Source organism: Pezoporus flaviventris, unplaced genomic scaffold (assembly GCF_033815535.1).
Source record: "Pezoporus flaviventris isolate CSIRO_AGI_PZ_B2104156 unplaced genomic scaffold, CSIRO_AGI_Pfla_v1 ptg000001l, whole genome shotgun sequence".
NCBI lineage: Eukaryota > Metazoa > Chordata > Aves > Psittaciformes > Psittacidae > Pezoporus > Pezoporus flaviventris.
In genome coordinates, this window is record NW_026892549.1 from 30,524,611 (window position 1) to 30,656,155 (window position 131,545).

Sequence of the window (131,545 nt, forward strand, 5' to 3'; positions counted from 1 at the left end):
ATCTATTCTGATAGTTGTGTCATACCAGTGAAGATCACCATTATATCACAACCAAGCCCCTTCTGTATACATAGTGGTATCTGTTTACTGTACATAAGCATTACACAACAGAGCAAGTGTTTTTACAAAGCAAAAGTCACTCTGCTTAGTGCTTGAAACCAGGATAGGACCAAGTATGACGTCCAACAGTGAAGGTGTTTAAGTTCCAGCACTGAACTTTATATCCCACTTTCTGTAAAATGAAAATCTGTGTTTGTGTTTGGCAGTCTGACTCAAGATCTTGTTTCTGAAATCACAGACTTTAATGGAAACATAAAGTTGATACACAAAACAACATCTGAAAACAGCTAAAATGGATTGTAAATGACAGGAGCAAGCTTTGGTAGAACTGGATTATTTAGAATAACCGTCACAATGCTAACAACTGGTCACTCAGGATTAACATCCCAACATTTGTAGCAAACAGTTACCTTTAACAGTATTAGATTACAAATAAAGACAAAAGTAGAGCTGACCATTTACTCTTCCATCTAGAACATGACTCACAGTCTGATAATCCTCCCAAATACTGTCAGTGTTGTAAGCACAACATTTTTATACTTCACCTTAATAAATTCTGATGACATTTTCCTTGTATAGTTAAATTAACTGTAGATTTTTACACCAATTTTGCTGTGCAAGTGTTGCTCACTCATGACTTTCAAGGTTATAGGCTTACTTGAAGTTATGTCATGGCAGTGTCCTGTGCATGGCAGTGTATCCAATTTGGAGCTGAGAAGAGAACTCCAATCCTCTGAACATGACTGCAAACAAAATCTGTTTACTTGAATTCAATCTAAAAGTCCTGTACAGACTATTTTGAACTCATAAGAGGAATTATGATTGTACAAGACTGTACATTTTAACATTAGTAAGATAAAGGTGACAGAAAGTAAATTGTCTCAGGTGAACACTCGATTGCCATCAGTCTATACAGCTTATCTTGTATCAAATTTATCTCCATTGTGCTAAAGGTAAGAGAAGTTAAGACTAATAAAACAAATTTTCATTAAGACAAAACATTTTACAAGACTTCAAATGTTGACTCTCAAGTCCGCTATTGAGTTACTTCATGTTTGCTTCCAAACCAAGAAAGAGGCTTTGTTACACTTCTCATTTGATAGCAAGCTTAGTAATTTGGGAACCTATTTCCCCCCTCCCTTCCATATATTGTTTGTGCTTCCTGCTTAGATCAAGTGGACATATGCTAACAGCCATTATAACAGTAGCAGTTCAAGTACATTTTCCCATCCAAGAAAGCTGTAACACAGGATGGTTAGTCTAAAAAACAGTGAGAATGAAGTGTGAAGCCATTTCCAGTAAGAAGTTGCCAAATGGAACCATTTGCAAAACGGCAATCTAGAAAGAAGTACTCGAACTACAACTCTTATCCGGCTTGATATGTTTTCTGAATGGGGAAATCACCAATTATAGTCTTCAGCATGAATAACGCACTTTAGAAACTACCAATAAAAGGTTTTGCCAATTTAAAAGTTGGTTGTTAATTGTACAAAGAACGAGCCAATGGACTTTCCATTCTTTGCATCTTTGTTCCCCTCAGGAGTCCATTACCTTTCACAAAGAAAATTTTAGCTATCAAACTTGTCCATAAATTTTGTCGCTGAGTGTGAAACCATCCAGTTAGCATATACACTATCATTTGCATATCTTGAAAACACAGAGTTAGTGCCATCGAATCTTGTGAGTGGAACGGGGCTCTCCTCAGGCCAGTTCGGGTATGACATGCCTAAAAATGAAAACAGATAATTTTTTCTGCACTGAAGAACCATAACTTCATGTGCAGACAGTAAGGCCCTTGGCAAAACTCCCTTCAGTATTTTAAGCCAGTCCACTGGATTTTGTCCCAAATCAATTCATATAAATGATGTTTCAAATTCCCTGAAGCACAAATTCAAATGTAAGCAAAAACCCTGAAAAAATAAAGTGCTTACTTGATAAAAAATTGTGTGCGTGCATGCACATATGCATAATGAAAAGCTAGTAATTTCTCTTCTGATAAGCCTCCAACTTTCCATTATTTTCTTTTTTAACAATCATGTAGCAATATACAGCTTTGCAAGAGGAAGTTCTTGCTGTACAGGAAGTGCTCCAAGAATTAATAAACGTATCTGGGACAGGATCCAAAGTCTATTCCAATGGCTGAGAGTATTTCATTTACTTATATGGGCACCTTTCCTTTGGCTTTAGTGAAGTTCTGGGGACACTCTCATCCCCTCACCAGGGATCCCCTGCTTAATTTTAGGAAATCCCAGTAGCACAGCCGAGTAAAGTTCAACAAAGTCCTGAGCACTCTTGTCTTGATTCAGCTTTTAAATCTGTATTTCAGGCATGTAACTACTTGCATTGAGTCCAGTAACTCATTCTCAGTTTAAGCACAAGTGATCACCAACATGGAAACAGAGTGCTTAGCACCATGTTGATCCAGCTGTACAAGCAGAGAACCACACCAGGGTCAAGATTTTCAAAAACAGGAATCTGATTTTGTTGTTTATTAAGCATTAAGCATTTGCCATCAACCTTGGTGGCAACTTTTCCTGTTACTGCATTCTTTTAACAATCTGGCCACTAAGTGCCCCAAAGTGAACATGAGTTCTTCACAAAGAGAACCTATTAAAGAAAATCAAAACTAAGGTATAGATCAAAAATAGACCCAAAGCCATGTATTAATGGCAACTTTAAAGCTAAAAGATCCAACTTTTCGAAAGTCATACTGCCTGAAGAATGAAAAAAAATATCTGTGATGTTAGTAAGTATCTAACATGTAGAGTATTTAATCAGGAGACAAAATGTAGGAGTTTTGGCAAGAACCATTTTTACTGTCCATCTCACCATCACAATATGAAAGCATATGTTCTTTTTAAAAACACTTGCTACATCATTCAATCAAGGTTTAGTACTGACATTTTCATAATAAATCAAAGGACGTGAAAACAGCTGAGTGTATTTTCAAAATGCCCATTGTTAATTCAATATTCAAAGGACTTTACATGTCAATTTAGTCTGTATATAATACTTATATACAGTATTTCTACTTTCTGTATATAATACTCTGGTTTCATTCTATGATACATTAAATAGACATTTCAGCTTATGGATCCAGAACACATTAACAGCAGCTGAAATTTAGAAATCCATCTTGATAAATGAAAAATGTTGCAGATGGGTCCTATAACTGAACTATGGCAAAGACCAGTGTTTAAAAAAAATCTATTGCTTAAATTAGACATGCAGAATCTAACATATTTCAAATGTTCCTAGCCTCCCCCAATAGAATAGTTGAATTAGATACTCATTAGCATTTTATATTTCCCCTGAGATTACGTCCCTGATCTTTTTTTCTTTTACTGTATGATATCTAGTCATTTTACTTATTTTCACATCCTTTTAAAAATGTTCATTTTAAACACAGCTGCAAAATGACTAAAGGATGATCCTGATGCAAACTTTGACATTTACCAAAATTAAAAACAAACAAAAGAACCCAAAAGAAGCTTCCAAGCAAATTTTGACTGGCTCCATTCAAACAAGAAACACTGTAATGGGGTTACAGAGTCTGAGAACAGTGCAGAAGAATTTTTTTTTTTGTGTTGCTAGAATCTAGTAAATGCATGTGAAATTCTACCATAGAGTTTGTTTTCAATCCATGTGGAAGGGAGGGTTCGAGGGAGGGGAGCATTATTACAGTCCACGAGAGGTGTCTCCTCTTCTGAGAGCCCATCATCATAAAGTAAGGAATCAGAAGGTGTGGAAGCTGCAAGATCTAAGTAGTCCTAAGAAGTGAACACAGAAAAAGCTGGGTTAACATATGTGGCTGTATTACTGGTTGGGTATAAACGCTATTATGCACATCTGGTGCCTTTAACACAAGTAAATACAGACCTGACTACATTTGTCTTTTGATAGTACCTCTGGCACCTGAATAGGATTTTTCCTTTCTGCAACCATAGCATCTTTGGAAGTATCTGATTTGCCAGAACACTAGACATGCTGGAGACATATTAATACTTCCCCCTTCCTTAAATCTGCACATCAGTAAAATAGGAAGTTAAAGTGCTGTGTTAACTGATTTGTTTGACCTTCAGTTTGTTATGCCTAATACATATGCGTGCCTGAAATATATAGATACATATGTGTGATTAAAGAAGGTACTCAGATCTTCTCATCATTTTTACAAAAGCTATTACACAATCGTGTATAAAATTAGCTGTGTAAATATTGCCAAATAAAACTTCTGATGCCGTTGTTCTAAAACTAAATATTTAGGTCAACCACATGAATTCGTAGGTTTTCATCAATGCTGCTGAATTGCTTTGATGCAAAAACCAAACGTGAAGCTTTTTTAACTCATTTAAAACACATTTTTTCCTTTAAAATGGCTTTCCCTTGGAAACTGACCAAAATAAAACTTTAAGAAGTTAAAGTTACCCAATTTTATAAATTGAAGTACCTTCAGGGTTTTTTATTCAGAAAGGCAAGAAGAATGACTAATTTTTCAAGCTCTATTTTGGATTGGCTTTAATTATGGTGAGAATTTCAGAAAACTTGCCAAGTCTGTCACTGGACATGCAGATCATTTGCATGCCAGTTCTCAGCCATTATAAGTTAGTGGTGCAAGTCGGCTAGACAGTACACAGCTTAGACCTTTCATTCTGCCATTTTTAATTCAGAACTCATTTTTACATTCACATCCTGAGCAAAAACGCTCCCATTTGTTTATTGGTCATTTTTGCACCCAATGTAAATGCCATCACATTTGCAAATCTGACATTTCCTGGGTTTCATTTGTAACTGCCCCCCTTCTCGTAACTACTAGATTAAAAAAAATACAAATGTGTTTATGTGCAAGTAGGTATGTATGTATTTCATAAATTTATGCAACTTGCACTTATTTTTAGACCTCAGTATCCATTCATTCAAAGATAGTCTATATAGGATTATAATAGTTTTAAAGTAACTCATATGGGTGGAATCATACAGCTTTTGTATTTCTGTTGCTATCATCATATAACTAAATCAAGCTCAAGGAAACACTGCATTCTTCTAGTTCTAGGCTTCCTACAGTTATTTAAGAGTGCTACAGCAATTAAGAATAACTCATCTGCATTTAGGGCTGAAGTTACTAAAGACACTATATAAAGTAGTACTGCTCTCAAAAAGCTGGATGCATTTGGAAGAAACTAGGTATGTGCTTCAAAGATTAATGAAATCACTCAGCTTTAAAAAATATAAATAAAATCATTATTTCTGTATATTCAAGCTCAGATGATCACAAAAGCTTTCAAAACCTCATGCCTTTCCACACTTACCCTACTCTTCACCATCATTTTCTCTAGTTCCTTGCTGATCTCAGCAAATGTTGGCCTTTTATCAGGTTCTTGCTTCCAACAGCGTAACATTAGGTTGTACCTGTGACCCGCCACAAAGTGAAAAGAAAAAACCAAACTGTTATTCTTAGAAGTGGGTCATGCTTCTGCTCAAATAATTTAGAGTACTGAACTGTGGTATGATGGCTATCCACAAGTACATCAATCTTTGTTGTGTCTTCTGTCAAACATTCCCTTGAATCAAAAACTGACATTCACAAGAATGGGCTTTTATTTTCATGAGTCCCTATCAGTTTAAATGATGATCCGCTTGGGCTGTCCTTGAAGGACTGCAGTCTTAGATTTCTTTCATTATTTTCACTTCCTCAAAGGACTACCTCATGTGTAGACAGTGTGTCAGATTCCTGATTGATTTCTTTTGCATGTGACTTTGAAGAAATTTGTATCTCATCACTGATGTGCATCCCTCAAACCTGAAAAATTCTGCTGTTATATCAGAAAGTAGAATTTTGTACTTAATCCATTTAAATTCTGGAAAGCTTCTGTAAACTTTTCTTCAAAGCAAAGACTAACCTAAGACTATTTTCACAAATTAACATTATTTTGATTACTGTTCTTATTGTTATTTTGATTATATTTATTCTTATTCTATCTTCAACTACCTTCTACAGCATACAGTGTGGAAACTGAAGGAAGCAGAATTAAAGTCTTGGAGTTGAGTGACTATCAGACAGACATTGGCCAAGATCTGGATGTGTAATTCTCCAACCTCTGCCATTCATATTACTTTGTCTAGCTCAAGCGTTTTCTGGACTAAGTGATCCAGTCACAGAATTGCTCTAATTGTGGAAACAGTTGGCTACAAGAGCTACAGCAAACTATTGGAAGGCACTTTTTGACCTTATCCATGATCTCTTTCTCACTTGACTGGGTAAATCAGAGAACACTAAGAAAAAATGGTCCTTAAAGTGGGCTCTCAAAGGATGTCAGAAAAAATTCTGAGTACAACAGGAAAAATCTCAACCAGTCAGAAAACCATGATGTGGCTTGAATAAAAAAAAACCACCTCAATCATGGTCAGCTTGCGTAACCTAATAATTATCAATAATGAAATATATCTTTGAGGAATGAAGTCTTATTCCCTGTTGAAATGAAATAAGCAAAAAAAAATTAAGTATTTGCTAGAGGATATTTGCCAGTGATACTTGTAAACTTCTACCCTGCTTAACTTCAGAAACCCTTAATGTTTTTTCTCTATATATAGTATTACAAAAAATAATTATATTATTTATACTGTATTATCTCAGCCCAGATATGGCCAAAGCATCTTTCATGTGGAAAGTCAGTCAAGAGATATCACAGTGGTTATAGCCTGGTAACTCTCTAAAAACAAAGTGACCGTGACCATATTTGCAGACTGAATATAGAACCATGTTTCATCTCCAGCAGCCATGGAGCAACCACAGAGAGAAGATATTTCATGTTGATCGTTTTAGTAAATCAGCCAAAAGAACTGTCTCCAAAAAGAAAAGAAATTGCCATGGGCTTATCAAATCACCAAAAATTTGTGTCTTTCAGGGTACAGATTTCTTAGTTAAGGTATCATTTCTCCTATGCAATGCCAGGACAACTAATAGACAAGGACTGTGGATGGAACAACTATTGCATTTGTAGAAAACCAGTGAAACATCTTGAATATTTCAGCTATCAGTGTTTTATGAAATTCTTCTGCTCCTCCTCCCTCAAAAGTTTTGAATATTCAAACTCTTTTAATTGTTTGGAAAGTGCATTATTCAATATCCTACAAATATTTTGAGTGTAGCTGTAAGCATTCTGTTGGCAGTTCTTTTCCTGCACTTTACTGTACACTGATTTTATTACATTCTTTTGAGGACTACACATTTTGATTATACCTCTGAGATATAAAGAATAACATTTATTTAAACTTTTTTTTTTACTGTATTTATTCAGGAGATGTTTATGAATCTAATCTGATCAAGAGCTACTTACATTTCTTCACTGCAGTTTTCTGGTCTCTCCATTCTGTAGCCTGTTTTTAGGAGGTTAAAGAGTCTTTCAGGAGCAATACCTGGGTAGGGATTGCCTCCCAGAGTTACAATCTCCCATAGCAGAACTCCAAATGACCATCTGAAAAAGAAGAAATGAGCTTTTATTTAGAGCGGTAGATTTCAAGAACTTAGTGTAGCTTTTGCCAACAAATTGGGTTTTGAGAACCCAACCAAATTCAAGGCACTGCTGAGCCAGGGGGGCTGTACAGATGCACACAGGGCCATCTTTGTTCCCAAATATTCATTAAAAAGGCTAGCAACCAAGACAGCAGAAATAAGGGATACCCCTCTTTTCTCCATTGACAAAAGCTAATTGTATCCTGGGAAGGCCCAGGCTGTTCTCTAGACAGCAGAAAAAGAAAGTCCCTCCCATGGCTGTCCAGTCCAAAGGCTGTTCCTCTTCCATACAGTGCTCCAGGAGGTGCCTCCCTTGACAGCGAAGGGAGTCTAACCTCCCTAATTGGCTCTTACAGTCCCACTAAGAAATAACAGTCTAAATTTACACAGGCTGGACCCATCAGTTACCAAGGAACCGGTCTGTTGTCTTGACTATGAGGTTGTGCTTCTTTATATGTTCATTTCAACCATAATCAGCACCTCTGATTTCAGCTGCTCTGTTAGGCCATTTCAATAGTTCAGGACTTAATTTTCTTCCCAGAGTTGATGAAGAACAGGAAATAATTTATTCTACAATTACCAAATGCTTAAAATATAGTTTAACATAGAGCAGAAGACACTGATTTCTGAAATGAACAGAAGAAATAAAGACTTGTTTTTAGCCTACATTATTGATGAGCTCAAACAAAATCCTACTCAATGGGTTAGAAATATTTAGATAGATTAAATTAGTCTGGTTTTGGAGGGCAGGCCAGGAGAAGAGATGCAAAAATATTTTTCTTTCTTTAGTAGAAGGCTTTTTTGAGACACAAGCTACAAATTACTCCAAATCTGCTCAACTGACAGGACTGCCAAAATTTGGATGTTCAAAATTAAAGAAACTAGATAGCACTGTTTCACTCAAACAGAATACACAATGGGATGTATCTGCAAGCAAAATTATATGCAGTTCATGACAAATTATATCTTTTGTGTTCTCATCATTGGGTAATTTCTGTGAAAACTCCACTTTTAAGAAGATTTTAGGAAGTGTTACACATCAACCAAACCAAACAGCAGTATGTAATTCCTTTGAAAATTCCATCTCAAAAAGTTAGCCACAAACCTCATCTCCCATCTGACTACATTCCACCTGTGCTTCTTGCATTTTAAAGAACAATGGTAACCCCAAAAGTACAGCAATAAAGCTTCCAAAATGGCCAGAGAAGGCAAAGTGAGTCTTACTCAGTCCGAAGTGGTATGCTGCCGGTTTTCTCCCTAATGCCATTCATTGAATTAATTTTTAATCACCCTGCACATTCTTGAAAGCTAATGAATATTTATAGCATTTTCATATACTTTATTAATATATCTTCTCATACCCTTTTGAAGCCAATTATGCTCTGCCGTCAGGTTATGATTCTGTCCATGATTAATTCAAACAAACTTTGTAACATGGCAGGTTTTATTTTTAAAATACTCCTGTTTAAGAGGAATTTTACGGAATATGGAAGGATGAATCAGATGAATAATTTCTTCATTAACGCTGTTTAGTGAAACAACATATTAGAATAGAATCCTGTAGAATGCTGCAATGCTTCCAAATCATTATACGAACTACGAACTATGATAGGAGGAATGGGAGATGAAAAACTCCCCATTGTGCTAGGTATTTTGCTGAATACAAATGTAATAAAAAAAAGTTAGGAAAGAAAAATATGTGAAAAGGAAGACAGTAGGCTAGCTTTCCACTGATGTCATCAACCTCTGAAGCACAAATGGGATTCTGTAAATGCTGGCAAGTGGTACTGCTATTAGGCACTGCTAACCACTAACTATATAGAAAGGCTTTAGAAGGAAGAGGCTGGAAAATGGAAACTGAGAGTATCAGAAAAAAAGACCATATTGGAATTGCTGTATATTTGCATATACAGTCTCCTAAAATATAACTGCAGGACTACAAAAAAGCAAAGCATATTCATAAAATAATATTTTCAGTGACTTAATTATCTAATATAACAATCAGTGCTGCAAAAAAAGTACTTATTTACCACTTTTCTGCTGTTCAAACGGCATTCATGAAACCTAGCGCTGCAGGGGATTTGCTTTGCAATTCTGTGTTTCAGTACTGTCCTGTAGAGACTTGGCTAAATTAGGAGCTTCTATATAACACTCTCAGATTACTTCATGCATAATAACATAAATAGTGAAGGTGAGCTCCTCACCAGTGAGTCAAAGGCACCATGTAAGTGTGGCAGATATTTAAACCTTTTATGCCGCTGTACTGAAGCAGACCTACAAAGCACAATGCAGTGCTCTGCTATGAAAACCTGATGCATCTCCAAGAAAGCTGGTAAATCAGCATGGCTTTACACAGAGATACTAATCCAGATCTGGACATCAGTAAAGCTACACAGCACCAGCATGCTGCCCAGGGCTTTGAGCTAGCTTTCTCAGTGCCAGATAGCTGGGCAATCTCTGCATGGTGTTGCATCACACATACAAGAGATGTGCTCTTGGGCCTAATAGCAGCTGATTAGGAAAGCAAATAAAGAGGAATGTATCGGATCCAGAAGATTAATCAACAATCAACGAAGAGGCAGTTACACAACAACACAATCTGTTCTGGCCCCAAATCACAGTGACCCGTTTGTTTTGCAGAAAATGAAGAAATGAAAAACATGCTAGAAAGTTTTTAAAGAATTATAATGATTCTCTGAGAAAAGTCATTGTAGAGAAGCAGGTGAGCACATGGATACCCTGAGGAGGATAAAAAGAGACCCAGAAAAACCTGTAAACAGACCTAAGTAAAAGTGACATTGTCCCAACAATTACCCCAGTCTTTTTTCTTTTCTTACTCCAAGTGAAACAAAATAAATTAAAAAGTTTTGAAATTAATTTTGTAGGGAATTTCCAAGGCAAGCAAAATATTCTATTGCACTAGAACTACTCCGACCTGCAGAGAGAAGTGTAAAAAAGTGAAGATAAATAAATTTAGAAGCACAAGCCAAAAGCTTCCTATTTGCACATATTGTTATTATCAAAGTGGTTTTTTTTCCCGAAAGTGAAATGTCATTGTGACTGGTATGTTTTGTTTACTTTGAATTTAATGAAAACCTTAATTTTATCATATCCTCTTTCAAAGAGAAACATGGAAGGTATCAAACTGCTACCCAAAACACTATCTAGCAGAAAATCAGGCATAAGTACTGTTCCTTTTGCAGTTTCCAAGAGGTTTTTCTCCTAAATAAATAATATTTTGTTTTAGTGTCTACCTGGTGATCAGTCACAAACATCATTCATCCCAGAGAGAAAGAAATGAAAGTATCTGATCCCAAGTTAAATGTATACATACACATCCTCTGCCTGGCCCCTTGCTTATCAGATGAGAAAACAGCTTAGCTGTGGTTGCTTTGCCACCTAATCATCCCAGGTGGAGATAGGAGCATATCTATCTTCAAGATCTCTGTTTTCCTAATCATGCAAATTAACTTGCATCTTGGCACTGGAACCAGACTATTCCTCTAAGGTCTGAGGTAGTTGTCATTAAAATTAACTGAAGTTCTGTCATTAAAATTAACTGAAGTTGTGTCATTGATTTCAACATAACTTAGGGAAGGCATTAAATTCTTCTTCCTTCTTTCCCCAACCCATTCCTCATCTGCCAGCAAGTGTTCTAGACAAGTAACGAACAGGAACTGGATGTTCAGGGATAACCATTATCTTTAGCAAAGAATAATAAAATGTGTCAATTCAAAGGCAACCATGTCACATGAACAAATCCAACCCTTGTACCTAAATTGTACCTGATTGTACCTAAATACCTCTGTTGAGTGCACCTAAATGCCTTTGATAATATTTTCTTCAGATTTTATTCAACATTACAATAATTTTGCATATCATTGCCAGCTAATGGTGCCATCCAGGCTGTGTTCTTCATGTCTCTTTGTAAGAGTAGCAGCTTTGGCTCCTATGTACCTTGTTGTGTTTCCTCCCTCATCTCCTTAAAACAAATACATAAAACATGAAGAACGCAAGAATTTACACTTACACATCACTTTGTGTTGTATAGATATGATCAAATAGGGACTCTATGGCCATCCATTTAACAGGTATCCGACCCTAGGAGGAAAAAAAAGCAACAATGCAATTACTTGTCAGAAAATTAAGTTTCCAAGTGGAAAACCAAGGTGTTTATCTTCAAAACTGTAACAGATACTCTGTACTCTAGTATTTTCCAATGGACTGAATGATTTGGCATTTCATAAAAAAAACAAACCAGTGAGAACAATTGCAAGGGTTTTTAAATTCACTCATTCATTTCATTCCATACACTTCAGTAATCTAATTATGTGCAATAAGGTGGTGTAGGTTTTTTCCAGGTAGTCACCAGTTTACATCAGATAAACTCAACTCTCCTCAACAAAGAGCTTCATCCAAACAGTTAAGTTCTCCAAACATGAATATCTGCTTCCCATTGCTCTTGGGAAACATGTAAGTGCAAAAATGATGGGGAATGATGATTAAAGAAAGAGATGATGCATAAATGGAAGCACCTATATGTTAAAATATCTTTGGTCCCAGAACTGTACCTGGATAGTCATATTTGGTTACTTGTTACTCGATAGAATCTACAAGTTGGTAGTTTCTGCTGGCAAAACTTCACTGATAAAATGTGAGAAATCTGCCCCACATATTAATGAAAATCTGGCTTTGCAAAATTTCCAAGATGTTTCATAACCTTTACAATATCACTAGGATTCATACAACTTACTTCTTCTCATGAAATTCATACATATATATATATATGCAACAACTGTTTCAAAAGGATTTGAGACTTATCATTTTTCCTTCCATGTTATTTTTTTCTTTTTCCTATTTCCCTATGCAAGCAGACAGATGCTTGTTAGGCTCTGAATGTCTACAGTGAAAAGTGTCTCAGAAGTAAAGAGAAAATACCCATTCAGTATGTTAACACCCTGCCAAATAAAATGAAACCGCCTTTATGTAATTCATCATTCTTAAAATACAGAGCAACTGGTATAGATCAATGTGAAGCATATACATCACAAGACAGCTAAATGAATGCAGCAAAGCCCTTTAACATATGATCATGTCTTCTAGAAGTGTTTTTTCCTTTCCAACTTACTTCGACTTATGAAACATTCACAAAAAACTGTCCTGAAAAAAACAGGGAAAGCTAAACTGAAAACTCACAGTATTTATGGAAATCTTTCCATAAGATTCTAACACTTTCACATACACACAAAAAAAATGGGTTGGCAATTCTTTCATACTAAGTCATAGAGGGACCTGAACCAACACTACTCATCTTAGGAAGAGTCAATAGAAAGCAGTGTCTGGCCTGGGTCTGATTTGTAAAAGTTCTGCTGATGTCAGTAACAGGTGAATACAAACAGGCAGAAAGCAGGATTTGGCTCACTGTATTTAAGAGTATTTTTTAAAAGAATAAATAAATGACAAGTCTTAACTTCGCAATCTCAAAGTTATTATGCTCAAGTGTTTCTTTTCATGGAGGTAGTAATGTGACTCAACTCATCCTTCCATCGTATTTACTTTGCATAGAGCTACAGATGAAATATTATCATACCCTGAATCCTGCTGTGAGCACTGAGCAGACAGAACTGTATCTAGGCACCTGACAATAATTTACTGTGGCAAGGAACGTGGAATTGCTTTAAATAATCTCCGGCAGGTATCATTAGCTCCTCATCTACCCCAACCTGTGATTTTGAACCATTTTGATTAAGATTCCGTATCTTTCGTACTTTTGGAAATATCTGTAGGAGGGGTTTGCTTCATGTCTTCTGCATAGATGTGGTAATTACTGAAATTAGGATTTTTATAGAAGTCGCATTTTTTTTATTTTCCAACTCCTTGGGAATTTTTTGTTTAGGTTTTTAATTATAAATAGGAAAAGAGAAAAATGGTGGTGGTTTTTGTTTGTATTTTCCAGCAGAGTGATGAGGAACTAGATAAACCTCATTTAAAATTGGGCTACCCGCTGCCTGTAAAAAGGTTAAGTTAAGAGCTCCTGCAATTCAAAAAGGTGTCATTCTTCTGTATTTATGTTAACCAAACATGCTATTTTTAATCATCCTGTGTGAACTCTCTAGTCTTAAGAAAAAGAAATAATTTATATTACAGCCTGTTTGGCACATTGCTTTTGAAAAAACCAACAGATTTCATCCTGCTCTTTACATAATTGTCTTGCAGCTCTTCACGGGATCACAGAACCACTGAGGTGTACAGGAACCTCAGAGCAGGGTCAGCCACACCACATTTCTTGACATTATTTCCACCAAGGTTTTGAGTATCTCCAGGCAGCCTGTACCAGTGTTCAATCACTGTTAGAGTAAAAATGTTTTCTTTTTCTTCCCTTTAAATGTAATTGCTCATATTTAAAATAGCTCCCATTGCCTTTTGTTCTGTCACTGGGCCACAATGAGAAGAGCCGGGCTTTGTTGGCTTTATTCCCTCTCATGAACAAGTTTCCCCTGAGCCCTCTTTTCTCCAGGCTAAATAAACACAGCTGTATCAGCTTCTCCTTGCATGTCAGATGCCCCAAGGCCTTAATCATCATAGTGACCCTTCTTTAACTTGTAATTTCTACATATTAGAAATGAATTGGTTTTGTTGAAAAGTCAACAAAAAGAGCTGGAGGAGGTAATGGTGACTTAAATGTAATACACCTTTTATATATATATATATATAAAACTGTCCCACTGACTAAGCTCATAATTTTGCTTCAACTTCATTTTAATTTTTTTAAAATAGAGCAATTATTCTAAATTAATAATAAATGGCTATTATTTTTTCCTTCTGTGGTCAAATCCTGCAGTATAAATTCATTCCCTTGGTTAGGTAATAATTCCCACTACTGTTTTTAATATGCACTGTACCTTGCTCCTCTTGACATATGAATCTTCTTCATACACATCACGGGAGAGGCCAAAATCAGAAATCTTCATTTTACGCCCTTCTGCCACCAATACATTCCTGGCTGCTAAATCACGATGGACGAGCTTTTGGAAGAAACCAACAAGAGTGTTTAGGCTTCTTGTGGAGGATCCAACTGCTGACATGTCTCTCTATCAAAAGGACAAACTCGGATCACAATTACACTGCCTTACCTTCATTTCTGCAAGGTACTGCATCCCTCGTGATATCTGCCATGCAAATGAGATCAGATCTCCCATTGTTAAGGCTCTCTCATCAGGGTTATCCAAGTAACTTGAATTTCTGTTGCCATCACTACCCACATAGCTTGGTCCTACTTTTCGACTTTCCCTGAGAAAACTGCGCAATGAGCCGTATTTAGCATATTCCACAATTAAATACAGTGGGCCTGAAATAAACAAACACACTGGTAAGTAAACAATTAACAGATAACCAAATTAACAAATAACCATTTTTTTCCCCCCTCCCCCAAAAAACCCTTTTCTAATCAACACATTGTCTTAACAGTCCAGACACCTCTGGCCTTTACGTAAAAGGCACAGAATCAACCACAGAATCATAGAATATTTTCAGCTTACATCCTCTAAGCAAAGTGAGTGAACCTCAGCCTAAATCAAAGCAGAATTCAGGCTCTTGCCTGTATTCCCTCATCTAGATAACTTGAGACCAAAGAAGAGACAACCCTCTTACAAATCACGTTTGTGAAACAGCCAAACTTAGAGAAACTTAAAAAATTATATTTCTGGAGTGTGTGCCACTGAGCTCACAAATCATCTGCTAATTCCAGTGTCGTATTTAAGGTGCCTTTTCAGACCACTTAGAAACATTCTGACATTTCAATCCATTAGTTTCTCCTCCCCATTACCCACATGAATAATACCCACTCATTGCTTTAATGCTACATACATTTGTCTGCCGCATCAAAACCCTCCCACCTCATACGCTAATGAATTAACTTGATATTTATTAAAAGCCTGTGACTCAGAAACAATTCACTTCCTTTGGGATGAAAAAATACATTGTACTGAAAAGGAAAAAAAGAAATCCTGCCCCACTGGTTCATTACCTTACTAAGACTCAGAGGTGACTCAGTTCTGAATTATATTCTCTATTCTCAACTGAAAGTGACACTTTCAAGAGAACTGGGGGGGCAAAGGTGGCAGGCCTTTGCCCAGGGTTGCAACATGCAGACTGTGATTTTAGGCTGCATAATTACAGATGCAAAAGGAAGAGGATGTTGCCATGCAACTTCATTTAAAATGAACACAAATTATTCATATCAGTTCCTACGCAGAACAATCAAAATTTGCTTCACTGGCAGTTTATAATACAAAAATCTGAAACTCCCCCCCCTTAAAACATACCTTTCAATGACTGTAGCTTTTAGCAACTATTTTACAAGAGGCAGACAACAATTTTGGGGCAGAGGAGGAAAACTGATCAATCTAACCATCCATTTATATTTTAACAAAAGGATCTGCAGATATCTTTTGTTTGTTTGACTGATTGTGGGGTTGTTTGTTTTTTTTTCCCAAAAGGAGATCTCACCCCCTGGATCAGGCATCAAAGCATTGGTTTAGTATGAATAACAACAACAATAATGAAAACTCAAACTTTAAATATTATCCACATTTAAAAACACTTAATGAGCATCAACATAATATGCAAATATACATTGGAAGAGAATCAGTAGTAGATTGGTTAAATTTAAATCAAAACATGTATTGAAGAAAAGCACAGGAAGAATGCTTACAGCGAATTAACATTTCCTCTTTCCTTCAAATATCACTTTTCTTATATATCCCTCATTTTTTCAGTGAGCAGCAAATTTAAAAGGTGCTCAGCAAATATAAGCAGTGGTCCAAACCCATCAATGAACTATTTCTTAATTCATCTTAATAAAGAGCTTCCAATATTTACCATCTTGACTGCAGGCTCCATACAGTTTGATGACATGAGGATGGTTCACCTGTTTCAAAAGGTTGAACTCTGAAAGCAGATCTCGCAGCTCACTCTGGGAAGCATTTTCTGCAGAAAGTGTCCAAACACAGCTGTGGTTAGGAAAGCATTACTCAAGAGTTTTCTATGTACCATCTGAAGTATGCGATTGACTGTTTATCCTGGAATAAGCAAGAGTCTGGAAAACTCTGTACTTCCCCACAGGAAAGAAATTTTCCCACCTCCACTGTCCTACAGTCATTCAGATCAGAACAAAGTCAATAGGACTGCTGCTGTTCTGGCTTGGAAACCTGCTCTAAGGATCGTTACTCTCTCCTGATACAAATGATGATAGAACCAGTAGGTCAGCCAAGAATCAACCAGAGCCTGTAATGTCTAGCAGATGCCAGGAAACTGTTACAGACCTTTTCTGGTGTTTTAAAGGAACTTTTTAGGGTGAATTAGTGCAGATGAAGCTTCACAAACATCTGAAACACAAGATTTTATGTTGACCAAACAAAAAAGACAAAAATACATTTTCTGACAATGTAAAAAATCCACTAATCTATTGGCTTACACTTGTAGCACACATCCAGATTTAGAGTCTAAAGCTAATGTACAGTTCAGATTGATTTTACTGGGAGACATGTAAGGAGGCTTCTCTGGTGTCAGTGGGAATCATGTGACAACATACTACCCCTATAGGGTTTCTTAGCCTTTCAAGCCTTATGTTTTTGCAGAATTCTTCTGACTTACAAGCTTCCTCTTAGAATGCACTGGGGCTTGAAGTAGATCCCTAGTTATAAAGACATCACAGGTCAGAAATAACCCTTTTTCTACCTTATCCTTAATCTCTCTGACACACAGAACATGCGGGACAGTTCCTAGAGTATTATTACTGGGCATCTGACAAATATGTGGTTACCTTTACTTAAGGCTACAAGCTCAGCTTCTGCTCTTTGGTACTGTATTGCACGTTTTTGCATAAAGGCTGTAACCACCAAAGGGTTTATTTACATATCTATTTAAAATATGTGTGCTAACAGTTTTCCCTGGTCATGGTATTTTTTTCTGTTCTACTGTATGTTTGTATCAGTGGTATATGTTTATATGTGTTATCTTGCAGTCTGAACCTCCACTCAGACTTCAGTCTTTCATCCCAGGGAGTGCAATATCAGATGCTCTCTCACTACTGATAAACACTACGGAAAAATATGTATTTATCTAAACCAAAAACGAACAACATCAACTCAATGCCTGTGAGAAAGTCCTATTTTTTGTTTGTCTGCTGGAAAAAGTAACTTCAGTAGTGCACAAATTGAGACAATTAGCTCTGAAGCCTTATGCCCCTTCTTTTTAAAAATTGTGAATCGTTGTCTATTGATGTATTATTTTTTGTTTTCCTCTTTAATTTTATTGTAATGAGGGCATTTGCATCATGCAGGAGACCAGATTTAATTCATATGAGAAAAGCAGCCATAATGGTCTGAAAAAAATATGCTTCTGTTCCTTCTCATCCGTTCATAGCTCCGAGACTATTTTGGTTCAGCTATTACTTACTGCTTTTTGTTCCCTCCCCAGTGCATAACACCAAGTTGACAATGTAGAGAGAGTTCTACCCTGGTCTGTTCTTAACCACAGATTGTGTCCATCTGCACAGCTCAGACAGGAGATACCCTTCATGCAATAAGCAAGAGGCTTTCTCCATTAACATGCTGGTATACATACCATTCCCTTTTAAAGATCGGTCAGCACGGAGTCCCTAATACTTGGACAAATGACCCCCTTTGCATCTCTTATAGGGAAAGAAGGGGTGATGTTGGCCCAATCCAAAGTAAATGTCCTTTATACTTCCTGACAGTATTATAAAGACCACGGTGGACTAATGCAGCGTTTCTCATACTTCAGTTGTCATGTGTTAACAGTGAAGTCAAACCAATAACAACAGATGAATATTTGCAGAATGACAAATGTTCTCTGCAGAGTTGGGAAATGGAATTTCAGATGACTATCTGCAATGTAATTTGCATTACAAAGGAATTCATTAGAACCTGAAGTATTACTGTAAATGTCAGATCAATTTATTAAAATAAGGTGCTTAAAATAAAGGATTACTCCTTCACATTATCAATTCTGTCAATTCTTTCCTTCATAATAGCTAAGGAAAACTGAATGTCTTGGAATTTTAACTCAGTCACATGTTGTTGGTAAAAATGTGCTAGAAAAACCAGTGACACTGAATGCACAAATATATATGAAATGAAATAATATGACTATTCTATTGATAATCGCTTACAGGTCGTTACTTGACTATCACAAGTAACAAGTTAGTTAGTCTTCTGAAAAACTTAGTTTCTAGACTTCCTCTATATGACCTATTCTCCGCTGATCATTCTGCAATGCAGACATGTGCTTAATGCATTTATTTATTTGGTAACGCAATGGGACATACCTCATCTTTGCTCTCAAGTAGCAACGGATGTAATTTTCTTAAGGTTTTTTTCCCTAGTTTCTTAATTGCATATAATACAAATGGAAATAAGTAGTATAACACTGTCTTATAATGACATGTTTTTACTTATAAGCAGCAGTGAATGTTTGAGCTCAAGGCTTCATGTTATCATCTTAACATTATCTAGGCATACTGTGTTTTCCTCAGCTTTAGAGTCTTAGGGAAAACTGAAGACACCAGGAGACAGCACTGGTCTATTCATGCCAGTTTGGCAGAGCTTCCAGTAATTAAAAAGCAAATCATAAAGTATAAAAGTAGATGGCATTCTCAAACTGAAAAGTAACTTAATAGGTCTGTTCTGTCTCTTGATGTGATTATAACATGATTTATTTTAAAAGCTCTGTCAAAGAAAACTGGGTAGAGAAAAAAAAAAAAAGACCAGCCAGGAAGCTGCAATATTTCCATCAATGCCAAACAAAATTAAATACACTTGCTATATTAAGACAGAGGCTCCCTGAACATCACAATTACTTGTGGAAATTACCTAGATCAATGTTGTGCTAGCTCTTACAGTCAGAAACCTGCCAGCATGTAACAGAATGCTGGAAGAAATACAGCCTGTGGTACTGGCTGGTTTTAGCTAACATTTTTACTTTAATGCTAGGCCATCTTAAAATCCATTCAAAGGTTACAACAAGAGGGTTTCAAATAATTTCAGACCCAGATGGAAATGTACCTTTTAACATTTTCACTGCTACAGTGGTATAGCCAGCTCTTCCCTTGAGTCGGAATGCTGTTGCCTTGACAACCTTTCCAAATTCTCCTTCTCCAAGAGTCTTGCCCAAAACTAGGTTCTTCCGAGGAAATTCCCATTTTGGATCTTCCTGCAGGAGAGAAAAGGAACCCTATAAGATGAAGCAAGAAAAGGAATGGCTAGCTACGCTCAAAGCATTTATGTTCAGTAGGAGACCATTCTTTAGGAATAAGTACACTTCAGTGAACAATGTTTGGCTGCTCTTTTTATCAGTCTCAGTGTATTCTGATAAAAGCTTCTGACACTCTAGGTATTTTACAAGAATTTTCCATTACCTTGAAAACCTCTCCTTCAAAACAGGCTGTACATGTAGTCTATGGATAATGGATTATATTTGCAGGTCTGGAAAATTGGGTACACGTGAAAAATGAAGTGATACAGTATAAATGCTTGCCTTCAGAGTAACTATATGACTTTGGACTTCACAGAGAAGTAAATCAGTTTTACTCACGGAATAAGGCTTCCCCTTAAGAATTCATCAGAGACAACAATCCTCTTCTTATGAAATTAGTGTTATTAAGCCTTACAGTTGCAAAATGATGAGAGATGTACAAACCAGACAAGCAATTAAAGCAAACTAAGCGAAAGGTCTGTGAAGACTTCACTATCAAAAATTCATATAGATTTGATGTTGCCACATGTCATATAAAGTGGCAGTATTTCTCTACCAGCTGGAAGGCATCCTGGGTAGTATATGATCTAACACAGAGGAAACTAGATTAAAGGTATGACAGTCTGAAGGGTAAAAAAACCTTCAAATGCGGGTAAAAATACCACTCCAACTGACACCTACAGTCTGTATATCAGAAACTGGGAACAGATCAAATGCATCTCAGCATGATTTTTAATTTTGTTGTAAACGTAGCCTTGTTGCAGTACTATGGCTTATCAAAGAGACTATGAAGCTGCTGATTATTAGTATTTAATTGGACAATGTTAAAGTAAAACCCAGCTAGTGTCAAATGCAGAGTTTCATTTAGAAAAAAAACACTGGTTCAAATCAGAGCTAAGATATACTATATATTAAAACATAAAAGTGTAAGAATATACTAGCCTTATAGAGTAAATTATATGGTTTATTCAGTTACTCATCAAGTATCTTCAGTTTTCTGCCTGTACACCTGATTCCCAATTTAGCTTTTTGAGTTGGGTATTTCTATGAATAGATTGCATTTCTGAAACTTTTTCTGCATGCATAAGCAGCATTCTTTAGGAACAAGACAAAAGAAACCATGCAAAATGACATCAGACTTACTGGTATTTTAAAGGTGTCTACAGACACCTGGTTCTCCATAGAATCTAAAGAAGGCCGGCGGACATTAGTAGAAGAATAACTGATGGGGTAGGACTGGGCAGGGCGCCGGAATGTCATTTCCGCAGAGGCAATAGGTGGCTTCGGAGAATTCTTGTGGTAACGATGGATGAAATAGGAAGAAAGCAGCACAGAGATGATGAAGGACAGCAGCACTGCTCCTGCTATCACAGTCTTGCACACATCATCACATAGTGGCTCTGTGGATCAAGAAGAGCTTCTCAGAACTTTTCTTGTCTCCTTCTTCCGATTAGGCAGTGCATATAATGCACGCAGGTGTGACAGAAACATAACTCAAAATCATTTAAAAACCTAGAAGAAAAACTTACCAATTCTTTTTATTATTATTATTTTTGACACCAGCAGGTGTTTGCCTGTCTGTGTAAATGTAAGGATAGCTAGCTTTATCCCATGTTCTGCATCTTCATAGATGTAGGCTACTTCTGCCACTCTTCATTAAGACCCAGCCTACTACATATTCATCTTCTAATACCACCTGAAGACCTATAACTGAATTTTGTTTGCTGACAACAGTTTATGTTAGGGTCATTCAACCCATCCAATAGTCTTCAAATATAATTTATTATGTCAATTATTAGCTATTACAGAATATTTCTTTTTAGGTTACAGAATGAGAGACTATTTCTACTTTGTATTAAACTAAGTAATTGCTTCTGAAAAACACTGCCTAATGCTGCAACTGCTTCTAAAGTAATAAGCATTTTTTTTCCTCACCATTTACTACTTCCCCTTTTACAGAAGCACTTTAGTGCCTTACTTTGGAAGCTAAGTTTCTTTATCTCTAAGGGTACCTGGACAGCATCCCTAGGAGGTCACTTCCCGAAGAAACTGAGAGATCCAGTCCTTTGCTAATCAGATAATCCTGACTTCAGATACACAATTAATTTAGCTACATCTGCAAGCTGTACCTCAGAAATAAGTGGAAATTAATGGAAAAAGCCCAATATCCCTCTAGAACAGGGAGCAAAACAATAGAGAAGAAAAAAGAAGAAAAAAATACAGCAATAAACTTTATTTTGTCTTACGCCTGTAGAAAATTTACTCAAAAAAGCAAATCAGGATATATTCTAAACAATTTGGTTTTAGAGATGCAAAATATTTTATGTTTATTAGTAATAAAAAAAACTAAAAAAAACCCCACCGTTTTTAAATCCTCATCAATCTGTTTCAAACAACTGCATAGAGTTTTTCTGTTTAAACAAAGGTCAATGAAAAAAGTAATCCACTCCTCCTCCTAACACAATGGGTGCTGGTTACCCCTGACATTTTGAAGTCGAGATTTTCAGAAATGATTAGGAAGCTAGAATTACTTGAAAGTAATTGAAGTCTTTATTCTAATTCTCCTAGCTGTCCTTGCAAATAGCAGGTGAGTCTCACTGAAATGCAAATGCTGCTGGAAATGAAAGGATGACTAACCTGTTTGTCATGTAGTAACAGCTAAAACAGAATCTTTAACCAAGGCTAGATATAACCCCCCCTTCAGGCTCCATAGTAGAAGTCAAGTTGCCAGTTCTTAAGTAATTTTATATTAGCAGTCTCTGACCAAAGACAATGCTTATTAACATGCCCACAAGTTTCAATCATTGGTAAATACAAACAGAGGAAAGATCAGTAGAGGAACAGCAAATAATGTTTAGACTTACCCTTGATATCATCTTTCTCACAGTAACAGTTCTGTCTTGGGAAGCAGTAACAAATGCCATGTCCTGACTTAATTCCAAGATTTCCAATGCCTTTCCCATGACCACCAATAATGTTTCCATCTAATCAAATACAGACACAACCTAAGATTCTGACATATAGTTAAAGGGGAAAAAAAAAAGTTTCCCATGGGTTTATCTTAGTATGCATTTGAAATTTGACAGGGCACAGCACGGTATATTGATAAAGATGGGGAATCCTAAGAATTAAGGGACAGTCTAAATTCTGAAATAAGGGGACCTTGGACTGCTTGAACATTAGCCCTGATTAGCAGCTATTGCCACTAGGGAAGACTCTGGATCAAAATTTATCTCTAATAAAAATATAACAGTTCTCTTTGCATTGCATAGTTGGGTTACTTGCCTAATTTCACGTGCCCCTTGAAACTTTATACAGAACCCCTGTACTTAATGACAAACATCTACCTCAAACAATCATCTCATGGCTGTCCTGACTCAGTTTCCTCATAAAACATTATTGTTCTGTATCAGTGAGGTATCTTACATTTTAAAATTCTCCCCAAAATACCTGCTCTAGTCTACTTATCTAGTTTGTCTCCGCCACTGCCTTTGGTATTTTTTTCACTCCTGAGATGATGTCCAGTGGTTTAGACCAGCAGTCTACAGACTTCAGTTCTGTTCCTGGTTCTGATGCCAATTTCCTCTTACCTTGGGAAAGTCAGCATACTGTTCTAGAAATCATTTGTTCCATTGTCAAACTGAGATAACAATACTTAATCACATCTGTAAAATGGGATGGGATAGTCTAGCAAAAGCATTACGAGTAAGTTCCAAGTGTAAGTGAGAAAAGATAGATCTTCCATTATCTGAAAAGGCATTGTTTAATTTTAAGGAAAAAGCGCAGAAACTTATGCAGAACTGCTCTTGATTTCAAGCAGGAGTTCTTTAAGCAAAATAATTGCAACTGTGTTTCCAATTAAATAACTTTTTTGTGCATTTATTGTAAAAATGACCATTAGTTGTGACACTTTTTATTTAGAAACTACCTTTAATCACAAATAGTATTTATAGACAGAAATCAATCAAGTTCTGCAAGTTTAGCTACCTTTTAGAAAAACTGGCTAAACTATAAAGGGATTCAAAAGATGAATGAGTTTTTTTCAATATAGTATTGGTTTCATTTTAACTCATTTTCCTCCATCACATCTAAGCCAATATTACAGTGAACGACTCTCTCTTTTACATTCCTTAGATGTGGAACATGAATTGGATAGTTTTTGGCAACATAAAGGCAAATATCCTTTTTTAGAAGGAGTGTAACGGGGGCTTGAGTTTTTAAGCAAAATAGATTTTGATCATCTTTCTAGAGAGGCCACACCTACCAAACTGTATGCAGCTCAGCTGGTTAACTCTGGAAGAGACTCTGCTGAGTCACTGCTCTGAGCTGACACTTGTTTGAGGAAGAGTCGGCATTCCCAAAAATTCTTGAATATCCCATCACCAGCTAACTTTCTCTATTGTGAAGAGCTGATGAAGTAAAACTTCCATTAGCCTCGGAAAAATATTACGTATTTATCTATATTTGCCTATGTTTGAGGGCCTGAGGAAGGGGAAGCAGGGGATGAGCAGGTCCTATCTAAACTGTTCTTGAGCAAAGTATTTAAAAACAAAGGGGTTTTACACAGCAAGGAAATGAGTGCATTGTCACTGCAGGTGTGTATCAGAAAAATGGAACTTCCTATATGCATTCCAGCGACCCAAAAATGTCATTTTCACCAATGCACTGCTGGTAAGGAAATCCCAAAATATTGCTTTGAATTGCGTGGCACTTCACATGCTCTTGTTGAAATCATCAGCTGTTTCCCTTGTCCTGTGGTAAGAAAGAGCTTTCCCTGCTTCAGGGTCATTTGGAAAAAGCTAAAATGTGGCTCTATCCTACATCACACAGACACTCAGAAATTCAGAAAGTTAAAAACATGGGTTGTTGGACAAAAGACAACATCTGACTACCACTGAAAACAAAGACCTACAAAGCAAGGTAGAAGCCTAGGCACTATGGGTCTTTTCCATTATCAGAAAGCCAAAGTTCAGAGTAACCTACAAAGACCAATCATTTATGAATGTGTAACCCGATTCACCCACTGCAACCAGCTCAGAAGCAGCCACTTACTACAAGAGAGTCTCTTGCTTAGAATGCAATTAGGTTGCCTCTATTTGATAGGCACAGTCACAGCACCAGTTGTTTCAGCTGAGTGCCCTTTTATATAATATTCATAGTGCTAGTGTGAGAAAGAACATTTGGGACTGCAGTACACAGCCATCATAATGACAGATGAATTACAAAAAAAAAAAAAGTATTTTAGCAACTGTCTGTGCTTAAAGAATATCCTTGATCTGAACGCATTTGGGGGTTTCTATTTATTTCTTGCCAATCCCAAAGAAATGTCCCCTGCCAGTAAAAACTGATATAATGGTACTCCTGTACCTCTAAGTTCCCAAAACACACTAATTTGTCTGTAAACACACTGCTTTTGGACACCATCCCAGGTTCTGAATTGCATTAGATCATGAATAATATTATCAAACTCAGGCATTAAAAAGGCATACATAACATCTTGAAAGTTTGTCTTAGTTGCCTGCTTCTATTATCTAATAAGACACTATTTCTTTCAGGCTTCTGTTGAGCAAAACATCTTATGTTGCATATGTTCCACATTGCATGGTTCAGCATTGCAGCCTCTGGCACAAATATTTCAACTTTTGGAATGATAACTGACTCTGGTAATTACCAATAATGAATTCTTTTCAGATGACTGGAGAAGTTACCTGCATTCACTTCAAGCATTTCTGCCACTCACAGGATTGTTTTTATGCACTCTAATAAAATAATTATCTTTGCAATAAGATATTTACAATACACAGTCTGATTCTTACATGTAAAAAATACAAAGATGCCTCTTTATTAATTCCTTTTCTAGAAGATCATAAGTCTTAGCCTGTAAGTAAATGCTAATTCCTCTAAGACTCAATTTTAAAATGTTAACTTGGAGTATATTATGTCAGAGACATAAGAATTATTCAAGAAACATCTATATATTTATTCCTGAATTAGATACCAATAGATAAAAAGATCTGCTTAAAAATTACAATCTCATGAAAGACTGAAATTGCTCAAGTGCCATACACTGTTTTTCTAACCTTTATATCTTCATAGTGATTTGCAACCTTGCAGGTATGAGCAGGTATATGAGTGGAATGTAGAAATACACGCTCAAGAAAAAAAGCAAACGCTTTTCAATTCTTCCTTCATAAATGCTGCTTATATGAATCTCTGCATGTATCTTCAAATAGATAAGGCACTGGATCATTTTGATGGTCACCTGTCAAATAAGGCCAGGTGCATGTCCCCAAATGATCCTCTGTAATCACATGTATTATAAATGGAAATTTTTTTCTTACTTACTTAAATAGCAGTTCAAAAGGCATGGTTTCTATCATATTGCGCTAAAGTTTGGAAATAGGGCATTTAACTTGCCTAACACCTCTACCTGTTTCAGCAAACACCTCCACTAAAAAACACTACCTGCAAATTAACAGGGGAGAGGAATGAGAAACACTGAGAAAACATTATTTTGCCATTACTGTCAGCCAACAGGTGCTGGCTGACTGGCTTAAAAAAGAACAAGATTAGTCACCATAACTTTAACTCTCTTGTATGACTGAAATGCAGGCATGATAATGCAGAGATACTAAATATGTTGAGCTTGTAAAAGAATCTGTTATCAGGAAATCGGAACTTGATCAACAGTGACATAGAAAAGCCCATCCTAAAACATTTCCATACTTGTGCAGTCTTGGGGACACACAGCTGGATCTCTGCTCTCAATCACATCACAGATGCCATCTGGACAAGTCTTGATACTCGGGGTGCATGTGGAATAGTTTGTGGTGATCCCTGTTAACACAGAAATATACAGCTGCACAAATACCACAGGCTTTGAAAGAAAGCTTATTCCATTTTCTTAGTGCACCTTGACACACGGGCTACTTCTTTTTTCAAATAAACATCTATGAATATAAATATCACCTGCTAAAGTAACAGGCAAGACAACCACTAAAACCAACTGGAAGAAATCTATTTTTTACTATGTCTTCTGCTTTCAACAACCCTCTGGGCATGTCACTTGCAGTTACAGTAAGTATTACTTGAAAAAGCAGTAGTTGACCATTTTGAGACTGAAGAGTTGCTTTCACAACTAGGGATGTCTGCACAATTTCACACATAACTCAATATGAAGCTTACAAATAGTCAAAGAGAATTTGTGATATTCATGCAGTTTGAAAGGATAAACCATCAGCACACAAGCATTACTCTGGAAGAGTCGAGTGCTGTCACCTGTCAGATCTGTGCTACAGACCACAGAAAACAGAGACAACAGAGACACTGCTTCTGTGCTCACTAACTGCCTGCTTGGGCATACCTGCTCACAGGCTTATGTTTGCTATGTTCCAAGCTCAAGTCATAGTTGCAGAGATTACCTTGCGAGCTATAAGTCATCTGTTCCATTGGCACTGCTGCAAATCCAATTCACTACTTGTGTTCAACATCACCAGTGACAAGATCAAGAGTCACTACTCCAACTTAACCTCCTTTTACTTCTTCTTCATGTATGTCGAAGAAGGTGACCCTGCCCCTCTGCCCTTGTGAGACCACACTTGGAGTACTGTGTACAGTTCTGGTGTCCTCAACATAAGAAGGACATGGAGCTGTTGGAGAAGGTCCAGAGAAGGGCCATGAGGCTGGAGCACCTTTTGTACGAAGATAGGCTAAGAAAGTGGGGGCTGTTCAGCCTGAAGAGAAAGCTGCGTGGAGACCTCATAGCAGCCTTCCAGTATCTGAAGAGGGCCTATAAGGATGCTGGGGAGGGACTCTTTTTTAGGAACTGCAGTGACAGGACAAGGGGTAATGGGTTTAAACTTAAACAGGAGAAGTTCGGGTTAGCTACAAGGCAAAAGTTCGTCACTGTGAGGGTGGTGAGGCACTGAACAGGTTGCCCAAAGAAGCGGTAAATCCCTGGCAATGTTCAAGGCCATGCTGGACAGAGCCTTGGGCAACATGGTTTAGTGTGAGGTGTCCCTGCCCATGGCAGGGGGGCTGGAACTAGAGGATCCTTCCAGTCCCAACCATTCTATGATTCTATGTTTAATTTGGGTATTGTGATAATTTTTTTTTAGCCTCAACTTCTGTGTAGTTTAGTGTACCATGTTGTCCAGACAGAATAAATCATTTTATATCTATAGAAGTCAAATGCACAATTACAACTAAACAGAAGCTTGATTTCACACAACAGAGATGTACCTTTTCCACTCCCCTGTCTCCACTGGCATCTTCCTGTTAGCACCCCCAGGCCACCACACTCTTCACATTCAGCATGGTGTTTACTCACAGCACAAGAGTCAGGACAGTCCTCCTCTTTCTTTAAAACTGTTGGGAAAAAGAGTTTGCTGTGAGTTCAGTACAAGGGAGATGAATACACAAGCAAGGCAGGTCAAATCAGAAAGAAAATTCCATTTTCAGGGATAGATAGGAAGGAAAGAAAGATGGAAAAAGGAGTGAAAGACTGAACACTGTCCCAGTGCTTAGAAAACTTAGGTAACAGTTAAAGAGAAGTCCAGGTTTTCTCTTCTGTGAAATAAACAGCAAGATCATGACAGCAGTCATCTTTACTTAATAGCACACTGTCAATGCCTAAAACTGTATAAATGTGGTAACATACTAATAAAAAAAAAACAGAGACCATAGGTACTTATAGCTTCATACAAAACTTTTAATTAAAGGAAAACACCTAGTACTTGGGCTAATGCAGCAGCTGCCCAAAAAGCAGCAGCTAGAAATGTATGATTTCAGACAGCATAAGGCTTTTGCAAAAAGAGATGTCCACTGCAAGCTTTTGTTTCTTCCTCCTCAAGCCATCTGCTCTTGGCACAAGAGTTCTGATGTGACAGAATCAAAGAGAGGCAATTATCAGGTAGAACTGTAAGCTTTTGCATAAAGTGTGATATAGTTTGGAGAGAAATTATTATTTCCAGTGTAGTCCTCTGCTGTGATTTTTTACAGAATATCTCTAACATTCTGCCCTGGCAAACTTTTCAGTAAAACAAAGCCCTACATGAATGTTAAGCTTTTTTTTTATGTTGGTGGTGGTTCTTTTTGTTGGTGGTGGTGGTTTTGGTTTTTTTAAAAGGAAAAATTAGAGAGAGAAGCGGAGAGAAAGATGATTGAATAAATACATGTAGGCCAGAGATTTGTGGTTTCATACATATATAAAACTTTTTTCCCCCTTCCTTTTCTTGAAATAAAGGTCACAAACACACAAAAAAGATTCTTATAAATCAAATGCCATCATGAACATTAGGAATTGCGCATATTAAACCACCTTCTTGTGAATTAGTTCTTCAAACAAGTATCTGCCACAGGCAGGTCTGAATCAAAACTCAAAAATCAAACTTTGTGATCTGTATTTTGCAGCTCAGACTCATTTTCATTGTTAATGCCATGACTTTATAGATTACCCTACTTATGCATCACCCAGTGTCAGTAACACTCATGAATAAGTAAATAGTTCTAATTGACTCAGGTACTTACGAGTTCCTTCCAATAAAACACTGAGGAGGGTTTTGGTATGTTTCCTGCTCTGCTTGTCTGTAGCTTGAATGGTGTATTGTATTTCCCTGCATTCGGGTCTGCGCAGCACAGAGGAATCATTCACATAAAGGCTTCCATATTTGTCTTCTCGGCCTTGAAGTATGCCAACAGCATAGCAGCTTGTGTTGGGGGACAGTAACTTGTAGGTGATGTTCACACCACGGAACTTCATACAGTTTTCAATGCAGATTTTTCCTATCTAGACTCAAGCACCAAAAAAGGAATCACAGACAACAGGAAAAAAAAAAATCAAACAAACAAAACCAAACAAAACCAACCATACACCAAAAATATTCTGTGCTTCCCCAAAACATCTGAAAGACAGTTAAGCACATTACAGCTGGCAGACTTCAGCATTTATCTCGGATTTACAACAGATTTGATATTTTACTACCAACTCATTATGTAAATGCTTCAAATGTGATTTACCCTCAGTAAAAATGAGAGATAAAGTATTACCATTGTCTTGAGGCTAGCAGTGGACATGCAAAAAGACTTGACCCAGAGACCCAGTGATATCCGGTCAGCAGTGTTAAGTGAGAACCAGACCCTGTGATTTGGGAAAGTCTGAGTTCAGTCCCTGGTCTGTCCCAGGCCTCTCAGAGAGAAACACTTTGGTCTTGCTTGACAAAGCAAAGAGCTCAGTCTGAACAAAGCTGAGACTCTTTTCAAGTAAGACAGAAATTGCTAATATGTAATTTTCATAATATTACAGTCAAAAAAGTTTTTGGCCAGCAGAGTTCTCAGAAGCCTTAAAAGGAATAAGGACTTCATTGTTCGCCATTTGCAATTTCTAAAACATTTTAATCTAAAAATGAAATATGCTGGTTTGCTGTATTTGAACTTCTGCCTGCCAAAATATCTGTCCTAGAACACTCTTCAGTCCGAAACAATTGATTTAAGAAGCATAGGAATGTAAAGTCCCATCTCCTGTCCAGCTCCTATATGAACTGATCCAAAGCTCACTTTGGTTTTTCCATTTACAAGAGTGGGATTCAGATCAGGCCAAGAGGCATTGGCTTTTCTTGCATGGAAAGCCACAATGTGAAGGGTGGAGTGTTATTGAAGGGAAGTTGGTGATGGATCCTTTTCAACTTCTGCAGTTAAAATGTATTTTCAAATAACACCACCACTCGTAAAAGCATATCTGTACATGGTCTAATGTGAAGTGTCCCTGCCCATAGCAGGGGGGCTTGGAACCAGATGCTCTTAAGGTCCTTTCCAACCCAAACCATTCTATGATCTTGGGTTTAGCATTCTTATTAAAGAAAGTGAAAAGAAAAAAAAAAAAAAAGAAAAAAATTATACTATGATTTCTTCCTATGAACCTGGACTATTTAAAGTCAGAGAGGAAGCTTTTGCAGTCCTTGAAGACATACTTTGTCATAGGATAGTCCCACTTAATTTAACTTATTCCCATTCACTTTACTGGTCATTTGGCACCATTTTTTGCTGGTTTGTGTTTTGTTTTGTTTTGTTTGTTGGTTGGTTTGCGGTTTTGTTAGGGGTTTTTTGTTTGTTTATTTGTTTGTTTGCTTGCTTGTTTTCTGGCAGGATAACACAGAAAGACTATTAAAGCAACCAGAAGCTAAGCCATTTCTTCCATGCCATCTCTTCTCCAAGCATGCTTGGACTGGCAGGAAAAAAAGAAGACAAGACTTCAACTGTTCATAAACTCTGTCTAGACATAAGGTCTAGACAGGTCCTTTCCAGAACCATGTCATCTTCATTTTGGTACTGTATTGCAACTGGCAGTGTTTTCCAATTTCTTAGATGGCATTTCTCTAAGGCAGTACAAGAACATAACAATGTTCCCTGGCATTAACCTTGATATAGACTAAACTGCCCTTTTCTGCCCACTCTGTTAGAATTACTTTTCCCAGGCACCTTTTTGATCAACAGAAATTTTCTGCAAAAGGGATGGAGAAGATCCCATAAATACGGGGTCCCTGAAGAGCAGATTATCCTTCAGAGAGCATAAGGGCCAGTTTTCCTTTCTCTGCATAATTTGAGAAGCTAAAAATGCTCTCCTCAAGACATTTCTACACAAAAGAGAGGCTTTCTCTTCTTGCCCAACTCCATTAGGGAAAGCCCAAGGTCAAAACTTTGCTCTGCACCACAGGTTCTGGAGTGAGGACAGCTCCCAGATGCAGCAGAGCACAGCTCCAGGGAAAGGAGGTAGAAGCAGCAAGTTCTTCTGTCTCATAAGGATGGTGAAAAATAGCCTGGTAATCAGAATTAACATCAACATATAAGGGAGGAACCTACTTGTTGCTTGTTGCAAGACTCTAAATAGTTAACATAGAAATACCAGTATCAGAAATAGGAATAGAAAAAAACATCTTTTGAGGTCCAGAGTTTAATAAAGTCTGGATAAAGATAATGTACCTCTTCACTGAATTCCAGGGACATTTGGACATATAACCTTTCTGAAAATCTCAGCCAATGTTATTCATCATTTTTCTCAGTAAATGTCAATAGAGCTTTAAGTCCTTTGATAAGTTAAATGCCACTGGCAAGCCTGTACTGTCAGGCCATGCTTCTGTTATTCAATTCATTTAGGTGCTCAAATAGACAAATGGCATCAGCTCAGAAGTTAATCATTTCTTCACGCTCTGTGTTTTCCTTAGGGCAAGAGACAGTTCAGCCTTCATACTAATATGGCCTAGTACTTTTCCTCAATGCCATGGCACATCACAGCTAATTATGCAGACAACTTCAATAATGTGAAGTGCTGGGGACTAAGCTGTTTACACTGACTTGTGCTCCAAGCCGAGCATCCCATATATTCAAACCTCGTCTTGGAAATAAGCGGATGGCACTTTAACTGATTGAGAACACCATCTCCAGAGCCAGGATGAGTTTTGCATTTCCCTGGTCAAGAATCAGACCACTTAACACTCTTTGTGAATTTGTGTTTAGGCAGCACAAAGAGCTCTTCCCACAGTCTTGGAGTTCTTGCCTGGCACATTTTTCCCTGTGACTACTGCCACCCAGTGAAACTGCATAGTTAGTGGGAAGCACCACTGTTTCCAGAAACCCTAAAATTCCCTTTCAGATGTTTCCCTTTCAGACGTTTGACTGCCCTGACAAGAGCAAAACTGGCAGCTTTAGAAGTCAAACGGTTGGCTGGTTTGTTTTTATTTTGCATTCTGAACTAGAAAACTATATACCCCTAGACTTCAAACAAATGCGTTTAAGCAATCTAGAGTATGTACAGATAAACACAGTTTATCCAAATTTAATTTGGAACTCATTAATTCTTATTATTATGGGATGCATATACCTATATATAAAATTTGTGTGCACATGTATATATATATATATACACATGCAAAAAATTGCAATAAATTAACCTATATTTGTATCTACCCAACAGTTAAGTTTCCGCACGTTTTACAATTACAGACATGTAGTGATGAACATACAGTTGGAATCTATTTCTAGATGCTAAGAGCTAGGCTATAAGTATCTTGTGCACCTACGCTATTATTTCTTTTAAGGGGATAAGAACTGGTTTCATCCTATCTCCAAGCAAGAGGTTTTTTCTACACTACTGAGAATAAAGCTTTCACAATCTGGTGCTACAAATTACCCAAAGAGAACATCAAAAATATTGTGACCTGCACAAAAAGCACTGAATTATGTGCTGAAGTTTCTAACAGACTGCAAATTTAAAAGTTGCAGCTGCAAGTCATCATAAAATGATATAAAGAAGTAGCCTTTTGTAAAGAGCCCACTGTGTGAACACACCAATAATATCCTTCTCTTATTTAGTATATTCAGTGCAGACTGTGGGTAAAATATCCCTTGATGAAGCAGTGGCATTATTATTGGTTGTGTAAGGCCCATCCCGTACTCTGAAGAGTTATCAAGCCATAGCACATTTCATCAGATTGAATGTAAGAACACACAATATATTTAACTTTCTTCTTAATTTTACAACTAGCCAGAGGCTTGAAGATTAATAAAACTGAATTCTTCCTTAGAAATCTTCTAATGAACTGGGTTTCTCTGCAATTGGGATGACCATATCATATTTTAGTCTCAGTCCTCCTCTCTGCTACAAATACAGTGGCAGTTTTATAACTTTATTTCATTTTTAGGTATACTTTCCAGAAAGTCTCCAAAAATGGCTCATCACTAATGTTTTTAATATTCACTTTCACAATATTAATTACATTAAACTAGTTCCTTATTAATGTACGTGTTCCATAGAAATTACATTATAATTTTCACCTGATTAATGTCAACCTGTTAGAAAGTGTTTCTGGAAGGCATTATTAATGGCCATAGTGGTGATTAAGCTAAAATGAGGGTTAAATTAGGAAACACATTAATTACTAACTAGCCATTATCTAGAGAAAAGCCATTAACATACTGCAATATGTAAAGCTGTGACTCCAATAGCTGGGACAAATTTCAAATTTCTTTTTTTTGCCTTTGATATTTTTCCAGTTACTTATGCCTAAGGGTTGCAAGTCCTCCTGTCTATAACATACATTATTTCCATGTGTGGCTCCTCCTCTGTTGATGGGAGAGTTAGTGTACAGTCTACCTGCTATCCACTGCGTCCAGCAACAATCATATTGATACCATATTTTTCATTGCTTCTACTGAAAACCACTAAAACCAATGCTCCAACGCATCTTGTCTGTGACCTATCTGCTGAGATCGGTCTGAAGTGAAAGTATAATCTACATAGTTCTTACTTGAGCAAAGCGTTCAGCATTTCTGTTCACTGTGAACTGGTAGGTCATGTTTGGAAACTGAATGCTGACAGGGAGGATGGAGACATTGAAATGAAGCATCACTGATCTTTCTGGGCCATGAAACTCTGTGTCATTCACCAAAACATCCAACTGGAAGGAACGATGCTCTGTGACTGAAATGCTTTTATTCAGTACCAGTTCTGCAAAGGAAAAGATTAGTCTATTACCGACCCACACTATCCACAAATGTATATTTTAGAATCATAGAATTACAGAGTAGTTAGGGTTGGAAAGGACCTTAAGATCATCCAGTTCCAACCCCCCTGCCATGGGCAGGGACACCTTGCACTAAACCATGTCATCCAAGGCTCTGTCCCACCTGGCCTTGAACACCACCAGGGATGGAGCATTCACAACCTCCCTGGGCAACCCATTCCAGTGCCTCAACACCCTTAAAGAGTTTCCTCATTATACCCAATCTAAACTTCCCCTGTTTAAGTTTTAACCCATTACCCCTTGTCCTACCACTACAGTCCCTAATGAAGAGTCCCTCCCCAGCATCCCTACAGCCCCCCTTCAGACACCAGAAGGCTGCTATGAGGTCTCCACGCAGTCTTCTCTTCTCCAGACTGAACAGCCCCAACTTTCTCAGCCTGTCTTCATACGGGAGGCACTCCAGTCCCCTGATCATCCTCGTGGCCCTCCCATGGACTTGTTAAAACAGTTCTATGTCCTTTTTATGTTAAGCACACCAGAACTGCACACAATACACCAAGAGAGGTCTCACAAGAGCAGAGTAGAGGGGCAGGATCACCTCCTTCAACCTGCTCGCCATGCTCCTTTTGATGCAGCCCAGGATACGGCTGGATTTCTGGGCTGTGAGAGCACACTGCCAGCTCATGTTTAGTTTTCATCAACCAACACCCCCAAGTCCTTCTCTTCAGGACTGCTCTGAATCTCTTCTCTGCCCAACCTGTAGCTGTGCCTGGGATTGCTCCGACCCAGGTGTAGGACCTTGCACTTGGCATGGTTAAACTTCATAAGGTTGGCATCAGCCCACCTCACAAGCGTGTCAAGGTCCCTCTGGATGGCACTCCTTCCCTCCAGCGTATCAACCGAACCACACAGCTTGGTGTCATTGGCAAACTTGCTGAGGGCGCACTCAATCCCACTGTCCATGGCACCGACAAAGATGTTGAACAAGACCAGTCCCAACACCAATCCCTGAGGGACACCACTTGTTACTGGTCTCCAGCTGGACACCATGTCACTGACCACAACTCTTTGCACGTGGCCATCCAGCCAGTTCTTTATCCACCAAGTGGTCCATCTATCAAATTGATGTCTGCCATGGTTTAAGCCAATCCAGCAACCCAGAACCACGCAGCTGCTCGCTCACTCCCCTCTCCTTCCTCCCCCCTCCCAGGGGAGGAGAATCAAAAGAATGTAATCCCACAGGTTGAGATAAGAACAGTCCAGTAACTAAGATATAACACAAACCACTACTGCTACCACCAATAATAATAATGATAAGGGAAATAACAAGGGAAGAGAATACAATAGCTCACCACCCACCCACCGATACCCAACCCCACCCGAGCAGTGATCTCTAGCTCTTCTGGGTAACTGCCCCCAGTTTATACACTGGGCATGATGTGCTGTGGTATGGAATACCTCTTTGGTTAGTTTGGGTCAGGTGTCCTGTCTCTGCTTCCTCTCAACTTCCCCTCCTCCCTGGCAGAGCATGAGACTCATGAAGTCCTTGGTCAGAGTAAACATTACTGAGCAGCAACTAAAAACATCGGTGTTATCAGTGCTGTTCCCAGACGGAAAGTCAAAAGCACAGCACTGCACTAGCTACTAGAAAGGAGGAAAAAATGACTGATACTGCTGAACCCAGGACAGTATCCACCCCTTATTCCATACCATTCACATCATGCTCAGATCCCACATTTTCAATATACCATCACTCTTGTCTCATATAATATGTATATACACTTACACACACACACAAAGAGAGAGAAAGAGATCATTCCTTAGTGCATGGACCAATCCCTATGAAGTTGCTGAGTTCATCCAGTCAATGATGTCAGGCTCTATCTCTTGTAACAGTCTTTCAGAGCAGGAGAGGCTGTGTGCAGTGTTGGATTGTTGCGTACTGATGATACTACAGAACTTGTCTGGTTTCATCAAAGTTCATTCTTTGTTGGGATGATGGTAGGAGGGAAGTTAGGGCCAGTCGCTGGTGACCTGAAGACATCTAGGTGGTGGGCTATGAAAGTGCTACATAGCAGGCAACAGCACACAATTGAGTTCATTGGCTGTTTTCCCCTAAAATCAAATCCCCTTGAGGTATACATCAGACTTCCCCATCTTCCCGCATTACTCACAAAGTACATCTGGGTCCCTGAGTAAAAGCAATCCCACGAGTGGGTTTGCCTTTACCTGAAGCAGGAATAACCCAGACTGTCTTCCCCAGCAATTTCTTCATATGCACCACAGGAACTTTATCCCCTTCTACAGTATGTAAAAGTTTTGACTGGGGTGGGCCAGCCCTGTTGGCAGATCCTCTGGTGTTGACCAACCAGGTGGCTTTTGGTAAATGTGTATCCCAATGCTTGAAAGTCCCACCACCCATTGCTCTCAGTGTAGTTTTTAACAGCCCATTGTACCGTTCGATTTTCCCAGAGGCTGGTGCATGGTAGGGGATGTGATATACCCACTCAATGCCATGCTCTTTGGCCCAAATATCTATAAGGTTATTCCAGAAATGAGTCCCATTGTCTGACTCAATTCTCTCTGGGGTGCCGTGTCGCCACAAAATCTGTTTCTCAAGGCCCAGGACAGTGTTCTGGGCAGTGGCATGGGGCACAGCGTATGTTTCCAGCCACCCGGTGGTTGCTTCCACCATGGTAAGCACATGGCACTTGCCCTGGCAGGTTGTCGGCAGTGTGATATAGTCAATCTGCCAGGCCTCCCCATATTTATACTTCAACCATTGTCTTCCATACCAAAGAGGCTTTAACCGCTTGGCTTGTTTAATTGCAGCACATGTTTCACACTCATGAATAACCTGGGCAACAGTGTCCAATGTTAAGTCCACCCCTCGATCACGGGCCCATCTCTATGTTGCATCTCTGCCCTGATGGCCTGAAGTGTCATGGGCCCACCGGGCCAAAAATAATTCACCTTTATGTTGCCAATCTAAGTCCATCTGAGCCACTTCAATCTTAGCCGCTTTATCCACTTGTTGGTTGTTCTGGTGTTCCTCAGTGGCCCGACTCTTGGGTACATGGGCATCTACATGACATACCTTCACCACCAGGTTCTGCACCCTGGCAGCAATATTTTTCCACAGTGCAGCAGCCCAGATGGGGTTATCTCTGCTTTGCCAGTTGCTCTGCTTCCATTGCTTCAACCACACCTACAGGGCATTTGCCACCATCCATGAGTCAGTATAGAGGTAAAGTACTGGCCACTTTTCTCGTTCAGCAATGTCCAGGGCCAGCTGGATGGCTTTCACCTCGGCAAACTGACTCGATTCACCCTCTCCTTCAGCAGTTTCTGCAACTTGTCATCCAGGACTCCATATAGCTGCCTTCCATCTCCGATGCTTAACCCACAATATGACAGGACCCATCAGTAAACAAGGCATACTGCTTTTCACTTTCTGACAGTTTATTATATGGTGGGGTCTCTTCAGCGCGCACCACCTCCTCCTCTGGTGACATTCCAAAATCTTTGCCCTCTGGCCAGTCCATGATGACTTCTAGAATGCCTGGATGACTGGGATTTCCTATTCAAACTCGTTGTGTAATTAGCGCAGCACACTTACTCCATGTAGCATCGGTTGCATGATGTGTAGAGGAGACCCTGCCTTTGAACATCCAGCCCAGCACAGGCAACCGGGGTGCCAGAAGGAGCTGTGCTTCAGTGCCAATCACTTCCGAAGCAGCTCGAACCCCTTCATAGGCTGCCAGTATCTCTTTCTCAGTTGGGATATAGCTGGCCTCAGATCCTTTGTATCCCCGACTCCAAAAGCTGAAGGGTCGACCTCGAGTCTCCCCTGGAGCTTTCTGCCAGAGGCTCCAGGTAGGACCGTTCTCCCCAGCTGCAGCGTACAGTATATTTTTTACATCTGGCCCGGTCCGGACTGGTCCAAGGGCTACTGCATGAACTATCTCATGTTTAATTCGCTCAAAGGCTTGTTGTTGCTCAGGGCCCCATTTAAAATCATTCTTCTTCCAGGTCACACGACAGAGAGGGCTTAAAACTGAACTGTAATTTGGTGTCGTGGTTTAAACCCAGTCAGGTAATTCGTTCATTCACCCTCCCCTTCTTTCCCTCCCCCTACTCCCGGAGGGACGGAGAGGAGAATCGAAAAGAATGCAACTCCCACGGGTTGAGATAAGAACAGTTTAGTAACTAAGGTATAACAGAGATCACTACTGCTACCACCAATGATAATAATGATAAAGGAAATAACAAGCGAAGAGAATACAACACCTCAGCACCAACCGACCGATCACTCGCCCCCCAAGCCCGACCAAGCTCCGACCGATACCTTCTCCAACCCTGCAGTCCCACAGCCCTTCCGGCTAACTCCCAGTTACATCCTGGGCATGACGTGCTGTGGTATGGAATAGCTCTTTGGTCAGTTTGGGTCAGGTGTCCTGTCTCTGCTTCCTCCCAGCTTCCCCTCCTCCCTGGCAGAGCATGAGGCTCACAAAGTCCTTGGCCAAACCAAAACATCTCTATCAGCTCTGTTCCCGAGCCGAAAGTCAAAACACTGCACTGCACCAGCTACCAAGGAGGAGAAACATGACTGCTACTGCTGAACACAGGACATTATCCACCCCTTATTCCATACCATTCACGTCATGCTCAGATCCCACATTTTCAATATACCATCACTCTTATCTCGGTGCACTCTTATCTTAGTGCATGGACCAGTCCCTATAAAGCTGCTGCGTCCATCTGGTCCATGTCAGGCTCCATCTCTTGTAACAGTCTTCCAGAGCAGGAGAGACTGTGTGCAGTGTTCACACTCATGAATAACCTGGGCAATAGTGTCCATTGCTAAGTCCACCCCTCGATCATGAGTCCATCTTTGTGCTGCATCTCTGCTCTGATGGCCAGAAGTGCCATGGGCCCACTCAAAATAATTCACTGTCCCCTTAAGCAGTTTCTGCAGCTTCTTGCTGGGGACTCCATACAGCTGCCTTCCATCTCCGATGCTTCCAAAGCACTGGAGGGGCCCAGTGGACTAGATACTTGCCCATACTGTCCCACACACCCTGCCACTCATGACTGTCCAGCCTTGGGGAAAACCTCTTGGTCCCCCTGAATTGTCGTCTAACCCCAGACAAGACCCAAACCTGACTCTGCTTAACTTTTGAGATCAGACAAAATGGTTGTGGGTAGAACACAGCCTGTGTGTGTGCCAACATGCTGATCCCCATCACAATCAGCAGGCAGGTCCCAAGGATACCCAAAGGCCATTCAAAACCTTCAGAACTCTCAAACGATGCTGCTGTACTTGTCACTGGGGCTGATGTAGCTGCTGTGCTTGCCGGCTCTCCCACCACCAGCTTCTCTTTTCCTGAGTCCAGCTCTTCCTCCTCTGCCTTGCTGGGAAATGCTGCGTGGTCTCCTGCATCCTCCTGGGGCTCGGCGGGCGGCTGCCGGGGAATGCTCTCGGCCGTCGCGGGGCTCGGCTCGGCCGCGGGGCTCGGCTCCTCCGCCGCCTTCTCCCGCTGCTCGGCAGCCGCCTCCTTCCTCTCCTCGACCGCCCCGACCTCCTCCACCGGCAGCCGTCCCCTCGCGGCCTCCGGCCCCGCTCCCGCCGCCGCTTGGTCCCCGGGGCCGCTCTCCCGGGCCGGTTCGGCTGCCGCCGGCTCCCGGGGCCGCTCCCCCTCGGCTCCCCGCAGCCTCACGAAGATGGAGAGTAGGGTGAGGGCCAGGACGGTGAAGAGCAGCCGGACGGCCAGGTACAAGTCCACGGCCACGTCCGTCCCGCCCTGCTGCTGGAGCCCGCCCGTATTACAAGCCATTGCCATAAAGCACAGTGAGACAAGAACCTTAGCCCAGGCCCCACAGTTGATAAACACTAACACACCAAATACCGGCTCTACGTAAGTTACAACACTCTGAAGCTGTGAGATCAAGAGAAACAACTCTGAGAGCCAATAAATCATCATTGTGATGAGTGACTATTAATCCAGTCAGATCTGTCGTTATCTCAACCCCTCGTGCCCCACGTTGGGCGCCAAAAAGAACTGTCGTGGTTTAAACCCAGTCAGGTAATTCATTCACTCACCCCCCCCTTCTTTCCCTCCCCCTACTCCCGGAGGGATGGAGAGGAGAATCGAAAAGAATGCAACTCCCACGGGTTGAGATAAGAACAGTTTAGTAACTAAGGTATAACAGAGATCACTACTGCTACCACCAATGATAATAATGATAAAGGAAATAACAAGCGAAGAGAATACAACACCTCAGCACCAACCGACCGATCACTCGCCCCCCAAGCCCGACCAAGCTCCGACCGATACCTCCTCCAACCCTGCAGTCCCCCAGCCCTTCCGGCTAACTCCCAGTTACATCCTGGGCATGACGTGCTGTGGTATGGAATAGCTCTTTGGTCAGTTTGGGTCAGGTGTCCTGTCTCTGCTTCCTCCCAGCTTCCCCTCCTCCCTGGCAGAGCATGAGGCTCACAAAGTCCTTGGCCAAACCAAAACATCTCTATCAGCTCTGTTCCCGAGCCGAAAGTCAAAACACTGCACTGCACCAGCTACCAAGGAGGAGAAACATGACTGCTACTGCTGAACCCAGGACATTTGGGATGTGCATTCTCCAGAACCCCACAGCACCCAAGAAAGCTTGTGTTTCTTATTAGTTGGTGGAAACATGGCTGTTATCTTGTTGATCACATCTGTGGGGATCTGGCGACGTCCATCTTGCCATTTTATTCCCAAAAATTGAATCTCCTGTGCAGGTCCCTTGACCTTACTCTGTTTTATGGCAAAACCGGCTTTCAGCAGGATTTGGATTATTTTCCTCCCTTTCTCAAAGACTTCTTCCACTGTATCACCCCACACAATAATGTCATCAATGTACTGCAGGTGTCTTCAGTTTAGAGACAAGGATGTCATGTGGGACAGTGTCGAATGCTTTGCACAAGTCCAGGTAGAAGACGTCAACTGCTCTACCCCTGTCCATCAGTTCCGTAGCCCCATCATAGAAGGCCACCAAATTGGTCAGGCAGGATTTCCCCTTAGCGAAGCCATGCTGGCTGTCACCAAGCACCTTGTTGTTTTTCATGTGCCTTAGCATGCCTTCCAGGAGAATCTGCTCCAAGATTTTGCCAGGCACAGAGGTGAGACTGACTGGTCTGTAATTCCCCGGGTCATCCATTTTCCTCTTCTTGAAAATGGGGGTTATATTTCCCTTTTTCCAGTCATCAGGAACTTCATCTGACTGCCATGATTTTTTAAATATGATGGCCAGCGGCTTTGCAACTTCATTTGCCAGCTCCTTCAGGACCCACGGATGGATCTCATCAGGTCCCAGGGACTTGTGCACGTTCAGGTTCTTAAGATGGTCTCGAACCTGATCCTCTCCTATAGTGGGCCTAGGGTCTTCCTTCTCACAGTCTCTGTGTCTGCCTTCCAAGACGTGGGTGGTGTGGTCAGAGCCTTTGGCAGTGAAGACCGAGGCAAAGAAGTCATTCAGTACCTCAGCCTTCTCCAAATCCTGTGTAGCCAGCTCTACCGAGAGCTTCTGGAGAGGGCCCACATTGTCCCTAGTCTGTCTTTTATTTGTTATGTACCTCCAGAATCCCTTCCTGTTATCCTTAACATCCCTAGCCAAGTTTAATTCTAACTGGGCCTTAGCTTTCCCAACCTGGTCCCCAGCTTCCCTGACAACATCCCTGTACTCTTCCCATGCCACCTGTCCTTGCTTCCACCTTTTATAAGCCTCTTTTTTCCCTTGAATTTTCCTCAGCAGCTCCTTATCCATCCAAGGAGGTCTCCTGGCCCTCCTGCTGCACTTCCTTCTAGTTGGGATGCAACACTCCTAAGCTTGTACCAGGTGATCCTTGAATATCAGCCAAGAGTCTTGGGCCCCTCTGCCCTCTAGGGCTGTATACCATGGAACCTTACTACGCAGGTTCCTGAAGAGGCCAAAGTCTGCTCTTTTGAAGCCCAGGGCAGTGAGCTTGCTGCACGCTCTTCTCACTGTCCTGAGGATGTTGAATTCGACCATCTCTTGATCGCTGCATCCAAGGCTGCCCTGGAGCATCACATTTGCAACCAGCCCTTCGCTGTTGGTGAGCACAAGGTCAAGCACGGCACCTCTCCTTGTTGGCTCCTCTATTACTTGCAGAAGGAAGTTGTCTTCCACACAATTGAGGAACCTCCTGAATTGCTTGTGCCAGGCCGTACCATCCCTCCAACAGATATCAGGGTGGTTGAAGTCCACCATGAGGACAAGGGCTTGTGGGCGTGAGGCTGTTCCTATCTGTCTATAGAGCACTTCATCCACAGAGTCCTCTTGATCAGGCGGTCTGTAACAGATCCCCACAGTAATGTCTCCCATCGATGCTTTCCCTTTGACCCTGACCCACAAACTATTGACTGCTCATCTGTCCCCAGACAGTGTTCCATACTCTCCAGCCTATCCCTAACATAAATTGCAAATCCCTCTCTGCATCTGCCAGGCCCGTCTTTTTTAAAGAGCCTGTAACCTTCCATTCCAACGCTCCAGTCATAGGAGCCATCCCACCATGTTTCTGTGATATGTGTTACATCATATCCCCGTAGACATGCACACATCTCTAATTCCTCTTGTTCCCCATGCTACAGGCGTTTGTATAGAGACATCTGAGCTGAGCTCCAAATGAAACCAGCTCATTGGCTAGAGGAGCTGAAATATCTCTACGTTGCTCCGAGCATTTATTATAGGTGCTGGCAACTGACTGGGAGTGTTGGGATGGAATGATGCCCCCCTCCCCCAACACATCTAGTTTAAAGCTTTCTTGACCAGCCTGGCAAGCCTCCTACCAAAACTGCTCTTCCCCTTCGATTTAAGACGCTCCACCAGTTTCCAGTAGACCTGGCCTCCCAAATAGAGTCCCAAAATTTTGATGCAATTCCAGTAAAATGATACATATAAAAATCATATGTATCAAAGTTATCCCTAACAGGAAACAGAAGGCAAGTTAAAAATGAAAATATGCTTCTACAGAGTTATGCTCTGTGCCATTCAAGATGTTTGAAGAAGTCCTCTTACCTTCTACCTGTAACACTGAGAACTCCGCAATCAGAACTTATTGCTTATTCAGCATCCACAACATCACGCCACCAGCTCCCTATTCCAGAGATGAACTAACTCAATTTTTTCAGTACGTTTTTAGAACTCAGTGTTTGCTTAACTGGAAATTTCTCAGCTTTCTTTGGCTCAATATTTACAGAATACTTGGAAAACTTCAAGAGCTTATCGGTCAATTACTACCAAGCAACTTCTTTATTTGAAGAAAGAGACCTTACTGTACTCATGTCGAGTTCCCCTCACTTGGCTGCCGTTTGGGCTGAAGTGGATTTCATCAAAGATGTGCTCTACCCGAAATGTTTCACTCATCCAGGGATCGTCAGTAATAATGGTTCCTGTGTATTTCTTTCTGCTGCTTTCGAGGGGATAAATAGGTGTTGTGTCTGCATCGTATACAGTTAGCGTTGCAAGAACAGTTCCCTAGAAGAAAATAATAAATGACATTGCTGAATTACCCAAAGCTTTTTTCAACTGATATGTGTTTGGGAGACTGAAATATTGGCCAACTAAAACCTTACAACTTTCTCTCAAGCCTACTTTCATTCAAAATTATTTTAAGCTTCAGGTTATCACTATTTCACACCTATTTGGATCTGAGTTAGAAGATCAAAAGAAGATGACAGTTAAAAAAAAACTTATCATCTTGTCATGTCACCATATCAGTCTATATCTAAACACAGTGCTAAACTTTTGAGGTAAGAAATGAGTGCACCTGAAAGCTCTTGATTTTTTAAATTTTTTTAAATCAACATTATTCTACACTACTACTAAAGAAAAAACAACCCAAAACCAGGTAAGTAATATGCACACTTAATAGGCATGAAATACATTCAGACAGGTCAAACTCACTACCCAAATGACAAAAGTGACCTGGATTGTCCGTCTTCTGCTTAGTCTACTAGATTGCTGTTCTCTACTGAGACACTGAAGCCACAAGGCCTTTAAGAGTTCTATTAGCCATTCTGTTGTTTCAAGTTCACTTAGGTATTAGAAAAATTTGAAAGTTTACAAATATGCCTTTTTTTTTCCACTGCAAAATGCCAGTGAAATTCACTGTGTTCCAAACACTTTGTAGGCATGTAATTTCAAAGAAAATATTTTACTGTATAAAACACTTTCAGGAGATCTTCAATTTCTGTCATTCAGATCTAAACAGAACTCCCATGCCTCAAATTTTTCAGAAGTAAAAAGGAATTACTGTATCCCCAGGCAAATGTGGTATGTTCGCAGGTGTCTTGTCAACACTTCTTCTAGTCGGGAGGTGGCAGCAAACTCCCAAAATCATTCTTCCCCTTCCAGACACAAATATGAGCAAAATGTACTTTGAAGGGAAATCTGACTACAAAAAAAACAGATGTTGTTACTAAATAGAAGTCCCCTCAAGGAAAACACATCACTGAGACCACCAGAGTGCCTTCTCTATACCACTGACTTATAAAGTGTTCTTGCTCCTACTGAAGAGCCAAGGAACAAACCTGTATACTTTTCTACTGAAGTGTACATATACATGGGTGTACATGTTCAGGAGGCACACACAAAGACACCCAGGGGTTAAAACCTCTTGAAAGGCCTCTTGAAAGATCACTGGGACAGGTGATGGTAAAGGAAAAGTGGAAAAGCACCACCAAAGTAAGATCCTGGAGCTCTCCGTTAACAGCCTGGCCCTGGAAACACCACTGCCAGGTACAGTGTTTGCACAAGGCAACCGCTTCTTTTAACTTTCTGTTAATGGTACAGCATTCTAATAAACGTTCTGAGTAAAGCTGTGATATCTTACATAGATCTGCATATACGGGAAGGACACACAGATGTTCTTCTGAGTGTTGCCCTAACACCACTCAGATTTAGTTACCCGGGGGAAGCAACTCCGTAACAAATACAGAGCAGACCTCAGTATAGGGAGATACAGTGATCCTGACCACAATCTCAGCAATGGTCCATCTTGGCCTCAGGAACTGGTGACATGCCCTTACTCTGTTTAATTCTTTCTTTGGGGTCTGAGTAAGGTACAACTCAGGAGAGAGGAATCCTACAAACCCAGCATTTTACAGTCACAGGGCTGTAGATCATAGTGCGGTGATTTGCTTGTTGCCAAGATCCACTACCCAGAGCATGCCTCCCACTGCTGTGGTCCTACTTTAGGAACTAGATAAAGAAGAAGATTACCTCTTTCCTGTTGAACTCCACGACAGCATCTGCAGTATCAGTGCCATTGGGCAGGAAGGGCGGAGAGTCATCTTCATCTAACACATTCACCAGGAAAGGCACCTCCACCTCCATCTCCCTGAAGCCCTCTCTCACGGTACATTTGGCTATCAGCTCATATCTCTCTCTCTCTTCTCGATCTAGGCGCTGTGTCACACTCACACCGGTGGTGTTCTCATTGTATCGGAAGGGTATACCTTCAGCTGAAAAACAGAGCCTCAGTATAAATAGCTGCTATCACTTCCCACTGTAGGACTCTGATGGTTTTCTTCTTTAATACCGTTTTGCAATCCCGTAAATCCATTTTGGACTGCATGGTAAAAGGCACCTGGAATACTGTGTTCAGCTCTGGGACCCTCAACACAAGAGGAGCACCTCTCTGAAGACAGGCTGAGAGAGTTGTGCTTGTTCAGCCTGGAGAAGAGAAGGCTCGGGAGACCTTAGAGCAGCTTCCAGCGCCTAAAAGGGGCCTACAAGAAATTTGGAAAAGACTTTTTACAAGGGCATTTAACTAAAATAGGAGAGATTTAGATTATATATCAGGAAGAAGCTCTTGACTGTGAGTGGTGAGGCATTGGCACAGGTTACCCAGAGAAGTTGCGAATGCTTCATTCCTAGCAGTGTTTAACACCAGGCTGGATGGGCCTTTGAGCAACCTGCCCTAGTGGAAGATGTCCCTGCCCATGGGAGGGGAGTTGGAACCAGATGATCTTTAAGGTCTCTTCCAACCCAAACCATTCCATGATCTAGAAGCAGCACATTTTAAAACCCAGGATATTCCCAGTCTGTTCTTAGCTGGTGCAAACTTCTAAACCCAACCTTTTCCCTAGGGAAGGGGACAGACCTTCTTCCCATCCCTATATATCTCAAAGGCAAAAATCTTCAGGTTGAGTTCATATTTGCAATAGAATTTCCTTTACAGAATCAATCTAGAGGATCTACTACAAAAGAGATCTTAACAGAGTGCAGCTGTTTACATCTATTGCTGGTACATGAGTGGCTCAGTTCTAGTTTTACCTGCCAGCAGTTTGTAGGAAATGCTAAGATTCTGACACAGATGATGAATTGAGGGTAACTGGAGCTGATGAAATGTGCCGGGTGGTTTATTCTCCTTGATGTGAAAGGAGAGATCCATTTCTGTGAAGCAAAGCTGCCTTGCTGTCAGGGAACTGCAAGCTGGTGCAGTAGCATTCATCAAGGAGAGGAAAACTGTGGTGCGTGTAGCCGAGTCACATTCCTTCTCTTGAAAGGGGTGGGATGAAAGGAAGACATACAGCATCACCTTTGATAATGGCATCCAGTTTCCTACAGCTTCAGAGGAAAAAATAAAAGAACAAAAAGCCAAAAAAAAATATTTTGCAGGTAATGAACCAAGATTTTTAGTCATTTTGTACTCTAGTCCATTATTGCACAAGCAACCATATAGTCCTATTATGCAGAAGCAGTTCTTCAGTGAGCTAGTTGTTGGTGGGAAGACTTTTAATCTTAATAACCCCAGTAAGGCAAAAAACTATAGGTGTTAGCACCAGTTTTACATTATCAGAATCTCACAGAATGATATATTCTGTCTGTAAGACACTGACATAAACCAGGTCACTACCAGTAATCAGCTTATTGATAGGACTGGTTTTTGGAAGGACTACAACAGAGTGGGGTGGCAGCAGGGAAAAAAAAAGGGCATGAAATGGGATAGATACTCAGGAGAGATTCGTAACTACTGTCATTTAAGTCTGATAGTTTATACTAGTTGAGGATATGGGCCAAATTATTTACATTTAGAGGACAAATTGCTTTATAATTTTGAAATATAAAGAGCTGGTCAAAAGATAACACAGACATCAACTTGTGACATCTACAAATAAAACCTCAAGCTTTATTTATTTTCACTACCTTGGTTTGACTACAGATGGAATGATAGTATTTCTGTAGCAGATCTAATTCACTTGAAGAGATGCTCTAAGTCACTTTGACCCATATGGACAAAACAAGGCCCTCAAGTTCTGGATAGCTGTTCTTCCTTTGTTCAGTTACAAATAGCTAAGTGATATTCATGAACACTGAGTACCAAAAATGCAGCAAAAATGGGTGAGATATCAAGCACTCAGCCCTTAAAAAATATAACAGTGAGTGTCTGAAGTTGAACATTTCAACATCAAGGCACCTAAGTCAAAGGGTAGTATTGATATATGGCTCTTAAAAACTCCAGACAGCTACTACAGACTCTCTCCCACAGCAGAATTTCTGCAACTGATCACAGTGGTATGCCATTAACTCCTCACCCATTTCCTCCTCCACTATCTAATGATACCTAATTTCCTCATAGATCAAAATCACCAAAACCAATTTACTGCTAAAGTATAAAAGAAGATGGGGAAAAAAAAAAAAGATAATTCATTTCTGTAGTTCAGTGGTAAGCTTCTCTAACAATGCCAAATCTCAAAAAAGGGGAGAGATATACTTAACCATTTCTTCTAAGGGCTGCTGCTTGGTGTAACATGCAAAGGTACTTTGTGAATCCATGTTACCAATCAAGGATGTTTTAGGTGAGATTTTAACTAATCTAACTACATTGGTCTGGGCACTAAATGCCCAGCATTAGCACAGTGGAATTGGCTTAATTTGCACCAGTAGATGAGCAAATCTCTATGTACGGCTGTGACTTATACAGCTGTGAAATGCAGAAAAAATATTTCAAATAAGGCAACTTTCCCACCGTACTAAAGTCCATAGTGTGAGCAGCTGGATCTGTTCCAGGGCAGTGATTGCTTTGGCATATGGTTTCCTGAATTTGCTGTGTGTTTCATTGGGTCTGCTTTCTGATTTTAAAAGGGAAAATATGTTTTTTCTCCAAATTTGATGCTCATATGGTAATGGACAGACCTCATGATCTAATCATACTTTGTTTTAACAAGAAATACTTCAACAAGAAAAGATAGTCTTCTCATACTTACACAGCATGTTGAAGTCTTCTCTATCCAGGCTTTTACTGAGGTAGAGAAGTCCTGTTTTTTCTCGGATTTGAAACCAATTATTTTCATGCGATCTTGCTCGAGAAATGATGAGATTCTGGCACAGATGAAAGTGGGCCACCTCTCCATGTGAATCCCTCAAGGTGTGGATGCGCAGGAGTGGTGTACCTGCTGGCTCATCAATGTAAACATTTTCCAAGTACTCTTTCCTGGGGAAGTAGAGACCAAAGGCAGCTGCAAAGGAAGGCACACAAGAGGAGAGGTGCTCACAGTTAAATGATTTTTGTGCTGGCATTCTCTTAAAAGATGCAGTTCCAAATAACCAAAGGCTTCATTCTCGAAGGATTAAAAAAGTGTTAAAAAAGACGTGTAAGAAGGCAAATCCTCATGTGGTGTATATAAACACAATTGTACTTCACTCAAATCATGAGCACAGCCACCAAAAAACTTGGCCTATGGTTTATGTTCAAGTTACAAAATCATATGAAAACTAAACTGCTTTGCTGTAAACATGGCCCAGTTCAAGCAGAACGCTTAATCACAGAATCACAGAATGGTTTGGGTTGGAAGGGACCTTAAAAGATCATCTAGTTCCAACCCCCCTGCCATGGGAAGTGGAGGGAACACCCTCCACTAGACCAGATTGCTCAAAGCCCCATCAATGAAGCTCTGCTTGTCAAATTGTACTTAAGTTCATACTTGGAGCTCTCAGATGTAATTCCATTATCTCACAGATCGTATTCAAAGAAGGAAAAACCTTTTGTTGAAATCACATACTTTAAAAACCTAAATGCACTCTCTGTTGAGAGAAAACACAGAAATATAGCAATGCCTTGCAACCTCTCTTACATAACAGTCCTTTTGTGGCTCCCTCCCTTTCGAAACAGCATGATACTTTTGGTTCTGAAAATGGGAAATGTTTAAATAAAATTGATATAAAAGTCTTATAAGTATTTTGAATATGATAGAGGAGAAGGCAGAGAACTGACTTGCCTGAACTGGGCGGGGGGCGGGGGGGAACATAATTTACTTTTAATACATTGGCTGTGACTGACCCACTGTTTCTCTCCAATTCCCTCCACCCTCTGACAGTTACATCTAGTAGGGTTCAATTGTGATTTAGATACCTCTTTCTTCAGATGATCTCATCTTACCAGGTCACTTTCAATTGCCTCTCTCCCCCTTTCCAGTACTTCCCTTCCAATTCTACTGCTTGCAAATACAATCACAGTGGAATGCTTGGTAAGCAAGAAAGGTACAAAGTGATACTTGTTGCACTCACAAGAACTGAAATACTGGAACTATTGCTCATGCTTCACCTGCACTAACAGTCAGTAGTCACTCAGGTAGGAAAGAATACTTGCATAGTACAGAATTTTGAATCATTTAATCTGATTTGATAAGGAGTAAGGCATATAAAAGATTTACTCATCTGCTGAACAAATGAAAGTAATAACGATTTTCATATGTTACTAATACAAGAATATCATAAATCAAGCCAGATACACCTGGAAATGATGGCAATACAGCAGTAAAATTAGAGATATAATGCCAAAACTTCTTCAAAATAGCATCAGGCTATAGCACATATTTATTCTTTATTATTACTGGATCCATACACTGGTTTACTGAATGGACAGGACCACAAACAAACTGTAAACAAGAGACCTCTAATTTCATTTGGAAATACCACAGAAACCACTGTACCTTGTAATGTTTCACGACATCAGTATCCCTGGATGCAATTACATCCATGAGATTTACAGAGGCCCATTATTTTTTCTACATATATTTTGCAACAAACTTTTAATAAAGTGCTAAAGTAATACAGTAGGTGAATTTGCTCCAAATTTGTTCATTCAAAGGAAAGCCAACAATAATTTTTTCGGGAGTTTTAGAAAAGCATTAAGTCCTGATGACCCCTGTCTCGAAGAAAAGTACTACTTCCGATTCTGGTGCTATCATCATCATTTTTTTTTGTGAGGTAAGTTTCCTGAGCATCCATAATAAATTCTAAATAGTTTCCTAGTCCCTCTGTCTGTTTTGAAGTGAAGGCAAACCTGGCAAATATTCACTGCCAGAAGTTCCAACAAACTGTTTTGTCAACAAGAGGAATAAAGGGATACCCAAATAGCAAGCCCACTCCCAGTGCAAGCAAATAAATTTCCTTGAACTATTTTACATAAAAACCTGATTTTAGACTTATGAAAACTTCCTCACAACATATCCAGCACTGAAATTCACCACTCAAGACTAAAAAATTACTTCTAACCCATTGATGCAAAGAAATGAGGCTCATACAAAGCTAGTTACAGGGCAGAGAAATATTTCCTTATTTCTAAGACTGGTCTGAACAGCTCTAATGCCAGCAATGCTGTGTGCTCAGCATCACAAACAGACCATGCAGTGCAAGAACTGGCACAGTGGCAAAGACATGAAATCACCTCCAGTAAAAGGAGCAAATAGAACGCAGAGTATATATAAATAATATGTACAGGTAAAGTGTAAAATTCGAAAAGAGAAACCCAGGATATTTTAGGTTGGATTTATTTATTTCCTCATCTTACACAAGTGTGCTAATTTTTACATGCTTTGCTTTACAAATCTGGGCCCACACTGCATGCAATTATGTACAGTCATGTTTAATGAAGTACATGCATAATTATGACCGGCACTGCCACCTGAATGTCTGAAACTTTGCATGCAGCTACACCTCAGCAGAAGTCAGCATCCTGACTGCTCTGCATCTGAAAGATTAAGGTTAGTATTTACGCTGCAGACTCTGAAATACTTTGGCATCAGTTCACAGGAGCATTCTTCTCTGTTCTTGGGAAAAAAAAGGGAAAAAAAAATCCTGTAATATTGAAATCTGGTACCTCTGTAGACAACAGAAATGCAGAACAATGATCTACGTTTTGAAAAAGGAGAAGGATTCCTTCCTGAAATAACTTAGGATTTGCATCACTGATTAACCAGAAATGTTCTTCACAAATAGAAAAGCCACTTTAAGAAATCAGTAAAAGCCACTTTAAGAAATTTAAAGTAGAAGCATGATCTTTCTCTCCCCAGTTCAAACCTGAAAGCTGATGAAACTAAATTCTGTCCATCAAAAGCTATAGTTTTTAGCACAGTGTGTATTTCATTGAGGACAACACCTGAGGATAATTTTAAGTGACACCAGTGGATATGAAATGCTTTCATGTTTTACTTAGAAAACAAGCATCTGAAGAGACTTTACAATACTGTTGAAACTTAGATGGTAAAAGAAAAAATATAAATTGAATTTAGTCATGTAACAAGATTCACCCAGCACTGCGGATCTTGAAATTGCTGGGATTTTTTAACAAGGTTCACCCAATGCTGCTGATCTTGAAATCGCTGGGATTTTGTAATGTGGTTTGTGTCACTCTCTATTTCAAGCACTGAAAGAAATGAGAGGTATGCAACAGACTGCCCAAGTCAAAACCACACTCTGCATGTAAATCTTTGGAGGCTGATTTCATAGGAGACCTTTGAAGTAGAAAAGTAGCACCCACTTCCCTGAGCTGTGTTCATTCCTTTAAGCCATAGTAAGTTAAAACCAGATTCAATAACCTTGTCATCTGGCAAGTATGCTGCAGGAGGAAGAGGTTCTAATCCTGGCCACAGCTCCTTGTGTCCTGAAAAAAAAATAAAAAGGACTTGTGCAAGCTTCCTATGGAAGCCAGGTGGAGTTTTTTATTGAATCTGCCATTTAAATAAAGAGGAATTGAGCTGGTTATGGTCAAAATTGATGGCTGAAGTTCTCTGGCTTTGGAATCAAAAGTGGAGAAGTATTTCATGTTACAACCTTGAAATGCACCACAAGAAGGTTGTCCTCTGTAACATTCATGAGTTACATGAGAGAAATAGAGAGTTACTAAAATATTTTGGGAGCCCAGAACTTTCTTCAAGAGGACACTTCAGTGCTTTGTTCTACAATCAGCACAGAGAACTCAGCAACCTCTGACGGATGAAAAGCGTTATGTGATACTAGCACATCAGTAACATACAGAAAAGTGATCATGTTTAGGCGGATGTAGTGCTACCGACTAATAGCTCCTACAGGAAACAGATACAGCTATGACAGCAGTTTTCCAAGTCAGAGAGAGAAAGCAGATGAGAGTGGAGAAATGAGACTATATATTCTTTGAAGACTTCACCGTATTTTGAAATAAGGCAAATTTTCATGTGCTTCTTCTCAGTCATGGATGATTAGGTAAATAATGCCTTTTTTGATAGAAATATTTTTTTTAAATAAAATTTGTTGTAGAAAACTTCCATGTTTTTAGTGCTTTTTATCCTTACCACCATAGTCTTGAGTAGCATTGGTGGACTACTCTTAATGAAAACTGTTAAACTGACTACAGCAACATTATACTCTTACCATCGACCACAATGATGAAAAATGTAGTTCAGCTTTTTAGTCACAAAATGAAGTGAGATAGAATTTTTTATTAGTGTGAAGGAAGACATCACTGTTAAGACATTTTCCCAGTCAATGTTTGTAACCATCTTTCAAAGTACAATTGCAGACTTCAGAAAACCTGTTTTGGAGCAAATTATCCCAGTCAGAAAATTTGCTCTGGGAAAGGACATGCTTAGGGAAGTCCTTAGAAAACCATCTCAGGTCTATGTGCATCACTTGCAGAGTCTCAAAGCACATTAGGGAGCGTGAGAAGAGAAGACAAGTAGCACATAGCGGTGTCACTGGTCAGAAGCATCCCATCACCCTGGTCCACAAGACAAAAGATCCATCTGTGACTTTTTCTTCTGAAGAGATGCCGGTGCAGGCTGTAGCGGTAAGTGAACTGCTGGTCAGTAAAATGCAGCAGCTAGCTCGCTCTTGAACCTGGAATTGAAAACCTAAGAGCTAAACCCACAGAAACTGTGAAAGCACCGCATTGCTTGTATTCAAGGTTCTCAGCCAAATCATTTTCCTCAAGCTAAATAAACAGATGTCTTATGTAGTTCATAGCAAAAATCCAAAGTTCAAATGACTGCTGCTTGATTTAAGGTACCCCATGCATTTGAACAAAAGGCTTGCTCTTGATTTAAAGACTTCAACTGACTGAAATCTGACATATCTCTTTAAAGTTCTTCTGGGTTTCATTACTCACGTAATCTGAAGACTCTCCCTAGCCTGGGCGCTCGCTACCTTCCACCTTCTTTTCATGTCAAAAGTTACACTTTTTTCCAGTAGATGAAAAAATCTTCAGAAATCTCTCAATGCCTGCTGGATGATCATGCGTTTAAAAAACACAAGGACTGCTTTGTGAGTTTAAGAGAACATAAGATTGAAAAAAGTCAGAAACACAGAAATGGAACAAGGGTTGGTTTTCATTCAACAAGTAATATACACCTATATAACCCACATCTGACAAAATTTACTCAGAGCTTTCCAGCATTTTGAATGACAACACAATGATTTATTAAGGACAGAAAGCTCTCATGCAATCAAAAATCCTTAATCAAGAATCATGCATCTCCCAGAAAAGGGGTATGCTTTTAATGCAATGATAGCCCTATCATTGCAACATACAGGATTTAATGAAATAATAGATGAACATGGGAGTCTGATGTTAATAATCCCCATTTGCTGCATCAGATTTCAAAAAGCAATTATCTGTCAAGGTTAGTTTTGTATTCCTGAAATAATTATCTTTACTTTTGACGTGTAGCCATTATGTTCCATTACTAGTATCAATATACCCAATGTTTGATCCATCAGAAAACAAGAGCAGCAATGCAATTGTATATTTTAAATTAAAGGACTTGCCCACTTAATGCCCTTTTATAGCCCCTGCAGAATTAAGAAACAAACTCACCTTCATAAACCAAAAAGTCAATAATTTAGAAAAATCACTATCACTTAATGGAAAGGTAGCACGGAACAGCATGGCTGGAAACAACACTCTGCGGACTGAACATCCTGCAATGTATTCAAAACAATATCCACCATCTAACACAGGCTGACCCATCCCATAAGAATAAAAATGGGCTTGCCAGCATTTACATGAATGTTTCTTCAGTCAGAGATGGTTTAACAGACAGAACAACCTTCACATTACACACGGAATTACTCCAACCTTTCCTTTGGTTCAGCAGCAGAATTTTAAATGAAGAACTCCTCGCTGCACTAGCTATCATTACACTGTGACTCATTTACAGGGTTACTACAGAAGAACTATATCCAATAGACATCACTTTCCAAGTTGCACATCACTTGACATACCCACTCGAAGAACTAATATTCACAAAGGCAAAACAACCATGGTTTAAACAAAGCACCCTGAAAAGGCTATCTGAACATCACTGAAAGGGACCCATCAAGGAACAGCTCTGGAGCTCAGCTTGTACCTGCAGTTCATGGCAGAGCACAAGCTGATAGCTTCCTTTTTAAGCCAGGGAGTTTCAGTGTCAGAAACTGCAGGCTGGAGAAGAGCTTGTGCTATGCAGTTTCCCTCACTCACCACCTCTCTCCAAGGGAGCTCTTCGGCTGACCACACAGTCATAGCATGAGACAGCATGTGCCAGGCAGGGACACAGCACCAGTGGTGGTGGGACCCTACATCTACTGTACCCCTCCCTCCATGCACCTGCACAACCAAGCACCAGGGTCTGGCAGCCTCACCGACTGCCCTAGGGGTATAACCATCACTACCAGGAGACTGCTTCCTGCACAAATACCATTAAAAATTTCTCCTGGTTCTATACAGAGAAGTCAAGTCAAATTCTGTCACCACCTCACTGAGTTTAGGCTGCAGCATTAGTGCTTAGGTGTAGCTCCTAGCACATTTGAGAATCACTCCAACAATGACATATAGAAGAACTGGGACACAGTTAACTAGCAAGCCATTAACACGGCTCAGCAGCATAATGTTATTTATTTTTAGGGGTGTTACTTTAAAGCTGATCATTACAGAAATTGTAGCAGATGTGATATGAACCAGAGAGCTGTACTAAAGTGAAATTGAAATTAATTCCCTTTTTATAAAGCTGCTTGTCCAGACCCTAGGTTAGAGGGGACTGGGGAAGGAATGCTGTAGAGTTTAGTTCCAGAATTTTCTGAAAGCATGCTCAAACTTTATGGAACTGGGTAATCGTTAAATTTTACCTGTTTTGTAGCACAGTTGTTAGAGAATTACAGAATGAATTTCAATAGCAGCAGTATCAGTGAAACACATATGTTTGACAGAATATGATACTTCCAGAAGGAACTGGTCCTTACAAAGTGACGGTAAGCAGAAAACAATACTTAACTAGAATATATTCCAGACCTGTTACACTGGTCTGCTTAAAGTTAATTGCCTCTCTTGTGATTTTGCTCACAAGATTCCCATGCTCATATTGAAAACCACCCTGAATTTTACATTGAAAACACATAAATTAAGTAGATACAAATATTAGACAAAAAGAAACCCCCGAACCCTCAGTCAACAACCTCTATTAACCTGCTAGTAAGGAAAATGAGAAAGAATTTCATAACACATTAATAAGATAGACCTGGTAAAGCCAAAAGAAGGATAAAACAGTGCAGATGAAGGTCTTTTCCAACCTCGTTGATTCTATAAGACAAAAAGTTTGCTTCCTATATCAGGCATTTTGAACATAAACTTTAAAAATGTCAGGATCAAAGAGAGACCCTAAATTTGTCAAAAAGAAAATATTTCAGTTGGACTTGTGAGATTTTCATTTTTGACTGAAGAATGAAAAATCTTCTACCTACTACACTATCTACCACAGAATGAATGGGACAATGTTTCTACTAAAACTCTTACCTCCTAGTTCACTGATGCCCAGTTCACACAAGGTCAAACCTGTGCCTACGACTTGCTTTTTAGAGCCCATATTTCTAGGTAAGTTTCAGAAAATCTTACTTTGTCTTACTTTCTTATGGTTTTTTTGTTTGCTTTTTTTTTTTACTTCAGTAAGAAGGCCAGATTTTGATGCTTCATTGCTGTAAATACCAGTGTTACTAACTTAAACCATCCCATTGCATGGAAAGCTTTTGTAAGAGACTGCAGGTGTTTCTGAAAATTCTTCAGATCCTGATTCTGTCACCCCTCCTTATTTATGTGATTAGATACTCCTTTTTTAAATTATGGTTTAATTTCATGAGAATACTCAGATATAATTTGCTCTGTATGAGTGCAGAGCTGAAATGTAAGACAAGGAAACGGACCATTGTATTCCAGCACAAATTATATTAATAAATATTTAATATAATTTATTTACCTCTGGATGGAATTTAGGGTGTTTACAAGGCAGCACAAAAGACATAATGCTTCATTTTTATACCACTCCAATTCATCTTTGTCCGGATATGATTTATCATATCTGTATTTCCTGTGATCTCTTTGTATTTTGCTTCAACAACTAATCCTGAGTTTACAAGCATCGGAGAAATGATCTCACAAAGAGTGCCCATGCTAAAAGCCACAAAGCTTGAGGGTTTGTTTGGGCTTGCTTACAGTGGATGACAGCTAAAAATCTTCACTTGAAACATGGGAAGTTTGAAAATGTGTATGTACATAGTTATTTATGTATCAAGACTAAAATAAGATCCTAAAAAAGATGTTAGTTAGTAATTTAAGAAAATACACATGCATATGCACACACAACTGTATTTTCAATAATCTCTTTTCTTTAAATAGTTCAGCTAGAACAACCATCAGGACTACCTGGAAGTGCCTCCTGTTTATACAGAAGGAAACACTGTAATGTCCATATAAGAGGCTTTCCATACTTCTCAGCTCAAGTCATCTGCAGGACCATAAAGCCCATGGCTGTAAACATAAAAGAAACATCAATCCACAAATCCGTAATGTCAAGATATCGATATTACTCTCTAACAATTATACAAACAATAAAAGAAAGAGGATTAATGATAGGTTCAAACTGAGACCCCAAGCATAAACCATGCAGCCTTTCCCAAATTAAATATGTAAGTTTAATTAGAAATATTTTTTACAATTTTTTTTCATTTTTGCATGACATAATGCAAATCACATTTTTGTTACTAAATAGCATCTTATTCAGTGTGAATGTATCTAAAGCAAAGTGAACACTAAGAATAAGATAAATTAATTTTTAAAAATAGTAGCTTAATCTTTGGAGATAGACAAAGTTTCAGCAGTCAACATCAGAAAACAGGAAGCATCTCTACTGAGATTGCTCTAAGTTCCCTATCACTGGAAGCATCTTGTACAATCCTAGGTACCATTTTAATTATTTTTTTAAAGGTAAATTGCAATAGTAATGTATAACATGCAGTACTATACGCTACACTACTATACTCTTACATTACTACAATGTATTCCCCCATCAGGAACTGGATAGGACTAGGAGCTAACCTAGCACTGCTAAACACCCAAATAAGAGATTCAAGTAATTAAAGGTTCATTTTACATTTTAAATGGTCCTCTCCTTTCTTGCATTATATAGATTTTCAGAAAATGGATGAGATTATCAAGAAGAAAGGCAAAATTGAGTATAAGTGTTGGAATAACATCTTTATTAAAATCCAGGCTTTGTCGTAGACAGGCTCTGCAACCACTAGGTTACCCTTATCTACCACTTTTTTAGTCATTTTCTTTTATTTTCAATTTTTATTTTACTTTCTTTTATTTTCAACTCTTTTCAATGAACTCCTACAACTCAACGCATTCAAGGTTCATTCATGTTGCTCGTACTTCTGGCAAGTGGAATTATTCTGCATTATATTACAAGAGATGCCAAGACAAGAAGGTGAACTCAGTCAGCTTTTTTATTTCTAATTTTAAAAGTAAAGAACTGTTTTTCTATTCACTGTCTGTGCACACTCTCTATGTGCCTTCTAGAATGTGTTTAAGCATTATGTATATGCAGAGACTGTGATAATGAAAAGCCAGAGAAGACCATCAATGTATGTGTTGCTGTTCTGTGATAAAAATGACACACTAGTTGTATGTCACTACATTATTAGTTGCGAATTTTACGATTTTGAGATGTACAAGTGCTCTAAACTCATTATACTTTAATTAGCTTTCACATATATTTACTCCAACAGCACTGAGTTCATACACAAGGTAAAGATTGTAGCAGTAATTTGGAGGAGAACAAGGCACTGACAACTAAATATATTTGTTTCACAAAAAAAATAAAAATAAATCATGAGACACTTATCTGCAGAATTTTTATGCATACTTGATAACATGAATGCATCCTTAAAGGTAAAGACAAATAAGTTTAAATTCATTATCTTAGTCAAAGAGATGATCAGCATCATAATGCACTTCCTATATTAAGATACAGATTTACATCCCTATGCTGCTTCCTTAATAAATATAAAGTACTAAATTTCACAATCCCAACTCATGAAAATGAATGAAAAACAATTAACTGTTGATTTATGACAAAGGTTTGTATACGCACAAACTCCTATGTTCCATTACTACTTTGTATCAAGTTTCCCCATTTCCTTCCCTCCAGCTGCACTTGATTCTGCACCATCAAAATGAAAATGAGTCTTCCTGTCAATTACAGACTGAGTCAGACACCAGGGATCACTTTCTGACAGCTCAGTGCAATCCTAATTCTAATGACCACAAATACAGCCATCTACTTCCTATGCTTGAGCCATCTTCATAGGGCAAATACACTCAAGCAAAATATGTACCAGTATTTCTCAGAGATAGCTTTTTTCCTCCCCTCCCCATTCACTGGATTGCAACAATTGACAAAATGGTAACCCCAGACCCAATAGTAACAGTATTGTTTTGGGGTAATTGCACGAAGTCTTCTTGATCAACAACAGCAACCCCTCTACGTGGGTCATGGCAAGAGGGGTCTGATTTTCAGAGAAAAGGTGTCCACAGCATATTCTTGCTTTCTAGCAAGTAGGCAACTCCTTTACTTAGGATTCTCCACTGTTCAACTGGAAAAACTATTTTCTGTATTTAGTGCAGATGTATAAAAATTAGCCTGCTAGACCTCATGTAGTGACATAGCAAATAGCTCAGCCTGAATTGTATTTTATCCATATATAATATCTCTGGCTTCCCTCATTTTCTCCAATTCCTGCACTTCATTAAAGAAAGAGACAGCAGTATCATCACTGACTTACTGCAGGAGGCAATCAGTGAAAACTTTTGCTGCTGGTGGTTGAAAAGTTGCCAGAGAAATGGTAATGACACATGCATCCACCTCTCACAGGAAAAGTGTTCTGTTATTAAGAGCTGCTATTCTCTTTCCAAACACTCCAGGGAGCTACGAGCCTGCAATTCAATTTTTCAATCCAGGAAGTGAAATCTTAGTGTAATTGTGAGCTTGCTTATTTATTTATTTAAAATTCTGTCATTAATTGACAGAACATTTTGGCTTAGATTATTATCTTAGATTATCTGTGAAATGAAATGCAGACAATAAGGTCTTGTCATTTTGTTATTTTCATTTTTTTTATGTTATCTCCTAATATAAACGCATGCGTCAAATGAAAATACAAGACCTAAGATACTGTTATAACACATCTGCACTTGAACCTCCAACTCCTGAAGATACCCTGGCAGAGAATATTTTCTTAAGTGCTTGCACAATACAGACCTACTTTTAAAATAATTTCATAAAAGTCTATGTTACATCTGCCATCATTTAAATAAATAGATGAATGAAAAGACAAGAACCCTCTGCATCCCAGCTGTGAATATCACTGTTTAATAAAACAGAAAAACTTCTCTGGAGACTTCTTGTTATTACCACACAGTAGCTAGTCATTATGCTGTTGTCGTAAAGCATAAATGCTGTCAGCAAAAGGGCAGAAATTGTATTGACAAGGCTTGGAAATGGGCTGACATAACACTAATTATATGGGGTTTGACACTGATGGCTTTTTTAGACAGCTCTTCTCAACTAGCTTTAAGAGACACACAAACTACGTTATATTCCTGACAAGTTATAGGAATGAACTAGAGAAGTCTTAAGAAAAAAACAAACAAAAAAAAGAACCCCAAAACCCCCAGTAATAAAAGCAGCAGTAAAACCTGAAATAGCAGGGGCCTTTACAGGAGTTTACAAAAGTTTTATTTTCCTTTAAGTAACTTCTGGGTTCTAGCCCAGTCCCTTGCTACAGGGCATACCAGACAATCAAGACTGCCAAACAATCACAGATACAAAACAATTCTCCACTTACTAAAGACTGAATTTCGTTAACATATCTGATAGCTATTTCAATGCCTTTTTTACTTTAGAAATGATTTCACTTCCAGGTTAAATCTTTGTCCCATGTTTATATCCTCCACTGCCAACAGAAGGCAATTCTTCTCTATCACTTTTGATGAAGGTTTCACTAACTGAAAAGCAGCAGCATTTCTGTTAGGTAACTTCTGATCACCTACTATCTTTAACTATCAGCAATTTCTACTACATTGAGGACTGTACAGAGCCCTGGGTTGCACTCATGTACACAGACAGTCCTTGATGTTAACATCTATTCTGAACTATCAGAGTAGTCATCCTGATCACACCTTTTTGGTGTATAAACAGAGTCTAAGTGACAGTCCCAGAGTCAAAGGAAGTACTATGGTCATACAGTGACCAGTCCCTGGGCAGCCCAACCCAAAGAGAATATTGAAGCACGACGTTTATAGATTTACATCTTTCTCAGTTCGAGAAATTGATACTTTCTGCTCTAAGCTGAAAATGCCTCCAGTGGCATCTCCAGTCACAAAGAAGTAATCAGGTCAGTAGCAGCATGGAGATACCAGCAGAGTATCCCCATGCACATTTTATCAAGGCATTTTGATTTTCAGCTCCTCTGCAAAGGTGTTTGCTTCACCATTTCATCAAAAGCTCATGTTTTAAATTTAACTGTCAGAAAAAAAACTCATTTCCTCTGCTTTTCCTCTTTCCTTACCGAGGCAGTAATATTCACAAGCTAAAAGACTTTAAACCATAATGAAAATAGAAGTTCAGATTTCAACTGAACACCACCAAAATGTAGATTTTAAATTGCAGGCTGTCTCTCTGTTCAGAAACTCTGCCCTGTGCAAGTAAAAAAATAACGACAAAAACCCGCACAAACCACCACCACAAAAACACTGACATCAACAAACCAAGCAGGGTTTTGTGTCATGGCTAAAACTGAAGTGCACTGACTTTTCCATGAACGATTTTTGTGAAATAGAGTTTCCCTGGATTAGGAATAAATAGCTGCCTGGCTTCATGCTATTTGTTGTAAAAACTTAACAAAGCTTAAACTTAAGGCATACACTTACTTATTCTCATTTCATCATTAATGATAACTGTTATATTTCATGCCAAAAAGAGACCACAACATACAAACCTTTATAACTTCCAGATTTCTTTCTATGCTACAGCTACCAATAAAATGCTCACAGCAGGATGTACTCTTGCTTTCACAAATCTTCTCTGTTGACAGGTTCAGGACTCAAGATTGAAGCTAAACTTTCCTAGAATTTGTCAGTGTGATAGAAAGAAAAGAAATGGGAAAAATAGTAACCTGCTGGACTAAACGCCCAGGATTCTCATGCTACATGGGATAAAAAAAATACTGCATTAGGAAATTTCAGATCAAAGTTCCAATTTGCAGTTGGAATTAAAAAAACAAACAAACAAACAAAAACAACAAAAAAAAAACTGAGAGAAAGGGAAGAAGGGGGAAATACAACCTGATCTGTGTAACATATTGAAACGCCTGTAACAAAATGCATTTAAAACTTGAGCAGAACTCCAGAGATTATTCTTCTGGGGAGGAAAAGGTGACCTAAAACATTGTTTCGTAACCCAGGCCTCACTGAAAGTAAGAAACTCAGCTTCAGCTTTAACACGGATCCACACTGACTGTAACCACTGACACTTCATGTATGATGCAAAATGCATACAACAATCAACTAAGCTGGGTACCTTAGAACATTCCTGAATAATATTCTCCTAGTTTTGGGCTGCAGAATAAGATGTCCAGCATATAAATCAATCTTCATGTCTCAGAGATTCACTGATGAGCACCAATGCTATTTCCCAGAGCATTAACCAGCCACAGGTGTCAGTTTTTACGCACATTTGGTGCACATTTCTTTTGCTGATGCACTAATATTTTTCTGAGTGAAGGACAGCAAAAGGTACCGGACAATTGCTCACTTTTCTGATGAGGCTTCAGTATGAGAAAAGTGACAGCAGAGTTGCTTAAAAGTATTTTGTGGCTTTCCTGTTGCTCTGCTCTGGAATGAATATTGACAAGTTCTGCTAGGAGTTCCCACACACCGGCTAGCAAAGATGAAAGTGATTGGAAGCAGAGTGTCAGTCCCTTGCATATTTCCCCAGTTTTAAAATAATTATCAATTTAATAAACATTGATTTCAAGGGAAAAGATAAGATTCCAGCTTTAAGCTTTCATGAATCAGTCCAAAAGCACCGTGGTTTCCAGTGACTATTCCATATTTTCCTATTTTATTAGAAAGGGTCTTGTCGTGGTGTCCTGAACCCAGGACAGGTCTGATCTCCCATATTTTTCCATGTGCTGGAGAAGACTTTGCTCAGACAGCTAACCCAAGTGACTTCTGTATTTGGAACACAATGTTGAGTTAAAAAACCCTTTGGTTTCTGGTACAAAGGGACTGCCAGTGAGGCCTGGCACCTCATACCACTCTGCCCATTTCTCTGGAGGTACTCTACATAGGTCTGTCTTCAAGTGCTTCAGCGTAACAGTTCCATTTAATGCTGCAAATACAGTAGTCCATTGAGAGACACGAGGCAACTGTGGGAAGCAACTTAGATGAAGGCTATCTGATCTGCTCCAAATGCGTCCTCTTCACTAACGTTTTTAGGGATAGCCTCACACATACAATATTTTTATGCTATATAAAAAATAAAAATGAAATGTCAAGAGGCATGCAGCTTATAGCCCCACTTCCTGTGATGCAAACACAGTTTACCTCCCTTACCATGTGGCCTTTCACATGTGCTTACATACATGGATATAAAACTGAGTGTTTCAGAAAGACTTAACACAACTAACATGCATCAGATGCTTAGTTACATGTATTACAGTTAGCATTGAACTAAGGATGGAAATTCAGGTAGCAATATATAAGGGTAAGATCCATTGGAGTACACCTACTGTTTGCCAACACTTCTGACTGATTTTCATGCTCACCATCTCACCAGCCACACTAGGAGAATCTTGAAAACTAGAGACTAAGGACTATGTCTCACTAAAGGATGCACAGTGGGCTCAAGCGTTTCCTTAAACACTCCAAATTTTAAGGATCAGATATTTTGGCAGTCTTGGCTCTTAGACTGGAAACAGTTTGAGAAAAGCTGGGTGGAAAGTCTAGGTTAACTGCTTGGGAGGTATTACAGCTAGCACTGCTGTGCCAAGCCAGTTCAAACTTCACAAAGGAGAGCCTGGACATGCAGCACCTCAGCTCTCTTCCTCACAGACCCCAGGTTAAATGCACATGTGAGTTCATGCTACTGTGTAAATAATGCTGAGCCTGTACTGGACTATAGACTCAGATACCTGACAGTGCAGGCACCCCTTACGAAAATATCTATTTTTAATACAATTACGGGCCTCATCCAAACTTGCTGAGATCAAGAACCCTACACACTTCAGCAGGTTTGAAACTACAGGAAACACTTTGCAAATACTTGCAGACAGGATAAAATGACAAATTTTAGCATATTCACAATGACATAAATGTGTGAAAGTATGGGTTACACCTAAGGAGAGAAAGATATATGCTTAGAGAACTGTTGCATAAAAATGGTTAGTCAAAAAGAAAAGAGAATATACTATGTTTTAAGACCTTAGATAAGGAAAACACATTTAAAAGTCCCAGCTCGTACTCCCTGGGAAATGATATATGTTGTTTTAAAATTCTTTGTCCAGAACTTAGGTTCAAAATGGTATTTGGACTATTACCACTATTCTAAGAGCTTAATGTGTTTCTCTGAAGCTTTAATTCAGTAATATTTTGGGTTTAAGGTTGGACAATATTCCATTTTGAACCAAAATTAATGTAGCACATCGACTATAATTCTTCAATGATCCCCATCCATTTGAATGAATGCTACTTTACAAGCCCAGTGGAGTCAACCAGTCTACATATCATTAAACCCACTATTTTTCATTGTATGCCTTAAGGACTTTGTGGACCTGCTCAACTCAAAGCTCTTTGGCTGACCCAATTTCACTAAAATACTTTACAAAGATCGCATTGCTTTGGCTCTCAAAATGGGAATGCCTAGCTGCATATATTTTACTTTGTATTGTACTTCAGACATTTGACTAGTGAACCTCAGAAAGGATTTCACATGTTGCTGCAGTGATGATCAACAATGTAATTTTAAAATCAGATTTATTCATTACAGGTTTAATTCACTTTTCTCTGAATAAAGGTAGAGTAAATCAACTTATACAGCTGTATGGGCAAATTATAACTCTCTTCTGGAGCAAAAGACAGAGAGTAGAGATATACAGCAGACCTCCATGGTCATAAGGCTGAGGTCCAGAATAGAATGGTCATATAGCTTCGAGGCTTGCTCACCTGCAGAGAGTATTCCTGTTTCCTCAGCATTACCCTAGCCATTGTAGGTTGGTTCATTTCTGAAACATCGTGCCTTTTTCTCAAGCCTATCCAGTCATCAATATCTTTTCCACTTTTCAAGGAAAATTGAGAAGGCACAAACAGATGGCACTTGTTCAGAAACCGTTGTCTTGTGCTATAGATTTTTTTTTAAAACAGCACATCACAGAATCACAGAATACTTGAGGTTGGCAGGGACCTCTGGGGATCATACAGCCCAACACCCCTACTCAAGCATGGCCACCCAGAACCATTTGCCCTGTTACTTACAATAACCTCTTTTACATTGAGCCCAAAAGAATGCTAGCCAAAAGACATCTAATCGCACAAAGACATTTACAGTCCCGATATTATTTCTTAGATTTTACCTTTGATTCAAGATAATTAAAAAAGTTATATGCAAGTGAAAGATGACCTTCCTAGAAATGCTTCATTTTACAAAACGAGAACCATCTGCCAAAGATGTAGCATTATGCTAAACGATTAAATGCAGCAACTTTTTAATGCAGCTATGGATTTGATATTTATAAAAGCAAACATATACAAATAAAATCCATGCTAAATGCATATGCTAATACAAACAGCACTGCACAGATCATAATTGTAATCAGAAAAAAAATTAAATCGCTTCTTTAAACTAACCATGTTTCTTATGGAGCAATTTGGATTAAATCTGTCTCTCCTTAAGTATGTGGAATACCCTATGTTCTAAAACAATTCATTTACCCTGGAAAGCTCGTAAGTGAAGCTGCTGGCTAACATTCAGCCCATCAATCATTATAGAGTCCAAAGTTTAAAATACAGAAGCAAAGCAAGGACAAGATTAATATTGCTCATTTTTCTATTGTGATTGAAACAAGTTACATCTTACCCACAGACTAGACTACGTACTAGTACATGTTCATTCATAAGCATGAACACATGTCTAGAAAAAAACAAACAACAAAAATAGTAGTAATACACATACACACAGACTTCAAACCCTGATCTTACAGCTACAGTCAAGACCCATTTAGCATAACTGCTCACGTGCCTTTTTCTAGATAAAGTATTCAGTGTGTGCAAATTTGGTATCTGAACACATGACTACATCCAATGGACCATATAAAATCGTAATTAGTTTTTCCAATGTTAACTTTATAGAAGGCTTACTGGTTCTTATAGTTTCACACCCTTCCTAACCTCCTGCACAGTTTTATTTCCCAAGTTTTCCTTGAATTGTCACAAGATTGGCACCCACAGCACTCCAGAGCTCAGGCAAACAGAAAGCCTTCTGTTTCCATTTGAACTAAGCTCCTAGTTATCGACATATAAGTGAATGAAACTGCATTCTTTTATAAAATAACGCACCGCAACAAAGCTTTCAGCCCTTGAAGCACAGTTCATGTGGCTAAATATAAGCACATGAGTGGTTCCCCTGAAGCAAAGGAAGTTACTCATACGCTCTGTGTTGAGCTTGCGCCTCGAGGCTCTGAGACCTTAGTGCCACAGACCTTTGTCGTTATTGCCAATGCCAGCAAAAGCAGTTTTCACCCACATTTCATCTTTTCTCCTCCCACCCTGCCGCCTCAGCTGTGCTGACACATTGCAGAACGGCGTGTGACTAAAGGAGTGAGCTGGGTTTAAATCAGTTCTGCCCAAATGAAAGGTTGTATGGACAACCCAGATCTGCGTGTCTAGCCCTGTACAAAGGCATCCCAGTGCAAGTGAGAAGAATGATTACCCATCCTTTTTCTCCCTCTCTCTCTCACAAAGGTTGCTAGCCAAAGCTAGGAAAACTTAACGGGTCGTTAAAAGCTGATGTTTACAATCCAGTCTATTACAATAAGCCAACATACCCTGAACTGAATATGATCATGACTCGAGGGGATTTTCCAGGAGTTTTTCACTTGCCCTCTAACTGCCAGATGTTCCCTGGGAGAGGAAGGGCCAGCAGCTGGGGGAAGCAGGGGGAGCGCTACAAGGCACTGCCAACTAACTTCGAGTTGGAACTTTGACGATTTCAGTATATCAAGCTCTCTGGTTGCAGCCTCAGTAGGCTGCAACCAAGAGACTCCAGCTCCTTGGCACAACTGACGGGATTGATGAGATAGCAGCACCAAGCTATTTGTTTGGGAGATGCATGTGACTTGTCCATCTGCATGAAAAGCATATGTTAAGGTCGTTTAACGAGGACTACATGCAATGTCTGATAAGAGAACAGATTGCTGTATTGCCTCTTCCACTACAATCCGGACAGATTGTTGAGCACAAACCGGGTCAATTGCATGTATTTATATTTTTATTTTCTGCAAGTCCTCTGAAAAGTGACAAAAGAAACACAGCAAACCCCCCAATGAAACAGTTGATGGCTTTTGTATTTTGACGTTACTTTACTCTGCCTTTAGGATGATGAACTTTCTCGCACATTTGATTGATGTAACTAGCTTAACTGACTAATCACTTTGCCTCCTAGCAGTTCCTTCCTGCTTATATCCAAGGAAGCAGTCAATTAGGACTATAATTAATTCTTCTTCTCATGATGGGGTAAATTTGGAAGGTTGTGACCACATGAATGCAGGCAGTGCAGCTGGTTAATCTGCAACCCTGAGCCTCATGCTCCTAATGAACGAACTACAGCTTTTGTACTTCAAACAACAGACAAACTACCCAAATCCAATACCTACAAAATTGCACATGGAGGAAATGCAACATTTAATCAGGCAGTTGCACTGAAAAGCTACCAATGTACTTTTACATCAGATATGTTTTAATGGGTAACTCAACTCTCCATCATGACTTTTTTAACGTCTAAACTAGTGTTCTTCTAAAACAAACTCCACTATGACAGCAGACCTTGAAAAGCAGACATTCATCCAGAGAAACTAGAAAAGTTAGGCTACACAGCTACCACACACCTTTCTCACCCTAAAGTATAAGTGCTCACCAAACATCTAAGGAGGAATTCAGAGAATATTTTAGTATATTGACTGCACTCTTACAATTTCCAATTATTTATCTCCATTACAGCCCAATAACACTGACTCCACAAAATAGAGACCTCCTCCTCCAAGGTATTGCAAGTTTGGAGATCATTAAGTTATTTTAGTGAAGTAGCTTTTGAAAACATGTTCTAAGCATCTAAAATTTATTCTAGCTGGTCAGATTATGTGAAATTTATCATACTTCATATTTTTAATGTATATTATATGAGCATTGTTTGCTACATAAATGTGGTAAAGGCAAGAAACAGAGGCAAATTAGCAAACTAGTGGGAATAAGCTTCTGAGTTTACAAGTGATCTAAAAAAAGGTGCCTTAATTAAAAATTTTTGCAACAAATACAGAGTTGATATTGAGTTCCATGTATACAAATTTGCTCTCAGTTACAGATCTGGATCAGACTTCAGACTGAGAGGTTTGGTCTCCTGCCCAGATCAGCTGCACAGCAATTTCATAAAATTACCACAATTCAAGAGAGAAACACGAAAAATCTTAACCCTTGTTTTGCTTCGGCCTTAAAAAAGACTGAATTTACATATAGTTTGAGTCTGTACTTCACTCCTCTGAATATTCCAAATGGAAATATTCATTATTAACTTAATCCAAGTCAGCATTATTTTCAGATATTCATCTCTTGCCCCCCTCCTTTGGGTTGCTGGTTTGGTTTTGTTTTTTTTTTGGGGGGGTGGTTTTGGGGTTTTTCTAGTGAAAGTTAAAAACTACTAACAAACCTGCTAAGTATAGCACAACCATAGTGGTTCCCTACTGCCCATCATTATTTACATGGAAACACCAAATGGCTAGTAATAGTGGGCTAGCAATTTGATCACAGATTCCAGATGATTTCCAATGGTTAAGGCATTAACCAAAATAAAGTTTGATTTATTACTACATTTTCTCTATTTAATCTCTCATGAATGGAATAAAACTCTGTCACAAAGGAGCAGCTAAGTAAGGCAATAATGACTTTTGACTACCCTGCATGTGTATATAAACATGTGCACCCAGAAAAGCACTGGATGTTCATTTAATTAAAATCTAAAATATTTATTTTCAATCAAATAATATTTTAAATAACCATCTAAAAAAAAAAAAAAAAATCAAGTTAACTTCATGCCTTTTTTTTTTTCCAAATAAGCAAAAAGATGTCCCAATGAAAATTGCCATTATTCTTTCCAGAAGGAGAAGCCATAATTTTTCCAGTAACATTAACAGAATTCATTCCAATTCTGTTTTCCTGGACAAAGTACTAGGAAAGAATGGGAAATTGCTTTCCTGAGTACTTCTTATGAGGAAAGTACCATTAAATCAATCTTCATTGATACTACATCACCAGATAAAACAGGCAAGCACCATATTCTGTATGCTATTCTAGTCAGTGAATTTGTTCTTATATTTTCTTAAGACTCTTAAGTGATTGCAGATTACAGTTTTAGCAGGGTATTCTACAAAAGATACTATTGTATAGTTAGGTGGCCACAAATACAAGTTATCAATTAGCATGCCTAAATAGAAATACATGTGTCTTGTCTCATCAGTATATACTTCAGCATAACTGTTTCCCAATTTTTCTGTCTGTATTTTCGTACACATTCTTAAAAACATGGGTAATATACTGTCAAACTCTTTCCCTTTTTTAGGTTTCAATCTCTAAACTAAATCTGTAATGACTACAAATTTGACAGTTTTCCATGTAAAGTCAAATACTACAGCTCTTCACAGAACTGGGAGAAAAAATACCACCAAAACAACAAAACGAACCGACAGTGAAACTGAAGTATTAAAATAAAAATTGCTATTGCTTTGATATTACTAATGTGAAAAAAAGAAAGAGGGTCAAAGTTAAATGAATAGCTCATTAGAATTTTTGTCAAGAATATATGCGAGGTGCACTGAAGACACTCCAGTGTCAACCTAATCACCTCAGAAAAAGAAGGCATCCCACTAGTACATATCTGACACGGATGTAGGCTGGGAACCTAGCAATTGTGTCCTGATTTTATCGGCACTTAGAAATACAGGAAATCTACCTCCTGTCAGGAAACCATGCAAACAAGAAGCCTGCTGCACTGATCATTGTTCCAAGTCACTGATCTAACAGAGAAAGCTTCAATAGCTTGGGAGGCAAAGCCTGGACTGGAAGCTCTGAGTGGTTGAAAAACACCCGCTTTGTGAGGCCTACTGGATCATCCTGCACTGTCGGCACTATTGGCTAGATCATTTCAGTTTCCTTTGGTCGTGTACATTGCCAGGTAGTTAGAAAAAAGGCAGATCTGAGCTTAAGGGTCACTCCTGCCCTGAGAATCCACTTAAGTATTCAGTATGTTACCTCTGTTCTCAAAGAAGTAACATTCATTGAAAGATAGCTTTAAGGTTACTGAAAAAACAAGGTTTCTGCCACTTTGAGGACCAAAACATCCACGAAGGTTCTCACTGTCCAAGATCTCCTAGTCCACGTGTCCTCCTGCCCAAACCTGAACAGCGTAAAATGACCCAACACTTTTCATGCTGACTGGATCAGTATGCCTATGGTTTAATAACTTAAGAACAGTAAGAAAAAAAAGTAGTCATGCTTGTTTATGCATTCATATTTGTTTGGTAGTGTAAACGAAGTTCTTAAATCCCCAGCATATTTCTTTCATCCCTTTTCACATACCTTATGTTTTTTCCACAACATCTGACTCAGGACAAGAAAAAGCATTTTCACACTAGGTTGATAAATATTTACTTGCCCCACCAGAAAAGTACACGACAGTTTGAATGCAAAGTTCTGAAACAGCTATAAGCTATTCCAAGATGCAATATGTTTCTTCCTTACAGAAGGTTTTTATAGAATAATGAACACAAATTGCACAGTGTGGTTTCTGTGTGGATCAGTGCTCCCAAACCCTTAAAACATAAAAGTGAAATAATATCTCCTCATTACAGAATCCCTCCTGATTACTGTAGCGCTAAGTGGTTTTACCATGTTTTAATGTATTCCCACTTCCATCTTGAGCTGTCAAGAAACTTATCCCTATTTTCACCTGGAGAACTAGGGTACAGAAGGGTTAAGGACCACATCTAAACGGATTTTGCTGACAAAACTATGTCCATCAGGTAAAGTCTGTAACACAGATGTGTTTTCAGTACAGACCTAATCCATCTACAACCTGTGCCTTTAAGGATATAATTTCCTTTGCAAAGAGGAGCTGGAAGTAGTAAGGGGGGTTATGATCCAAATACAAAGTTCTTTTAAGAGCACTTTGCACTGACAGTCCTAATACGCTGCGTACCAGTGGACCCAGGGGACTTAACCAAAACCACACACCCTGCTTTGTCACAGGCACCTCATTTAACTGAGGTCTAATAAATAATAGATTAAAGCCCTTGCCACGATATCATCTCTTCTTTAGCTGTGATTCTTGTAAAATTGTGCAAAATGTACAAAAAGGAATTAAAAAAAAACCCAGAAACAAACAAAAAAAAATCCAACCAAAAAAAAACAAAACACCAAAACCCTACAAAAATACAAACCCAAAACGAGAAGTCTCTTTATGAAAGCGGATAAAAAGATTTAAAAATTAAAACCAAAAATCAAAGCATTAGAGCACGCCCTTGCTCAGATGCTATCTGCTAATGTCCAAGGCACGCTTCACAGTGAGCGCCGCAGGCATCTCCTGAGCAGCTGGAGGAGATGTGAGCACCCTGCTCCCACGCAGCGCCTGGAAGTAACTTGGGGTCTGCAGGGTGCTGTGGAGCCCCAGAGGCCCTCTGGGCTAAGTGAGCCAAGACCAGGATTTTAAGCAGGGCATACTCAAGGGACAAGGACTGCAGGGCACGCTGCACAGCTCTATCATGTAGGGAACATCATCCAATGTTGACTTAAATTTAAAATGGATTAAGGCAATGCAACAGTGGTGTTACTGAAATAGTTTTGATTTTGGCTCTTAGGTGTCCTTGAGTTCCAAGATTTTAACTACTTTTTTTGATGCTTATCCACTAAAATAAGAAGGGTCTGATGGGAAATGATCATCACAAACATCAGCAGCTGCTACGCATAGATGTTTCTGATAGGGAGACAGCTGGGTACACATTTCTGCGGTCATTTCCTTGATGAATAGAGTGCACTGTTGCACATAAAAATGGCATTGTCAGCCTCTCTGAAAATGCTATAGGTTCAATCCTGATTTGAATCACTTAAGACTTGTCTTTAAGAGACAGAAAGACTCCAAAATCTGTCAGCCCTTGTCTTACTGGCATCCCATTCCTAGGAAGACAATAGCTTTCACCAGCAACTCTCAAACCTGTAAGACATGCATCTGATTCTGCAAAAGGTCAGAAAAGACACTTAAGTAAGTGCACAGAGAACAGAGGTTATAAAAAGCATTCACATTCAGCCACATAGGTCCATTCTCCAGCAGGAGCCAGAAAAACATGTTGCAAGCCCTCTGGGAAAACTGAACTGCTAAGTGCTACCGGCAGGCAATCCAGGACAGTTGGCAAAACAACATATGAGGGAAAGAAGAAATCTCCTCAAAGGCTAACAGAGAAAGGGGAAAATACGGGCATGTTGAAGCCTGCTCCTAAATGTCATTATTGAAGAGGAAGTTAATGACTCTTCCCTTCATCCACAGGATATGTTCTCCCCCCATAAGCTATCATTTAAAAAATCAGCTAGTGCTAACTAAGTAGGTTATTAGCTGTTGATATTTAATAATACAGGAACAGAAGCTACAGCCCTGGCCTTGCCAGGCCTCTTGATTAAGGGCAGGATTGTAACTAACAGGGCCCTTGGAACTTCAACAGTTTCAGGAGATTAGTGCAAATTTCTGACAGGATTTGCACATCATTGCTTTAGTGAATCACTCACTGAGCAACCATTCTGAACAAAAAAAAAACCAACAAAAAAAAACCACACAAAACCAAACAAAAAATCTTTGGTTTCAGAAATAAATTATTAATTTTTTCTCACAAGGTGTTGCTCTTGACCTTTAGATCTAGTAAAGAGCAGGGAAAATCTTGGACAGTTGAATTTCTCCATTGGGTCAGCAAAACGAATATTCAGTAATTGATATCCTGGTGCCCCAATCAAACACCACCCAAGAATGCTGATACTCCAGTACCCCATGACATGATGAAGGAAACTGACAGTAACACAGAGTTTGATGAAGAAAAACTTAGAGGCACTTCTATATTAAAGCAGTCTAGGTCAGTAAATAGAAAAATCTCAGAGCAAGGACACACCAATTTCTTTCTGTAGAAGCCATATTTACATCCTGTACTACACTCTGGATACTTAAATCATTTATGGGTGTCTTGGCCCTCAGAAAACAAATCTAAACAAAATTAAAAACAACAACAAAAGAACCTCCACAACCAAACAAAAGACCTCAAAAAACTAGCAACACAACCCTACAAAACTATTTCCACAAAAGCAATAATCCAAGCTGCAAAAATCTGAAAGAAAATACCATGTGTATTAACCAATTACAAGCTTTTAAAGGCTGTAAAAATACAAGAGCAGGTATGCAAGGAAATGTAAGAGCAGATATAAAACCAGGACCCAAACCTAGGAAAATAGTTTTCCAGGCTTCCTTCTATTCAGATGAATTAGACTGTGGAACAGTCCCCATTGCTTGGGCAGCCTGAACCTAGTTGGACAGAACCCTGGAAATGCATACTGCAGGGAAACTTTGAAACCATATGCTTTCAAAGGGCCTTTCCATCTTTCACATTTATTACTCTATTATTATTATTATTATACAACTAGCAGGTCTAAACTGTTATGCAATTATACAGTTTCCACATTTTCACTAAAACAAGGATATTTGTCATTGCAAATCTGCTAAACAGGCAAGACACAGTAGCTCAAAGAAACCAGATAAAACACTCAGGTATCAGAGCTCTGCTGCTTTAGTCTGAATGCTCAGTTTAGCAACATGAAGACATTTATGCTGGCTGCAAAAGGACCTCAAATGGCTTGTCTACAGAAATTAGAGCAATATTATACATGACATCATCCAACTACATTAAGTCAGTTCAATTACTGCTAATCAACTTAGAATATATCTGTGTAGTTATTTTTAGAGGTTTTACTGAGGTTTATTAGGAGAACATATTCTAGCGCTCCCTTTATTAAGATGCCATGATGTTCAGCTATTTTGAAAACAGACAATTTGATCTTTATGTCTTTTGTGTAACGTTCAGATTTCGCAACAGTTTTAGCCTTTCTTACACTCCTCTGGGTTGGTTTCTTCTGAGGACAAATGCCTACTGATTAACAATGAAAACATGCTGGTTGCAGAGAACTTAATTAGGGGATAGACTACAGACTGCTAGATCTGACTATACGGGAGTTTGCTTCTTCTTTCTCACTTGAAGCTCAAGGAAGACACTCAAAACCCTGACAGCATCCAAACCAGCTACGTTTCTTGTTTTCAGAGTTCAAAATAACACATGGTGCTAAGAACGTTAAGTTCCCAACAAATACAGAGATAGGTAGTTTTACATTTTGGATGCTGAATGCTACTGGGATGCAGGTCTGCTGGTTTGTTTTGCTGAAAAGAATCTTTAAGTTTTCATTTGTAATATACACAGACGGAGCAGTGCCCTGGTCTGTGGCAAGGCAGGAAGCCCAGTCCTTGGGCACTGCAATGGCTGAGAACACGCAGGGTCTTTCCCTGCCGCCAGCATACCTGCGCTGGTGTGGGTAACTCAGCTGCACAGGAGCTCTAGGCACGCCTTCCAGTGCCTCTATGAGGGCAGCTACACACAAAGCATTGCCACTATGGGCTCATTGCTACTATTTGCTACTGTGCAAAAGATATTTAGCAGCGCATTAGTATGGTGGACTCTTCTACCGTACAACCACTACATGGGAAAACTGCTCTTGTAATTCTTCTGGGAGCAGGGAAGGGAAAACCTTTTCCAGCCTTTTTAGTTTTCTCTCTCATTCTCTTTAGAGCAAGTGTATTTTAATATCTTCTGCTTACCTATTACACATGGATCTCATCTTGCCTCTTATGCCGTTAACAACTCAGGAGTGAATCCATAAAAATAATATTAAGCTAACATTAATGGAGTGAGGATAAGTTAAAGAGAAAGAAGTAAAAAGAAAAAAAGTCACCTTTCCACTCCCTACTTCCGCACTCTCTTTAGACTAGCTTTTATTACTTGACCAACATTTTTTAAGGGTCTGTTTTGTTTTCTGTACACATGTAACTCCCATTACTGTCAGTGGAAATTATGTATGCACATCAGTAGCAAACCAGACTGCAGGATATTTAGCTCTCTAAGGTATCCATGTCCCTGTTACAGTCATGTTTCAGGAGAAAAGCCAACAAATGTATTTGGAATTCTGCCTTTAAACAAACACCGTACTACAACAGGCACAAATACTGCCTGATTCTTCCAAATGGAAGAAATACCCAAGAGAGAGTCCTACTTAAACCAACAAAAGAGTGAATTAACAGCATTTGTCTTTTTCCACCATTCCCACAGTGTTGCAGTGTCTCATATGATGAAATTGATAAGAATTATCTCTGTAAGAGAAAAAGTTTTTCCACTAAGCTGTATACTGAAATGGTTAAAAAAATTACAACAATGCTTGAAAATAGCAAACAAGAAAACTGTAATACTTAGTTACTAGAACTAAGAGTACTTTTCCATTCACAGACCACAAAGAGCTTTTACAACATTGGATCAACATTTACAAATCGGAGAAGGAAATAAAACGGTGAAATGGAAGAGATTTGGCCAAGAACTGAAATGACAAGGAAACCATTTTTCCTAACACCTCATGTGATAGTTTGTCCTCTGCAGCCTGTCAAGCACTTCTTGACAAGCCAGTGTGATGCCCTCTCAGCAGCCAGAATCCCATGAGATCGTGTAGGTTATTCTTTTCCATATAAATAATCCTGATATGGAAAAGCTCTCACGATAACCTGTTCATTCAAGTTCCTATTATTTTTCAAAGTATGAACACACATCCCTTCAGATATCTACACTAGGTTTCACAGAATTGTAGAATAGTTAGGGTTGGAAAGGACCTTAAGATCATCTAGTTCCAACCCCCCTGCCACGGGCAGGGACACCTCACACTAAACCATGTCATCCAAAACTCTGTCCAACCAGGCCTTGAAAAACACATTAATTCCAACACATATGTATTCATGTGGCTCTTCAGCACTCCTCTACTTCTAAGGCTGAGTGAAAAATGCACATTAGCAGCATCACTTTCATCATTGTATGCCTTAAAATCAGAGGAAAGCACTTGATTTCCAGTAAGAGCATGTATTTTCATTCCACCACTAATCAGCTGACACTGCAGTGTTTTCCCCAAACCATGCTTTATGTTTTTTTTAAGAAATTAAATTTAATTACAAACACGTGGATATGAACTACAGCGTCTTTGGGCACAGGCACTTGTCCTGCCAGGTTATACACCACAGACTGTAATAGCAATCATGGTTTCTCAAACTCTCTCTTTCCTCAGCAAACTCTCTCTGTGACAAATGAAATTCTGCAGGGTCTCAAAACCAACACAAAAGGTGAAACTGAACTTAATGAGAGTTTTGCAGCTGAAATCCGCAAAGCTTGATCCTATTCAAAGTTATTTCACCTCTACCACAAGGGGAAAATTTGTAATAGACCTTAAGCTCCATCTGAACACCTCTGCTTGAAAAAAAAAAGAGACACATATTAGTGTATAAGCAGTCACAAATGCTAGTCTAGACATTACAGCTACAGCCTCCTTCTTTAATCTTTTCTGACTAATATATATCAGCATGTACCAGGTTATGTTTGTCCACATGGTTTTTGGTAATTTGAATACCTCAAAGACCTTGGCCTGAAAATTGCTCTATAAATACCCAGTGCATCAGTTTTACTTATAAAAGTGATTAACTGAAGAATCTGAGCCAGTACTACCTTGAATAGAAAATAAAATGTCACTTGGCAAGCCATAAATCATGAGAGCTACCAATAAAAAACGCCTGAACCGTACTACAAGTCAGAAGCATGCAAGCGTACTATCTGGAAAAAAAAACAAGTACATCATTGCAACAAAAATATACCAAATACTTTCTTATTAAACAGCTATAAACTTTTCAGACAACAGCCAACTTGGTACAAAATTTCCTTCTCTGATTAACATTGGATAGGAAGTCTGGGGATGTACATATTCAGAACATTCAGGGATTTTTTATTTCTGTTAAAGGGGGTGAGTTGTAAGGATTGATCCAAGCATTCTGAAGGCAGCAGAGCTTGTCATAATGTTTGGGCAAAACTTAAACTCTTTTTGGTGGATGGCTACCTTATTTCCTTCTACTTCATTTATTTACTTCCCTACCCCCCCATCACTTAATATACTGGCATTAACAAATGGCTGTATTCTCAAGTAACATACTGACTTTGCAAGGAATATGTAAAACAAATTAATTCATTTAAGAAAATTTACTTGTAATAGAAATACATCTATCATAACAAGATGAATTTTATCAAGCCCACTGTCAATTAGTTTGTAAAGAAATACTACAAAATAAAAGCAGCTTCACTGGAATATTGTATTGTTTTCCATAAGGCGTTTGTTAAACAGTGCAGCTATATTGTGATAATGGTTTTCACTGAAAATCTGCTTATTTCATTAATTTTTTTTTTCTCTATTTTCAATTTTGCATGTGGTAGCATAGGAAGATTGACCACTTTAATAAGGCAACTCCTACTCTGCTTTACAAGTACTGTGGAATATTTGCCTTATTTATCTTTGGACAAAGCTTATATAGAGAGATGTATAGCATGTCCTGCCCATAGCATGTCCTGCCCATGGCAGGGGGGTTGGAACTTGATCATCTTTAGGTCCTTTCCAACCCTATTCTATGATTCTATGTTAAAATGTATGTTCACATTTTAACGCATGCAAGTTACCATGTTTCTCACTTTTTCACAGTAGGAATGATACATAACAATCATTAATAGTTTCAATACATGGATCCAGGAGTTCAACAATAAATCAAACATCCTCATAAAGATATCATAAGTTGCATTATTCTCAGGAAATTAAAAATAGTTCACAGTACTTATCAAGATACCTATCAAGAGTTGTAATTATTATCATAGACTAGCAAAAACAATCTACTTCATAATTTTTTATGGTGTTTGTCACTGTCATACATAAATGCTGCCTAATTAACTTCCACAGTCAAAGATTAAGAGCAGCTGTAACAGTAGAATCTGGTCTTTGCCCCTGCCTTCAAACAGAGCCTCTCAGAACAGGTGGCTGTCTTTAGACTCTTCTTGGACATGGCATTTTTCTAAGGTTTTCTGGAGTGTTTAAAGAGGGGGTTTCTCCAATCTCAGTCTTTTTACTGTCCAGTTCCCCCATGAGCAAGCAGTCAGATGCTGAATTTTCATGTGCTTTGCTTGAGGTCTTCCAAGGTGCCTTGCTGCAGAAGAACGCAAGGGGTAATGCTCTTGATCTAGACTGGGGCGAACTTAAGAGGACCGTTTTCTTGATCCCAGCCCCACATCCGCAGTAAATAACATTATTTCTCTGAAGGAGCTAATGACATTTCTCTGAAGGAGCAGCAACAACCTTGCTCTCAAACAAACCAACTAGCTTTTGTATATCGGAAGCAACCCCAGGTGATGAACAAGGAAGTATGGATGGAGCTGCCATACAAAGAAAGATAGATATAGCTTGTTTCTGAAAACATTACCTCTCTGAAATGGCTATTATTACACGACATTTTCTTGTTCCTTTGCCACAGCTGTCTTTAAAAAGAAAATGTCAAAAAAGCAAACACAGGTGTTTACTCAAGGATCAATTCACCTGCTGTTCCATGGCTCCACCTGCCCTTGTTGCCTCACTAACTCCTCCAGCCGTATGGCTGGGGTGACTCATCTCTGCACGAGCACAGTTTTAAATGATGTATTTCCAGGGGGTTGTTTCTGCAAAATGAGAAGGAAGGACAAAGACCTTTCTTTAACATCACATCACTTATCTACTTTGCATCTCTCTTTTACCCTCTCTGAAGCAGCAAAAGCACAGTCAGTAGTTGAATCCTTCAGGCTTCTGAATGCCAGGCTAAGGTGCAATTCACCCCTTCGTAATGAAAGGCATCATAACTCAAGGGCATCTGCATGATCCTCCCCCAGATAACAATTTACTGAAGCAGTGAAAGGGAAAGAGCTTTCAAAGTTTGTTGCAAAATTTCAGATCTGTGGTTGAATGGAGTTGATGGATTTCCAGAAGCAGAGTGGAGTGATCTGCTTTGAATTAGCCATTATCTTTTACATCCCTCCATGTTTCCTGTCATCACAAAAGAAGATGAGTTACCCTTTAAGTTACTGTAGAATAATCTCTGACTACCAGCAAAGGGGTAGTTAATGCTATTGGCAAGGATGATTTAGGAGACAGTTTCAAAGCTCAGTTAACTATAAAAACAGAAGTCATACTAAAACAGCCCCATTCATTCTGCATACCAAGTGTGAGGGAAGCAGAGCTTAATATCACAACTGTAAGGAGATACCACAGGATGATAAGAAATGGCAGTTTCTCTCTTGACAAATGTATCCAGCTTTACTGACAGGAAGAGGTGCTAATCAACCATTGCTAAAATAAAATGTATTAAGTATGACATCAGTGCCCAGAAGCGTCCTGGACCAGCTCTGACAGGCCTAAGTGTATGAAGATGGAATCCCTACCTTACAGATCAAGCAGACTAATCTTTACTTTAGAGATTTTAAATTTAAACAAACCAAGAAACCTGACAGCTGCCAACAGACCAGACAAACCTTTAGTATTTGGAAGAAGGCTTGATTCTAAATTTAAACATATTTTTAAGCCTGCTATAAGGAAAATGACCATTGTTTCAGAAAGTTACTCTACAGTCCTTTCTGTATGCCTTAAGAATAGCAGCAGATGCCCTCAAGTCATATGACAGAGATTTCTGCTTGTTAATTTTTTCTGTGTGTCCTGGGTTCAACAGTAGCAGTCATTTTTTCTCCTTCTTGGTAGCTGGTGCAGTGCTGTGCTTTTGACTTTTGGCCTGGAAACAGTGCTGGTAGCACCGATGTTTTTAGTTACTGCTCAAATGTTTGGTCTGGCCAAGGACTTTCTGAGTCTCATGCTCTGCCAGGGAGGAGGGGAAGCCAGGAGGAAGCAGAGACAGGACACCTGACCCAAACTGACCAAAGAGGTATTTCATACCACAGCACGTCATGCCCAGGATGTAACTGAGAGTTACCCAGAAGGGCTAGATACTGTGGGGTTGGCCTAGGTATCGGTGGGTGCTTGGTTGGGCTGGGGGGCAAGTTATCGGTCGGCGGGTGGTGAGAGTGTTGTATTCCCTTCCCTTGTTATTTCCTTTATCATTATTATCATTGGTGGTAGCAGTAGTGGTTTGTGTTATACCTTAGTTACTAAACTGTTGTTATCTCAACCCGTGGAAGTTGCATTCTTTTGATTCTCCTTCCCATCCCTCCAGGAGCAGGGGGGGAGGCCAAAAAGGGGGGGACTGAGAGAGCGACTGTGTGATTTATGGCTGACTTTGTTTAAACCACGACACTGTGACTAGCCAGTTATTCTTAATATGTACACATAAGGCTTTTTTGACACAAAACCAACCTAGTCTCCAAAAAAAGAGGAGAGACAGCTGTGTATTCAAAATTGTTTAACAAAATGTTGTTATACAGTATCACCACCTGTAACAGGGATTCCCAGCATTTTATACTGCTCTATGTTCCTCAATCCTCATCCTCTCTTTAACAATAATATGCAAGTTTATCATGAAGGTTTTAATCACAAGCACTACCAAAATAGTTGTTTATTAGGGCATCCTGGATGTTTACTATGGTTGACAGACCATCAGGAGCAGTGATCAAAACATAACACATTTCACCATGGATGTGCAATGGCCAGAGGTACAATACAGAAACACCAATACGAGAGAAGGACTATCAACATCTCTGGATCATGTATTGAACTAAATCATAATTTCAGAAGTACTACTCCCAAGAGAGTAAAACCAGATAAGCTTGTACATATTTATCTGTGTACTTGACCAGTGTATTCAATTTTATAATGAGAAATCCAGACTCCTGCAAATGCTAAGCAACTTAAATGCACCTGGTCCTCCTCCAGTATTTTCAAAATAACATTAACATTATTCAGCAAGATAAAAATCAGCAAAACAGTCCATGTGGTCTATTTAATTCTCATTTTATGTCAGTCTGCAACCTCTCACTTCATACATTACAATACAATATCTTATTATTGAAATATAACCATAGATATTTAAAATAGAGAGCCACTGCCAAATCTATGTGTCTTAGCCCACTGGTAACATTGCTGGATGGTCTTTGCCAAGAGTTTGAAGACCCTGTTAAATATTCACCTAACTCCGGCAGTGATCATGATGCCCATCAGCGGCCATTTGTTTCCCACAGTCCACTGATTAACTTGTTTATCTGGACAGCTCTACTAAAAAGATTAGCAAAGGCAACAAACAAAAATGTAGCCTTGCCAATGACCACATTTAAATGACTTTTGAAGACCACAGGGTTAATGTCTCATTGAGATAAAGGGAGCAATCCCTCCCTTTTACAGCTTTTATTCCAAAGTAATTTTCAAACACTGGAAGTTGCCATCAAATTGGCTTTCATTCATTACTTGATGTTGGGAGAAGTTACCATATTGAAAGGAATCGAAACCTGTCTCAATGTGCTGTTCTCCAGAAGCACATACAGCATCCTTAAAAGATAAAAAAAAAAACAAAAAAACCTACAAAAAAACCCAAACAACAACAAAAAAACCCCAAACCAAAAACATACACCAAAAAAAAACAAAACGCCAACAAACAACAACAACAAAAAAAAGAAGAAAAACAAAAAAACAAACCACCCACACTATTTATTATAGTCTCAATTTCATTCTTGTTTTAATTATTTTACAGTCTACAGGTTACCTGAAATCTAGGGGGAAAACCAATCTTCATTAAGAGCAGCTAGAAAAGATTATGACCCCATTAAATGCACTAGTGAACCATAATATGAAAATCTTGCCCATACTGCTTTCGACAGTACTTTCTGCATTGACAGTTTCCTGATTTTTTTCCCTACACTTGGTCAGTTTTCCCTCATGAAGTAGATCAGGCATTAGCAACAGAAAATAAATATATTTTAACACCAACTTTGCCAGATTTTTCCCAAGCAAATAAGATAGGCACAGAAGCTGGAGTGTAGGACCTGAATTAATTTACTATGGATTTTTTTAATATTCTTAATTTCTTCTCTCATTGAGATTTTTTAAGCTCATTCTTTCTAAGCAAGGCTACATTTTGGGGTTCTTGTCTACCCTAACGATGTATAGGCTTCTAACAAAAAAGGTACTAGCAGCTCTCTGCACAAAAAAGTTCAGCAGTTTAGGCAGTATGCTCCATGATACAGGGCCAGACATGGATGGGGCTTTAAGCAGCCTGATACAATGGAAGGTGTCCCTGCCTGTGGCAGGTGGGCTGGAACTAGATGATCCCCAAGGTCCCTTCCAACCCAAACCATTCTATGATTCTACCTGCAGCTATTACCTAGTGATAGCTAATGGTAATCAAAGTTGCTAAAAGAAGGCATCTTGTAAAAAGAGAAAGATGAGGTGTTCTGCAATTTCTCCAAGTCAACTCTGTGACAATAATGCTTCTTCCTATCTTTTTAATTAAAGAAAAAAAAAATTAAGCCTTAAGTTTTAATTCGATTGTGAGATTGATGGCATTGACAAACTATTCAAAGGCTAGAGGTGGGGAAAAAAAAACCCATGCAAAATCACGTCTAAAAAATCACATGTGCTGTGACAGCACCTGCACTCTTTATCAGGACATTTGGAAAGGTAATCACGTAGCCCAGTGCAATTTCATTTTCAACAGAAGTTCCACACATTTGTGGATTTCTGTCCAAATGCCAGAAAAGGTGACAAGGTAACAATTCGCCTTTAAATCAAGACTAACAAGGATTGAATTCAATCCTTGGATAGGAGGAATAATAATCTCTCTTTTCTTCATAGTGATTTCCTGTCTCTATCTTGCATTCAGAATGGGATACAACCTATTGTTATACTATGCTGGCACATAGAAGGTGAACAAAAATCTCAGAATGAGAAATAGGATAACATTATAGGATTGCATCATATTCCCCCATAGTTTTATTTTGTAAAACACCTTATCAGTTCCTTCAATGAGACCAGTACTGGCAACCAACAGCAGTTAAGTAACTCATGTCCCAAACCCTTTTTAAAATTAAGCACATTTAAACATAAACACTTTATTTGAAAATGATGTGAAATACAATGAATGCATTATTGCAGTGAAACAGAACCAAGAATGGAAAAAAACACAAGCTGTAGTTCTTCAAAGAATAAAATCTAGCAAAGCACTGCATTGATAAAGGGGAAAACCAGAGGACAGCTCTCAGCAGCAGAAGTCAAAGACAGATAAGCAGTCCTGGTAATCTGAATTTAGGATTCAGGGTGGAAAATACTGACAATAGAGTTATAATCCCAGCACTGTTTGTTTGTTTTTGGTTTTTTTTCCCATGGTCTTTCTGCTGTCATCAAAATCTCATTTAACAAGACCTGCCTACCAAAGCATAAATCCAGTTTAACTCTTAAGAAAATGGATTTTTAAATCCTATGTCTACTTCAACACGAATATTACCACTCCAATGCATTTCCTTCTCTGTCTGAAGAAAACAGAATTCTCTCTATTCTTCTGGGTGACTGGGTTAGTCCATACACATACCAGCTTTTTCAAGGCCCTAACTGGAAATGTTCAGTGCCAGTGTGAGGTTCCCAACTTATTGCCTGTGATTTGAGAACACTGAGCGTGGTATTAGAACTTGATTTTCAAAAATACAAAGACCACCACAGATCAAATACATCCCTGAGGATATTCTGGAAACCAGAAACTCCAGAAACTTGTCTTGACATCAAAGGCATCTAGCTCCTGTCTATTCAGCTGTTAACGATTAAGATTATAAGTATTTTTATATTGACTCTCAAATCCCATTGACCACAAACTCAAGTTATCATGATCTCTTAGAGTCCTGACTGATCAAGCACCAGGCATTAACTTCATCAAAGTTAAGGCTGCCTTGGTTCTATTTCTTACACCTTAAGCATAAAACTGTAAGATGAAGTTACCAGCAGAGGTCATGTAACTCACAGAAGGTAGGACCTGTTACACATTCCCACATCAATACATTGCTGTCTCACCTGTTCTTAAGATACTCCCAGTAACAAAAGTCCTCTAGTGAATGCAGACAACTGATTCCTGTGGCTGCCCGTTACCAAAACACTTCCTGAATTTTACTTGCTATAACCCCCATGTCGTTTCCACCATTAGTCCATTTTCAGCATTACATCCATCTTTATAATACTTCTGCATGAACTGAAAAATTTTAACTGCTTTCTCTGCTCTCATTTTTGTCACTAAATATTATCGATCGTTTCTATTTTTCTTCAAAAACAGCACTTTCTAAACTTCTTGTTATTATCCATCACATTCCAAGAAGTATGAAGGCCAAAATGCACCCTTCAAAACTGGATAGTGCCAGTCATCATCAAGAAATAGGCTACTGAGCCAGATGGAGTTTTAGCGTGACTCCATGTGGTAATTCTGACATTATCATCACCATCACCAGGAAGAAAGAAAAAAAAAAAAAAAAAAGAAAAATATTGGCAGAGGGATTTTTTTAGCAACAGAACATTTTCTAAAATAAGCCCTTGTCACCAGTCTCCTTATTACACTGGCACTACTATATTCAAGCTAAGCTGAGTTTGTGATTACCAACATAAATACTTAAATAACATGCCTTTTCCTTACTGTCTCCTAGAAGTCATGTTGTGGGGACACAGACTCTGAGAGGCTAGAGTCTTGTACAGATTCTTCTAATTTGTTTTCTGATTTTCAGTTACTTAGGATGTCTAGGCTGTGATGCTGAGTTTTCCTGTGTAGAGACAAAGGACAGAAGCTTTTCAACAAAGGGGAAGACTCCCACCTAACTGCATGGCACCAGGAGATAAAGCTTTAATAAAGTATTGGAAACATTATGAAAATATAAGTAACAATAAAGTCTGTGGCAGACAGCTTTAAAAAGAGAAGGGGGGGGGGGGGGGGGGAGAGAGAAGGCAAAGAGTAAAAACCTTGGGCTTTCTATTCTTACCTGTTTTCTTTAGCCATTTACCACCCTGAAACTTTTGGTCCAATTTTAATTTTAAATTTTATTAAAGTTTAAGAATAGAAAGAGTTAAATAAAGACCCTCTCCCCAGCAGTAACAGGCTCCCTTAAATGCCTGAATATTACAAGAAAAAATAATTTATAAATGTTTCCGATTTTTATAGAGGGGATACGCATGGTCTGTCACAGTGTCTTAAGATGATGCTGCCTGTTATTGAATTTACAGAAATGGTTTTAAATGCTTGGGTTGTTTTCTCTGTGTTGTTTTAAGATACAATAGGATATGGAAAATGTACGTTATAAACTCTTAGTATCCAAAACGTCCTTAGCAAAGCAATTTAGGACAACTCTTCTGATCTTCACAAAGGCAAAATTTTATCAAAGCAATAAAACGGTTTAAAATGCTTTCTCATTTGGAGGATGTCAGCAATACTCAATTGAAATGTGCAATAAAATTTATATTGCAGCCATACTGTTCCCCCCTCATCACTTTAAAACCTGATGTTCAAACTCAAAATTTAAACACTCTCATCGCTTTTTCTTTTCATAGCTGGGATTGTGATGAGCCACTCTAGAGAAATCATTTTCCTCGGTCCTTTTTATTTCAACAACATCCATAGGTTCAACTAGAGAAACCTCTATCCTGAATTGCTCAAAAGCAGTAACAGGCAGTCATCATTTCTTTCCACAGGCACTTTGACTATCAAAATACAAAGTACCCCATAGTAACTCACAGCAAAAGTGATCCAAGGCAGTGGAGCACCAGAAACCGTTGTCATATGCATATAGTTCAAGGAAACAACAGGCCTACAGAAAGATTTAAAGGCAGATGGTCGAACCCAGGGAAGTTAGTTAGACTATTAAGAAGGCTCCTCAGTAAAACTATCTAAATAAATAAATGCACGTACACACACACATAGGACTTTGTCCATGCTGTGAGTGAGAAGTATCTCAAATGTTTATCTCTTATTGAGAAACTGGTCAGGAGCACTGTATCTAATTCTAAGATGAAAAGGTAGCCCAAAAATAACCAAATTTGCTCTAAACACACTAGCGTAGATACTGTAAACTAAGACAACACAGAGCTCAGGGCAAGCTAGCCTCACCTACACTCCTCAGTGGTAACATAAGCTGCTTCCAAACTACCAGGGCCATTTGTGTTCTGCAGGCAGCAGCAGAAGTTTGAGATCTTACACTTGTAATGTGTTGCTCGCACGAGAGTAAAACCTACATTTCATGACAATTGTTAGTCTAGGTAGATGACAGGAAAGGGAATTTTACATCAAAGGGTAGCAAAGAAATTTGGCACCTGAATATACTGCCAGTTTTACCTTTAGGGAATTCTATGCAATTCTTTATAGGGCTTTTATTCAGCAGTCCCAGACTAAAACACTTTGTTGATATGGGTTAAACCTAAGCATACACCCAAGTACTTCAGAGATGTGAGAAGGCTCTGTTAAAGTGCTTTACAAAATGATGTTCTTCATACCAGCAGTGCCAATGAAGCACTTTGCTGTTGTTAATAATTAGCATTGGATACTTTCCCCAAAGGTCCTGTCAGAACTTCCCAGTTATCACACTGCAATTTCATAGGATGGTATCAAAACAGTCAACGCCCTTCCCCCAAATCTACTCTCATTCCCCTACTCCCAATTTGAATTTTTTAATATTTTTTTCCCCTGGAAAATAAACTACTTCTTTTCCTAGTAAAATAAAACTTTAAGCCTTCCCCCAATGAGAGTTTTGAATCCTCTCCATTCCTATCACTGTTACTTAGATTTCATGAACAGCACCCTTTTGTCTTACAGTCTTGCAGACCACAAAGCAATGTCAATATAACTTAGAAACATTTTCATACAACTTGCCAGTGTCTGGTTTTATTCTTTGTAAAAGAAAGCCTTATTGCAGCACTTGAGTACATGCATATTTCAAACCCTCTCCTACTTTGAGATGAATGATCGTCATAAATGTACATATTAATCATTCTATACTGGGTATTCCAAATAGAGAATTCATTTAATATATGTATTTCAAAAAATCAGATGTTTAAAGCCATAGATGACTGTTATGAACTAAATTTCAGTAAGCCATAGTTTCTCTACAGCTTTCTGTTCTGTTTTATTCATATTAATCCAAATTCTTTCTCCCCTCACCCCTACTGCACAAAACAGCGGGAACACTGGTCATCTTATCTTCTTCCCAAACACACAGGAGCAACACAAAGAGGTACTTTCAATTTCATAGGTAATTTCTGAGGAACACAGTGGTAGGAGGTGGAGAAGATAACCTAGAGAATCAAATCAAATCAAATCTCACCAACGTTTTGTAAACCATTCATATATCTTACATTTTCATTTCTATTTGCACAGAAATAACTTCTCAAGGTCTACTTTTAGGTAACAGAACATGGAAGGCCACCTTACCAACAAAGGCAAAAAACTCCAGAAAAAATTCAATGTAGAAGTATCCTCTTCAAAAGAGTCAAAGGGACCAATCTGAAAGCCTCAAATATTGATGCAGGAATGGCGTGGTAAAGAACTACTCACAATTATTTACCTACTCTTTACGAAACCAGAGAAATGTCTCTGTGTCTTTAAGCCACTGGGAGATTTAAGATGCAACTCCAAGTCAGCTCTAGAATGGCACTGATAGGACTACTGGATACCTGCTCTAATTCAGTAGCAAAACTAGCCTTTAAGGGGCTTTCGAGTTATGTGACATTCTGGTCTACTGATGCCCACATGAGTTTTGCCATTCTGCACATGAAAGAACAGATAATGGAACTGTCAATGTAAGAAAACTTGGTGTCTCTGAATAACGAAAAAAAACTTGATTTATTATCCAAGATTGAAGTTTATGTCATTTAGAAGAAAGCCATAATGGACACTAAAAAAAACCACCCATTACAGCAACACAAGCAACTTTGTTATATCAGTTAAATATAATGTTTAATTAGTTTTCTAAATGCATACACTGAAAAGCCATTAGACAACCATTAGGAGTAATATATCCATTTTCTTTTTTACAATCACCTGATTTAATTAGCCAAATATCTAAAGTAATTCAGTCAAACAACATTTTTGGCACTATTATCCCCTTAAAGTTTCCAATGCCTTGTTTTGACTGTGATGACTGTAATTTTCCCTTAAACTCTAAAGTGCTGATGATCATCTTCATCTTGGAAGATTTACGGAACATCTCTTTTAGGTAAAAATGCACAAGGTATGTTTATGGCCCCATTTCAAGATCCAGAAATCTGAAACTATTGAGCTGTTTTTATGAAGCAACCTTTAAGAAAACCAGTTTTGTGTCCTCTCTGTGGGCCAAAGAGACAAAACACCTGAAGAATAAGATGGCTGTAGGTACTTCTTTAGAAAAAAAGATGAGCTCCAAAAGGAGCAAAATCCATCTGGCTGTTCACACCTCAGCAGACTCACTGTTATCAACACAAACTTTCTCTATAAACTTATTAACAAGCATCTTATCTATATGAAAACCTGTCAAAAGGCTTCACCAAAAACATTGTGGAAGTAGCCAATGAATTTCACTGATGAAAGAAAAGATTCCATTGTAGAGATAAGGCTTCTGAACAGATTTTACTCTATAGCAATCTACTACTTCTCTGATACTGTTTTTTTCACTGGTGCATCACCACTCTAGAAATTCTGAAAACTGTTTTCCAGTGTATTTTCCCCGCTTTGTGTCACGTCCATTTTGCCCCAATATGGGGTTATGTGAGGGGCAATCAACAGTGCATGTGGCATGCAAAAGAGAATGCTAGCGATGGTGCTATTTTACAGAAAACTGACAGTGTGAGACAACAAGCAAATCTGTAGCACAGCTGTTAACTGAACTTGAATCCTGATCTAACCAATCTAATATGCAAACCTCAAATCTATCCTTCTCCTAACAGTAATTGCTTTATTTATCCTTGCCATGCTTTAGTTGTCTGCTCACCAAAATGTGTTAGAACAAAACAAACAACAAAACCCAAACATCTGGAGAAAAAGCAATTCCAAAGTTTCTTTTAAATAATTTGGTGAATTTTTAAGGTGTGCTTCTGTCAAATCAAACCAAGGTAGGAAGCAAGAGCTAAGAACAGATTCGGCACCACGAGCATGCTTCAATCTTGAAGGAGCATGCTCTTAACATACACCTTTGCCATGCAGGGAATCACCATCTGTGTTCAAGTAAGTTTCGCAACCTTACAAATGCCAGCACCCAATAAGCAGTGTCTAGCAATTTGTTACATTTCAAAACCAAGAGACAATTCCAGTCAGTCACCAGCTGGCACCACTTTTGGTTCTGCCGGAAAGCTGAAGGATGCTGACTTATGAATAAAGCAAACCCTCTCCTCACCGCAGACGGACTCCAAGTGACCTTTACACAAAAAGGCTCTCTAGATCTCCAAGCAGCATGGATTTTATCCAACCTGTGGTATATTTGTGTTTGCTATTATATTTGCATTATATGGGAGAGAGCAGCCCAGGAGGAGGGGAAGCTATGAATTCTTGTTTACTGTCTGTCCCCTTTAAATACACAGTATGCATAAATCAGTACAGTTGCTAAACAAGGTACTGAGGAGAGAGCTACTATTTAACTTCCCTCAAAACAGTTACCTCTGTTCAAATCCAAAAAAAACTAGAATTAGTACTCGCCTTGCTACCAGCCTCAGCAGCAGTGCCAAGAATGTGAGTACAGCAACAAGCGAATGAATCCTTTCCCTCCTGCCAGGGGCCAAAGTGGGGGAGAAACTGAGACTGACAAAATACACAGTTTCTCACCCCTTGTATCTGTGGCCTTAGTAAAAATTAAAAAAAAAAAAAAAGTGTTCCATGCAGATGGAAAACTGAACGTGGGCATGCTACTCAATGTGCATCTTGTATTCAGGTACTGAACTAATGCTGTCATACAAACTGACTGCTTCTGTTAATACTACAAGAAATCTTGTCTGTTAATCACAGCCTAAAGAATAAAGTTTTTAGCATTAAAATGCTGGGGTTTTGTAATGTTCATATTAATTTCCTTTGTACTGTCTTTATGATAGCAACAAAACCCATGAATGAAGCCAAAGACCAAGACGACAGCAAACTGACTGGCGGAACTAATCAAGCCAATACTGCACAGTGACCTGACACACACCCTGAGAAGACAGGCAGACAGGCAAATACAGGCACCTGAGCGACAGACAGCACAGCAATGAGAAGGAAATTAAATATACACAAACACGGATCCTATTAGAACAAGTTTAAAAGCCCAAAACGGTACAGTGATTTTTTGTGAAATGATAAATGCTGCAGGTTGTGAACTTCAGTGCCATATTTCATTTATGGAGGAACTGGAAGGTGAAGGACCTGGGAATAGGAGTAAAGTGAGGAGACAGGCTCAGCCTAGAAGGCCACAGAGGACCCAGGCACCTTCCCTGGAAGTGAGCAGGAGTGCTGGAATGAACCCCACAGTCAGTCCTGCGTGGGTGAGGCAGAAGTTTCATGGTCCATGCAGGCAGAAGCAGGTGACTGGAGTGAGAGGAATTGCTGGTGCCACCAGTGGGCTGTGAGGTGCCTGGGGAAGAGCCAGCATATAAGATGCTGAACCTCCAGGCAGAGAAAAAAAAAAAGCATAAAAGAACCAAAGTGTCATAAATAACACTTTTTTTCTACCAAAAAGAACAGTGAGGTTTGAAATTTACTCATAGCTCTTAGACCTTGTCCAAATAAGACACTCAAGATCTAAGGAAACGCCTCTCACGTTCCTCCACAGATTATCTTTGTGCTTGCCCTACAGTCAGGGCAAACAAAGTAGAATCAGAATCACATATTGTCTGACCAGATCACTGCCAAAATGACAGGCACACAAATTTATGTCTGTCTTTAACACGGCCTGTGACTCAAGGCAGTGGTCTGTGCTCCACCATTTGATCTGATAAGCACTGTTTTATTTATCTAAAGATTGCACAGCAAATCTTTTTTTGTTTTGGTTTGGATTTTTGCTTGTTTGTAGGGTTTTTTGGGTTTGGTTTTGGTTTTAAGAATCACTTAGGTGTCCTTTCCTAGGGAAAACATCCATTTTATCTTATGAAATACAAATATTACACAAAATGGCTAAACTTTGGGGAGAAGAATGTCAACATTTGCACAGTTGGTTTCTAAAGTCTGTCCTTGATCTGGATGCTTAAATTGAGCCAGGAGCTCTTGCAAATCGTAACCAGTCAAAATATAATATTAACAGTAACCCTAGCAGTATGAGAATTGATCCCAAACAGTGCTTAAATGAGTATCAGAATATGCTCATGAGTAGTTTCATATCATAATCAATAAAAAAGTTTGAGTAATCTGTATTCAAAAGCACATTTGTTGAAGTAGCATCTCTATTATTTCAATGTAGATGCAGGTTTCCCTTCCAATTCCATACATAGTGTAACGCTTCAAACTTCATTTTATCCACTGAGGATAGATTAGCTCTTCAAAAGTATTCCCTTTAATAATAAAAATTACTTTCCAGACAAGACAATCCTACCAAGTCTTTCCCACAGGCACTTTTTTCTACACTTAACAAGATCCTTCTCTTATATCAATGGGCTTTCAGAAATGAATCAGAACTCCAGTGCCAAACAGTCATGCAGTGCAACCTGCGAGTAAACACCCTGAAGCGTACAACTGACATGATGTAAAACTTCTGAAAAATACATGTGTATGCTCTAGAATAAAAACCTGGTTTTCTTTGAATTGATACTGATGACAGAAGTCTTAATTTGAGATGAAACATTCCTTTCATTTCCTCTATTCCTAGGCTGACTGCACGTTAATACCAGTGCATGTAGGAGACTCACATGTAGCTTATGGTGCAAAAGCAGCAGGCTGCAACCTTTCTGTTTCAGAACAAATGGTCCAGTGTGCTTTTTGAAGCCCACCAATACAAAAGAACCATATCTAATCCTTTCAACTAACAGCATGCTCACAAAACTGATTAATCCAGCTCTCCTGGTAAAACGCAATCCTGTTCCAAGTTAGAGAAATCCTTTCGGTTAGTTGTGAGCACAAACACAGTAGTTTTAAGAACTATTGCAGCTTTAAGCTTTCCAAACCCCCCCAGGTTAGATAAGCCCAAAATGTACCAATAGGAGAGGACTGCAAGGGTATCACTGCATGTTAACTTTGGGTAGGAATCCTCAATGACGAGGTCTTGCCTAGCTAAGAGAGATTCCATCACAACACCCGGCAAACACACAACAGAGTTACCATTAATGAATCTCTGGCTCTCCCCTAGGATGGAGCCTACTGAAGTTTCACTGTGTTCCTCCTCCTCCTGCCAGGGGACTGCAGCATCACACATAAGGTAGCTCTGCTTCTGAACTGGAACTCCAAGCATGCAGGGATTTTGCTGATACCTTCAAGATATAGTAACTCATCTTACCCCCGTTGTCAACTCAGCTTTTATTAGATAAATAGGACTTAGTGTCATACACCTCAAGAATGTGAAACAGTGCTTCTCCAGCAACAGACACCCATACAACATTGCTAATATGCTAGACTTCTTGAAATAACTATGAATACAATTACCATAAAGTGTGATCCTAAATGTATACAACTTTTCTTCCCCATGGTTTTAGTGAAAATTAAGGGGAATCAAGCATTAAACCTCACCAAAGCGGAGCACGTAGACAAAATTAGTATTTGCAATTATAAGCAAGCAGTATTAAGAAAAACAAAGTCTAGCTGAGAATATATTCTACTCAAATAAATCAAACTCCTATAATATTCCTCCAAGGTATGGACAGATCCAAGAATTAACAACTTAGGGTCACATTTAATAATAAAGAGTCTTTTAAACTCATTTGCAACTGCTTAGGTCTGATACTTACAGAAAGAAAAGGCTTAGACATCTATCTGGAGTGGGGAGAACACAAAGACAACTCCCTTTCCTGCCTGTGACTTACAGAGTGAAATTCATCTAAACTTATACAGCTAAACGTAAAATCAAACGACAGTCCAACTGAAAGGGAAACAATGAAGAAAAACAAACAAATAAATGTATAAGCAGCTCGGCAGTTCCAAGCACCAGCTAGTTCAGTGCATACAATATTCTGGGGCATCACAGCATGAATAGAAGTTCATCTGTCCACCTTAAGCGGAAATCATTTTCAAGCAAATGCATATGAATCATTTTCACTAATGAAAACATACCCCTCAAACTGAACAACTTAGGTAAATTACATTTCTCCTAATTCTGCCAAAAACATTTAAGAAAATGGATTTGCCAAAGATAAAAGCAAAGTAGGCGGGATAGATCATCCATTAGCAATACAAGTATGGCTAATTCTTCCTGACAGTGAAATGACTTGGGATAAAATCCATTCTATCTTTTAAATAATTTTAGACATAGTATGTCCCACACATCCTATGCTTGGGTACCACTGAGTTTTTATGAAGGTCAGGCCTTAACAATAATATGCTAGGAAGAGAAGGAATAAGGGCAACTTGAAGCATTTTAGCATACAAAGTAAAAAGTGAAATAAAGAGGCTTAATAATCTCTGCTAGTTACAGAAAGTTTAAGTTTTTTTTTTTAGTTTAAGATGGTGTGAACTTAAAACAATGAATTTGAAACAATAACGAGAAAGACCAAGATGCATATTTTACAGAGAATCACAAGTACAGAATTAATGCTGCCCTTTACTCTCTGTCGTACCAATTAGTGAACTACTGGGATGGCTTGGTGTTTGTGTTTTCGCAAATGCATATTTGATGTGCAAGGTTATACTGCATTCTCTAGCATGCAACTTTGATTTGTTCATGTAAACATCAGAAATGTATTGGCAAACAAAGCCATATGGAAGAAAAAGAGATATAATGGATTTTTTGTTTGCTTTAGTAACTTAACATCTGTGGGATAGCATCATCTAAGTTAGTATCCAATAACTTTTCATATTTTGGTCATTTTCATTTATCAATCCAAACCCCATTTACTTTGATGATACAAAAAGCGCTGGGAGGGGGGCAGCAGAGAAGGCATAATGTTTTAGAAACTTAAAATAGGAATACACTTGAATATTCTTCTCCTTCACATCATAAATTTAAAGTGCAAGTAAACTCACATCTGTTCTAACTTAGCCTTGGAGATTAAAAACCAAAGAGAAAGTATTAGGGTTTTTTATATCTTGTTTGTATTTTGGGTAAGATTTTCGGAGCCTGCCCCGGCCGCCGGTGGCATCGGTCACCTAAGCCCCAAAGCTTCCCGCAGGGCCGGCTCAGCGGTACTTACCCCCGCAGAGGAGGACGAGGAGGAAGCCCGCCGTCCGCCCCGCGGAGGGCATCTTCCCTGCGACTGGACTCCCGCGGCGCGGCCCCGCCTCGGCGGCCGGCGCTCCGGGCAGCACCGGGCGGGCTGCGGACCGGTCTCAGCGGGCTCTCAGTCGGGCCGGCCCATAGCCCGGGGCGGCAGCAGCGGCCGCGGTGGGACGCGCCGAGCCAGGCAGGGACGGGACGGACCGCGCCGGGGTGCCTCTTCGGGATGCCTCTCCGCCAGCTCCTTCCTTCGGCCCTCCTGGGTCCCGACCCACTGCCACCGGCCGGGAAAAAGCACCCTTGTCCCCTCAGCAGTGCCGGCGCCTCTCGGGCTCTGCGGGGAGAAGCCGAAGTCACAGGCGAAGCCTCTCTCCGCGCCTCGCCTGCAGCCGAGCCCCCCGCGCTGCCCGGGCGGCGGCACCGCCCGGCTCGGGCCAGCCCCCAGCCCCTCCTCCGCACCGGGACGAGGCCGCCGGTCTGCGCTCCCTGGGCCGCTCAGGGCCGCCCCACACTTGCCGCCCCGCCCGGCGGGCAGCCCCCCGACCTCCCCCCAACACCCCGCCCGCCCGCGGAGCCGCCGCCGAGGGGAGCGGAGGGGGCGCGGCTGCGGCTCCACCCCGAGCATCCCCACGGGCAAGGTGCGGGGTCCGGTGCACAGGCCCCCAGCTCCGCAGGGGGGAGTGGGGAGCTGGGAGCGAGTGCGAGAAGGCTGGGGGGGAAGGAAGGCGGGCGAGCCGCGCAAACACACCAGGTGCGAGACAAAGCAGGGACAGGCGCTGCGGCACCAGGATGCATCCGAGTGGCCGCCTCCCCGCCCCAAACACATTAAACGTGTTGAATAATTAATCCTTGGGAGAAGAGACAATTTTTGCTTGATGGCAGGAAGATGCTGTAAGAGATGAGCTCTACCTGGCAGGCAACCAAAGTAACGCGGAATGCGAGCATCCCGCTTAACGGCCGAGCGCCACTTCTAAACCACAAGCGGGGGAGGGGAAAAAATTATTAATAATAATAATTAAAAAAAAATAGCCGATTCAAATACAAAATACGCTTTAACAGCAGGCCGGGCTCGCCGACAAGCGCAGTCCGAAAAAGCCGCCGCTAACGAACATCGCCCAGAGCGCTGGACGCGCCGCTGCCGGACCTGTCTCTGCCGGGAAATGCCCGCCGCAGAGCCCGCGACCGCCCCTCGCCTCGCCACCGCTCTTGGACTCCACCGGGCAGCCCCCAGACGGGACGGGGCGGGACGGGTGCAGCTCCGCAACGCCCACCGCGCCCGCACAGGCTCCGCGCTCCCCAGCGCCGAGCAGCGGCCACCCTGCCGCCTGCCCGCAGGGGCACGCTGAGCTCCCGGCAGAAGGAAACCCCTGCCCCTTTCCCTTCACCTCTCCTCCCAGGTCATCGTCAGCCTGCCGGGGAAATATTTTCTGCCCCCTCTTTCTCCCCACAGCTGATGCTGCCTCGCCACAGCCGCGCCGCTCTAGAGATTTGGGCGTCAGGATTCAGGCAGAGATCCCAGGTACAACTCTCACCCTTCGCAGCCTTCACACTTTGAAACGCCTGAGCAAGAGGCACACACTGTAGAGTGATACTCGGTGCAATTTCACCTAACAGGAACTGCTAGAGATTACTCACATACAAATCAAATAGGAAATTTCCTCTCTAGCCTGGTAAGGACACTGCTTAAAATACCCAACATTGCAAGAGGCAAAATACAAGAAATTACCCTGTAGAGCTGATAAAGAACTAGCCTAATTTAACTCCTCTGTTAGATCCCCATCAAGCAGTCCCTTGGTCTTCATAAGCCTTGGGAGAGCAAGAGGCGAAGTACAAGGACTAATGACAAACTTGAGAATGAACACTAGCAATCACCATAAATTAATTGCATTTGAAGCTGCCTGACAGTATAAACTTTTGAATATTTACTCACATGTGCAAGTGTTTGCAGGGCTTTCACAAATACCTGGAAGGGGAAACTATGAAACATACTTAGGATGTCTCCATAAACCAAGGGAAAGGCTATAGCAAAGAAAGAAACATATAAAACATTAACATTAAATCAATGCTTTGTGGAGAAAGCATTGTCTTACGTTAAGCTGAGCTTTATCTTAAATCATATTTAAAAGCTCGCACAGTATACAAATCAATATTGATGCCATCTAAAATACACCACTATCATCTGCACTGATAAACGCCAGTTTCCATCCAGGACAAAGTGACTTCTTGGAAGAATGTCAAGGACTTCCAATCTCTTCTGGCATCTCAGCAAGTGAAGCCAAAGCTGTACTCTTCTGCCAACTTCAGGCTCTGCTCCAGCGCATTAAAACTGATTTTAGATGCCATCATGTTCGTCATACAAGGAGCAGAAGTAAGGTCACCAGAATAATTTTTTCATTTGATTTCAGGCTTTTAAGCAGATTTATACGTTTTCAGAGGATCATAGCTTATGCACAGCACACATGGGAAAAAGGTTGCCAACTTGGATGAGAAAGGAACTAAATACTAACGTCTTTGGTGTTCCAGCTACTGTGATCATCACTCCAATGTTGATGTAGTCACCATCCCTGCTGGAGCTGTTCTCCTCTTCGGTCTGCAGTTTGCTGCAAGCCTTCAACAAGGGAAAGTGATGGTACATTGAGGAAACATAGTTCATCCAGGAAACTTAGCTTACCAGACGGAAGACAAAAATAACTTAACTGCAGCACCTCATGAAACCTTGTAAAAACCTATCAAAATAGGGGCATTTCGAATTTTCACTCAGAATTCAAAGTTCAGGGAGAAAAATGAAACCCTTCCTGCCTGAACTTGTTTTCAGACCCCTAAAGGGGTCCCAACACAGACTGTGAAGCATCTGCCCTTGAGTTTACTGGGGTAATACAAGCCTACAACAACCATCTCCTTCCAACAGCTAACTTCTGCTCCAATATGCATAAAATACACGTTCATGTCATTCACTTGGTTTCTTTGTCTGACGGCCCTGTGAAAATTGAGTGAAAATCAGTTCTACAAAATGAGGAATAAAAAGTTAGGTGTCCTTAAGTCTCCAGATGAGCTCAAGCTTTACAGGGAGCTCTCACATCACTCTCCTAGAAAAAATACTTTGGAAATAAATCAACACTTCCCTGCAGGTTGGTGCAATTGTGAAACTAAGGTGCATATTTTTTTCCCTCCTGCTTTGAGTCATTCATTTGGCACAGCAGACTGAGCTATTAAATTATTGTTTGTTTTTTTTTTTTTCCCCTTTTATAAAGGCACCTGGAGATATCTTGATACGATAATGCTTCCTGAAACTGATGCTAATTGATAGCTGTTTCTTGGTTTCATCAGAAGTCTTAGGTCATGCTCATTTAGCATCAGGACACTTGAGGACTGTTCTACACTTCCACATTAACCAAACATTCATGCATGAACACAGAAACATTTTCATAGATGAAACTCCTTCTAGAAGATTGTGTTCGAAATACAATTCTTGATCAGTTCAGGATTTAAACATTTTTTTCCCAAGCTATGAAGTTGGTTGTTTTAGAGTTGAAGTCTGACAGCTATTGTTGATCATGTTAGGAAAAAAACATTTTAAAATGATAAAAAATGCTTATTAACACTTAACACTACTTTGTGATCAAACCGGAAATATATACAGTTACAACTGAGATGGCACTGAACAGATGTTCTTCCTAAGATAAATTTAATGGTAAAAGGACAGATCAAATTTTGATTGTGAGAATGACAAAGAATTTATCTGCTTGATACTTCATTCAAGTTGTTACATATACGTTTTCCACAATCCTTCTGTCTACTCCTTTCTTCCCTACTTGTTACATACAGCTAACATTTAAACTGTGCAATAACCACACCATCTATTTTAATTTTTGTCCATTTGAGATCCCTAAAAGAAAGCAGTATGTTTTCCTGGAGTACTCATCCAAAAGTGCTATGAAATGATCAGAAACACCCATTATCTTGAGAAAGCAGCAAACCTATGCCAAGGGATGTGCCCATCACAGCACTTAGAGAAAGGAACCAAGAATGTACTTCTTTCAAGTCAGGAGGAAATAAACCATTCTTGTGGAGAAGGAATGCCACCAACCATCCTGGTCATTTAAGCAAGGGCTCAGCATTGTCCAATACATAGATTTCATGGCAAAACCAGGATTCTTGTGAAAACAGTGACAAGGGACAGGCATAAGTGAAGATGCTGTGTAAGGGAAAACAGAACAGCAGATCACGAGCCTGGGCTAGACCAGGAAGAACCAAAATTCTTTGGTGACCTGATAAAGCTATTCCTGCCATGAGCTGGCTGCCCTCATCAGACCCCACTGCTGCTTCTTGGCGATAAGACCGTAAGTTCATCCAAGAAAGGGTAGTTCAGGTCACTATGAATATAACATAGAGCTTTTGAAACTACATTAATCCACAACAATGCCTGTTTCTGGCCATCAAATTGTTTCACTAAAAGCATAAACTTATCTATCAAAACAATAATGAAATCATAAATCATATACATCTGATTTCTTGTGCCAAACAGACCTCAATATCTGATGCCACCACAAATCAGTAGTGAAACAGTTCTCAGACTATTGGTTCATCAGAATTTTTCACCTGCTTGACTTTTGCTGCAGGTTTTTGTGAAGCATAGGATAACTGTGCTAGGATGTTTCAATGCAAAGAGGAAACAAGTTCTCCCAATACTTGTGAATAATGGGTGTTTTCTTGTTTCATTTCCACTAAGAATCTCATGTCTTACACCTGTCTGGTTACTTGAGCCCTGAAAGCTGACAGAAAAATACAGCTCAGTTTTCATACCATTATTCTAAGGATAGTCCTGGGAGTGCCATGAATGCTACCTATTATATAAATTAAGAGGCATATGGAATCAGATGCACACTGACATTCAACTGTTGTACTTTCAATAGTATAAGTTTTAAAACTCAGAATGAAATCCAGAACTGCATTTTGTACACTATTGTGGGCCAGCAGGATTGCAGGAGTGTGATTAAAACATAATGCGTGCCTTTCACTGTGATGATGCCCACTGGTCCATGCAGAAGAGCCCACAACATCGCAAGGCAGATGTGCATGTTGCAAGGGCATCCAGCAGAGCTGGGCCAGCTGCTGCCATTCCGTCTCCACAGGAATATACCCTGGATAGTATGAGGGGCAGCAACAGGGCTGATGACTCATGATTATCTCATTTGCACAGACAATCCTTTTTGCCTGGAACCGTACTTTAACACAATCCCAACACTTGTAACCCGCAGGCACCTTGGCATTGAGGCTCAATATTTATTCCATTACTCAAGAGACACTAATTTCCCTGAGGTATTAACAAACATGAGTATGATAAATCTCTCCACATCAGTATGAGCAGTAAAGTTCTTCTGAACTTTGAAGACCAGATTTTTCTAGCTTTTAAACAAACATTTTGAATCTGCCTGGAAACATTATGAACACGCACAAGCATATTCACACATCCTGCATCAGAATTTGAATGGTAGGGGGTAGATATTTTTCCAGAAGTTACAGTACAACTAGTTAGAAAAATATATTGAAACTGGCAGCTGATAAATTAAAACCAGCTAACAAAATACAAAACATTCTTTGTTGACTCTTTTCCAGGTCTGTTTCCAGTAGATAATGTACTACTATGGTGATAATAATATAAAAGTTATTTCATCCTTGTTTCTTAGAATTTGGTGTCAAATGTAAAAGCCCACCTGAGAGATATGAAACCTCAATTCCCTAGTTATTCATAAGGAACTTACAGCCTGGGTTATGGCCAAGGCAAGCTTCCTGCTTACTGCCTGGCTAAAGTACCCTTACAGCAACCTGGAGGAGGTGAATGTCATGGAGAGTGATTCTGTTCAATCTGCTCACCATGTTTTGCAACTCACCAAAACCATTTCTGAAGCTTGTAGATGACCCTAAAAAGTACTCCGTTACCACCTTGAATAAAAACAACAACAGCCATATAAAGCTGTGATACTTTCTGAATGCCCAATAAATATTTTTGGACCTCAGGTTTCCTTTTATTTCTTAATTAAATAGCACACTTGCCTGCAGAGAACTTGAAAACATGAGCCTAGAGGTTTCAAACCTGATAGTTTTAAAAATAACTTATAATGTAGAAAAACTAAAAATATACATCTGCTCGGGGTTCAATATGAAATGTAGTTAATTGGAGTGACAAACCCATCTCTTCCTTGAGCACTATAAAATCTGATTTGCTTTAAATTCAACAGCTAAGCTCTGAAATCTTTTCAGCTTTACCTTTACCACACCGCTCCTGAGAAGAGGCCTCACTCTCCTGGCACAGACATCTCTGTGTGTGGAAGCCAAGCAGACTTGCTAGTCATGCTACTCTTCCTGCCAGTTCCTGCAACCCACAAGAAGGTTTGGTAAATGCCATAGTGCCATTGGCAATGTCACCTACAGTCACAGGTGGGGTTCTGCCACAGTCATCAGTCTTCAGTTCTAACGAGATACGTGGTGGGAAACAGGGGGTTTGAAAAGCATGGTAGCTGCTGACTCACCACGTTACAGAGTTTCCACACAAATCAAACCAACCCATGAGAAAGCTTCTGCAGAGCCCAGAGCCAAGAGGCATGGACTCTCAAATCATTCTGTCGTCCACAAAAGAAGCCGCCAGCAGTAGAAATAATAAACCCTGCTGCTCCTATGTATGATCTAGTACTAGAAGCAAAAAAAAACCCAGATCTTCTTTGTAACACAACAGCTTTGTAGTAACAACAGGTAAGGTGCTCAGTTGTTGTAAACTTTCATAGGTTCAGAACAGAGTTACAATAACTTATGCTAGTGGGAGATTTGCGCCAATACCATAAGGAGAACCACTGACCTGATAGTTTTCATCAGGTCAAATTCTGCTAAGGAAGATCTGATGAGATCATGACCATTATTCGGTTACGAATATAAGCATGAAGGCACACTAAAATTAATGAAGAAAAGATCACATTCAATGGAATAAAAATTAATTTTGTCACTATAGGAATTAGTATAAAATAACAGATTCAGGATTTACAAGGGACTTCACCTCTAAGTTAACCTGTATTGGGTTAAATGATCTACAAAATCTGATTTACTTTCAACACCATATGTTACTAAATTGTAATCATTAGAAACTAGGAAATATGATCCTAAGCTAATTCAAGAGATCTGGATTCATTCTAAAGTGTATCTTTAAATATATAATATCATAGTCATAAAAGAGAGCACTCAGGTAGTCAGGTCACATATCTTCATTCTCGCCATGGTTTATAGAGGCACGTTTGCCCCTGCATTCTATCGATCTAACAGGATGTGTTTTTCTCTTACACGTGCACATAGTCTCTACATTTAAAGAACATTACATTAAAAATGAAATCAAGAGCTTGCCTGTGAGGAAATGCAAACAGAGAGATTGCCCCATATATTTTTTATTTGCTCACTCGTATGCTTTATAAGTCTCATTCAAGAGCTCCTATAAGTCGACGGCAGTACTTGTGCTGGAACTTGCAAATTCCTGGCGTCCAACCCAAAGATGTAACCTCAAAATAACATACCTGAGACTAACAGGGGACTCTGCTTTGTTCTTCCTGTGCACTGAGTCAGCCCAGAGTTGTATGAACGCAAGAATATACAATTACATAAATAAATAATCTGATTTCAGATTGGAAAGATAAACTTTGCTCCTCTTTTTAGTGCCTAATACGACAATACTGTCCTTGAATGTAGGTTGTTCCAATATTTCATTTCCTAAAACCTTTTTTTAAATCAAAATTTCATAATTGCACTATATGGAGCCACACTGAGTGCTGCGTGTTTTACCACAAAAGTTTAAATGGCTGAAAACAACCATTCCAAAGGAAAAGAGCAATCTGTTGGACTCTACGGTGGGTAGACATGATATATTGTAAATATACAACATGCTAAGTATGGCCCACAAACACCAAAAAAACCCAACAACAACAAAGCAAACAAAAAAACAACCCCAAAGCCACCCAAAAAACAAAAAAATAAACCCCAAACAAAAAAGTGCCATGATTCATATCTGCCCCTGAACTTCAGAATTTGATCACAATTTGAGCTTAAAAAGGACTAGAAAGTTCTCAAAATTGTCATGACCAATAAGAGAAATGGATGCTAATTATTGGCCAGCCCAGTATAGATTCACCTTAAGGCAAGAGATCCATGAACTCCAACATCCTGCATGGCCCTACGGCTCTATAGAGTGGAGAACACATTACGGACGAATGAACCACTCTGAGATTTTAGCAGAAAGTCTTCAGAAAATGACAAGCGTGCAAGTTCCTTAAATTAGAGACTTAAGACGAGGCACATGTGGGTTGACTTTCAAGGACATGGGAAAAAACTGTTCCTCTCTTCCGTTAGGTCCCTGTTCAAAATGGCAGGTCACAACAGCCTTTAAAGTATACACTGATAGAGCATTTCCTACCATTTCTTATTGAAGAGACACACTTGCCTATGTAAAAGCACAAAACACTGTATATGTGTATTTTGGGGAGAAGAGGCAGGGTCTCTGTTGCAGTTACCCATTATATAGTACATGGTTCTGACTGCAGTTTCTCTAGTACAAACAGTACAAACAGCAACAAGCATGAGATAACTTCAAACTTGTCTCTGCTTGTAATGCACATAATAAAAAATACTATAAACCAGTAAGGTTTTATTTTGGCTTGCTGTTGCAAATCAAAACACTGAGGACAGCTTGAAATTTATTTTTCCAATTTTCAGATAGAAATGTTTCTGTTTTAGTGAAACTACACCTACCTTCACACACATATACAGAAATAATATAAACCCTTAGAAATTCATTCTACTATTCCTTTGTGCCTTGACTTCCATGAACTTGAAGAGCAGAAATCAGAGCCCAGGGGAGACACAGAAGAGAAAATTTAAATGCCTAAAGCAGATAACCAAAAGTAGGTTACCACCATATTTTTAATTCATGCATGTTATGAGACGAGATGACAGTCATATATATGTCTCCTATTATCAATGGCTAGGCAGTTTTTCTTTTAAGTTAGCATGGTAGGTTCAGCTGCTTAAAGTCTTTTTCTTTTTGTGTGGGCTGTGGAGTATCCTGTATTTTAGCTCAGAGAAATTTGTCTTGCTTGGAATTTCAATTTCTCTGAAGCAGCATATATATGAAAGAAAGAGTTTCTTGTTTATAACTCCCGACTACATGGTATCTCAGAGCAATTCAACGCAGCTGTTTCAGTTTTGTTGGCAGGTACAACTCTGTTTAACTAAAACTAAGAACTCAGTGAACACAAGCAAGGCCACACAGGTGGTGTTTGATGTGCAGCAATAGCTTTGGAGCAGGCACACCACTCATTAATTGGAAGAGAAAATTTTGGAACATTGGCTACTGCCCCTTAGATCTGACAAACACAATTCATGAGATATGACCTGAAATTATCTTCTTTTATCCATTACACTGTCTACACGGAAACATTGCTCAGTTAACACCTGAAACTGGTTTGACTGATCCAGGTAAACAGAAATCAGGTAAATCAATGCTCTATCAAACCAAGTAACTCAATGCTCTGTCAACTTGCAATCAACATTTTTTACAGCTCCAACATTTCTAAGTTAAACCAGACTCTTTTAGCCCTCCTATAATACATCTCATATAAACTAGTCACAGCTGGTCTCTCCACCAATAAATCAACCATTGGAAGAGTAACAAAATATACACAACTAAGGCACAGACCGGACAGAAGATTGTGATTGAAAGAGAAACCATGCAGTGAACCTAAGAAGTCAATTTAAAGAGTCTTGACATATTTCATCAACACATACCAAGGAAGTGCTCCCATTGGGAAGGTGGTTTTGTCTTAATTTTTTATGTTGGTTCCTCAGTGAATGCTTTGCATAAGGCATCTCTGAATGAAAGGGATGTCTGGTTTGTGAAAAAAGCTGCAGCCCCTTGAACTACTGATGACAGAGATTGTAAGAAATAAAATCCTAGAGCAGAAAGTTGTAGGGATGTTGACATACAGGAAGTTGACTTCTGCAGCCAGGGAATGCAATCTTCTGTCTCACTGGCAGGCTGGTTCTCCTGAAGGTGCCCCGAATAGCAGCGAGGCCACAGGAACAGCCTGAACTGATAAGGAATCCCTGGATATCACACTTCAACTCCCTATATAAGGGTAACTGTTTCTCCATTATCTTGAAGAGACTTTTAACTGCACTCTGCTGGCCACAATGCCTGCTCTCTTGGGAAAATATCGTAGAGATGTTGTACTTGTTTTTTTCAAGGGGTGCTGTATGTCCACATTGAAAAAAATTCTCAGTGTCAAACCAAATTTAACAAAAAATTGTATGTTAATGGCACACAAAAAATTGCCTGTCTGAAACACATATCTTTCTATGCCACTGGTCAGAAAAAAGAAAAACACTGGCTAAGTGCACCTCAGACTGGCTTGATAGAGTCTTCTAAGAAGCTAGACAGGAAACTGCCTTTGGTGAATCTACTTTTGTTATTTTGCATGCTTAGCACAATAATTCTTAACAAGATTCCACAGATAAGAGGACATGAAATTAAGCAGTTCACATTGAAGTACAATGTTAGACATTAAGCTGATAGTCCTCAATACCCACCATCTAAGAAGCTAGTGGGAAATAGCGTCAGAATAATAAGACATTCACAAGAAAGGGCCTTAGATTAAACCTTGTTAACTACATTAAGGAAACACTGGTTGTCACCTGTGGACATCTTGTTCAGCAGAAAGCGGAAACCAAGAATGCATGCTCTGTCAGAACTGATTTCTGAATCACTGGGGACTTGAAGTTTAAATAGACAGAAAATGACAAGAGGCTGTAGCACAAACCAACTGGAACCACTCTATTGGAGCATGAAGGTAATGTTCAGTGCTGATGAGTTTCTGTTTAATAGCTTCTTCTAAGCTATTAAACAAAACTTCCAAATCACAACCCTGAAATCATCTTAAATGACCTACTACCTTCAACATCTTCCATTTTGGATTTCAAGACTTTAGTATCACCTAACAATGTCCACAGATCCTAAATCTGTTTGTGTTAGCTTAGAAGTCTTGCTCTACAATATGAATCAAACTATTTACTGTATGTTTTCAGATAAAGTTATTTTGCTCTGTGCATTCATTATGAATCTAACCCAGTCTTTCTAAATACATCCTGAAATGCTGTTTGACCTGGGTCAGCAACATGCTTTAAACCTTCTGTGATTACCCATGAGATAGAACTCCTGAGAATAGTTTTCGCCCCAGGAAACGCTTGAAATAAGACTGAAAATAAGTTTCTATTGATTATTGCCACAAGAAACCTGCAGTGACTTCATAAAGATGATTCAGAGCTTAGCTTAGGCAGGATGACTTAATGTCGCCACAAAATCCTACATGAATAAGAATTCAAAATATCTCCAATATGTAATCACAATAAAAATATGTCCTTTTAACTTTTTCATTGCATGTTTTCAGCTTTCTCCCTGAACTCTGAGGTACTCTTTCTGCTCTTATTGCACTTCTCTATGTAATTCCTCCCACTGCTATGAGTCTTCTGCTAGCAACTGTTCAAGTGCTTCCCTGAAGGCTGTCTAATACGGACACAAAGCCACTAAGGCTGACATGAGGCACAATGAAGGAATGAACTAAGGACATGCGTTGGTGCATAATGGAGCAGTGAATGCTATCCAGGAGGACACCCTCAGGTAGGACAAGCTCCTTCCTTGTCAATGTTCTATCCAGCAGCCACCTACCCAGCACCAGTATTGAGCAAAACATAAGGATTGGCTTAAGGCTTCTTACCTGTATAGGCCCACCAGGATCAGCTTCCTGATGAAGTCAGAGAAGTTAGTGTCCTGCTTCCAAGCTGTCTCCCAGACTTCGGTACTGCGTGGCCACAGACTGGCTGAAAGTCACTAAACAGTGACAAAGTGGCCCAGAGCCTGCTGACGCAGCCCAAAGAGTGGCCTTGTTGCTCCAAGATGCCCAGGAAACCTAGGAAAATGGATTTGCTGCCACCCATGACCCCATACAAATTGGCAAACAGCTCACCTATGGCTCACATCAGCCTGCAATCTACACAGTCAGCATCTAAAGCTAGCCTCAGGTGTTAGAGACTGCAATATTGGGGACAGGAGTGATGATTGAGTTTAGAGACAAAGGGAATGGGATGTGGAAATTTCTTTCTGAGACAGAATGTTTCACCTGTTCAAATGTTTATCCCCCAGTACAGTGACACCAACTCCACAGCTAGGAGTAGAAAGGCTTTATCAGCTGCATCGGACTCCAGGGAATAAACCCTGCAAGTTTGTCACCAGTCAGTTGAGACTTAGGGCCTGTCTGAGGCAGCTGTGCTGTGTCTCTGCTGTATGAGTGGACATGCTCTAAAATACTGGATCTGGCAATGACAGTTTTCCCTTTTGCACATTATCTGCTTCACTGCTGTTGCATAAGGTTGATCTAAAGCTTAGCAAATACTTGTAGCTGGAAAGACTACACATGCAAAGTTGTTACTTTTCATTTGCAGAAAACTGATAATTCATTAGCTATCCAAAACAGTTGAATGACTTAAGAAAGTACAGCTAACAATAGGCATTTTAACTGTCAGGTAGCAAAAAGCACATCTACAGTGTCTCAGCAGGGGTGGAGTATTTCTCATTTACGTAGTTGCTGTGGCAAAAATATTACCATTACTTCCTACCTAGATGCCAGTAAAAGAGCTCACTACGAGTATTAGAACAACATATTTTGCTTTTGTTGCTCCAATGCGAAAAAGTTTATAATTTATCTTTCTGGAATACAAAACCAAGATTTTTCATGGAGGTAACTCACATGTCCATTGCTTTTAGTGCTGCATGAACGTTAACCTCATGCTCTCCGTTCTCAGAATTATATTTCCCATAACGAAAGGGATTCAGTGGAAAACACATTTACTATCAGAGACCACAAACGTGGACTATGATATAAAGTGAGTTGCCCAGAGTCAGCAGCATAGCTGGGAACAGAGCTCAGAGTCAGTATCTAAAGGCCTGTTCAGGAGACACAGGAAAACTTTGCTTGACTACTGGAAGTTCATGGGAAGCCCTAGTTAAGCTTAGCTGTGTACGTTCCTCACTCCCTGTGACTTACAGGCCTCACAAAGCACACACTAATTGACATGGTTGAAAATCAGTTATCCGGCTGCTTCATCTTGAGTCAGTTTGATGTTTTCTTCTTAAGCCTCCATCCCTTGAAAATCATAAAGATGTAATTCATTCTGATCCTGCAGGGGTTAGTCAGATTGATAGGCCTGTGGATGAACTGATGATAGTCTTTGGAGGACTTCAATCATATTACCGTGTTAATGTTCTGGGTCACTAGTCTAATGAAATGAGTATCTCAAGATGGAAGCAAGTTAACATGAACATTTTCTCAGTCAAGAGAAACAGCCAGTGTGGTCAGTGACAGACACTGGAAAATAAAATAAAGAGGTATTCAGTGCTAGAACAGTATAAGCCACTGAGATGAAGACAAATAATGGTCCATATGCCAGCAGAAATAGCTTTGCTCACAAGGCTCATATTCTAAAGCCTAACATTCAAAAGTGCTACAAGCCTTTATGTAGTACAGCTCAGTCGATTCCCTCTGGAAGACTCAGTTTAACAGCTTACTAAGCATGCATTTACATTGCTAATATTAAGGGCAGCTTAACTGCTCAATGCAACATGTGTGGTTGCTCTTTCAGTATTTCCATGCAATCTGCAAACTCATTTCTGGGATATATTTATATAACATATTTGCCACTCTATAGATACTACACACAAGATATAATGATATACATGTTTGGAGAATCAGGACCTTATGAGCCAACTCAATGTCATCACTTGTTTACTGTGATGGTTCCTGCTAGCTGCAGCAAAGCCTGCCTCAGATTTATGATGAGGAAGTTCACATGCACATCACTACCCATGATAACACAGGCTGCCTATTCAAAGAAGAGAGGATGGTTGTGTATGTACATGTAACTATGTTTGAGTTGAGATGCAAAGAAAACTGTAAATAAGCATTAGGTTTATCATTGAATAAATATAAGAGCATTTATGGATGATGATCAGCATTATTACAGAGCACAGAAGTGCGATAATATTAAACCCTATTCCATTCATCATTATAAAAAAGGTTGATCTGTGGCAAATGGCAGTAGATTAAAAGAAAAGTGTGGATCCTCACAATTATTTCACAGAGCCTCCAAATAATTTTTATCAGACTAACATTGATCAATAGTACCCTTAATATCTTTTTCCCTGACAGATGTCAGTATTCCTTCCCCTCTGCACCCTTTGACTGCTTCATTCCCTCAGAAGTGGTAAAAACCCTTTGCATTTTGATAATGAAGTATTTCATTCAAATGAAAAATCACCTAATAATAAAGCAAGTGTTAGCCAGATCAAAAAAAAAAAAAAAAATCAGTTAATCAGTGGGGAATTATTATTAGTCAATCATGTAACTAATTAAAAACATTGATAACAGACAACACTGCAACAAAGTTATCTTCCTCCTAACCCAGCAAAATGATCTGCCTGCTGCACATATAGATAGTATGGGATGACCTGCTTACAGATAAGTCTGCAACTGCTGACCAATCTATTTTTACTTAGTGGCATTATTTCCCCAGCTCAGCAGTTCTGACAGATCACAGCTTTGAGTCTGAGACATTTGTGAACCATCTCTTTGTTAGTGACAAATAGCAAAGTGCACATCGATAAATCACACCCTTTGTCTCTTTCTTTTCCCTCCCCCACACAGTTGCTGCTTTTTCTTGTCAAACCAACCCAGGCTGAACACTCCTCAATCATCTTTATTAACCTGTAAGAAATTCTGAAGAACAGATCCTATGTAATAGAAAATGACCTCAAATAATTAACATTTTTGAAGTGGTTTTTATCTGAATTTTGTCCAAGGTACGTAAGTCATCATTCATCTTTCCTCTTCCTGGCAGTGCACTTAGACATAGTAAGTCTTAAAATTATGACATCACCATCCCATGATCCTTCATTATAAGTAATTAAAGCAATAATATGGCTCTTCTCACACAGTAGTCATCAAGCAGACTTACTCGTATGAAATCTCAGCCATAGTGCACCTGAGGTGAATTGAAAGAGCACAGGACTTAATGTTTTTGGTGAACTGCTGGTACTTTTGTGTGAATTTATTGGTGCTGAGAGAGTAGTGCATGTTAACATGCAGGGAGACTAAATTCTGCTATTAATCCATGAGACAGGCACTGCAGAGGTAATATTAGGTTTCTTATTCACGTGTAGTATCAAGACCTTGACAAGGAAGGAAGGAAGGAAGGAAGGATTTAGTTTAGTCTGTGCCTCTTCAGATTTTGGCCTTTCTCATAAACAAACTGGCAAAGCTATCAACATTAATGTCTGGATAATATGTTCAGTGACAGGGACAGTACCCAACAGGAACTCTGTTAGACACTGAAACACCTTTCTGCAAAGACCATTAGTCTTTGCAGAAAGAAACACTTTCTTATGCTCTTCAAGAAGCTTTGATCTAAAATCAGTAAGCTAGATCAGCTACCGAATAGGAGAATACCCATCTAACAATGTATCCGTTACAGGTTTTTAATGTGTTACTACATGAATTTCAGATTATTATTTTAATTCATTAAGAAGTTTCAAAATACGCATTACTATTTTCCCCATAGCAAACAATAAAATATCTGTTTTCCATGGGCAATTGCAGCACAACACACCACACAACACACCATATAGTGTTATAATTCACATCCCACTTGGTGATCTCCTCTATGCATTTATTTTTAATAGTGACTTCAAAATATAGTCTGGTTTGTGGGACTTCTTGAAAAGTCCCATTTCAGCCTTAGTTGCTTCCATATATACAACAGTTTACAGTCCCACTACCACAGCTGCATTCACACTACAGACTGATTTGTATATCTGTTTTTTTTCTGATGCATTCCGGATTCCACTGTCCTGACATAATCAACACTATACATGCTACTGAGCTTAGTTAGGTGACTATCACAGTTAGACCAAAAGTTTCGTGCAAGTAGACCAACCTGCACTGACATTTACAATAAGCATGACAGATATGCAAGAAAATAAGGCATCTAGGAAAAGAGAAGAATACTGTCAAAGAACTGTTATTTATCTATTGTTCTGCTTGTGACACAAGTTCTGTTTTTAAATATTTTTATTGCTTCCACAATTTACTGGATTAAATGATGCTCAATATCCAAGAAATCATGGAGGGCTGGCTATTCAGAACCTGGTAATCTAGAATAACACCTTAATTTTTCTGTCTGTGGTGATTCAAACTATCTGCATACCTGCCCCAAACCTACTTTTGTCTTTCAAGCCTATCTTCTGCCTCCATCCATCCTGAATCCACATGATGGCACTACACCGCACCTGTGTCAAAAACTGGCTGAACACTAGAACTTAGAGCTCAACATATAAAAGAGGAGAAGGCTTGCCAAAACTAAATGTCAGTTAGAACTTACCTTGCATCTCTAAGTATAAATCTTCATTTTAACCTTCACCATAGTTGGGTAATGCAAACAGGGGTATATCTGAGAGTACAGGAAGGATCCAGAGGCTGTGGTCATGGTTCTACAGGTATGATCAACTTGGGCAAGGTCTGTGGTGTGCTTTTGGGAAAACCTGTTCCATTTCATTTGGAAACAATAAAAAGGTGAAAATGAAGAAGGGGGTGGGGGGGGGGGCAGGAGAAACAAATCCCATATGTTGAAAAATGATGAGTTGCATACTGACTTTCTCATCAGTCTTATTAGATAGGTATTGCATAATTTCTTCCACACTCCTTCTTCTACAAAGGTTACACGGTCTATCCTGTGTTACAGAGAAAGATTGGACATGACTGTCATTCCTAACTAATATTTGTTTAACTATTTATTTAAAGAATGGAAATTAAAGGGCATGGCTAGGTTTTCTATACCAGTGCTTCATATTCTCAACAGTAGAGGATAGAAAATGTTTTTCTTTTACCAAATGTAAATTTTTCTTGCTGCAATGAAATCTATCTTGCTTTACCAACTGTACTCCCACCTAGCTGCAGTTGACAATAAGTATAGTTTTCCTGTATTTGTATCTACGTTCCACTGATTAGGAGATCTGTCATTATTTTGACTTCCTCAGGTAAGCAAACCAGAGAAAAATTTGCTACAGTATTTTATTTTAAGATGAGAGAGAAAAATCCTATAAGAAGAGCAAGCAGCAAACTTCTCAGCCAGTTTTCATATTGAAAAGAAAAAAAAAACAAAAAAAAAACAAGCCACCCCCCCCCCCCCCCCCCCCAAACCTGCTCAAAACACTCCTAGAAGAATAACAGGAATTAATACTATCCCAAGAAGTTATATATCTAATTCAGGATTCAAGATACAAGAATGGGACCTTTGGAGAGCAGGTGTTATTAGTCACCTTTCAATCTCATCATGCAAAATTCAGAAAAATGTATTTTTATGAATAGTTTTATTTTATCACTACCTGCAAGAAAAGGTTGGCTAAAGAGCATTTTATACTTCTGACTAAAAAGATATATGATTGGCTTTTTGCCTTGATACAAAAACTATCTTTTTTTTCCTCCTATCATTATCATCTCTTAATTAATCCAAAAGTTTGCTTAATTACTTAATTCTTCCATTTATTTAATCTATTTACCAAGCAACATTGTTCATTAGAAATTCTGGACTGCAGGCTTTAAAGTGTGATCATGTCTGCAAGATAAACATGTAATGCATATTCAAGTATGTACTGAAGCTTATAGACAATATTTAGAAAATACATATTTTCTGATTGTAATTTTCATCCATTTTGTCTCTGTGTGAAGAGTGTTAATAAAAAAAGGGTTTATATTTCATTGTTTGAATGAACATTCAGTTACAGCTCTGGTTTATTTATTCAGACTGCTGACATTTTCATGGTCTTTTATTAAAGACCTGATTAACCTGCAGAAAGTGCATGATGTTTGTACAAAGCTTAGCTTCTCTAAGCCTACTTCACACCCACATATTGCCTTCTGCTAGGGGAACATCAGTAATGTCAGCATCCCCTATCATATGACAACACCTTCAGAGGACTGACCCCTCTGTCAATACAGCATGATTTATAATGCCAGGAACCAGATTATGAGTAACATCAGAGTGTTAGCTTGAGCCTTTGGTCAGCCATGGTGCTGCTATGAGTCTATGGGTTTGCAGGAAATAACTAACCTTGCAGCTCTGCTAACACCTTTATCCACACTGCCGTCCACTATGCCAGCATCCAGTTGCTGTAATAAACTTTCTCACAGTAGCTTTGCTATTTCTAGACAGAAGTATTGGCTTAAAATAACTGGAGCCCTCTGCATGTGACTCTCTCAGATGTGCTGAGGATAATATTCTTCCCAAGGTGATCATGCTTTCCCTGATTTAGGATTCTTTGAAAGTTAAAGTGCTCTTTGCATGAACATGGGGAAAATGAATACAACTGAGAAAATTTAACTATGTGCATTTTAAAAAAAGCTGTCAGAAAGATCACGTATCAAATAACAATAAAAAATACCCAGTCATGTCTGAGAAGTTTAATGAAACTAAATTCAGTATCCATTTTCCTGTTACCTGATGACTCAAGTTATGATAATCAACCAACAGATCAGCAATTCCTCTTTTATCTAAGCCAAGTACTAAATATTTAGAGATTTAAAATTCAAAGCGAAGTAATTAACAGTGCACTACCATGATGTCCACACATGATATGCAAAATTACTAAGAGGTTATAAAACGCAAGATACAACCCTACCAAAGTTATTATCAACTAATTTAACATCCGACATAGTGACACTAAAAGAAAATAAAGTGATTGTGAAGGGATGTGACAGGTAGAAGGATCCAGTTTTGTAATTATTGAGGCAATGACAATTACAAACCTGAACTGATTAAGCTTTCACTGAACAATATCTTTTCAATGTATTGATCTATTTTGCACAGGCTAAACCACCACAAATATCTCCTAATGTAAAAAAATTATCACAGTAATGAATTCCATTTTTTCTGGGCTGGCTGCATGCCATTTGCGTTTCACTTGTGGATCATGTTTATGTTATTTCCCAACTTTGTACTTTCTAGAAAAACAAAGCTGATGACATTCGCAACCCCAAAATAAAATTTGCAGATGTAAAAAATATATACCAAGATTTATGCTCCTCCTGTGCATCTTCTTTCAGTGCTTTCTTGTACACACACAGGATTTAAAATTCAGTAACTTATCCAGGTATTCAAGGCAGGTATGGACTTGCGTACCTTGTGCAAGTCTTTTCTGCGTTACGAATGTCTGCATAATGTGATATTGTTTGTAGAGAAAATCTCCATGAAAATCTCTGTAAAAACCTCTCTTACGCTATGGGAATATAAATGTGAAATTCTGCTTGTATATCCACACCTACCCTTTAAGGTACACTGCAAATTCATGCTTCAGTAAGCTCTGGCTCTTTTTTTGACTCAGATAAATCAACTTTATGCCTCTATTCTTGCCAGATAGCTATAGGTTCCACTAAAGGGCCTGCCAAATACATAGAGCAAAGGCTCCATGTGACAGAAACATACAACTTGGAGGGTGAGAAGACATTTTAATGGGTTTTCTGTCTCTCTGTACAATTCCTCTTTAAACTCCTGTTATTTCCTTTTATTTCCTCTGTCTGTTAGCACCTCAGCTCAGCCTGCTTCCTGAGTGTTAGCAATCCAAGGAGGCAAGAGACAGAATTTTCCAACCAGCAAGGTACATATTGACAATCCAGATCTTCAGTGTTCTGAGTGTGAAGATTATACACACTGAAAATAGCAGAGTAGAAGGAGAAGGTTTGTCTTTGAGGATCAGGAGGATAGCAACCTATATTACCATGCAATTTTGTACAGACTAGTGAGTGCTGGAGTACATGGGGGCAAAGTTTTAACAGTAAAGTGCTCAACTTCCAGGAAATATGTACACCTAAAGGAATTTCAAAAGCTGAATCCTAGATATTTAAGAGTATGCAATACCCCAAAAACAGAGTTAGTGGAAATTACACACCATTTCTTTTGATGCATGACCCCTGAAAGTGTTTGATGTAAGATATATCAAACCAGAGCTAAAGTTGATCTTAGCCAAAAGGATGCTTGCCTGTGTTCAGTTTTGAGTAACATCTGTATCAGACTGGCCCTCATAGCCCATACAATGACCTTTTTAAAATTAATTTTTTAACATTTTGTTTTATAAAAGCAGGAGAAAACTTCAGCACAGATGCTCCCTTTAAAGGAATGCATTTGTACTATAGAAGGGAGGAAGACAGGAGGAATAATCTCATGAGGCTGTACTTGTTATTCAAAAGAAAACAGAGCATCTATGTTATTTAAAAGGTATAAAAGTCTCTCTAGGATATCAAAAGCAAGTTCTTTTCACAGCAAATTAACCTTGAAGAAACAGCTGGATGTAAACTAGGGCATCATGGTATGTTGCATACATGTGGAATTTGGGATAAAAATGTAAGAGTTTAGCAGAGTTTATTACTGAAAAGGTTTTTGTTTTTATTATGAAAAGAACATGTGCTCCAGCTCCTGAGTGGCAACTGAAAAGTATAGAAATAGCAGAGCAGCCATCATTGATGTCTGTACTAGGGCAGAATATTTTGTGGCCTTTTGAAATTACATTTCTTGCCCAGCTGGTTTTAAGTGATACCAACTACAAAGTCCTTTGGACTTTAATGATTCCAGCAAAAAAGAGAAGGGTTGGAAGAGTTTAATACCTAACTCTTAATCTAGTTGCTCTCTGTTCTAAGATTGCAGGGAAATAACTGTTTCAATCTAATAGCTTTTCCGTTTTTAAATTCTGCCTCTCAAGGCAACAGAACAACAGCATTGTTCCGCTCAGTCACAAAAAGAGACTTTAAGGAATGCAATAGCAAATCTTGGAGGGTGAATATTAAAGCTACCTTCTTTTCTGTACACCCAGAGCTGCAGTCAAACATGTATGAGTTCTGCTGACAGTGCCTTCATCCTGTCTCTGAATGACAGCAAGCGAAATAACTTAAGAAATATCTGTAGGCTTGTCATGTACTAATATCCTTTTGATAATGCAAACTGTTAATCCTAACCCAGGTAAAGAGAAGAAAAGAAATTGGGTTCTTATCTTAAAGAGTCCACATTAGCCAAATGAACACTTCAAGGTCATCCAGTATTCCTATAAACAAAACAAACCTATAAGCTCTATTATGTTGCTAAAATCCCATCTGGCTGACCAAACATAACCAATTTATTTTTGTTTTAAGCTTTAATTAAGTATTATAGATTGAAGTAAAGTAGTTAATAATTTAAAAGTACACTGACCCACAGAAAGCCAATACCTTAATCAGGTGAAGCCTGGGGAGAAGACATGCATGAAATAAAATAAAAAATTCTGTCCCTGCAGTCTCTCCTAGTAAATCAAAGACAGGATTTTTTATATTAATTGGCAATGACTTTATGTCTAGTCTGACTGCTGACACAGTTAGCCATAATAATAAAAAACATTTCTGTGGGAAGCGAAAATGCAGTTTGAATATTAATAATGCCTTCATTTTCTGTCCTGATTGATTAGTTTGAATAAAATTCAAGCAGCAAAGTCTCTCTCTCAGTTGCTTATCTTGGGGAAAATCACAGAAATTAAGTAACATATGAGTTAGCAATGCATATAAGTGACTGTCTATATAGAAGTTTCATTTCAGTGTTCTTAAAAAAACTTAATGGTCATTAGGTGGAAAATCATTGCAGAACAAGTTTAAATTCTGACCATTTTTCCATTCCATATTGCTTACATTTATCACAGGCAGAATTTGCTTAGCAAATACAGTCTGGAAAATGGTATTTGGGGCAATCTGCACCAGAAAACAAATTATTTGCCCTGTGTACTAAAAAATGTAAAGTATTCAGATAACATTTTAAAATCCTAACTCTTCCCCCCAAACGAATGCTCAAAACCTCAAATGAGCAAGCATAAATTAGTTAAATCTCTCTCAAAATTTGACTCAAAATTTTGCTGATATATGCAAAAGCCAATATTGGTGAACAAAGTCTGTGTATTAGATTTGTCCTTCATTATAAAACTTCATGCAGCACATCTTTCCAAGATATGCAGCACATCTTTTAAATATGTTTAACACATTTACATCCCCATTTTCCAAATATGTGAGGAGATATTCCAGTATTAAAAGCAATATTTTTAATCCTCTGACACTGAAAACCTCAATTTCAATATTTTCCTCGTATGTTAAATGTGAACAACCGCTCCTTATGGAGTCCAGAGCATTAAGCTTGTGCTATATGTTTGCTAAAGGCCTCATAAATAATTTGATTTCTTATTAATACGGAATAAAAAGAGCTTAATGTCATTCATAACCCACTAATAATTCCTATTATATTACCCAAGTCATTGTTTCAAATGTTTTCAAACACTAAAGCCTAAAAGTCAAAATAAATCATTGAGTATTTGCTGTTTATTCTCCTCTATGAGAAGAAGTAGTTCTTCAAAATATAACTGCATCTGACAGAGACGTGCCCAGTAGGTTTGGAAAGAGAAACTGTGTATGTAAAAGGGAAATTTCATTTCCTAGTCAAAAGGTAAGTAGATGCCCCAAGTGACAGTGTTCATATCTTAAAACTGTGAAAATCAACCACTTTGCTCTTCCTTAGGATTAAATAACACTGCACATACAAACAGCATAGATGAAAAATCTGAAAGAAAACAAATCTTTAGAAATTGAAACATCAAAGGATTGCATGTGGTAATATGTAGATAAAGCCCCATTTCCCATACAGGAAAATAAGTTTTAAAAGGGAAGCAATCCTTGTTGTGAAAGACATAAAAACTGATATTCTGTTTACATTTCCCTTTGCTGAAATCAGTACTAGAAGTCAGACTTTCAAATATTTTACCCACCCTATCTCCTGGGGGTGAGCATCAATAGTATGTTGCTGTGTATTTGGAGTGTTGAATTATGACCTACTACAGAAACACTACATTTGGCATCACAACATCATGAAGTACAAATTGATATCCCTGAACAAATATACAATTAAGTAGAGTTTTTCCAAATGTGTCCAGGGGAGATTTTGGATTAAGCAAAAATGACTGATTTATCCCTGATTTCCCTTGGAAATATATAAAATATTTTCTAAGTACTTCATGTTAATAAGCACTTAAAATACATCAAAGAACAGCCTTTTCACTTATTTGGATGGATATTGTGACATATTAGATGAGGAACAGCAGTTTGTTCACACAGCACTTATTTTTCAGTAAGCCAAAACTGTTCTGGAAACAATCTTAGGGTCCTCTCTGCTGAGCGACTCCTGCATAATTCCTTTACTTCAGCAACAGAGTAATGATTTAGTTCCAGCATCCTTCCCAAGACAAATGAAAGGCTGGCCACTCTACCAGTTTTTCAAATCAAGATCACATAACATTAGTCTCAGACAGACAGAAAAGAAACAAATCACTGTAGTCACAGACGGCAGAGATGTGACAAACAGAAAAACCACCAGATTGATAGCAGAGAATGCTGATATGCCACCACCTTTTACACGGAACATTTAGGTTTACCTTTTCCACAGCAGAAGAGAAAATTGTAGAAAACAATCAAAGCTCACAGTAGTGAAATTATGTTGCGCTGACATTAAAAAGATGAGCAAAATCCATGCATCTGGACCTTCAAGTGGATGTACCACAGCAATGCTGCAGTTAAGCAAAACGAGTTGTGTTGTCTTCACCCTTCCTAAGTTGTGTTTGGAGCTGAATGCTTCAGCTGTAGAAATAGATACGTGGTTAGCTTTAACCTGTGCCATTAGAAAGACCAGTCAAGCTTTCTGATGTGTGATGCAACCATAAGTACCAAAATTCAGGCAGCTATCTGAAAACACAGCAGCTTTGTAGTTGATTGTCACTGAAGACATGCAAAGAGAGAAACCATGAGCAAAAATATTTATACAACTTTACTAGAAGCAGAAATACTCAAAATACTTGAAAATTCTCAAACAATGCTTTGTTCCAATTTCCAAATGAAAGTGATATAATGTGTTCCAACAAAGTTTCAAAAAACATTTTACCAATTTGTGTGCCTATTCCAACCATACCAACTCTCTCAGATCTTGATAAGCCCATAATTTTATAACCACTCACAAAACAACAAAAAGCTTCAACACATTAAAGTTTGGATAGCCTTTTAAGTATCCAACAAAGACAGAAAGGCAATAAGAACAGTTTGATTCTTACTGATTTTCATGCAGGACTCATGTGTTTGATTCAGAAGTATCACAGTATTAGAATAATTTCCCCAAAGACATACCTGAAATTGTAGCTGGATGTTTTGCAATACTGTCATCTTATCTTACCAGTCTTATGCAAAATTGCTCTGGACAATAAATAAATAAATAAATAATAACATGTATATGTAGATAGATAAACAAATAAAACCGCATTTGGGGTTTTGCATAATAAAATATTCGGGACAAAGCACAACTTTCAGGTGACATTCAGGAGGCATCAGGGCAGACAGACTTGTCTGTAGTGCTCTCTGAGGCCATGGGGCATTTAATGGTCTACAAGGATTGACAAAGGTGCTGAGGTGTACCCCTGGATCTGATCTCAGGTTTCTTATAGCAACGTAGCCTTTTGTTTTCCCTTGTATGCTGAAGACTGCTTACCAGAAGATTTTTTTATTTTCTGGGCCAAAATCTGTGCATGAAATCCTGCAATCTTTAGGAAGTTACAATTACCGAAAAATGTTCTGAACATTTAAATGAGAGTAGCTGAATTTGCTTAAGCCGTGGTGAAACATCACTTTTCATTGTGTTTTTAATTAAAACAAAATTAAATTCCACATTTTTCCCCTGCTACTGCAATATTCATAGTTTTAAAATGTAGAAATAGATAAACAGTAAAAAAAAAATCCACTGTTACATAGCCATAAAAATTAACGCATTTACTTTTTCTGCTTATAATTGATCTAAGCAACAGTCAAGAAGTTACGTTTTCTCTGTTAGGATCTGTAGTACTTTGAGAATCAAACCAAGACACATAGTCTTCAGATCACTGCTTCAGATCACTACACTGTTTGTTTCCTTAGATTTTTCTAGCTATCAATTTCAGGTTAAATGTTGCCCTTACCAAAATGCACAGGAGCTCCTATGATGTAAATTAATTTCTCATCTGATTTTGACAGTGGACTTGAAGAGTAAGGAAGTGCTAATGTCTACTCATACAAAGCAGCAGGAAAATTTGGGGAGAATGAGAAATACTATTCAGAAATTATTCACATTCTGGACCTAAACCTTTGTGGGCAGCTTTTACTACTTTTTTTTATTTATTTATTTATTTATTTTTAAATTTTAAAGCATTTTCCCCAATGTACACATTAGGGAAGGTGAAACCCACCACACCTGCAGTGCTGTCAAGGCCAGCTCCAGCATGGGGTGAGATCAAGGGAACCAGGTTTCAAAGGCTTGTGTGTGCAGGGACAGGGAAAGAGCGATCACCCACCTAACAACATACATGTATTTAAGTCATGGACAAGGAAGGCAGCAGCTACAGATATCCTAAGAGCTTTCTGATGGGAATGTTCAGGAGCCAGTGGTTATGTTAATACCTGTTTTGAATCTGTTTTAACCCACACCAGGCAGTCTCTAGTATTATATTCTTCCTCAGTATACATATTAAAAGACAGGAAAAACACAGGAAGACAACTGTCACATGATCCCAAAAAATAAGAAACCAGAAGTCTGACAGACTATTAGACCTTCCAGACACAAGCATGAGAACAGGTGATCACTTGAAGTTCTCCAACAGATTACCCAAAAACTTCTTAGAAACCAGCTTTCCCAGCAAAGCTAGAATAATCACAGAAGCATTCATCTTTTACGTCTGGAATTACTATCTTGGCCCTACTCAGTGCTTGGAAAGCCTGAAGGCTAGATTGCTGTCACTACTCCATTTCAGAAAGCTGAATAAATAGCCAGGTATGCAATGAATTATTTTCTTAAGAGTGAGTACTTAAAACTCTTACACCTCACTGCATCCTTTCTTTAGTATAACAAAATAACTTACTTACGTCTTCATCACTCCTAAGTGTAATGCAGTTATCCAGGACACATGCCAATATAATCCTTACAGCATACACTTAAGAAGCTATGACACACAAAATATTTCAAATCTTTTACATTGACATATTATTTGTCAGATTTAAAATATTTCTTTGTATACAGACATTTAAATTCTGTGTGATTAAAAACCACCAACTATTATTCTTTTGCTGCACCCTGTGGAAGGGAAGCCTTTCTCAATGTGCTAGTTTTGTGTTGGTAGCGGGTTGCATTTCACACAAACAGGCCACATCAATTCCATGCCTTTTTTTCTGAAGGCTAGGAATTCTTTTGCAAAGTATTTGAACACAGTAAATAACTCAAGCAGGCTCTTGTCAACAAGCATTAACGCCTTTTACTGCTTCATTTCTAAGAAGCATTTTTCCTCTCTCCCTCCACAGCATTTATATTGAAGTTCATTGTTCTACAAGTTGTATTGATGTTGCTGTGCAAAGTTCAGGCTTAGCAAAGCTGCTTATCTGCATACTGCAATACTCTAAGTAGCTGCCTACTGATTTTTGCTGCTCCTTTAAAACCATCCAGTATTTTTCTTAACACCCAATATAAAGGACTGGAAGATAGTACATAGACATAGATTTTCAAAGAAATTTGTAAAGTGTTAACGCTAGTTAACTCTCCATTAAGAGAAATACATTTCCTTGTGTTTCCTGAAGAATATAAAATAAATTCAATATCTTAAGTGAACCCCCCTTTATTCATTAAAGAAATAAAAAGTTCAAAAGGACATTGTGAATTAATATATTGCGCTGTAATCAATATCACATAAAAACAGTTGATTTTTTTTTTTTTTTTCACATTTAAGGAACTTCTAGAAGTATAGTACCCTTTCGACAATTTCTGAACATAAGCATTTTAAAAGGCACATACCAGAACTATACAATTATGAAGACAGACAACAGTATTTTTAGCAAGACCTTTCTAGCAAGCCGTTTACGATATATTACATATACGTGCCCAGAGACCTGTCATATATCTTGAGCATGGATGATATGTCTGCAAGAATGCTGTAGTTTCATGACAATTGCTCAAATTCAATTAATGGGTTTAATAATTTTACCTTTTTTAAAAGATATCAGCTATTTTGGCCTTCAGAGTCCTGTCATTTTATTAAAAAAGTTAACTTGATAAAATGGCAGCATGGCTCTTAGCAGACAGAAATCTTTAGAATTATGCTTTCTTTAATGCTCATCTCAATACTGATCAAAACCCCATGAACATTTGCGCAAAAGAATGCTAGCTTTTTACGGTGTCTGATAATTCTATAGGCAAGCATTTCTTCAACATGTAACGATACTCTAATATCTTTTTTTTCAGTTATCAGACAACTGCTCCTAATTCGACATAGTACATTTATTATCTTCTGGTAGACCAGGCACCTAACAACATATGTGCTGTGTTTAGTAACTTTCTGAAAGCTTTTAATCTGGCTGATTAAATCTAGACAGATTGCCAGAATTGTAATCTTGAGCACCACAAGATGGTTGCATTCTGCTTTGGGGTCCCCAACACAAGAGGGACATGGACCTGCTTGAGCGAGTCCAAAGAAGGGCCATGAAGATGGTCAGAGGACTAGAGCACCCCCTCCTATGAATACAGGCTGAGGGAACCTGGCCTCATTGAGCTTGGAGAAGAGAAGGCTCAGAGGAGACCTTAGACCAGCTTCCAGTGCCTAAAGGGACATACAAGAAATCTGGAGAAGAACTTTTTACATGAGCATGTAGAGACAGGACAAGGGGGAATAGCAGGGAGGTTGGAACTAGATGATCTTTAAGGTCCATTCCAACCCAAATGATTCATTCTATGATATTCTCTATCCAGAAAAAGACCAGTGGCGAAAATTGCTAGCATTTTTTTCCATGATCAGTAGGCAAAATTTATGTCCTTTTTCTGGTGATTGAATGATTCAGTCATGATTTGTCTTTTGGCTAGTTTCTCAGTTTCCTGAATGCTTTTGAAAAAGAACTGTACAAATTGTTTGTAATGAAATCCAAACCTGCTGACAGGTTTTATTATGAAACCTACATTTGGACCCTTTAAAAACTTTCTCCATGATCACAGGCTGAGTGACTGTGAGCAGATTTATGATTTCGGGTGGAAATTTTGCTGAACTCGGAGGTTTTGTATCATTTAATGTGAAACCAGGCAATCTTAGCAATTTTGGATGACTTCTATTCTGTACTCTTCCAAAGGTTCAAACATGAAAGTCAAAGGCCAAGGAAAGTAAAAAGAGACAAAAGCCTGCATGAATCTCTGGAAACAAAGTGGTATTTTTGCCTTTCTTGACAAATGAGTAGAAGGACTTACACAGCTGGAATGCTCAATATTATGTAGTTTGCAATTTTCACAGCATTTACTCTTAATTTTGGTTAGAGGGTATTTTTGCTTATGGTCTCCTGTTCATCTGCTTCAAATGACCAAAGCAGACACTGTTTTCTTCTGTTATCAATGTGAGGCACAGACTCCTTTTGCTTAGGCGCATCACACAGCCTAAGCAAGTGCACAGGAGGATATTACTATTTCAGGTAGCCACAGAGCATCAAAGCTGTACTTTTCTAAGGAAAGATGATGGCCCCTTCACCACTGGTATATAACCAGCCATGGAATTAAAATGTGTGACACAGGAGATGAGATTTTTGAGGGAAGAAAGAAAATGGAGTAATCACACAGTGCAGAGGCAAACACTGAAGAGAAAGACTATGGGGCATAAAATGCAGGAGTAGGAAAACTGCCATAAAGAGTATAGGAGGCAGAAAAAGTCTATGAGTAGAAAAGGGAGTCTAACCTGGGTGCTGAGGATGACCACAAATGATGGTTGGAAAGAGGAAAGTACTGCTAGAAAAGGCAAATTAGATAGCTCAAATAGTGATCCACAAGAACCTTGTCTTAAACACATACTTTAGAGGAGGCTGGCAAGAAGTTGGCTAGTATGCTCACATGGTGCCATTTACTTCAGCCGAGAAGATCTTACTGTGACCAAGGTCTTAATCTGCCGCCTAATTAGATGCTAGGTCCCATGAATGAGTAGTGGTTTCAAACATTTCTTGATTCTCAGTAATAGTCACTGCAGTGATTCTAGGCATTTTTCTTTGTTGTGTATATGTCTAGTCTTCCACTGGAATAGCTACAGTAATACTCTGTTTTGAAGAGGAAGCAATTTACTATTCCTTTCTCATCAAACAGCAAATAATGAACCCTACAGAGAAATCTTTGAAGTTTTTTCTCTGTAAACTCCTCCAGTGGTTTAGCATGCAAAAATTAGAATCTTTAAATGTGTCTAACAGACAGCATTTTGATTTGTCCACAAAAAGTCTCATCCTGTCCACTGTAAGTAAAGATAAATAAATCCATTTTTTCTTAGTCACTTCTTTACTCTGCTGGCTAGAGACAATAATACATTTCCTGCCATTAATTAATTGACCAAATAATGTATAGTTTGATGAAGATATTGGAGATGTCTACTACTACTACTAGTAAAAGCTCATTAATAATAAAGTAATAATAGTATTATTTTTTAAAGGATTAAAGGATAATATTAAGGCTCTTTTTAAAGATTGATATGTTAGACTTTTGATGTGTTTGCTTGATTCCTGTGAGCTGCTTGATGTCAGAGATTCATACATGTTTTTCTAGTTAAAATGTGGATATGAAACATTCAGGGTTTGAGAGGAGGGGATAATTTTTTTGTTAGCTTCTTAGTAATGTTGAGAGAATCCATATGGAGATCAGACTTCTGATTCAGAAGCATTTCATTTTCACTTCCTAGGCAAACCACAGTTTGGTCTGGAAGTGATGTGGGTGGTGCTAATTTTCAACTTTAACATTAGCAGGGGAAAAAAAAAAAACAGAAAAAGTTAAAGCTGAAAAAAGACTAAACACAGCCCTGAAGGAATCTACCAAATGCTATATAAGCATAAAAATCAACACCACCCCCCCCCCCCCCATTCGACACTAATAGATAGAATCTCTGGCTAAACATATTTCCTATTATATTTCAAAAAACCTATCAACTCACATGCAAGCTGCTTTGGATTTGAAAGCACTTACCAGAGATTTTTTTTTTTAATTTTTTTTTTTTTTTTACAAGAATGAATCCTTAACTTTGCATGCACTCGGCTAGGGCAGACAAAATAATCCCCTTAGGGAGATCCACCAGGACATGGTCCATGACAAGCAATATCTAGCATAGAAATCACTGAAAATAAAAAGTGAGAGAAGGAAGGCATGAGCATCAATACCAAGTTGTAAGTGTTCCTACTGATTGAATAATCAAAAGGTGAATTACTCAATAAGAACAGCAGTTAATCTATACAGCAGTGACAGGGAATCATCTCTGATTTTAGACATGGTTCTGTTGCACCATGAGAACAGCAAAACATCTTATTTTGGTGGGGAATTTTATTCTCTCAGGTAAACAAGCTACACTGATGTGGAAATCAAATCTAATTTGTGGCACAAATACCTACATTTAGATGTAGTCATCAGGTAAAAATTATTAAGAAGTACTATAAAAATAGATCTTCTGTGTAATTTAGTCTTACCTCATGATTCTGTACTACTGAAGAGTCTATGCTGTTTTTCCCTCTCATCTCCACCTTTTGATTATGAAGTTAATAAACTTCCAAAAACTCTAAGCAAGTCTGTATTCTCAATCACCTTATCAACTTCTAATTACCCAGGTTGCTTTGGAAATAAAGATATAGAACTGTCGTGGTTTAAACCGAGTCAGGCAATTCGTTCACTCACTTCCCCCCACTTCTTTCCCTCCCCCTGCTCCCGGAGGGGCGGAGAGGAAAATCAAAAAGAATGCAACTCCCACGGGTTGAGATAAGAACAGTTTAGTGACTAAGGTATAACACAGATCACCACTGCTACCACCAATGATAATAATGATAAAGGAAATAACAAGGGAAGAGAATACAACACCTCACCACCAGCCAACCGATAACTCACCCCTCCCCAGCCCGACCAAGCACTGACCCATACCTCCTCCAACCCTGCAGTCTCCCAGCCCTTCCGGCTAACTCCCAGTTACATCCTGGACATGACGTGCTGTGGTATGGAATACCTCTTTGGCTAGCTTGGGTCAGGTGTCCTGTCTCTGCTTCCTCCTGGCTTCCCCTCCTCCCTGGCAGAGCATGAGACTCAGAAAGTCCTTGGCCAAACCAAAACATCATTGTTATCAGCTCTGTTCCCAGGCCGAAAGTCAAAACACTGCACTGCACCAGCTACCACAAAGGAGAAACATGACTGCTACTGCTGAACCCAGGACAAGTTCCAACAATTTTTGACTCATTTTTCCCAAACTACCATGTGAGGAATTCTTTTATAATGACCTAACACTTTAAATTACTGGGGTTTGCCCCGGTTTTATTTTTTGAGCACTGCCTAGAATTCTGGAGTCGCAATCATAATTCTAACACTGTGGAAACAAGCCCAGTTTCTTGTAATATCGTTCTTCCCTTTGTACTGATTTTATCCAGTATTGTGAAATCTGAACAGCTAACGATACAGATCATTGAAGCTTTTCAGATGGAGCACATACATTTTTAACAAAGATGTTATATACAGTTTTCCAACTAGTGAAAAAACTTTTATTTCTGTGGTCTCATTCCATAGAAATAAGCTATGTTTTTAGTAGGTATTAATTTATGGGAAAATAGACAACAAAATACAGTTCAGAAGATCAAATATTCTCCAGGACTATGTAAAACACAACAAGACAAGTAGAAATGAAACACAATATTCTACCATCTCTGGCTTCTTAAAGCCTAGTGCATTTTTCAGGGACATACAAAAGATTCTCAGACCAAGTCTACATACACATTATAACAAATGTTCAGTCTTTTCTGATGGCTTTCATTCTCTCTTTCACTGAATAGTTTCTATTTCCTCATAAGTGAGAATCACCGAATTCTTATGGCTTATAACCACAGCACAATCAATACTATAAAACATGCGTTATAAATGTAGATATTTTACATTGACTTAGTTAAAGTGTGCTTGGTATTTTACTGGGGTTTACTCAGCATAACCCTTGCCCCATTTTAAGCAAGCACTGGAGAAACATTGAGAGAAACGATTTTGAAACTGTGACTTCCTCTGGATTCTCAGATTTATGCCCACCCAGCCAAGACGCATAATTAAACACCTCTCTCTTTCTCACTCACACACACATATGTATGTACATCAGAATATATTCAATTTGGAAAACTTTCATTCCATTAACTTGTCTTATCTATTTGATATGAAGTTCTTCAGCACAGGAATCATAACTTCGTATGTCTGCATACACAGCTGCTACCAAATACCATGTCCTAATTTTTCCTATATCTGCATTACATATTAGAATAATATAGATGCAATATTGTTATTGAAACCATCACCAGGAAAGAGGCCCTTATTTTTACAACCAGCATGACACTAAATCACAAGTGTGGATTTGTGTTGCTACTGATTTTATCTATTAGCACCCACAGACTTCACTGTTCCATACAAGCAAAATAAAAGAGGGTGGTCTATGCTGTTTCAAGATCACATTCAAGAAGGGTATTCAGGAAACATATTGTTAACACCCCAAGTAATAATTTGACCACAGATGCATCCATATTTCTACATGAAACACTGTGCAGATTCAAGAGTCACTAGGGATGCATCAGTGTGATAGTTATTTCTTTGGTGGAGAGAATATATGGCTGCTTTAACTCTAGTATCATAACACAAGATTGAAGTTGCCAGTTCTCTTCTGTTCCATGGCAGCACTGTTACTTAAGCAGCTTTAGGTCTGATCAGATATTCAAACTCTTTCTTGACTGCTGCTTGAAAAGAACAAGGGAGGACACAGTGAGGCAGAGGATACTTAAATCTTGGCTGGTGTGTTGGCTGAGGAAAGAGTTACACCACTTTATCACATACCCTTTGTACAATGTTAAATCTAAATTAATTAAATAAATCAGTTGATGAAATCACCCTATAAATGTGACAGCACATCATAATTCACTGCAGCTGCAAGAGCAGGGAGCAGATGGAAGACGCTGGATTTTTCTTTGAGCTGAAGTGCCATTTTGCTGGTCCCATTTTATTTCTTTTAAGATTACTACAAGTGCATGTGTACAAAGGGCCTGATTCTGCAGCTGCTTCTTGCACAGTACTTCACTGTCAGGAAACTTTCCACGAGAACAAAGCAGCTGCAGAACTGTACCTTTCACATTTCATTCACTCATAGGAGGAAAATCCTGGCCTGTGTTAACACTGGTGGAAGTGAGGACAAAAGTTGGCTTTAAGTTCAGTTATAGTTCACTAAGAAGTTAAATGATCCTCCCTGTTGTCCTCTCATGCACTATACATTAAACAGAGTTCTTTTAACAGGGGTAATTGTTTCCTCTGAAGTTCAAGCTTCAGTGCTAACAAGCAACTGGATTTGGTGCACAGGCAGCACCTCATACAGGAAACTACATGCTTTAGGCTACCTAGAACTGTTACTGTCTTCATTCACCTTTACGCTATGCAAAGTGAACAAGAAGGAAGGTAAAATATTAAATAAAAATTAAATACAATGCATAGGCAATGTCCCAAATGAAAATGAAGGTGACTTGGAAATAGTTTTTGGAGCTACTTTTAGCTGTACATAAGGTGGAGCTGACAGCCAGGCTCCCAGGAGCAGGCCGACTGCCTCAGCTGGGAGCCTGTGCAAGGCAGGTGATTTACCACATGTGTAGCTGCATGCAAGCTGCCAGAGCTGCTTTGCCCCACACTTTATTTGTCAACTCATACACAGTGATGTGGGACAACAGAAGGGTGATAAGCAGCTCTTGGTGTCTATTTTCATCTTCAGGTTCCCAGGCTAAAAATGGCACAGTGCAGAGTGATGTGCATTGTCCTCGTTGGAGGACATGCATACTGTTCCCTGTCCTGTGTGGCGATATTAGTGCTGAAGAATCAAATAAGGTTGATTTGCAGCAAGTGGTAGTCTCACCCAAAAGTGTACCAACGGCAATACAAATCCTTCTACACACTTTGCTAGATTTGAGTTTATGTTTTGGGGGGTGGGTTTTTTTGCAATTGTTACTCAAAAGTCTCATCAAGCTTTGATGAGCAGTATAGGTAATCTCCAAAATATGAATCAGATGGGAAAGGAAGACCAGGGAATGCAGGCACCATGCTCTGTCAGATGGGAATTATTCCATTAGAGTACAGGCGTAGGCTGCTAGAAGATTAAGACTCATCTCCCCTTCTCACTTAAAGCAGGCTGTGGAAGGGATTAACAGTGGTGATGTATTAAACATTCTCATGAATATCTGCCCAAATACTAACTACTGAAGACAATGAAAGATGGAGAAAATCACCCTTATTTTACTGACAGCACTGCTTGATGGTGGTGGTATGTGTGGACAGAGTTCAAGCTGTAGGGAAGAGATGGGCGTTTCTTCTTCCATTGAGGTGCCTGGACACAATAACTGTATTGTGCATCCCAAATTCCCAGTCAGCATCCTCACCATTTAAAGACATACACAAAAAAAAAAAGCAAAGAGAGGTAATGCATCTGTCCCAAGGTGAATGGTAATCATGATCAGAGTGTGTCTTAAATTTTAAGTTTCCAAAAGCTTATTAGAACAGGGTTAGTATAGACCTGAAAAAGTTATGTGAAGGTAGAGTAACGTCATATTTCGTCATACTTTTAAACTTTACCTTGAAGTTTTAAGGATTCTGTACACCATTATACCCGCTACTCATTAGCTTATCATTCTTCCTATTCTGTTATTTATTAGGCATATTTGAAAGCTTAGACTTATACAACCAATCCTTAAGCACTTAAAGAATGAACTTTAATCAATACTAACATTACAACCTCAGAACTACAAACCACAGATCCAGAACATTTGTTTTAAAATTAATTTTCAGATCTCATAATCTTACTATATAATTGCAACCTATTTATACTGAAGGTTGAATAGTTATTTTGTTTCTCTTTAATTGTGGTAGTCAGCAGCCTGTTTGTCAAGTGCATTCAAGAGAAAGTGAAACTGGTTAACAAAACCATCTGTTATGCGGTTTAGATAAAAAAACCCTTAACGATCGGTTCTATAAAAGAGTTCTAAACTTTATTCTATTAAATTATTCTCTATTTTAAAATGTCAACAAAAGTTAGCTATTTTCAGTGTTAGAAAAATAAGCCACCTTCTTAGAAAATTCCATTATTCTTAGTAAAAGCATGGAATATTTAAATATGTAACCATGGTCCTCAGTGCAATAAGGCCTTAGTGTCCAGTCATAAACTGGTTAAAAATTAAATGCTTAAATACAGAGCAGACTTCTGATCTTGGTTTCCTAACCTTAAGCTTGAACTTGCACCACTGGTACAGACAAAAAAAAGCAGCATCATGCACAACGTATGAAGGCACTTGGGTGAACCAAAAAAATCTTTCCGACTTGGGTGAGTACTGTGTGGCTATGCCAACAGTGCACACACATTCAAAACAATGCAAAGTTAACTTTGACTAGGCTGACCTGCCTATGTGCCAACCCATTTCACATTGATTGTGAGGTCAGAAGTAGATATGATGATAATAAAAAAAAAAAAACAATAAAAATAATACCCCATACAATTAATGAAGTCATTATCTTCAAGAAAAAAAGCAGCAAAAACGGACCTGCTTCCCTTAGAGTCCAAGCAGCCTAATTTAGGTGTGAGTTCAAGACTAGTCCTCAAAAGCACATTGAGAGAATAGGGAGATTCAGATCTGACTGGCTGCCTTGTATTAATCTTTAAATTACTTACGGTTAACAACTGTCATGCAGCATGTGAAAGCAAGTTTTTTACAAAAAAGCAAGACTTTCCCATGTAGATTTATTAAAGAAATAAAGAAAAATTGATGGCCAGCTGCAACTGTGGGATCCCAGGAGCAGTTGCTCATTTTTAACTTTTTGTCCCTCTCTAATCTACACTATGACAGAGTAATGCATCCACTGATGACAGCAGATTTCAGAAATGGATAAGCTGCTTTGAGAACTGGGAGGATAATTTCCCTTTATTATGTTTCAATGGTGATTTTATTCAAGAGTAGTAGGTGATATGAGATCTTTCCCTCTAAACATTTCAGTTTCTTATGCTGCTGTTGTGACATGTAGCAATCACAGAGCACCATGTCTTTATTTTACAAGAGTACTGAAAATATAACTGAAGTGAACAGATAAATTCTGCGCATCCAGAGATGTCCTTCTACTCTGCTGCAGAAAAGCTTTATAGGAGGCTTCCTTCATGACCCATAATATTGATTTTAGGTTTTTTAAATACCTAAGCCAACAGTTTCAAATTAAGCAAAGACCACTGCACCTGATTTGTGAACTGTCTTAATATGAAGAATAATTAGAAATATCTGTATCAGCCTATTTATATAAACTCTAAGCTTTACACAATGCAGCTTGAACTCTTTCTCACCTAGCATTGCTAGAAATGCTATCTTATTAACATTACATACATCTACTCATCATTATGACAAAAAAACATGATCATATTTACAGCAAGAGTCACAGCTGTGGTTGTCCCTTACAAAATGAAATTAGTTTTGATTTTGTGTCATGACAATGTTCATTAATGACATGTACTGTAAAAGGGAGAGATCAGACCGATCCATGAATCACTGCA

General features: G+C 39.0%; 1 protein-coding gene across 2 annotated transcripts; it reads right to left on the bottom strand.

Moving 5' to 3' along the window:
* Positions 1-278: 278 nt before the first annotated feature.
* RET (ret proto-oncogene) lies at positions 279-95,652 on the bottom strand. 2 transcript variants are annotated; one of them, XM_061450212.1, is made up of 21 exons: positions 95,635-95,652; positions 94,703-95,059; positions 48,636-48,887; positions 46,702-46,995; positions 45,646-45,887; positions 43,698-43,899; positions 34,147-34,346; positions 29,375-29,633; positions 28,088-28,213; positions 26,573-26,683; positions 22,711-22,830; positions 20,990-21,246; positions 19,657-19,804; positions 16,451-16,558; positions 14,704-14,918; positions 14,473-14,595; positions 11,601-11,671; positions 7,395-7,532; positions 5,367-5,466; positions 3,683-3,830; positions 279-1,786 (listed from the first exon to the last, which is right to left on the bottom strand). In XM_061450212.1, the coding sequence occupies exons 2-21, from the start codon at positions 94,752-94,754 to the stop codon at positions 1,629-1,631; spliced, it is 3,324 nt and encodes a 1,107-aa protein (XP_061306196.1). In that variant the 5' UTR covers positions 94,755-95,059; positions 95,635-95,652; the 3' UTR covers positions 279-1,628. The 2 variants fall into 2 exon arrangements, with proteins under 2 accessions (XP_061306196.1, XP_061306188.1); XM_061450204.1 differs by lacking the exon at positions 95,635-95,652 and adding an exon at positions 95,474-95,603.
* Between the last annotated feature and the right edge of the window lie 35,893 nt (positions 95,653-131,545).

Coding starts and splice junctions, on each gene's coding strand:
- RET (XM_061450212.1), bottom strand. CDS start 94,754: ATGCCCTCCGCGGGGCGGACGGCGGGCTTCCTCCTCGTCCTCCTCTGC. Junction 46,996..48,635: donor AGAAGACTTCAACATGCTGT/GTAAGTATGAGA, acceptor TTTCCTCTGAAG/CTGTAGGAAACTGGATGCCA. Junction 3,831..5,366: donor AAATGATGGTGAAGAGTAGG/GTAAGTGTGGAA, acceptor TTCACTTCTTAG/GACTACTTAGATCTTGCAGC.